The following is a 106,260-nucleotide window of genomic DNA, read 5'->3' as shown; positions in this document are numbered from 1 at the left end:
GAACTGAGTCTTGGGATATTAAGTGCCAGGAAAACTGGGGAAGAATCAGCAAAGGAGACCGAGAAGGGACAGCCAGCAAGATAGAAGGAAATATAGGAAAATCTGGTACCCTGGAAGCCAACTGTTCTAAAGGTGGAGAAAATTAGAAATGGGTCAAATGCTGTGGACAGGTCAAGTAAGATGAGGACCGAGAATTGACTATTACTAGGTAAGATCATAGAGATGTCCTCTCTTCTGATGCTCTTTAAACAAATCATGTATGATTAAGTTAAAACAAAACATTTCTCAGGGATGAGTCCTTTTCATACATAAGAATTAGTGGATTGCAGTATCACAATGATTAGAGAGGTTAGTAGTTAAGAGCAGAAGCCTGGGAGCTAGGAGAACTAGGTTTACATCAGGATTCTCATGTGTAAAATAGGAATTATAATAGTCCCTACCACATGGGGCTGTTGTGCAGGTAATACGAGACAGTGTGAGGAAAGTGCTAAGCAGGATGCCTGACTCATCTTACGTGTCCAAGAAATTTGATAGGATGACTCAGGTAAGCACATGACTCTCAGTTACTGTTGCATAGATGTTATGTATTTTTTTAATGAAAAAGCCATCATTTTAGTTAGTTATGTGCTTTACATACAGAAAAAGAAAAGACAGCTACAATTGGAATTGTGCTGACAAAATAGTAACTTTAGCATAAGTTGAACAAGTATATTTTTTAAAAAAAATCTCTGAAACAATCACTCCAACTGAACAAAGAAAATAAACCTGGCTCACCAAGGGAGGGAGCTTTTCTTTGCCTTAAATCGGTCGTGGCTTAGTTATATTAGTTACTATTATGACAGACTGCAAATACCTATATGAGGTTGTTATTAAGATTCACTTTGGCTTGGGGCAGTGTCCCTTTTTAAAAGGCTTTGGGTCAGCTTTTATTTGTTTTCTGTATTTAAGCACATAAACACTCAGTGTTTTCCAAGAGCATTTTGATTCTGGGTGGCTCCCAAGAAAAGCAGGAAATCAGCTTGCCCACAAGCCCAGGTTAAAAACAAAGCCTGTACCATTGCCACACATCTGGTGAGCAGACAAGTTCCCTAAATCTCAGCTGGGATGGAAGTTCCTCAAGAGCAGGAAACTTGTGTTACATACCCTGTAACCCTAGAATAGAGCAGATATTGCTTGGATGCTTAACATATGTTAGTTTATTGAAAGAAGGGAAACCAAAGCACTGCACTGACTGAGAGACTGAGAACAGTGAACCCCCCCCCCCCGATTTGATGTGGCACAATGTGGTTCTGGTGTTAAAAAAAAAAATCACTCTCGAGTAGTGTGGGACTTTCATTCAGTACAAATGGAACCACTATCCTGGAAAAGTTTTCAGGCCATGCATAAGGAGAGTCTTAAATCTGTAAACACAAAGATACTGGCTGAAACTGTATTCATAATATTTTTAAATAAGCAACAAACTAAATGTCTACCAAAGAGATCCAGGTAGGTGTGGTACATGACTCTATCAGAAGAGCTATTATATTGCTGATTATTTTGGGGGAGGAGAGAGTTAATTAGGTTTATTTAGTTAGTTTTTAATGGAGGTCCTGGGGACTGAACCCAGGACGTGGAGCATGCTCAGCACGCACTCTACCACCGAGCTAACCCTCCCCCCATCATGTTGCTAGTTATTAAAAATAATGTTTCCTCCCTTCTTCCTTTCTTTTCTTCAATATTGAATTCCTGCAATGTCCTAGGCACATTTCTAGGCTTTTGGGGTACTACAAAGGAAAAAATATGCAAAGGTGCTATTCTGATAGGGTATATATTTTAGGAGGAACAGAGTGGGATCAGGAGACTGAGAATATAGGGCAAGTTAGAGGGCTGTCAGTGCTATATAAACAAAAAGGGTAGGGTCTAGGTGAGGGTGAGGTGAACAGGCTTCTGTTTAAAATAGACCTGTCAATGTGAGTCCCATCCGTTGGCAAACCCTGAGGTGTGTGGGTGGGAGCCAGGCCGTGATCTGGGTGGCTTAGACGACTATGATAGTACTGAAAATGCTAGTCTTAAGTGAAAAGCTGTGTGCAAAACTATGCATTGAAGAAGGGAAAAAAACCTGGAAAGAAGTAGTAAATGGAGCCACAGTAGTTTCAAGGGTAAGATTTTGATTGCTGCTTTTCTCCCCCCTTCTGTCCACTTTGCATTTTCCTATTTATCTTTGGCGAGCGTATTTTATTTATTTATTTGTTAAAAATCTTTTGTGTTTTATTGAAATGTAGTTGATTTACAATGTTAGTTTGACGTGTACAGCAAAGCGATTCAGTTATACATATACAGACATATTTTTTCAGATTCTTTTCCATTATATGTTATTACAAGAAATGAATATACTTCCCTGTGTTATATAGTCGGTCCCAAGCGTATTTTAATGTTCAAAACAAATCCACGGGCTTGAGAGAAGGGGCGTGGTCCCGGGGTCTCGTCGAGGGGCGGCCGGCAGGGGGCGCGCGGCCCCCGCTGGGCGGCGCTCCGCGGAGAGTTCTCACAGGGTCCCTCACGCCATGAGCTGCGCCAGGAGCCAGGCGGCGCGGGCGGCAGAGCTGCCCCAGCCCAAGGCCAAGAGAGGCCTCAGCAGCCTCACGGCAGGTACGACCGAGGACGCGAGCGACGGCGCGGCCCGGGGGCCCTCCAGACGGCCGGCGCCGACCCGCCGTGGTTGGGGGCCCCGCGCCCTGGGGACGGGGCCTGGCTTCCCTAGGCCGTCGTCGCGGGCCGATGGGCGCCGCGCTGGACACGCCGGGAACGGGCGAGGCCTGCCCTGCCCGGGGCCCTGGGGATGCCTCGCGGGGAGAAGAGTCGCCTCGGCGGTTTACCCAAAGACACGGGGGTGGCGGCTGGCCGAGGGCCGGCCCTCAGCGAGGTTGGAGGTGGTCGAGGCAGGTGCCGGGACCGCCGTAGCCGGTTCAGACACAACCCCGGCGGGAATTACTGGCCCGCTCTTTGCCCGCGGCCTGTTGAGGGTGTGCCCTTGTTTCCCAAGGAAAAGTGGAGGGAAGGGGACCACGCCGCTTACTACCCCGGGGAGCTACCTTCCCCGAGAATCCGGGACCGTGGGCCGCGGGCGACAAACCCGAATCAAAGGAGCTAAAGGCCCAGGGGAATTTTAGGCCTGTTTAACTGGAGGTTCTGACTGGGCAGGTCTGAGGTGGGGCCTGTACCCCTAGGCCCGTACACTCTCCTGCGGTCCATCCCAGTCTTATCAGACAGGTCTTCCCTCTGCCCCACCCTCTTCAATCTTAGGCGCATTTCTGATACCACCATCCCACTTTATCCTTTCAATTGCTCTTGGAGATGAGAAAGGTGCTCTGTTTTCTCCGCTTTGCAGGTAATGAAAATAATGGCTAACAGTTACGAAGCACCATGCCAAGTACTTAACATGGATAATCTTTTGTTTTATCGACAAAACTCTGAGATAGTTTTATCATACCTCCCATTTTACAGATGAAGAAGAGACATTAAGAGTATGACAGTTGCCCAAAGTCCCACAACTAATTAGTGGTGGAACTGAGATAGAAGCCTAGGCAATTTGTCTCCAAAACCCAGATCATAACTATTATACCGCCCTTGTCACCTCTGGTTTTTACAAGTGTGAGAAGTGAGACCCAGAGAAGTAACTTGCCAAATGATGAAACTGTTAAATGCCATAGGATCTGTCTCTTTCAGAGGCTTACAATTTAGTGAGGTCTGCATATAGTGAAGGGGTCAAGAGGAATGGTAAAAACAGCCAAATGGCGAAGGCAGCTCCCATGGAAGAGCTAGGATTTGGCGGGAATGTCCAAAGGGGGAAAGATCATTCTTGTTCTGGGAGCAACTGGAGATGGTGAGGATATGTATCCTGCTGGAGTTGAGGACTTGAGCTGGGGGAAGGGAAGAGTGGGAGAGAAGGTTGAGTGGGGGCAGTTCCTGCTCAAGGTCAAGTAACTGATTTGTCCCTTGAGTTTCTTCTCATCTATACAATGAAGGAGTTTGAGTCTATGTGTCACTCATTTGCTTTTCGTGCACCAGCTTCAGGATTTTCCCCATATCTATGTACTACCATCTGTTTAGTATTTTCTCTTTAACTATGTCAACCTTTTGATATACATTTTAATTGAAGTATACCATACGTACAGAAAAGTGCAATTATCATAATACAGCTTACTCAGTTTTTGCAAACTGAGCATCCCTACCCAGGCAGCGCCCAGCTAAAGACACATTTCTAGCGCGCCTGAAACCTCCTCATGCCTCTTACTCTCACACCAAAGGCGACCACTCTGCTGAGTTTCACCTGCTTTACATTTACTTTTTGAAATAAATTTAGCATTGTTTTAAGCATTAATCTATGAAAGCACTGCATTGTTCTAGGTGTTTCTCTACACACATCCATATATGCATCCTATTGAAATTTAAAATGTTCTTTCGTGTATCACCTGTGAACGTTCTAGAAGCTATCTTCCTTAAGGATCACCAGTGATCTACACACCAAATTTGCTGAAATGCCGGACCACATGATCTCTAAGTTCCCTCCCACTGTAAAATTACGTGGCTGGATTTCAAGAAACTGATTTTCTTAAATGAGCAGCCAGAATCTAATGTGAGGTTTCTCACAATCTGGCCTGAGTTGTAATGATGAAGAATGTCTTGATAATGACTCTTCAACCAGGCATCTGTTACTTAATAGGCACTAGGGACACCAGATTGAATAAGACATGATCTCAGCCCTTGAACGTAGTCTAGTGCAGAAGAATAATACTGAAAATGCAATGTCATCATGTGTAATCATAAAGGTGGATGGGTCCAAGGTACTTGGGAAGAAGTTAACTTCTGGGTGCTTAGACTTTGATTTGTATTTTTGCCATGACACATCTTCCATTCTATTTTAATTAACTTGTAAACGTTTATTTTTACTTCTGGATTTTTCAGAACCAGAAATGTGTCTTGTTCATTATTGTGTCTCCCACAGTCCTTGGCACACTGCCTTAGAGATAGTCGGGACTCAGTAAATGTATCCATATAGTCCATATGGCAAAGGGCAATACTTTACAAGTGAGGAATTTTCCAAAAGCCAATGTTACTAATGCTGGAGAGGTGGTAGATTTTAAGCACAGCTTCTTCAGTGAGGCATGAAGACAGTGTTTCATAAAGTGTGGTCCTAAGACTACCTGCAAGAGAATTAATACACATAAGGGATGTGTAAGTTAAAAGCTCATTTTCCTGGTCCCCACCCCCCATCTAAGACCTATTAAGTCAGTCTTAGGGTATTGGGCCAGGAATCATCATTTTTAGTGGCTTGGCTGATTCTGTTTGAACCAAAGTCTAAGAACACAGCAGTGAGGTGTTTGGGCCAGAGTCACACCGTCTTTTCCTGGGAAGAGGCTCCTGTGCTCAGCGATGGGGCTGAGGCTTGGGTGGAGGCAGCCACTGCAGATCACCAGGCTGGGAGAGTGAGTCAGATGCAGTAAGAGGAAACTGAAAGCTATGCTGTAGAACCAGAGGTCATCCTAACTGACATGTCAGGAATCTGCAGTTAGGAGGTAATGTGGCGTGATTTACTAGGTAACTCAAGAGAAAATTTGCTTTTTGCCCATATTAGCCAGATCATGTAAATGAAATCTTCGCCCAATATTTGGATCTTCACCCTTAAATGTTCACTTCTTCATATTAATGTGCAGTGATAATATGTCTTTGTTACCTGTTAGATTACATTATAGTGCAATGATTTTCAGCTTTCCAGTGTGTTAAAACTTTTTTATAGGTGTGCTACAACTTTTGATCAATATGTAGAAGTTATTTTTTTTTCTACAGTTGAGGGTGTATGTGTCAGGTGTGTATACACACATACAAATGCACTTGAGATGTCAGTGTCTGTAAGAAGAAAAACTGAACTGGGAGGTGGTATAGACTGAGAAATAACTTGTTATGAGAAGAATTAGGAGGCCATAGTTGAGGGGTTGAAAACAAATATATACGGGGCAAAAAGTAATACAAATGAGTGAAGCAGGCAGGTGGTAAACAATAGGGACTGGTGGGGATTGTGATAAGTTGAGGAACAAATGCTCTAAAAGGGGCAACTTCTACTCTCCCCTTCCCTTGGGTGGGAAGATGAGTGCAGTGTTGCCAGACCTTTCAATTTCTCAAAAGAAGCTAGAAATCCATATTTATTATTTTTGTGACTTCCAGTCTGTAAATTTATAAATTTCCAGTCTGTAAATTTCAGCAATAATTCCACTAAATAAAACAAAACACTGAGAGCCAAAGAAAAGATGATTATGTGACTACAGGTAATTATGGTCGTGAATGTGTAAAATAATGTCAAGCTGGCACACATTAAAAAAAAAAAAAGGTGGTACCTTTTGAATGTCCAGAAGAAGTGGCTAGAGCAGAAAAGAATTTTTCTTAGGTGGATGACAATGCAGAGAAATGGCTGGGTGAACAATGTCATGACTGTTCTTATAGTATGGTTTTCAAAAAGTTAAAAACATGATTCTTGTACACAAATAAAATGAACATGTATACAAATTTATTCAACTCATCAATTAATGAAAGAATCAGGTAGTGTCAAGGGAAATAATCAATAAACAATCAATAATAAGTATAGAAAAGTGTTTTGTTTGAGCCAAACTGAGGACTAACCCGGAAGCCATCTTCCCAGATTACCCTGAGAAACTGCTGTGGAGAAGCAGGGTTTTCAGCACGGCTTTATATCTTGTCAGAATTAAAGAACATTAAACAAGTCAGGGATACCTTCCTTCAAGGTTTCAAAAACACCAGAGCAGCGCATGCACTGTGGCCTTGGCACCTGGGAAGGGAGTGTTATCATCGAGGGAGAACCAGCATTGGCGTCCTGGGAAGAGGGGCATTTAATCTTTATTTTTAACATGGACATTCTTTACTTCTGGTCAATGTGCCCTTTTCTTTAATAATTAAAGCAGATGTACAATGTATGTTTGATAGGCCACAAACAGGCTGTTTTTTAGTTAGCATAAAATTCAAGTTAATTCATGTATAAGCCAGAATGACTTCCATGTATCTCAATATGTGAACATTTATTTTATCAGTAGTAAAGCTGATTTAAAGGAGAAGTCGAGGCATAGAGACTGGCATAATCAAAGAACTGCTGGATTGAATTTGCTAATAGTTATAACACTGATTCATGTCATACAGGTCAATAAAATTATAGCCTTTGTTATTATTAGACAGACATGTACAAGTTAACATGAAACTCGAGTGTCTGGACTCTAATAAAATAGTAAACAGCAAAGTCAAGTGCAGGTACATTCTCTTAGAGCGTTAAATGAGCCTTGAGTGGGCTTGTTAAACAATGCCCCAGTATGATATTGAAAGGACATTATCGTTCCTTCATTTACTTCCAAGTTTTGTATACTTTTTCTTAAGATCATGGATAGTACACCGTAATTATGATTATCTTGGAATTATTGCTCACTTATTTAGTAGTTTTAAGCTGCTTATTATCCATCCTCAAATATGCCACCCTAATTTCAACCTTGCAAAGGGTTTAAAGTCACTATGAGCACACTGAAGCCTTGTCCCCCTCAATATCCAGCTAGAGATTGTTTCATTAAGTGCTTCATCACGAAGATTTTGCCCTCGGTCATCATGTTTGCTTCAGGTTTACGGAAGTAATTTGACCTATTTGAGTAAGACCAGGATTTTTTTTTTTTTCCTTTTGTGTGTGTAGTGAGATCAAGGAAGAAGGGGAAGTAGAAGGAACTGAAACTCAGTAAGCAGCTCCCCACCTCCAAGTTGAGTTCATCAGAAATACAATACTGGGCTAAAGGATCCTTGTGTTGGGAGAGCAGGAAGCAACAGGGTTCCATGGCATCTTCCTGGATGAGATTTGAACTGCCAGACTGGTAATACAAGCCTCAGGATTTGACCAGGCTGATCTGAATGAAAGGAAGGCTGAACTGGGGTTTGGCCTTCAGTCAAACACAGGGACCACGCAGTAAAAGCTATGGTGTCACTAAGAGGCAGCTGAAGGTTGGGGCTGGTGAGGAGGGAAGCGTGAACCGCTGTGTGTCAGCTGGTTTTAGGTACCACATGCATCTGGAGCAGGCTTGCTAAGGAGTGTCAGTTGTATTTATGAAAACGACAACAACAAAACAAAGCTAAACCAACTTCTCTGGCTCTGGCTGTGGGTGTGGGACACTACTGTGTCCCCCGTAGTGTGGGACGGGGAGGTGGTAGATTTTAAAGGGATTTGTGTGTGAAATCTTTTCTTTTTGCATAGGTAGTGGTTAATGATCATTCACACTCAATTAGATCAATGCTGTAACTCTTGGTGAGCTTTCTTTTAAAAACAAAGGACTCTTGGCAGATTTAGGCTTCTTTTTAAGGCTTCCACTCTTGCATCTGGCCCTGTTTTGTTTTGTTTTGTTTTTCCCTCTGTTCTCTAACCTTGCCAGGCTCCCTCACTCATCTCTTCTTGAGTGGTCTCTTCTGCCTGCAATACCCTTCCTTCTTCTCTTTGCTGGGCAGACTCTCCTTACTCATCAAGACCCAGTCCTAATGACAGTTTTGTGATCCCCCAAATAGAGTTAATGTTGCCTTTTGTGGACACCTGTGGCCCTTTATATTTCTGTTACAGGGCACATAGTATATTGTGTAATAGATTCTTCTATACTGAGTTTCTAGGGCAAAGCTGTCTTGTTCAGAGTCAGATTTCCTGTTTGGGACAGTGCATGGCACATAGAAGGTGCTCAGTAAATGTTTGAATAAAGTAAGTCAAGTTTTCCCTCCTATCTGATTTTTTCTTCCACTGTTGATCTGTCCAGACACCACTTTCCCCCCTTGGAAACATCTTTCCTCTAGTTCTCTTGACTCTGACTCTTTGGAATCTCACAAATGAGACAGCTCAAGAGGATAAAATTACCCTTGTCATGAGTGAAAAGGAATAGTTTTTCCAACATCCTATATGGAATATTGTAGTTCCCAGTAATGTTTTTTTTCTGGGAGGTTGGTGGGAAGAGAGAAAGATATATTGCAGGGCCAAGCAAGGAGGACAGGGTGGCTCATGCCCAAGAAAACCCCAAACTCCTTTTTTTTTTTTTTTGGTAGGGGAATTAAGTTAGGTTTACTGATTTATTAATTTTTACAGCAGGTATTAGGGATTGAACCCAGGACCTTGTGTATGCTAAGCACATGCTCTACCACTGGAGCTATATCCTCCCCTAGTTTTTTTGAAACAGTGGGTAACTCCTAAGATAGTCTTGTAAATTAGGCTACATCTACTCACTCAGCCCTTATAACCATCTTCTAGATGTTAGGCATTGTTGTGGGTGCTGGGGATATGAGTGAGCATGCCTTTCTGGAGTTGTTTTCTAGAGTGATGTATAACTTCTGAGACTTTTTATGAAAAGTAGTGGTATTTATGAATGCTCATTGTGAGCCAGGCACTGTGCTGGGTGCTTTGCATGTATTAACTCATTTAATCATTGCAACAACCAAACGAGGAAAATGGGGCACAGAGAGGTAAAGGGCAAATAACTAGGAAGCAGTGGAGCCAGGGTTCTCCCCCAGGAAGCTGATGTCTACTGCCTCACTTGAGATTGATTAGCCATTTTTAGCCTAATGAGAACCTGCACCCCTGCATCCGCTTATAAGACTTGATCGTAAAACATTGTGTTCCCATGAAGACAAGCAGTTGAATTAAAGTGAAGCTTTCTGGAGGATTACCATTACCTGGAGATGAAGGTGAGAAGGAGTATATTAAGGACAGTTTAACCTTATATTTAGGGACAAGTAGACTAAAAACGAGCCATAGAAATCGTGAATACAGCTAAAACTGTCCCGCTGAGGTGGTGAATGCTGAATGCTCGGGGCCTCACTGGCCCTGCCTACAAAGCAGAGTAGAGTCCCTTCATCACTTGTGTCCACAAGATCAGTTGTGCCCCTGGAACTTCACCTTGAATCAGAAAAGCCTGATATGAAACAACTTAGCTTCTAAGTTGTCTGATCCCCAATACAGGGGCATCATAACCGAGAACCCCTGTTACATTTGAGGGTTAGTGACTTGGACTATGGCTCCACACGTCACTTGAGGGGGAGTGGAAAGAGAATGAGTCAGTGGGGAGGATATAGCTCAGTGTAGAGCACATGACTAGCATGCATGAGGTCCTGGGTTCAATCCCTGGTACTTCCACTAAAAAAGTAAATAAATAAACCTAATTACCTCCCCCACCAAGAAAAAAAAAATCAGAGTCAAGAAAACAAGTTCTAGCTCCTGTTTTACCATCAACTAGCTGTGTGATTTTGAAGCAAGTTCCATAGCATTTTTGGGCCTTGGTTTCCTCATTTGCAAAATAAGGTGAATGGATAAACATTAAATCCTTTCCAGCTCTAAAATGTGGATCTGTCTCCCAGAAAAATTTAACACCAAGCCCCTAAATGCTCAGAACATGTAATAACTCCAGATAAGAATACCTAGCATTTTATAGGATTCCACAATATACGAATAATTTCACATATGTTATCTAAAATGTGTCTGTTTTCCTGTCTTGGCCCCTGGAACACATGCCTGAGTAACTACTATGATTTTAATTCATTCACTTCATTGTATGTGGGCAAGTTAGCAACTCCTGAGATAGCAGGACAGAACTTGCTTTAAAGTAATAAATACATTAAGATCCAAAATACTGTCTTAATTGCATGTGAAAAATATTCGAGTAGAGGAATTTGCATAACTTCAGGTACACTTCTGGAACCAATTCTCTGAAAGGAATGATCCTTAAATTCATGTTCCTCTTCTATGTGTAAGTTCTCCATTGCAGTTTTTTATTTTATAACAACTGCTCAGTAAATGAGTATATCTTTTGGGATATCTTTTAAATTTTTATTTAAAAAATTAATTGAGTAAAATTGACATTGTGGTTGTCAATTTTATAAGTTTTAACACACGTGTACCACAGGATATATTACAGTTCCATCACTCCCCAAAAAACTCTCTCTTGCTATCCCTTTGTTGTCACAACCTGCCCCCACTCCTAACTTCTGGCAACCACAGATCTGTTCTCCATCAGTATAGTTTTGTCTTTTCAGGAATGTCATATACATGGAATCACATAATATGAACCCTTGAGATTGCTTTCTTTCACAGAGCATAACACCTTTGAGAGTCATCCAATTTGTTGTACCTGTAGTTTATACCAATTCATTGCGTGTATTACATTGTAGAATGTACCATAAGTTAAGCTTTCATTTATTGAAAGATATTTGGATTGTTTCTGTTTTTTTGGTGATTATAGAGCTGCTATAAACATTTGTGTAAGGTTTTTTAAAAATTGAGATACAATACGCATACCATAAAATTGTCCCATTTAAAAGTGTACAGGTAAGTGTGCAACCAACATTGCTATGCCATTTTAGAATCTTCTCACTACCCCAAATAAAACCCCTATTCCCATTCCCATTAAATACTCACTGCACTCCCTCTTCTCCTGAGACCCTGGCAACCACTAATCAGTTTTCTGTTTCTATAGATTTGCCTATTCTGGGCATTTCATAGAAATGAAATCATACAATATGTGGTCTTTTGTGACTAATTTCTTTCACTAAGCATGTTTTCAAGGTTTATCTATGCTGTGGTACGTACCAATACTTTATTTCTTTTTATTGCTAAATAATATTCCATTGTATGGATATATTGCATTTTATTCATCAGTTGATGGACATTTGGGTTGTTTCAACTTTTTGGCTGTTATGTATAGTACTGCCATGAACATAAGTATATGCATTTATGTGGGCACACTTTCTTTTCTCTTGCTGTGTACTTAGAATTAGAACCACTGGATCATATAATTATGTTTAACTTTTTGAGGAACTTCCAAACTGTTTTCTGAAGGTCCACACCATTTTACATTCCCACCAGCAATTGTTACTATCTGTCTTTTTTATTTTAGCCAACCTAGTGGGTGTGAAGTGGTGTCTCATTGTGGTTTTGATTTGCATTTCCTTAATGACTAATGACTTTTTTGTGTGATTATTGACTATTTGTACATCTTCTTTGGAAAAATATCTGTTCAAACACTTTCCCCATTTAATAATTGGGTTATTTGTCTTTATATTGTTGAATTGTAAAAGATTTTTAAAAATTATTACGCATACAAGTCTCATAAATGATTTGCAAATATTTTCTCCCATTTTGTAAGTTATTGTTTTAACTTTACTTGATGGTATTCTTTGAAGTACAAAGCTTTTAAATATTGATGAAGTCTAATTAATCTATTGTATTCTTTTGTTGCTTGTGCTTTTGGTGTCATATCCAAGAAACCATCCAAGGTTACAAAGATTTACTCCTGTTTTTTTCCTAAAAGTTTTATAGTTTTAGTTCTTCCATTTAGTTCTATGATCTATTTTGAGTTAATCTTTGTATATGGTGTGAGGAAAGAGGTCCAACTTCATTCTTTTGCATGTGGATATCTCAGTACCATTTGTTGAAAAGATTATTCTTTCCCCATTGAATTGCCTTGACACCCTTGTCAAAAATCAAATGATTTTCTTTCCATGTGGTGTCCTTGTCTGGTTTTGGTATATTGTGAATTCATAAAATGAATTGGGAACTGTTTCCTCCTCTTCTATTTTTTGAAGAGTTTGTGAAGAATTGGTGTTAATTTTGCTGTAGATGTTTGGTAGAATTCTAGTGAAGGCATCTGAGCCTGGACTTTTCTTTGTAGGAAGGTTTTGATTACTATTTCAATCTCTTTACTTGATATGGGTCTATTGAGATTTTAATTTCTTCAAGAGTCAGTTTGGATAGTCATGTCTTTCTAGGAGTTTATCCATTTTGTGTAGGGTATTGAATTTGTTGGCACACAATTGATCATGTAGTTTTTCTTTTGAGACTGGAAGATTACATTGATTTTTGAATGTTGAACCAGCCTTGAAGTCCCAGGATAAGCCTCATTTAGTATTCTTTTTTTTTTTTAACATTTTTTATTGATTTATAATCATTTTACAATGTTGTGTCAAATTCCAGTGTTCAGCACAATTTTTCAGTCATTCATGGACATATACACACTCATTGTCACATTTTTTTCTCTGTGAGTTATCATAACATTTTGTGTATATTTCCCTGTGCTATACAGTGTAATCTTGTTTATCTATTCTACAATTTTGAAATCCCAGTCTATCCCTTCCCACCCTCCACCCCCCGGCAACCACAAGTCTGTATTCTCTGTCTGTGAGTCTATTTCTGTCCTGTATTTATGCTTTGTTTTTGTTTGTTTGTTTGTTTTTGTTTTTGTTTTTTAGATTCCACATATGAGCGATCTCATATGGTATTTTTCTTTCTCTTTCTGGCTTACTTCACTTAGAATGACATTCTCCAGGAGCATCCATGTTGCTGCAAATGGTGTTATGTTGTCAGTTTTTATGGCTGAGTAGTATTCCATTGTATAAATATACCACTTCTTCTTTATCCAGTCACCTGTTGATGGACATTTAGGCTGTTTCCATGTTTTGGCTATTGTAAATAGTGCTGCTATGAACATTGGGGTGCAGGTGTCATCCTGAAGTAGATTTCCTTCTGGATACAAGCCCAGGAGTGGGATTCCTGGGTCATATGGTAAGTCTATTCCTAGTCTTTTGAGGAATCTCCACAGTGTTTTCCATAGTGGCTGCACCAAACTGCATTCCCACCAGCAGTGTAGGAGGGTTCCCCTTTCTCCACAGCCTCTCCAGCATTTGTCATTTGTGGATTTTTGAATGACGGCCATTCTGACTGGTGTGAGGTGATACCTCATTGTAGTTTTGATTTGCATTTCTCTGATAATTAGTGATGTTGAACATTTTTTCATGTGCTTTTTGATCATTTGTATGTCTTCCTTGGAGAATTGCTTGTTTAGGACTTCTGCCCATTTTTGGATTGGGTTGTTTATTTTTTTCTTATTGTGTCGTATGAGCTGCTTATATATTCTGGAGATCAAGCCTTTGTCGGTTTCACTTGCAAAAATTTTCTCCCATTCCGTAGGTTTTCTTCTTGTTTTATTTCTGGTTTCCTTTGCTCTGCAGAAGCTTGTAAGTTTCATTAGGTCCCATTTGTTTATTCTTGCTTTTATTTCTTCTAGGAGAAAATTTTTGAAATGTATGTCAGATAATGTTTTGCCTATGTTTTCCTCTAGGAGGTTTATTGTATCTTGTCTTATGTTTAAGTCTTTAATCCATTTTGAGTTGATTTTTGTATATGGTGTAAGAGTGTGTTCTAGCTTCATTGTTTTACATGCTGCTGTCCAGTTTTCCCAACACCATTTGCTGAAGAGACTGTTTTTATTCCATTGTATATTCTTGCCTCCTTTGTTGAAGATGAGTTGACCAAAAGTTTGTGGGTTCATTTCTGGGCTCTCTATTCTGTTCCATTGGTCCACATGTCTGTTTTGGTACCAATACCATGCTGTCTTGATGACTGTAGCTCTATAGTATTGTCTGAAGTCTGGGAGAGTTATTCCTCCAGCCTCTTTCTTTCTCTTCAGTAATGCTTTGGCAATTCTAGGTCTTTGATGGTTCCATATAAATTTTATTATGATTTGTTCTAGTTCTGTGAAATATGTCCTGGGTAATTTGATAGGGATGGCATTAAATCTGTAGATTGCCTTGGGCAGTGTGACCATTTTAACAATATTGATTCTTCCAATCCAGGAGCATGGAATATCTTTCCATTTTTTAAAGTCTTCTTTAATTTCCTTCATCAATGGTTTATAGTTTTCTGTGTATAATTCTTTCACCTCCTTGGTTAGATTTATTCCCAGATATTTTATTACTTTGGGTGCTATTTTAAAGGGGATTGTTTCTTTACTTTCTTTTTCTGTTGATTTATCGTCAGTGTAAAGAAATGCAACTGATTTTTGAATGTTAATTTTGTAACCTGCTACCTTGCTGAATTCTTCAATCAGCTCTAGTAGCTTTTGTGTGGACCTTTTAGGGTTTTCTATATATAGTAACATGTCATCAGCATATAATGACACTTTTACCTCTTCTTTTCCAATTCGGATCCCTTTTATTTCTTTCTCTTGCCTGACTGCTGTGGCTAGGACTTCCAGGACTATGTTGAATAGGAGTGGTGATAGTGGGCATCCTTGTCTTGTCCCAGATTTTAGTGGGAAGCTTTTGAGTTTTTCACCGTTGAGTACTATGCTGGCTGTAGGTTTGTCTCATTTAGTATTCTTTTTATATATTGTTGGATTCAGTTTGCCCTTATTTTGTTGAAGAATTTTACATATTTGTTTATGAGGAATATCAGTCTATAGTTTTGTTTTCTTGTACTGTGTTTGTCTAGTTTGGGTATCAGGGTAATCCTGATCTCATATGAGTTGGAAAATGGTCCCTCCTGTTGTATTTTCTGGACAAGACTGTGTAGATTGTTAATGTATCTTTTATTAATTATTTTTCTCCTGGTGTTCTTGTGTGTATGTGTGTGTGTGTACGTGTGAAAATGTTTCTGAATCAGCGGGATTTTTAAGTACCCCTGCTTTCTATAGTTTTCTCTTAAGCCCTGGGATTAAAAGAAATCTGTTCAAATGCAGTGCAATCTTATCTCTTATTTCTAAATCTTTTATGAGAGAACTGGAAAGGTTGAGATAGTTTCTTTAAAAGTCTAATGTTGTCATATTGGCTGAACATTTTAGTGTACTATGATTATTCCATTTATCGGCTATTCTTAACACTCAGATAACATAAAGAGTAAGAGAAATGTAAAATATTTTCTGTATAGATATTTGAAACGTTTAGTGAAATCATGAGAATTAATGGGCTGGTGTAGGTGAGAGAACTTTCAGTTTGCTTTTAAGTGGTGTTTAGGTTTGTGTGGGGGTGGGGATCGGTTTAGTTATTTCCTTAGATTCCTTTTATGTTTTAATGACTGTAATTCAGGTTTTATAGTGGGTATGTTATACAGTCAAAGGTAGCAGCTACACTTTCTTCCATGAATATGCTTTATGTCCAGAAAAGACATATTTCCAGAAACTTTGCATGAATCTAGACCAGCTCTTATATTATAGATACAGAAATTGAAGTCCAGAGGGCATTATTAAGCCAAGGAAACAATCCATCATAGATGAGAAAAACCTGATTTCTCAAGTCATTTTTAAAAGATAACATACTAAGGGAAACTTTTAAATTTTATTCTTTCATGTAATGTCTTTTGTGTTTATATTTCTGATTTTTTAAAAGTTCTATAATATTATCTTTAAAATGATTTTCTTTTCTTAAAATGTCAATATGAAATTCAACAGCTAGGAGAAAGAAAGCTGGATTTTCTTTCTTCTACCATTTACTCCTTAAGTAACCCTTCCAAGTTCCCAGTGGTAAATCCTAACCCTGACAGGATAATCTTTGGGCTGAGTGAGCCAGTGAACCAAGACTAACCTACTCCCACCCCCACACAAAGAGAGTTTCCCATAACAACACACTTGAATTTCTGGAGTTTCCCCATCATAAACCAGTCCTTTGGGGAAGAGATATTTCCTTTCAAAATGTGTATTCTCAGGCTCATATAGCCACTGAACTCTGGACCTGGCATATAATCATATTAGAACACAATTGGGAGTGAGGCAAATGAGAAATTCCTTGTAGGCTAGGACTCCCACCACAACCCAGGTTTAATTTTAACCTTCCAATAAAACTCTTTTGAAGGAGACACAAGAAAAGCTAAAACCAGGATGCTGGAAGCCTTTTTATAGCAGCTTGCTTCTACCCTAATTAGTCCTTCATGTGGGAAGTTCTTTGTGAGACCTAAAAACCTCTTTTAAAGCTAAAAAACCATCCCAGAGTTTATTCTGATTTGGAAAATGAATAGTACTAAAAACAACTAAGATGTATTTGTTATGTTCAGCATCAGAGATTCATCAGCACGTCCCATTGAGGAGTCTCTAGTCTTCATGGGTTTCCACAAACACTTGTGTTGTATTTTTCTAGCATGTCTCACATCCTGCAGACTTTAGAAAACATATATAATTATCTTGTCTTCTTCACCTTATAGATCATATATGCTTCCCCATTTAAGCTTCCCCACTCTTAGGTTTTTTTTTTTTTATGAAATAACATTATTTGATGGAGTCTTTTTTACACCCGAGTGTAACAATATTCCATGTTTCTTGTGGTTTGAATAAAACACTATTTTAAATTATTAATTTATTTTTAAAAAATCTGAGAGTGGTGGTGTGTCTGCAAGACTCTTTGTACTTGAACTGAATAAAAAATTTTGTTAAGAACTGTGGGATCTGCTGAAATCCTGATTCCTTCAGTCCTCTTGCTGTCCAGATGCTTTTAACCACAGGCGACAGAATAAAAACATGCACGTGACAAACCTACAAACCAGAAAGTGATGACAGCAGGCAGAGTGGAGTGCTATAAAATTTTTACCATCACATTTGAAGTGATCATGCTGCTAATTAATGGGAAGAATTCAAGTTGTAACAAGTGACAGCTCCAGTCTGTTTAACCTTGGCCATTTTGCTTTCTTCTGCTGAGCTTCTCTTTGCCTTCCCCCTTGTTCCCCTGCTTTGGAGTCCGTAGGTGACTTCTCTCATCCTTTGAGTGGTGTAAACCTCTTGACCTTGATCTCGTCTTCTCAAAAGTCTAATCAGTCACTTCTCATGATGATCTGCTGGGTTTTTGTTAGCTGCCATGACCACAAATAGAAACACAGGCCTTTGCCACTTCAATACAACGTGCTGGAATTAGAACTCACAACAAAACAAGAATTTCTTAAAAAGAGGCCTAGACTAAAGGACTTCCCTGTTCCAATAAGTTTTGGGAGCTTTGAAAGAGAAGCCAACTTGTGTTCATTTCACTTAGATTTAAGAGAAGAGCTTACTGTTTTTTGCAATCCTAGATAAAAATTTTAGGGCCTTGTGAAATCCCACTTTTCACATATTCTTTCTTTCAAACTTTTTAAAATGTCAAGGTTGGTAGTTTTCAGTAATTTGGTTTCAGAACCTCTTTACTCTTAAACATTATTAAGGACCCCAACAATGAAAAAGGCATTGTATCTTATTATTATGAAAATTATTTTGACCTTAGGGACCTCCAAAAATGTGTTTACCACTTTTTGAGGGCCACTGGTCTGGGAAACTATTTTTAGAGATGTTTATGTCGCATCAGAGAAGTTGTAGGAGTTCTGCCTGAACAAAAGAAATCAAGAAATTAGTCCCCGGAATTCTTCTTAGCCACAGATTGATGTTCCCAGGGTTGGCTGACTTACAACTGCCTTAGTTTTTCAAATGCAAGCCAGCCTCATGGCAGGGACTTGATTGAAGGTGATGGGACTAATGAGCCAGACTTCCCCCACAAATCTGAGCAGGAATATACTATTATGGGTTCTATAGAAAAGTTGGGTTTTTTGTCTTTAAAAAAATTTTTTTTATTAAAGTGTAGTTGATTTGCAATGTTAGTTTCAGTTGTACAGCAAATTATTCATTTATATATACATGTATATATATATTTTTTTCTCTATATAGTTTTTTTAATTTGTCTTTTTCCTTTTCCATTTCTTTTTTTGGGGGAGGGGAAGTAATTAGGTTTATTTATTTTTTATTGGAGGTACTGGGGATTGAACCCAGGACCTCATGCATGCTAAGTAGTGCACTCTACCACTGAGCTATACACTCCCTTCTTCTATAGATAAGTTTTAAAAGGTACTAACCCAGCAATTCCAGTCAACAGAAATGTTGAAAGAGTAATATAATGAATACCCATATTCCCTTTATAAGATTCACATTTTACTTAAGTTGTTTTATTTTCCTTCCTTCCTTCCTTCCTCTTTTCTCTGTCTCTCATTCCCTCCCAATCTCTCTCCCCCTACACGCACACACACTCTCTCTTTTTCCTGAACCATATGGAATAAGTTGCAGAGATCATGACTTTTATACTAAGTATTTCAGGATGAGCCTCCTAAGAACAAGTGCTTTTCTACATGAAACCAATGGACTTAATGGTGATACAATAATATCATCCAATACAAGTGCATATTAAAGTATACTCAGTTGTCTCCTAAGACTTTTTGGCTCCCAGATCCATTTGAGGATTATATGTAGCAATTTGTGACCAGTTATTATGTTTTGCCAAAAAAAAAAGTTTTTAAGTTTGAGAAATAGAACAAAGGAAAAGCCATGCATAATGCTGTTATGCCAGTGCAACACATATGACCTCTTTGCAGACTCCTTTTCAGGATCCCTAGATGCAGAGTTTCATATAATTGTAAAACTATAGTACATAGGATTTGGTATTCTGTTGCTTTTCAATTATCCTTATGTCAAACTATTTTCATATTGTTTTGAATCTTGAATAGTATGTAGCCATTAGAATCATTGAAGAACAAAAGAGCTGCTATAATTTAGCCATTCTCCTAACATGGGACATCTGTTATTTCTAATTTTTTACTATAACTAATGATGTTGTAATTAAACTGTAGAGAATAATTAGGTGAAAATAGAGGATTGAGGACTGGGGATAGAAAAGCGGTAGACTGGCTAGAGAGAAGGATAAATCTGTTTGTAATACAACCTTTGGAGGGAGAAAGGCAGCTGGGAAAAGATAGGACTTTTCTCCATCTCTAGAAAGGTGATACATATGTTCAGGAGGCAGGGCGTGGAGAGTGTTAGTTAGATCATGGCCTAGATTGTTCCATTGGATTTTACAGGAAGTTAACACAATTATTCCTAAAGTTATAGAACTTGTAAAGAAAAGGGATTTGGAAGTTTTCTGTTAACCAAGAGATGCTAGTTATATTAATAAAAACTACTGAAAATTTCTTTTGTAAAAAGACTAGGAGGTGGGGGTCATTTTTGTGAATATAATGTTTTCATTATTTTAGATTTTCTTAAAGGTAAATTCCCACACATTAGAATGCTGGGTTAAAAGGTATGGCCACTTCAGTGGCTTTTGATCCACACTGTCAAATTATTTTCCAAAAGAATAGTAATAGCTTATTTATATACCTCTTACTCCATGGACTCTCCTCAATGTCCATTTATTTATCAGCAATGGGAATTTATATTTTTAATATGTAAGAAATGACACTTCATTGCTTTAATCTGCATTTCTGATTAAGAAATAAAGTAAAATGGATAGACCTTTCTGTTCTAGGTTTACTCTTTTCTTTCTAATGAATTAAAAAATTCCTATTTTTATTCATTTTATCATTTGTGGTCTTTCTGTTTTTCTCACCAATTTGCTTGAGTTCTTTTTGTTATTTTATTCCTTTGCTTAATGTAAATATTTTAAAGGCTGCTCTCTTGCCTTTAAAAACATTATTATTATTATTATTATTATTATTATTATTATTATTTTGCAGTATAATCTGTCGCTCTTTTCCTTTGCATTTACTTCTAAGCTTAGGAAATTATTGCCTCAGAGATCTGGTAAAAGTTCCATTTAACATGCTTTGTTATATAGTAAGAGATAAGTAAAAAAACCTTTTTCAAATTATCAAGCCATCATTATTGTACTATTTAAAAAAACTGCATTCTCTCTTTATTGCTTTGTGATCTTTTATCATAAATTATTCTATATTTGTTTATTTCTGGGCTATCCAATCTCTTTTATTGATGAATATAATTCTTGTAAATGTTTAAGTATGGAATATATTTTATTTTGCCCTTTAGTCTGAGTTTTTACAAGTGGATAGTAGGTACTTCATGGATCCAAATACTAGGAATTGATCTTACACAGAAGAATTGGGGCAAAATAGAAGGAACTTATAATTACAGTTTTACCTGGGTTTTTCTGGCTACTTGATCTTGTTCAGTTCTTGCAACATTTGCTTAATATATTTCTTTGAATGCTGCTTCAAATTTTGTTTCAAAATTGAGGGAGGAAATTTGAAAATAAATGATACAATTATTAACTAAATTTTATCTGCCTTTTTTTGTTAGAGGCAGAATTTAAGGAAAAAGTCTGATGATTTTGACTAGTTAGGCTATCTTTTATTATTTATTTATTTATCTATCCATCTATTTGGTTATTTTATTTTTATTTTTGGTGACTAGTCTCTCCCCAGTAAAATTGCAGCTCTTTTTGATTACGGAAGATGATCTTTTCCTTGTGATGGCCCTGAGTAATGTGTTCTGTATACTGGCAAATATCTGCGCTTAATAGGAGGGTGGTGCCCTTAGCATAGATGTTATGTAAAGAATTGCCACCTTCTTTTAGAGTCAGTCATCCTGTGAAGTCAAAGGAGTCAGTAAGGCATAATGGAATCAGGAGGCTTATGGAATCAGGTGGCCCTGACTCCAGCCCTTATTAATTACTTGTCTGGACCTCAATTTCCTAATCAGTAGAATGAGTAGGTGGGCCTCGTGACCCTAAATGTCTTTCCCCTGCTGACATTCTGTGATTCTCTTTCTATGAGATGTTACTAGTAAGAATCCTTATTTCCATGTTGCCTTCTAAAATAAGCAAAAGAGAAAATGAAAACCAGAGTTTAATTAAAAGTTTTTGAAGTGTAATTTGTTGGGTTGTAGTCGTGTCATGTTGTCTTAGTCCCATAGTTCTTAATTAGGAGTGTACATTAGAATTACCAGTGAAGATTTAAAATATATGCATATATATGTGTGTTTCCACATGCATAGATACATACACATACATAATTTACAAGCTTGGTCCCATGCCTTGTGATTCTGATTCACTGGGTCAAGAATGAAACCTAGGGAACCTGGGTGATTCTGATGCAAATAAATGTTGAGAAGCCTACAAGCTTATGGAGGGCAGATACTACATAGTCTGGCCTGGAATAATTTGCAATAAGTACAAAGCCCAGTCGCTCTTTTTATTGGCTGGATTTTAATTTTTATTTAAGAAGTACTCATTCTTCATATTTCAGAGATAAGGGGATTTCTATATCCCTTTTCAGCTATCTATCTATATATCAGATATTAGTAATATTTGAATGTCTGGTATATTAAAAAACAGCCTCTTAGTTGTTGACCCTGTCTTAACAGTATATAATAGGGAGTATTTTTAAAAATTTATGATAAACTAGCTTTTAAAAACCTTTTTATAAGAATAGTACATATTCATGGTTTAAAACACATAGTGCAAATGAGTATATGATGAAAACTGAAAATCCAGCTTAGTAGAGATAATCATTGTTAACTTTTCTTGGGATTAGCTGATTTTGTTAGCACTTTGTTTAAATATCATTCTGGGTGCAGTGACAGTATAGCATACTGGTTAAAAGCATAGGCTCTACCCTTGCATTTATGATCAATTGATTTTTGACAGAGGTGCGAAAATATTTCAATAAGGAAAGAATAATCTTTTCAACAGATGGTGCTGGGAAACTATCTACATGCAAAAGAATGAAGCTGGAAGTGTTCCTCACACCATACACAAAGATGAACTCAAAATGGATCATAGAACTAAATGTAAAAGTGAAAACTATAAAACTCTTAAGGGAAAATTATAGGAGTAAAACCTTTGTGACTTTGGCTTAGACAATGGTTTTTTAAGTATTACATCAAAAGTACAAGAAAAAATTAATAAATTGGACTTTATCAAAATTTAAAACTTCTATGCTTCAGAGGACACTATGAAATAAAGTACAAAAAAACCCTACAGAATGGGAGAAAATATTCACAAATCATATGTCTAATCAGATATCAGATATGTGAATGTTTTACAAACTTAACAATAAAAAGACAAGTAGCCCAATTATAAAGTGGAAATATAATTTGAACAGACATTTCTCCAAAGAAGATATATATACAAATAGTCAGTAAGCACATGAAAATCTGCTCAAGTTTATCAGCCACCAGAGAAATGCAGTCAAAACTACAGTGAGACACAACTTCACACCCACTAGGATGGCTGGAATCAAAAAGACAGATAGTAAGTATTGGTGTGGATGTAGAGAAATGGGGGCCCTCATACATTGCTGTTGGGAATGCAAAATGGTCTTGCTGCTTTGGAAAACAGTTTGGTGATTCCTCAAAAGATTTGACATTACCCAACAATTCTACTCCCAGATATTTACTCAGAAGAATTGAAAACAGGAGTTCAAACAAAAACCTGTACACAAATGTTCACACCAGATCTATTCACTATGGCCAAAATGTGGAAACAGCCCAAATGTCCATTAACTCATGGATAAATAAAATTTTGTATATGTCCATGCAATGGAATACTACTTGGCAATAAAAAGAAACAAAACACTGACACAAGCTACAGCATAGATGAACCCTGAAAACATTATGCTAAGTGAAAGAAGCCAGTCACAAAGACCATATTGTTTAACTCCGTAAAGTAGATTAGTGGTTGCCTAAAGGTGGTGAAGAGGGTTTCTTGGGGGAGTGACATCTAATGGGTATAGGGTTTCTTTTTGGAGTGATGAAAATGTTCTAAAATTGATAGTGATGGTGGCTGCACAACTCTGAATATACTAAAAACCATTGAATTGTACACTTTGAATTGGTGCATTCTATGGTATACATCAATAAAGCTGTTTTTTTTTAAGTATGGGTTCTAGAGAATTATAACCTAGATTTGAATTCTAGCTCCATGACTTACTGTAAGCTGCACAACCTTGGGGATGTGCTTAACCTCTCTGAGTCTGTTTCCTTATTTGCAAAATTGGAATGATGGTGCAGTATCTACCTAATGGTATCCTTGTAAGGATTAAATGAGATGATACACATAGGTCTTCACTCCCTTTCTAGTCCTGAGTAAACATGAATATGAACTATGAAGATGATAAAGCAATTGGAGAAGATTAGATAAATCTCAGACAAGCAGAAATGAAAAGAAGTAACTTGTGGAGCAAGTAATAAGGGTAGTCTTGAGCTTGGTTTGTTTGTGGGCCCTGAAGAAGGTAGCTAGTTCAAAATATTTACAAGCCGGAGGTAGCAATCTCTGAGAGGTTTTGGCTGTCAATGATGCCCAGGATGATGGTGCTGTCATGTGGGGATAACATACCATTCAGCTGGATCATGTTTTGTTATGGTGCCATATTGGGCCACAGCAAAATCATGGGGAAGAAACAGAGATTCTGAAGAAAGTATTCTTTTGAAAATTTGCTGCATCTGTGGCCTGAAGTTCCCGTGTCTACTCATCCAGGAATTAGCTGGAGAGAAAAGAGTAGGCCTTGGTTTGAGTGGTCTACCCCTGTGTCTCCGAGCAGGGTTATGTGAAAAGGGGGCATAACGCCTGATTTGGGCCTCCCCTGCATGTCAACCACGGCTAGGAGTGGGGGTGAGGTAAAATGTGGCTCTTAGAGTCCAGAGCCTGTGTCTCATTCTCCTCCTTGCGGGGATGGTTCAGACTCTTGCTGTCATTTGTCAGGATCCCCTGAGAACTCATTTTGAGTGTGGCAAAATGAGTTGGGAATACTGAATGAGTTGCCAGAAGTCTCTAGTCAGATGACAGAACTAAACGTATAATCTGTGTTAGAGCCCTTCCTCAGATTCCTTATTTTGGCTGTGGAGGCTAAAATTATAAGGCCTTTAGAGTGAACCTAATCTTAGAAAATGCATCATCATGTTTTCCTTTCTGATAATTACCATCTTTGCTTCTGTTACTTGTAGCTAAGGATAATCTCTCTAGTCAAACTTTGCCAAAAACCTCAGCCACTGGTGTGAGTGGCCCCTCAGGGTCCACCAGCAGGGCCACTGCAGACCCCAGAGCCCGGCTACGGGCCTATGTTGACAGCCACCCTGTGGTCGTCTTCAGTAAGTCCTCGTGCAAATGCTGTACTGAGGTAAGGCTTTAACCCTAAGGGGTGGTGATAAATTGTTAACTGATAGAAATTTGACAGACTTTTGAGCTGAGGTGGAAACAATTGGATTTCACCGTAGGACGGGGTGTGTGTAGGTTTAACTTGCTTCAAAGTACCTGGGAACTGTTGATTTGAAAACAAAATATTGCTCGAGTAGTCTTTTTTTGAGCTTTTGCAAAATGCTAGATGTGTTTAGGTGTACAAAACCAGGGAAGATTAGGGTGGGAGAGTTACCAAACAGGTGATTTGCTGCTTTTTTAGGCATGTCTGGGGGAACATTTCCTAAGGGACTGTTTTTAAGGTACTCCTATCTCTTTATGTTCTGGTTTATTGTGGGCCAAGAATAAACTGTGCTTCCTACTCGGTTCATAATATTAGATTATTAGAAAAAGGTCAGTAATCACAGCCATAGGAGAGGCGGATTGGTTTAATCCACTTAGATTTAACCACAGAATAAAGTTGAGAGTTGAAGGACAAACCTGATCAGGTGCTTTACAGGAAGGTTGAGGGCATTTAAATGTCACCGAAGTTTAGCTTTGAATTACACTCAGGGTAGTTCTAGGTCTAGACACACTGGACTTAAGTAAACGTAGCTGGCCATCTGTCCAGGTAATTTATTAAGTTTAGTTTTCCCTCAGCTTGTCTATCTCTTGACTTATTTTCCAGCTCTCAGAGAGGTTGAATTCAGAAGTTATTTGTTTTAAGTTCTGGAAGCATTATACAGAGACAGGCTTTTTTGACTCTGCGCGTGTGTGTGTGTGCTTTTTTTCCAAACACTTAAGTTAGGCTGAACCTTTCATCTTTGTTTCTTACCTGAACATCATCTGCCTCATTGTCCCCTGAGGCTTCATCCCTATTAATGCTTTCCTGATGCCTTTTGTGTGGGACATCATATTAGGAGCAGGGCTGCAAAGATGTAGGAGGCACAAGTTAGTCTCATTCCTAGGGAGTTTATTCCAATTGAGAAGGCAGAACGTAGGTCTAAAAAGAAAAATGATCTAAGATAACCCTTGCTAAATTCTAAATGATTAGTATGGGCAGTAAGTGGTAGAAAATTTAAAAGGGGGCTGAGCATTAGAAATCTGTTGTATGATTCTTGCCCTCTGGGGGCTTAATTATCTAGATCTGGTTGTCTTTTGGGGTTCCTCTCCTTTGTTAATTGAATCTTTAAAATGAAGGGCTCAGACTAACTGATGATTGAGATCCTTTTAGTTCTGAAATTACATGGTTGCCTAATCTTTTCTGTTACCAAACAATGGTTAAGATCCTGAACTCTGAAGTCAGAGTTTGGATCCTGGTTCTGTGATTTATTAGACATACGACCTTGGTTAAGTTATTTACCTGTTATGCCTCAGTTTCCTCATTTGTAAAATGTGGATAAAAATAGTACCTGTCTCGTAAATTCATTGTGAGTATTAAACTAGTTAATATTTATAAAAGCCATAGAACATTCCTGGCATGTAGTAAATGCTATTTAAGTATTGGTAAAATAAAAGATTTACTGTTTCTATTTTCCTATCGGGACTTAAAACCTGGGATGGTGATCTTCCTTCCATCAATTCTGAGGCTCAGCTAAATGGCCATCAACGAATATCTGTCTTTATTCCAAGCATAGTTAATCCTATTAACAAGTGGTTACTTTTTCTAGTCCAACCTCTCCCTTCAGAGCTCCATGCTCACGGTGGTCCAGCAGAAGGAACTCCTAGACTGAAAAGACCTCAGTTCTCATCCTGTAAGTCTCAGTTTCCTCAACAACACAATAAGGATGGCAATGCCTTCTTACCTACTATACTTGTTAAATACACAGCTATTTCATGAGGCCCAAATAATTTCAAGTCTATATGAAAGCACTTGGGAGCCTACAGTGTATGCTTGTATTAATAATAGCCACCATTGAGTGCTTGCTTTGTGCCGGGCACTGTTTGGTCACTCAATTTATGTTTTAAAACACTAGTAAAGAACTGGAAAATTCCGATCTTGACTCTGCTCTAGTTCTGCAGTGATGGGCTGGGCTATTGTGGGCAGGATTGCTGCTAGCGACAGGAAGTCAGATTGTGTGTTCCCTGCAACTGCAGATCTCTTTGACCTGTCAGTTACTTTCATTCCTATCTTATTCCTGAATGCCCTTAACTTCCTCATTTCTCAGCTCTCCTCTGTGTCTGAAAAGGCAAAGCCTTGTCATTTATTTATATATGTATTTATTTTGGCAGTTTTACTTAATTAACTGTACTCTGGGAATGATGGAGTTTTCCTATCCAGTTTGTGGTAGGTATTTGCATACTTAATATTTAAGTATTCTGGCAACTTTCTTTAATGTCATTATCTGAATAATTTCTGGGTATGCCAAGTCATCTGCACAAATGTCCCCTGATTTTACCTTGACAAATACCAGTTCCTTAGCTTTTCAGAATATATAATATATAAACTGTTTTCAGATTTGTGCCAATTAATATGGAAATTGATTTTCAATGTCTTTGGCCATGAAGGATGGTTAGGTGCCTCTCCTGGTAAAAACAGTGATTTTCTTCTGTGCAGGTACAACTTAAAGACTTGGCTGTTTACATTCATCTTTTAAAAAAATTACCTTGAAGTAGAATTTCCTCAGGTTATTTCCTTCAGTTTTGATAGTGGTTGTAATGTGAGTAAATCAGAGTGGAGAAACTTTGTCTTTATATTTGTACTTGGTCATATTTCTCTCTGGGTTGAGTAATGTAATTTGCATTATTTCAAGTTGGGAAATGCCCACAAGGAAATTAACTTCTACATAAAGTTGGTTTTCTGCTTGTTGTATAACGTATTACCGTTTGTGCTTCAAGTGGGTTTTAAAGAGCAAAGATACCCACCCTACCTTTTCAGAAAGTGTGATTTTTGTTTCAGTGGGAAGTCAGAAGTACACAGTTAGCAAATGATGTCTCATTACAGCTTATCCATTGCTCAATATCCAGATCCACCACCATTTCTCCATAGCATGTCTATTTTACAGACAAAGTTTACCATTCTCTGCTTTTATCAATAAGAATATGGTAGAAATTGGCGATATTCAGTACATGAGTGGTTTTTTGTTTGTTTTGTTTTGTTTTGTGTTTTTGCTTTTCTTTTTGTGGCGGGGAGGGAGGCAATTAGGTTTATTTTTATTTATTTATTTTTAAATTGAGGTACTGGGGATCAAACCCAGGACCTTGTGCACACTAAGTATGTGCTCTACCCTTGAGCTATACCCCTCTCCCCTGATATTCAGTACAGATCTTTAATTTCAAACTGTGGAGAAATGTTTTGGTTTAATCAGAGTTAAAATAACCCACAAAATAGTTTCTTGAGGTGGGGGTCATGCATCCTCTATAATTTAGAGAGTATATTTTCTATAATTTCACATATTATCATATTTTGATAATTTTGAAATTTTTATAATTTACGTTTAGGAGCAACTTTTAGGATTTACTCCCTGAATCTAGAAAACTTATTTTTTAAGTAACAAACTGCAAGTGATTTATTTCTAAAACTTAGCAGATAAGGAAGTCTTAAGAGTCCATGCTTTTGTATTATGAAATTTTAATTTTTAGTCTTAGAAAAAGAGCATTGGAATGTGAATTGACTTTTGTCCATGCAGTCACCAACTATAGATTTCCTTGCCTTTTCTTTAAAGTCCCTCTTTACACACCCATCATTCTTCAAAAGGATTCTTATCTTTCTAAATGTATGTTCCTAGGGGGAGCTGAATTTGGACTGGGGCATAGGTGCTGTCCACAGGAGTATGAGAGGAAGGCCACTGGGGTTGTGTGAATGAACTCGTTCTCTCCTTTTTATCAGAATGTTACATTTGGTCCTATAGAAATGACAGACATCTCTCAGTGTACTTCTGTATAATGGGAAGCTACAGTTTTAGTAGTTAAATTAGACTGGGACAAGAATACATCCTCTTGATTGATGATGTCTGTGAACGCCAGGCCAGAGTACTGGCCTTTTTCATTTTTTTGTAAAAGTTGGAGGAATGTGGTTCTATACTTGCCTAAAGTGTTAATGACAGGCTGTTAGTATCTAGTATGTAAGTGTCATTTTAAACGCTCTTTTACTAGTAGTTTAAAAGTTATTTAGTGGTATAAATTTGGCAAATATAACTCTTATCTTTCAAAGAAAATTTTGGGGTTTTTGCCATTAGAATTTATATAATCTAGGGAAGAATATAGCTTGAGTGGTAGAGTGCTAAGCATGCACAAGGTCCTGGATTCAATCCTCAGTACCCCCTCTAAAAACAAACAAACAAACAAACCTAATTACTCCCCCCCAACCACACACAAGCAAATAAAAATTAGAATTTATATAGTCTTGCTCATATGACTTTTGTAACTGATTTGTTGGTTAAAAGTTACTTGGCCAAAAAAAAATAATACTTTATTATGGGATGTGTTTTTTTCCTCAGGGTTGCCACATAATGTTTTGGAAATATTAAGTATTCCAATACCTTTTTAAACATGGTTAATATTAAACCCATTTTATAGTAGGGTAGACTGAGTCACTAAACATGTAAAATATATTTTTTGAAGCCATACAGGTGAATCACTGAAAACAGAATAGAATCAACAGACCTCAAATACCCTTTTAAATATCCTATCAACAGGGAAAATCTTGTGGGTTACATAAAGATGAACTAGAAAATATTTAAGGAAGGCTGATTGAGGAGGAAAGTAACAAAGGTGGGTAAGAGACTGCTGTTATAATTTTTTTCTCCTTTCTGTCTTTTAATATCTTCCAGGTAAAGAAGTTATTTAAGTCCATGTGTGTTCCTTATTTTTTACTCAAACTTGATCAAGCAGGTAAGAGTCTGTTTAATATGTAAATTATATTTGCTGACTATATATTTTATTTAATCTGTTCTGCCAGGCTTTTATTTTTATTTCTTGAGATTTTTATTGCTTATTAAGCTCTTACCAGTTGATTCCTCTTCTTGATCATTTAGACAGTGCACTCCCCTAAGACTAATCATATTTACCTTTAGTCTTTACCTAGTTTGTAGCCTTGGTATTACTCTGAGTTTCCTATTGTTAAAATCTTTATTTCTATTAACCTTGAGTCAAGTTACAGGTACAGTATTTGCTGGTTTTATGGTAACTATTATTTTTGTAAACTTGTCTCCTTTCTGGCAAGTCGTATCAAGTAATATTTTAATTAAATATAAATTGAGATATATTTAGAAACTGTGGCAAGGACATATAAAGAGCAGGAATGACAAAGATCCATAAAAGGAGCCATTGGGAAATAGTTGTGTATGGCTGGAAATCCTAGGGAAGGAAAGGCTGGCAGAGTAAAGTGGATAGCCTCATCCTAGGACCATGAAAGATTTATCAGTCAAACATTATTAAGCATCTGATCAAGTGCCAAGCGTCATCATTTCTATTGCAAAAAATGGGTCCCTCCAGGTCAGGAAACATAGAGAACTTTCATGTCTAGTAGCTTGGGGAAGCAGAGTCCTAAGCATTTATAGTCTCAGCCCAGTCTCCAAAGGAATAAAACAAAAAAGCTGGAGAGCGACATGGGAATTGGGGTAGAAAGCTCATTTCTAGGATCAGGAGGAAGGAGGTAGTTGTGGGGCAGGAAACTATTATTTGATGCTTCTAAAGAGAGATTCCTTAACACAGAACTGGGTAATACCTGCCACTTTATTGAGTGCCTGCTGTTTCATAGGGACTCTGCTGGGTTTGTATACCAAGTCACTAATCCTCACAAGAACTCTGCAAACAAGATATTATCTGTGTTATAGATGAGAAAATGGAGTCCCAGAGAGGTGAAATAGCTTCCCTGAAGTCATACAAGTAGATCTATAATTTGGACACAGGCCTGTCTAGTTACAAAGTCTATAGTCCTTACATAATACCATGTTGTCTGTCTCTCCTAGTACGACCTTTCTGTTCCTCTGTCAAGGAAGACTCTTGCTGCTAAACAACCAATAGTATGGGGAAGGAAATCCCAATAATTAAAATTTCATTTGGGCCAAAAAATGGCCTTTTAAAAATAAAAGTTTTCCTGGGAAAGTTAAGTCACTTCCAACTTGGTGTGAATTAGGGGGAGGAAAAAGTAATTGAACTAATAAGATAAAGCAAAAGAACACATCCATCAAGGATGGGAAAAGTAAGGGAAGTAACATTGGAAGAGGATGGTCAGGATGAATATACTGTATTTGGGAGGCATAAGTCGGAAGGCAAGGAGGTTGGGAAAGGTGCCAAAAGGTGGATGTGAGGTCAGTAAAGGCAAGCGTCAGTACTCTAAAGTTTTAATTCTGGCAACAACGATCAGGTGGGACGCTCCTTCCCTTTGCTATCAAAGTGGCCATAGATTTGTAGATCACTGCTGGGAGCTCCCACTCACCTCTTGATAGAGTCCAGCCTAAGAAAACATGAAGTATATGAGTTGGGATAGGTTGAAACTGTCTGTAGTTGAAGGATGGGAGCCTCTTACTAGATGAGAGAGCAGATGGTATTCTGTGTCCTCCCTTTTTGCTTCAGCACACATGAGAAACTGTCTTCTCATATCCATAGTCTGGGCAGCTTGTAGGGACAGATCAGGATTTAGAAAGTAAATCAGCAGTTCTCAAAATGTGGTCGGCAGACCCCTGGGGGTACCTGTGACCTTTGGGGGTCCTCAAGGTCAAAACTTTTTCATCATAATGTTGAGATGTTATTTATCATTTCACTGTTTTGACATTTTCATTGATGGTGCAAAGCAATGGTGGGTAAAACTGCTGGTGGCTTAGCCTGAATCAAACCAGGGCAACCAAACTGTGCTAGTTTATATTATAGTCTTCACCATCACACACACAGTAAAAGAAAATGTCAGTTTTGCTTAAGACTATTTTTGATGAAGTCATAAAAATTATTAACTTTATTAAATCTCAACCCTTTGAGTACACATCTTTCTAATATTCTGCGTGATGAGGAAAGTATGTATAAAGTGTTTTGCTGCTTGAAGTACGATGGTTGTCTCAAGGAAAAGCACTTGTGCAGTTAATAGTTTGAGTTATAAACTGAACTAAGTGCTTTTTTCATGAAACACCATATTTACTTGAAAGTATGACTGACAGTCAAATTATGGTTATTCAGGCTTGGGTACTTGGTAGACATTTCCCCCAAAATGAACACTTTCCTGCCACTTCAAGGAAAACAACTGACAGTGTTTTGTTGCCAATGAGCTTTCACGTGAAAATTAGAATTTGGAAGCTGTTATCTGCCATGTGAGCTCAATAGCTCTTCAGTAAAGGCTTGTCTGATGAGGTTGGTGGTACTATTTATGAATGTAATTATAAAAACTGTTCTGAGTTGAAATATGTCAATATTTGGAAGATCTGCATAACTTAGTGTATGAATATTTTCTTAATGATCAGTGTCTGATCTTACAAAGTCATTCATGGGCGAAAGAGCCATTCAAAGTATAGGACAGACCAATGGGTTTTAATGTGATAGAGTATAAAAATTTCATCCACATGGTTTCAGATTCCACGTTGCACCTAACCTTTAATCAACTACCACTTGTTGAGTTTTGATATAGCATCAAAAAAGAATGTCCCCAATTATCCGAAAAATCTATTAAATATTTCCCCTTTTTTCAACTGCTTGTCTTTGTGAGACTGGGTTTTCTTCATATGCTTCTAAGAAAACAACATATATCACAGTAATATTGAATGCAGAAGCAGATATTAGAATCATCTTCTTTAAACCAGACACTTAAAAAAATAGCAAAAATGTGAAATAATGCCAGCCTTTTCATTTTATTTTTTTGTTTAGGAAAATACAGTTATTTTAAAGTAGGTTATGTTAACATGTAATGGGTCAGTTATTGTTAATTTTGGGAGAATTAACAAATATTTTTAAATGCCTGTTTTAATTTCTAATATAGTAAATATTGATAGCACTAACCCATATAAACAAAAGTTCTTTGGTGTCCTCAGTAATTATTTAAGAGTGTAAAGGGGTCTTGACACTAAAAGTTTGATGCCATTTGTTCTGAGGCTAGTAGGAAGTGTGAGTGTTCATGCAAGCATTTTGGATTCTGTGAGCCTTGCTTGTCCCCAGCTTAGGAGCAACACGGTCCAACACATGTTGGGCCTCAGGACCAGCCGCATAGAAGAGATACATGATCTCGTCCCTGTCTGCAGGAAGCTTGTAGTTATGGAGCTGGAATTGCTGGTGTGAGCTCTAAGTGCTGGTTTCACGAACAGTCCTTATCTGTTTCTGCTTGGCTCCACAAAGAACCCTCCATAGGCATGCTTTTCATACCAGCCTTGGCTCCCTAACCTTTCCAGTGCCTAGATCAGCATAGATTCTCAAAGAGCCAGAGGGCCAACTGGTAGTCAGGGGCATTTGGTATAGAATCAGGTGGGTGCATTTATCCTATGACCATGAAGCATGATTAGTGAGTGCTTGCCATGCTAGGCTTGGTGCTAGGCACTGGAAATACAGCAGAGAGCTAGACAGGTGTGCTACCTGGTCTTACGGAGTTAACGTTTGTCTTTTCCCCAGAAAACCCCCTTTATCTTCCTTTGAAGTTGAGAGCCTGTGGCAGCCAGTGCAGTGTACCACCTAACTGGATTGGTAGTGGAGTGAGTGCCTGTCTTTGCAGTAGTATCCTCTCTCACAGAAAATCAGGAAAGGGAGGCTATGCTGCCGGGAACCTCCCCTGCCACTCTGACATTTTCTTCTTCCTTCGTTTTGGGCTGTATTTGGAGCCTGTCTATATGAATAAAGGTTATTATTTGAGAACAACTGTCAAGATGATCTGAGGTCTATTGAGATTGGTATTGGAGAGAGGCAGGTGCTCAGGGCGTGAAGGCATGACATTAGTATCTATGTGTGGGCCGTGGTGATGGTCAGAAATACTATCCTCCCTGTGCCAGAGGCTTATGCATGCTCTCCTATTTAATCTTCAGAATACCATCAGTGAGGAAGGTGGTGATATCATCTTTGTTTAATGAGGAAACAAGCACAGAAAAGTACTACTATAGAAGATAGGTGGCTTCTAATGAACCCATTGGTAATTCCTGGTCCCTCCCCTCTGCTTCCTCTGATTCCCTCCTCAGAACCTTTCCTGACTCACTGAACCTGCCTTATGTCTTATCTTAATGGTACTGATACCATGATAGGTGTTCCTGGAAGTGACCTGTGGCTATTGTAATTGGAGGTTGTGCAACCTGCCACCATGACAGCTGCATCTTAGCTCTTCCTGTGGAAGAGCTGCACTCACAGGGCTGGTTGGTACATGAAGTCTCCTGTCTAGGCCTCAGTTGTCTGCCCAGGGGCTTTGATCTGAGCAGCAGACAACATCAAGTTAATCATCTTAATCTGATCTGGTGGCTGCTGCCATTCTTCGACTGTCAATGTGGAAAGCAGATATAAGATCTGAGAGGACTTGTGTGACAGTTTACCAGAAGTGTGTATCTGGATGTCATGTGTTGTTACTAGCTCAGGGGTTCTGGGGTGTATCATCCTTGTCCCCTGGCTGCTTACAGAGAGCAGGCTTTAATGCCTTCAGCAGGAGGGAGAGAAACTAACATTTGAGTTATATTGGTGAACTAACATTCCCTTTTTAAAATTTTTTATTTTTTATTGAAGTGTAGTTGATTTACAATGTTCGTTTCAGGTGTATAGCAAGGTGATTCAGTTATACATATACATATATACATATACTTTCAGATTCTTTTCCATTAAATTACTATATAGAAAATAAACAACAAAGACCTACTGTATAGCACAGGGAACTAAAGTCAATTTCTAACATTCCTTTCTTATGCCAGGGTTTCACATCTCTCTCAGTTAGTCCTCACAATGACCTTGTGAAGTTGCTGGATTTGATTCTGTTTTGCAGGTGAGGAAGCAGGTGCTCAGCATTTTCGTAGCTTGCTCGGGGTTGCTGTGTCAAGCCCAGGTCTATCTTGGCCCCAGTTGCCTCTTCAGGGGTTGCTTTCCTTAAGAAAATAAAAGCCCCTGACAGGGAGAGGTACCCAGGCTAGCTCAGATCTCACCACTTTGGTACTGATGCTTATTCATTTAACAGATGTATTTGGGGCACCTATTTATGTGCCAAGCACTGGTAGGAGAAAAAAAGATGAAAAAGGCAGACTCTTGTTCTTTAAGTTCATTCTACTCATTTGAATCTGTCTCCCTGCTAAAGGCTGTGGGATCACAGAGTAGCCATGATAGGATGTTGGACAGGTGTTTTCCTGGCAGAAAAAGGTGGTAGGGAATTCATCATGGCTTGTTCATTGAGAGTGAATGTAGTATGCAGGGCCTGGCAGAGAGAATGATGACAGATAAAAGTGGAAATGTAAAGAGACTTTAATCCTGTAGGAAATGGGGATCCATGGGAGGTTGTTCTGTTTATTTTCTGAATGAGGCTTTTTAATTGCCATATATACATTCTAGTAAATTATTCATTCTTTTCATTCTTTTAACAAATATTGGAGGGTCTGCTCTTATACATAAAGGATATGAGTTCTGCCTTTCATGGGGTTAAATTTTGAACAGTGTCTAATGTAACATATTGTTGATGGTTACTGTGAATAACTAACGTGTCAAAGGGGAAAATCCAAAGTCTTAACCATACTGAGGTCTTCCTAGATTTATAATATGCCTCAGGATGTAATGGTGATAAATAGTGAATATCTACCACGTTCTGAGCCCATTACATCTACTTACTCATTTAATTTCCACTGCCACATAAAGTGCAGGTAAACTGAGGCACAGAAAGGTAGCAGAACTTGCCTAAGGGCATGCCGCTTGTCAGCAGAAATGCCAGGTTAGGTGGCTTCCGTAACTATTGGGCCATACTGCTTGTCAGGAGAAAGCTAGATGAGGCTGTGGGATCAGCTCAAATATCCACAAAAGAGGAGACCTGGCCACATTTGGAGGCAGGAGGACTTAAATATTAAATTGTCCTGGATACAAGTAAGGAGAGGATATTTAAGGGATGTGGAATCCCGAAGACTGCTTGGAATTGGAATAGGTTGTGGGGCTCTAGTAAAAGTGATCTTTAGCAGAGGTAGAACCATCCTCATCCTTCTGAGGTTGCAATGAAGTCTAAGTGTAGAGAGCAGCTATGAAGAGGAGATGCAGGAGGGAAAGTAGGAGGTACCTGATGACCTTAAGCTTTAGGTGGTATGCTGGAGCTGGTCCTTACAACTTCAAGAGAGCCCTGGTTAAATGGTCAGGAATTTTGCAAGCAAGTTGGTAGCTTGAAATCAGTCAAAGTGAGAGTATTTATACCACAGAAATTGGTAAATGCTGTAAATTAGGACTCCCCCCACCACTGCCACCTAAAGCTGGTTTACCAGGACACCTTAGACTCTCTTCTCATCTCCACTTCACTAACATTTGAAAGCATGCTGTAGTGCTAGTTGAATTCAAACCTCAAGTGAGTGCCTGCCTGCTATGGGAAAGGCTCTGTGCCAGGTACTAAGGATACAAATGAGTTTACTCATCTGCAGATGGAGGTAATAATACATATTCCAAAGGGTTATTAAGATGATTAATGAGAACATGTAAAGCTCCTGGCACAGAAGTGCTCAATAAGGGACAGACAGTTCTAAGGGTGACAGACAGTTCTAAGGGTGGCAGACATGTAAACAGACAGCTTTAATGTAGCTTGATGTAAGAAATAAAGGAGTGACTAATTCTGTGTTTGATCAGAGAAGGCTTTACAGAGATCATGGTCTCCCAAGCAGATTTCAGAGTTTTCAAGGTGGATGGTTCATGGATGAACTCTGACTTGGTTCTTGTCAGAAAATTAATGCTTTTTTTGTTTTTTTGTCCTTACAGCATGTTGCTTTTGCTTTATTTTAGCCCACACCTCACTATACATTATTGAATCATAAGACAAACAGTGGATTTGGAGATAGGCACAGCTAGATTTATATCCCAACTCCAACACACCTGCTTTGTGAACTTTGGCAAGATTCTTAACTTCCTGGAATTTCTGTTTCTAATTTTATGATATGGGTGTAATTCTTGGATGATTTGAGGATTAACTGAGAATGTAGGGGAGAGAGCCATATACTTACCTGCTTTGTGAGCCCCAAACTGAATCCAATATACATTTATAGTTTCACTTCCCCTTGTGTTTCTGCATCTTATGCAAAAACACACCATTTCTTTCCTACTACTGTGTTTTTGTACATATTGCTGCCTCTGCCTGGAAAAATTCTTCTCAAGAGGTAGAACAGCGTTGTGGTAAGAGTGGGTATCGGTCTCAGCTCTGCCAATTATTAGCTAGGTGATCATGGGCAAGATAATTATCCTCCCTATACCTCATTTTTTTTCCCATAAAATGGGGGAAAGAATGGTATCTTAGTCATTGGATTTTGAGGATTAAATTAGGCATGTGAAGACCCAAGTTTATGCCTGGCACATAGTAAGACCTGAAAAATTCTTAGCTATGATTCCCACTCCCATTACTACTTCCTTTATTACTCCTCCAGATATGGTTCAAATATCACCTGCTTTGTGAAACCTTCCCTAATTTTCCCATGCTATTATTTGCTTCCTTCTTTGAAGCTGATGGACCAACACAGTTTGAGCACTTACTGTGTTCCGAGGCACACTCCTAGGCACGTTACAGATGTTATATTATAGATGTTATTTTATTTAGACCACCCAATATGTCCTAATTTACTATTCCAACTACCCTCGGATTGATAAAATTCTTAAAGGTCAAATTCATTTTTATAGGAGGACTGAGATCTCTGACAGTTACCATGTAAAGACTTTCTTTCCTTTTTTTTTTTTTTTTGCTTGCTTTTTGGTGGGGGGAGGTAATTAGGTTTACTTACTTACTTATTCTTAGAGAAAATGCTTGGGATTGAACCCAGGACCTCAAGCATGCTAGGCATGCACTCTACCACTTGAGCTATACACCATCCCCTCTTTCTTTTCCTCTTAGAAAAAGATGGAATCCACAGATTAACTAATAATATCCCCATTGTACAGACTGAATCTTTCAACAAGTGTTTATTGAGCAATTTCCAAGTGTGTGAACTGTATTAAGTGCTGGGAACACTGTGGTGAACATATATAATCCCAGTCCCTGCACACATATGGCTATTTACATTTAAATTAATTAAACTTAAATGAAATAAAAAACTCAGAACTGCCATATTTTCCAAGGATTAAACAAGGAGAAATCTAGTGGAGATGCTGGGGATCGAACCCAGGACCTCATACATGCAAAGCATGTGCTCTACCATTGAGCTACATCCCCAAGTGCTCTAGTTCTATCTTATTTGCTCAATAATTACATATGGTTAGTGGCTATTAGGTTGAACAGTGCTAATGTAGAATATTTACATCATCACTGAAAGTTTTATTGAACTGCGCTGTTCTAGAGGGGAAGGCATTGATCAAATAACCATAAATAAAAATATAACTGCCATTGTGGTAAGTACTAATCATAGAGAATACCATGGTGACACAGGAGCATTTCATAGGGGGATTTGGTCTATGTGACCAAGACATATTTGAACTAAGATTTAATGAATAATTGGGAGTTAGTGAAGTCTGTGGTTAGGTAATTAAAGAGACTGAAAAAAGGCTAATGGCCAGGGCATAGAGAAGGAGGAGAGGTTTAGGTGAGATAAAAGAGGTAGAAGGACCACAGAGGACCTTGTAAAAGAGGATGAGGAAGCTTAGGGCCTGAGTAACTTGACTCTCTAATCAGTGATAGAACCTAGATTTGACTTAAGTCTATTTTGCAAAATACGTATATTCAAATGACTTTGCCTCTGTAATGATTTCCTCTCTCTCCTTTCCTCTTTGGAAATCACCAAATTTCCCTTTACTAGATTATTTCTTCAGCATAAAAACATGCTATAATAATTTCTTTCTCAAACAAAACAAAACCATAAAACTTTCCTTGATCCTGCATCTGTCTTCAGCTATTCCCCCCCTTTTTTTTCTGTTTTTATAGCAAAACTTGAAAGAGTTGTCTATACTTACTACCTCTATGTTCTTTTTTTTTCTGTTTCTTGTTGAAGCTCCTCTGCTTAGGCTTTCTTTCCCTCTGATCATTTTCAATAATCAGCAGAGACTTCGATGATTCAGTCCTTATCTTGCAGGATTTCTCAGCAGCACCTGATGTAGTTGATCTTCCTCCTTTTTGGAGCACATCTTCCTTGAGACACCGTATTCTCCTGCTTTTCCTCCTACCTCCCTCCAGCTCCTTCTCAGCCTCCTTTGCTGAGCCTTCTCTTTTGCTCTTTGCCAAGTCTCAGTACTGGACCATCTTCATTTCTCTAAATATGTTAACTTACTAGGTAATTTCATCTAGTCCCATGGTGTGATGGTTAATTTTATGGTGCCCAGTTGTCTGGTCAGACACCAGTCTAAATGTTGCTGTGAAGGTTTTTGTTTTTTTGTTTTTTGGGGGGTTTTTTTTGGTGTGATTAATATTGAAATCAGTAGACTTTGAGTAAAGAAGATTATTTTGCATAATGTGCTTCAGCCTATCAGTTGGATGGGCTTAAGAGAACAGATTGAGGTCTCCTGCAGAGGAAGGAGTGGTACCCCCAGACTTGCCTTCAGACTCAAGAGTGCAACATTAAGACTGATGGAATTTCCAGCCTGCTGGCCTGTCCTGTAGGTTTCAGACTTGCCAGGCCTCACAATCCTGTGAGCCAGTTTCTTAAAAGAAATCTCTCTCTCTTTTTTCTACACACACACACACACACACACACACACACTATTCTATTAATCCAGAGAACCCCAACATTGTATACAATGCAATATATATGGTATTAAGTATCTTTTATATTTGACTTCCAGTTTTTATTTCTAGCCCTGCCTTCTCCCCCAAATTCCAGATTTGCATACCAACTACTTACTCAACATCTCAATTTGGATAACAGTAGGTCTCTCAAACCACACTATGGATTTGTCCCAAACTATTGCTTTCCATCTCTTCCGTCCTCATCTTTTCCCCCTGGGTGTTCCCTCTCTTCATTAAGGAGTGTCCCCATTTACCCAAACGCCAAGGCCAAAACTCTGGCGTCATCACTGATCCTTCTCTTTCTTTTACATCCCTCACTCTGTCCACCTGTAAAACTTACTAGCTTTTCTTCAAATGTATCTTCGTGCTTCACTAATCCAAACCTTCATCCTCTCAGCTTGGACCACCACAGTAACTTCCTACCTGGTTTGTGTTCCTCCATTCTAAGTCCCTACCCCCTTAGTCTCTTCTCCACAGAACAAAGCTCTCCTTTAAAGATTCAAACTAGAGCATTTCCTGCTCCTCCCTCAAGATTCTTTGGCTCCTTATCACACTTAGATTGAAATCCAAAGTCCTGATTATGGCCTTTGGGATCTGACCCCTGGCTACTCCTCTGACCTTACTACCTACCACCTTCTTCCTCACTTGCTGAGCTGTGGACACACTGGTTCCCTGGCAGATCCTTGAACAAATCAGGGGGCTCCCAGCTTAGGGCTCTAGTACTCCCTGTTTCCTCTGCTTAGAAAGATTTCCTCCTTGTAAGTCTTACTCCCTCATTTCACTGCGATCTCTGCTTAAGTGCCTTATACTTCAGTCTTTCGTGACTTCCCTACGCAACTTTATTTATTCTTCAGGAGACAAAAAGTATTTTTATTCCCCCTGTGAAGAAGAGCAATGAAATGAAGTGGTAACTACCAGGCTTGGGCACATGGGATCATGGAAGGCTTTTTTAAATGGGAAAACTATATTATGTATTATTATGGGAATGATCAAGTAGAGAACAAGAAAACTGATGTTGCCAGAGAGGAAGGCTGATTTGAAGAGTGAAGTTATTGAAGACTGAGAAGGCAAAAAAAGATGAAAATCTGCACACAAGTGGAGGAGTTGGCCTTCATTAAAACAAGAGTGAAGGCAGAGAATATGGCAGTTGGGTGGTTGAGATGGAAATAGGAGGGAGTTCTGTCCAGTTGATTCCATTAAAGTAGAAAGCAGGTCATGAGCCAATGACAAGGTGTAGGAAAGTGTTGACTTAAAGAAAAACACACAACTTAAGAGTTGGGCATTTAGGCAGAGTGAGTATAGCTCAGTGGTAGAGCACATGCTTAGCATGCAGAAGGTCCTGGGTTCAATCGCCAGTACCTCAATTAAAAATAAAATAAAATTCCACTTCTAAGCATTGTGAGTTTAAGTTTTATTCAGGGTCTTACTGGAGACTGTAGACTGGAGACAGCTACTCAGCTCTGAGGAGCTGCTCTGAAGAGGTAGGGGAAAGGCCAGTTTAATTATGATATATATGATTTTTTTTCTTTTTTTGGCTAGGAAATACGCACACTCAAGCATACATCTTGGTAAAAGTTTACTGCTAATCACAAAGAACAGATACCTCAAGTTAATTATTCAGTGCTTATCTAAATATGGGAAGACACAAGGATCTGGGTTTTTTTTTTTTCATTTTCATTCTTCCTGAGATATGCATCTAAGGGCCTGTTTACCCAAAACACAAAGGGCCTAGTCCTGATTTTATCCTGAATTCCTCTCAGGTCAGTGAGCAACTGCATTGGGTTAAGACTTAATCCTGCAGAACTGGGTGGTGTGTGTTGTGGAGGGGGAAGTTTCCCTTCCAATATATTCTGAGATTTTGTGGCTAGACTAATACTAAAATTGACACAAGACAGATTAACAGGAGGAAGAAAATTATTCTCCTGTTCTCCATTTTAATTCATGCACGTTGAGATCCCATAGAAATGGGACCAAAGCGGGCAGCTTCTAGACTTTTTAGACAAAGAAACAATACATGTGTGAAGAATTGACAGGACAGAGGAACTTAGGTTTTGGGTGCCCAGTTATTGAAGCATATAAACAGAGGATATGGGGTAGTAAATTAAAGAAGCAACAAGGTTTGTCTATGTAAACTTACTGGCCCTGAGTTGCCTATCTTTTGCAATGAGGCTGTGCTACCTCCAGATGCAGGAAGTGCACCTTTCACATGAGTGACTTCTTCCCTGCTTTCAGGGAGACAGGAGGGTCAGAGTGTCCCTCTTGCATTGACTGTTTTTTAAGTAACTTTAATTCAAAGTAATCAATTTGCCATCAAGGCACATTTTAGGACAGCCTAACCTGGGCCCCAACATGAGCAATGCTCTTTGTTTTTGTTTGTTCACACTGTGTTAGAGGTTTGGAAAAAGAGGAATAAGTATAAAATAGTCACTCTGGAAATTGGGAAAACAAATATACCAGAGATGCAAAGGACTGCTGGGCAGCTTTGGGGACACATTGAGGTTTGTGATCTTGACTTTAAAGTGAAATCACTTTTAATTTCTATATTTTCTCCAGCGGTGTATTCTGGCTGTAGGGTACAGAATATGTAGACATCTAGGCTTATCAAAGATGTTCCTTGCTGAGGCTGGAGGGCATAGCTCACTTGGTAGAGTGCATATTTAGCATGCATGAGGTCCTAGGTTCAATCCCCGGTACCTCCATTAAGTAAATAAAGCAAACCTAACTACCTCACCTCTCAAAAAAAAAAAAAACAAAAAACAGAGAAAACAAACCCACAAAGACGGCCCTTGCCAAGTCAGTATAATAGGGGAGTTTGGACTTCATTTTGAGGTTCCTAGAGAGCTGCTGGAGGTTTGAGCAGAGAAGATCTGGGTGTCAGAAAGGTGGTTCCAGCTTAGTATGGTGTATGTGTGTCTGAGAAAGGCTTATTGAGAAACAGTAGTTTTATGCATTAGGACCCTAGATCAAAAACGCCTGCATAGACCTGTTAATAATGTGCTTAAATGACAGCTCAGGAACATAGAGAGTCTTTCTCAACATTTTCTGCAAACTTACTATATATAACAGGTTCTCAGTGGACAAGATAAATCAAGCAAGGGTTTGCCTTCCCAAAACTCTCTTGGATTTAGATGATTTGTGATTATTTTTAGGTGTTTGGAGACACAGAAGAGGAAAAGAATGATAAACACTGGGTAGGAATCAGGACAGTCCTCCTGAGGAGGTGACATTTTAGATGAGCTTTGAAGGAGTAGGCCTTTAGGGAGGGAAGATAATTCTAGGCAGGGGGTATAGCATGAACCCAGTCAAAAGATGTAAGATGTATGACTAGAACAAATGCTGCATGATGAGAAATGGTGGGAGATGAGGCTCTTCTTCCATTAACGAGCAGCTATGTAGAATTAAACAGTTCTCTGTATTTCCTGACAAGGGTAAGGCATCTGGACCCTGATCTGTAGCAAAACTGGTTTGAAAGGAAAGCGAAGTTTTTTTTTTTAATAGTGATTTGTTTTTAGACTTAAAAAAAACACTACATGAAACTACTCTAGGGATTTGTGCTATAATCTGGTCACTTAAGGATAGTATGAAGTCAAGGAGGGAAGGGTATAGCTCAGTGGTAGAGTGCATGCCTAGCATGCCAAGGTCCTGGGTTCAATCCCCAGTACCTCTATTATAAATAAATAAACCTAATTACCTACCCCCTCCAAAAAACAAAAGAAAATGAAGTAAAGGGGCCACACCTTAAAAAAAAAGAAAAGAAGAGAAAAGAAAGAATAATGTGAAGTTAAAATGCCTTACCTAACCTTTTCTGGAATGCCATTAGAAAATATCAATTGTGGTATCACTGACCTGCCTGTCATACAAGGCTGTTAGGAGTCAATCCTTATCATTTGTTTTTAGTACATTATTTTAAGTTAAATAATTTTAAAGTCCCTCTGTATCCTAAAACATGCTTTTGAAATGTTTTTATATGTTTTTAAGACTGTGGACTTATGAGCCTGGTTCATGGATTGTTATTGTATAGGTTAAATGAAATAAGACATGTAAAATGGTTAATACAGAGCTTGGCACAGCTGCCAGGAGTAAATGCTAAGTTTTCTCCCTTAATCCCAGCTTTCTTTCCCTCACATTTTTCATTCTTCCGTCCTTAAGTCCTCTTGTTTTCTAAACACCTGTATGCTAGATCCATACTCTGTTCTAAGGACCCCGGAATAAGGTGAAGCATACACTCACATAACCACTAAACAGGGAGACTGTTAGTTTAGCGTGTTGTAGGGGAACAAAACTTGTCATCCCCAAATGTGTCTCTTTGGCTTGAGGCTTATTTGGGGCTGATTACTTTTAAGAAACAAAAGCTCAGTAAGAACTTTTTACCTTCTCCCATTAACCTAAAGGGCCTCTTCCAGGAAGAACAGCTATCACCATAGAAAATTAAAGTATAACATGAAATAGGTGTGGTAGACCGGGGAACTCAGCAAGGCCTGTTTGATCAAAGTCCTCTTTGGATCCCATTGTCTCTGTATGGCCCAGCAAACATTTGTTTATCAAACATTTGCTCACTTTCATCTTCCTGTAAATCACTTCCTTCCCTTTGAAGTCCCAAACCCTTAACTTCTCTTTCTCTTGGAAGGTATATAAGCTTCAACTGCCTAAACCTCACATTCTCATGTTGCTCCCCATGTGTGTAATTAGATTTGATTTTCTCCTATTGATGTTTCATGCCTATTTAATTCTTAGACCAGCTAGAAGAACCTAGGAGGGTAGAGAAAAGGTTTTTTTCCCTCCCCCACAGTCTGCAGGGATGGGAGGGGTGTGTGTGTGTGTGTGTGTGTGTGTTTTCACACTGCACCAGGCCTGTGACTTGCACTGGGAAGGGACTCAAAGGAGCAAATCATGGCTTCTCGCTGCCTTGAGAAACCAGGAACCCTTTCGCCTGAGCATGCTTCAGTCTGGCAGTATCCAGACAAAGAAGTGTGAAAGACATTCATTTATTTATTTATTCAGCAAATAGTCCTTGCCACCTACTAGTGCAAGATGCTGAGTAAGATGATGAATAAGAGCAGGAAAGTATGAGAGCATGTGGCTGGCTTGGGCAGCTAGCTGCAGCTATCTTGGCATGGCTGGAGTTAAACATACTCTCTGTTTTCCTTAAAACAAGTATGACAAACCAAAATTTGAGTGGGATAAGGAGGAAGTACTATGAATCGAAGTTATGTGTTGGTGAGAATTAGTCAGGATGGACTAGATGATAATTTTCAAAGCTTGATCACTTCCTTTAGGGAATCGCCAGACTGACTAATCCATTCCCTTAGGGCAGTGGGTCCTACACTGCCGTTCACTGGAATCATCCAGGGAGTTTTAAAAAACTCAGATGCCCAGGTCGCACCCAATACCAATTACATCAGAATGTCTGGGGGTGGGAGCCAGGCGTCAGTATTTTTAAAGATCCTCGCGTGATTACAATCCGTAGCAAAGTTCTGGAGTCACTGCCTGAGGGCATAGTCTTTTTTTTTTCTTTCTTTCTTTCCCTTTTTTAATAGTCCAGTTTTATTCAGTTAAGACACACTCTTGGTTCTGGTTCCAAACATTCCTTAAATGGTTTTTGCCCCTTTCTGGGGTTGGGGGCGCTGTGAGCAGGAAGAGGATGTGCTGTCACCCAATTAGGAGATCCCACTTTGCTAAGCCCATCAGCGTAGTTGCCAGGGCTGCACGAGGAGTGGATTTTTGCTTTGTCATTCTGACTCTGGCGGTTCGCCCGCCCATTCAGAGGAGGGCGTGGCTTCTCGTAGCCAACTGGGAACCCGCAGCCCTTTCCCCTCAGTCTGCTCCAGTCCCGCATTGCATCGGAGCTGAAGGTGATGGGACCGCTGAAGCAGCTCTGGATTCCCGGGAGCTCGCGTTCGTGTAAGCTTCGGTTCATTGAAAACGGAGGGAGCCCCGAGCGTTTAGGCTGTGAGCACGCTGGGGCCGAGAGCATCCGCCGGTCGGGTGCCGGGTGAACGCTGGGGACCGGGAGAGGTTTGAAGGCGTGTCTGAGCAGGGGTGAGGCTCTTCTACGGCGGGTGAGCTTCCCGGCGGCGTTTATTGTTTTGCTCGGGTCAGTGAAAGCTGAGCTGTGGTAAGTGAGACCGGCCCCCTGACGGCTGGTGGTTTCCTTCCTCTAGCTCTTCTGTATAGAGACGATTTGCAGAATATCGGAGAAAATGGGGTTTTGTATCATTTCCCAGTGCCCGAGTCTTGAGATGTAGGTATCAATGTGATGAAGAGATTAAGAGACTCATCATCAATGAGACTATAACGATTTAAGGATGCCTTTCAAGGAATTTGCACACCATTGAATCCTCAGAAATCATGAGAGGTCTCCATGTGTTCAAGTAGGGAAACCAAAGGCTCAGACTCGTAAGACTTTCCCCAGGCTGTTAAACAAGACAGCTAAGAGGAACCGGTGCTTATCTCACTGTATCAGGCGGAACAGGGAAGGGGTTAAAGGCTATCCCACACTACCTGGGTGGAATCCTGGCTCTGCTATTGACAATAACTAGCTGCTTGAGTTTGAGCAAGATCACTTTTTTGTGCCCCGGTTTTCCTATCTGTGAAATGGACCTGATAGGACCTACTTCAAAAGGGTAGTTTGTGAAAATAAAGCGTTAATATATGCAAAGCACTTTAGAAGCGTTCGCTGCTGTATTATTATTATCAAACAACTACACTTTTGAGAGCTTGTATGGATTTTGTCTCATGAATGAGCCTGATACCAGTGTAACTGGAGTCTATTTTTACTTCTCACTGACTCATTCTGTACCTGAGTTCACCCATTTGTAAAACTGGACCAGCTGCACCCGGCTTGTCATGTAAGGTGTTGATGTATTATCTTAAGGTTCTTAAATAAAAACACCCTAAGTAGGCAGAGTGTTCTTAATTTTGCCTCATGGTTTCAAATTTCAAAGAAGCACTGGAAGTTGGTTTTTGGCATTCTGTACAGATGCAGAGTTCAAAGGCAGATTAAGTTGAGGTGTTTTGTAAGAGCTGAGATAATTGTGCCTTAAGCTTCCTTTTAAAGCTTTTCTGAATTCTGGGTCTACTGGAAAAGTAGGACGTCTATTTCAGCGAGACTAGCTCGTCTTCGAGTCGGGCCGGAACCCTGGCGTTTGTAGCCGGCCCTAGGCCCGGTTACCAGCCAGCGTGCAGGTGCGCCGGGTGGGACCCGAGCCGGTGGCGGGCCTCGGTCGAGGTCGGGGATGGGGCTGGTAGGGCTGCTCTGGGCGGGCGGCGGCGGCGGCGGCGGCGGCGGCGCGGTCCGGTCCCCGGGGGAGTGCAGTTGGGGACGCGGAAGCCCCGCCCCGCCCCGCCGCGCACTTCCCGCCGCGGCCGCGGGCGGAAAGACTGACCGTCCCCCTCTGCTTTTGTGCCACAGAGGACGGGCGGGGCCTCGAGCGAGCGCTCTCCGAACTGACCTCCGAAACCGACGTACCCGTTGTGTTCGTGGGAAGGAGAAAGCTAGGCGGCCATGGTCCGACCCTGAAGGTGGGTAGGGGGGCCTTAACGTTTCTTTCACCCGCCGGAACTGGGAAGGGGCTCCTCGAGCCGGTGGTGGTCTTGGGCCCTGCTATCAAATCCCGGGCAGTTGTGAGCGAACCTCCAAACGGAGCACAGCCTTAGAAAACGACGCAGAAACGCGAGGGCCAGCTCACGTGGTTATCCACGTTGGTGAGACATTTCAGAACTGGGAACCTTGCAAGGGCATATGTACCTATTGTCACCTTTTAAAATAGGTTTTAAAATTGTCCTTTTCTTTCTAGTTCCCTTCCTCTTTTCCTCCCGATAAATCTAAGTAACAAAAATTTTTAGCATCAGTGTAAACTGCTTAAAGTGAGTTTTTTAGGGAAGTACTGAGAAAAGTGGCTCAGGAAGTGCTTATCTTTATCCAACTCTAGCGTCTTCCCCTTTAGTTCTCAGGGAGGGAAACCTAGAAACCCTAGGCTCAGGGGAGAGCAACCCAGTAAGCTCCTAGAATGAGTTCATTTCCCTTTAGGTGTCTTTTTTCTAGCCCAGAGTTAACAGCTGGGTAGAAGGAAAGGCGAGAAAGAAATCTTTCCTCTGGCTGGTGGCGGGGGTGGGGTTGCAATCATCCCTTAGGACCACCCACGAAGGGTGGGTGGGTCATGGTCTAGCTTATGGGCCAGGCGACGGTAGGCTGGGTACGACATAGATAATGTTCTACATCAGGTGTGGTTACCAGGTTAGAGCCTCGTAATACCTTGATACATCTCCTTTAAGTTCTGCTGATGATTTTTTTGTCCTCGTCCTTTTGTGTCTGTGTAATTTTTAAGAAATGTCACTCATACTTGAACATTGCCTTCTTAGAAGTGAGCTTGAGGTCTCGGTTAAATGTAAAAATGTATTTAGATGTGTGCATCTTTAGGAAGGATATAACACTTTGCACCTTCATTTACTATTTCTATCTTCTAAAAGAATCTTATTTACCGTTTTGAAGAAAGGGTATGGGGAATGGAGATAGACTTCAAAGACAAAAACAGTAAATTGATGGAAAATAATTAAAGGAGATAAAAAGATTTTTAGCTTGATATAAAGTATATTGTGTTATTCAGACCTTTAGTTTGCAAGTAGAGACAGTTCTACCAATAGTCCATCCTGTCTGATCTCTTTTCTCCACCTGTGTCATAAATTTGCACTTAGAAAGTTGTATAGGCATTTGATCTTTATATAAATTCTATAGATGGTCCTGGTTTTAACACCAGTGGGAGTAAAAAAGATCACTTTTTATAAGCTTTGCACCCACTTTATTTATTGATAAGATCTGATGTTTTCAATGCTATATGATCATAGTTAATTTCAGACATCTAGTGATGTGAATGAATGAAAAGCATGTCATCAAGTTATAATTAAAATTAAACTATTTAGCACATCTCTTCTAAGTAAGTTTACCACTCTCCTGTCTATCATTTATCTTTGGTTTTTAATGAATACTAAGAAATGAAAGAAGACAAGAAGATAAGGAGTACTGCTTTGAAATATTTGTGAATTCCCAGCCAATTGTTGCACACATTTGGGACTAAATGGTAGGTTCTGAAATTCTTTAGGGAACATTGGGTTTGAGTTGAGAAAGGCATTTATTTAGTGGAGAAGTGAGTGATTATAGGATTAGTGTTATAATCCTGAAGTCCGTACCTTAAAAAAGGTTAAGATTTCCTACTTCAGCTGCAACATAAATAATGGAGAGGGAGCTCATTAAAATGTCTGCTTTTCCTTTCTCCTCTTAATGTTTTTTCTACCGTTGTCTTCCTTAATAAACAACAGCAGCCTCAAAACCTACCTTGCTTTCACAGTGTGCTGTAGAAGACAAAGGTGATCCTATTGGAAGGAACTGAGAAATTTAGATGACTACCTACAGGACAAAGGCTTTAAAGAAGTATGTTTCAAAGAACTGTAGTCTGTGCACCACCTGCACAGAATCCCCTGGGGTGCTTGTTAAACATGCATGCCTGGGCTTTTCCTGAGATCTTGTTCATTGAAGCCTCTGGAAGGGGCTACGATCTGCCTTTTCAACAAGCCCCCTCAGGTAATTCTTAGGATAAATATCACATCTGAGACTCTAATGTATAAGGTAGTTTGGCCACGATCAGTTGCTAAATAATTATAATCGAGGAAAACCAAACAGAAGACTACTCTTTAGTGCCTAAAAGATATTAGTTAGAAGAGAGCAAATAGTAACTCAACAGGTGAGTAACACTTTGTATCTGAATAGGAAATGGGAAGTTATGCTATCTTTGGCCAGGGCTTGTATGTCCATGTGTGAAATTGGAACTAGTGTGTAAATAAATTCTTAAGAACTATAAGTAGAGTTCTTACTGCACAAAGACATACACTTCCATAAAAATTTTAATAAGAGTAAGTTTGCAAATTTTCTTAGAGGAATCCTCTTTTATATGTAAATCAGTGTCTCCAGGATTCCAGCATTTTGAAACCGGTATGAAATGAAATGAATTGGTGGTATTGAGAGGAAAAGCAAAGTGAGTAAAAAAGTGCTTCTTGGAATATTAAGTGCCAGGCATGGTTAAGACTTCAGTAGTTTGAGGTAATAGACTTGGGAGATAAGACTAAAACTTGCAACATGGGGCTTAATTTCTTGCAGGTAATAATAGGGATGATGGACACAAAGGAGTGCATGATTCACATCCAAGTGAATTATGGAGACAGTGTGGGAGGAGCTTAGGGGTAACCAAGTTTTAGTCAGGCTGGGGGCTCCACACTGGGGGCAGATAGAGGGGTGTGTATGTGGGGGTTAGACACTGAAACAAAGGCAGGGCTCCTTTCAAGTCTAACTTTTAAACTTAACAGAAACCAGATTCTTAAGTGAATAGATAGGAGAAAATGAGTAGTAATTTAATAACTCTCCAGCCATTCCCTTTCCTTCTTAATACTCTACCAAAACTGGCAGAAAACTTGATTTCTTTTGGTTCTTTCCTCTGAGGTAATCCCTTCTGCGGAGATTAGTAGTGTGTGTGCTTTTTGGCCTAGTTGTTAAGGTTGAGGCCTAAGGAGAACTGAAGGACTGCTTTGGGGATGAGGGAAGTGACTGGATTCTGGTTTGTGTAAGAAGGCAAGGGATAAGGACTGATAAGGTTTAAAAGAGGCATAGATTGTTAGGAATGCAAATAAGTTTGCGTGGTGCTGATTCTGTAGTAAAATTTTTCCTAGTTGTGAATCTGTGTTGAGACGAAGTGCTTCTTCCTCCTACTTAAACCAAGTGACAACACCAAGCTCTTCTTTGCTGGGTGTCTGTTCTTTTACAATAGTGTCACTGTTCTGGTCCTGGCTTCGAATTTCCTCTCATCTTCTGTCTGTCCATTTACCCGGCCCTGACTGTCTCCCACAGAGGTGCCTACCGCCTCTGTTACCTTTCGCCTAGGCTACTTCAGGTCCTTATTTCCTCTTGCCTAAACCATTTCAGTGGTCTGTAACTGGCCACCTGCATCACATTTCTCCCCTTCAAGTCCATCTGGTGCACAGTCATCTTCCTGATCGCTTCCTCACTGCCCCCAAATCTGCTCCCAGGTTAAAGTGCACCTTCCTTGGGTTGGTGTTCTGTGTCTTCCAGGGTCTGGCCCCAACCTGCTTTTCTGGTTATCTCCTGCTCTCCTCCTTACCTTCTGGAAGCTTGTGGGAATGCTGTTGCAGCTGTAGTCCCCAAAATGGCCTTCCTTTGTTCTGTTCTTTATTTCAATTCCTGACTTCTCTTTCCTGCTCAGACCCACTTTTCCAACTGCCTACCAATTTCAGAATACAAGGCCAGATTAGCCCATTCTTTCCCTCCTCTGTGCTCCCACAGCACTCCCACAAATCCTTATCTCTGGAAAAAGGGGGACCTTACCGACGGTAAGGTTTTCGTTTACATATCAAACGTGGAGTTAGACTTTTCTTTGTGCCTGTGATCCCAGTTCTGTTTAGAGCTCAGCAGATACTTAAATGAACATGCCTCTTAATGATAGTAGCTATTAATTGAATGTCTACTGTGTGCTAGCCTCCAAATGCTGTAGTACCTAGTTGGTTGAATCCTCACAGTAGTCCCAGAAGGAAGTGGTATCATCCAGTTTTACAGAGGAGCAAATGGAGGCCCTTAGAATTTAAGAAATATGCCCAGATGACACAGCTAGTAAGGTGGCAGGAACAGGAATGGAGCCCAGGCCTGTTTATATAGTTCACTCTGATGTACTCACACTTCTGGCACTTGGCTTTGTGTTATCACTATGAGGATACGTGCCTGATCTCCCAGGGTGATTGTGTGCCCATGATTCAAGGCTGAGCCCATGCAAATCTTGGTATTCCTAGCATAGCTCTGGCAAATTGGCATGCATGCGTAAGATGCTTGCTGAATGGAACTGCATTCCTTTGTGCCTACCAAAATGTACATTCCTTTAGCACAAAAATGATTTGTTTTTGTATCTTCCATGTGTTTTCTGAACATCCTGTATGCACTCAGTAAGTATTTGTTGAGTGAATGGATAATGGTAGGGCCCAAGGAGACTCACTTCAGTGAGGGGTTTAGCTGCAAGGTGTCTGATTTTGTGAAGGTGGACTGTCTCTGTCAGGGATTAAGCCCTACATTGCTCAGGAGAGAGCCTGGGCAGTATATAAAGCAGTTCGGAGCAGCACTCCCCGCCCTGCAGCAGTTTGTGTGTCTGTGTCGTGGTCAGCTGAGAAAAAGGTCATATTACATCTATTTAGCTATTGCTTATTGAGCCACCTGTGTTTTCGACATTGCGCTGGGCCCTGCCTGTCATCTCTAACATAAGTCTGTAGGGCGATGTATATATTTTAAAAAACATTTGTCAGCAGATGTCTGTCTGTGATTTTTACAGAGTCACAACCACTCTGTACGACAGATAGGAGATCCAATAGACTCATACAAATGAGGAAATTCGAAAACTGTGAAGGAAGCAAGTGAAAAGTATAATAAAGCACTAGTTTTAATTTTAACCCAGGCCTCCAGAGCTGAGTTTTTTCAAGGCTGTCTCCTTTAGAAGCCCCATACCCAGTGCTTTTTATCCCCAGTCCATCAAAAAATGAAGCTCCTGGTCAGTGTCAATTTCTGAGGTGTCACAGGAGAGTTGATAATGGCTCCTATAACCTGAAAGGTTCTGTTCTCTTCATCTCACACCTTTGTTTATGTTCCTTCTTGAGACTTGGCAGGTCAGCCAGCACTCGGTTTTCTGAAGTGTCAGTTAAGTGTATGACTTGACCACAGAGCAAGGGCAGAGTTTTTATATACTCTAAGGTATTTCAGTGCGTGGGTCTAAATTAGTTTGTGGGACTTGACAGTCATTTTGTCTTTTACTTCAACAAACAACAAAGCCTGCTTATTTGAATAGAGCAGTTATTCAAAGCCTCTTTTGGATACCAAGTTTTTCAAAGAATCTGTGGAAATTTAAGGAGCCATTCATGAGGAAAACATACATAAAGAATTTTGCATATAATCTCAGACTCTTCGTGACCTGCTGCAGAATACCTAGTACAGTGGTTTACCCTTCAAAATACTATACATACTTCCATTAGTTGAAATCTTAATAAGCTTTAAAATTACATGGCAAATTTATTTTCACTGGTAGTATAATGAAATACGTTCTGTACTCCTTATGGATTTAGCCTTGAAAATATTTTTCTGTTCCCAAAACAACATCCAGGAGTGAAGCTACTAGTTTGTATACCTTTTTTTCTGTTTAGAGTCTAATGTTTTATTAAAAATTTGCTATCTTTGGGATACTGATGATGTATTAAGTACCTACTCAATAGTTGAAAATATTGTCAGAACCATCACATAATTCTCATTCAATATGTACAGTAACTTTATAATGTAAGTAGTTATTCCCACCTTACAAACAAGGAAACACTAATAGTTAATAGGTCAAGATTGGAACTCAGGTTCGCCTCCTTCCACTGTCCATGGTCTTTCCAGAAACTCATTTTAAAAACACACAGATACCTGCCTTGATCATAGCAAAATTTGCCTTTAATACTGAAAAACCAAACAAAGCAAAAATGCACATACAAACATAAAAACCTTAAAGGAAATTAAGATGAAAGAGAACACAAACCTAACATCCTGATACTCTGGCAGATCAGACTAGGCTTTCACCATGTCTCTTCACAGCTGAGTGTTCAACAGATACCCTGGCAGGATGAGGGGAGAATAACTGCTGGAACGGAAAACTGTAGGGAGGCGGCTAATAGCAGGATACGTTTATCTGTCAGAGTGTGGGACTTGAACCTGACTTGTTCCTGGCTTTGGCTGAAAGTCTCTTACGTATCTATTTGTTGTAGATTAATCGGGCAATAATAACCCTACTAGAAAAGATAGAGGATCCTGTGTAACTTCTTTTTTCATTTGATTGTAGAGAGACCTGTAACATCCACCTATCCCATCATGTTTATGTTGAACGCGGGGTGTGGTTTGTGGGAAAGAGCTTAAGAATTCTTTGAATGAATGAATCTCTGAACTCCTAGCAAAGGAACTGAAAAATAATTTCAGAGAAAACTAAAGAAAGGAAGAAAGGAAATGGAGGGCCATACGGAGCCTTGGCAGCAACTCCTGAATGAGGAAAAGAGGGGAGGGGAGGCGCTAAATTATCTTGGAGGCCAAGCTGTGTCATGGGGTCCTGAGCTAGTCTTACTGCATGAAAAGGGTAGACTTTAGTGATTTCTTTAAAATACTTTGCACTTTTGCTTTCTGTTACAATCATAGAGAAAGAAAGTTGTAGAAGAACTGAAATTATGTATTGCTGTGCATGCTTTTTAAGTTGCATTTATATAATTATTACTAATAACTGGACGTAGGGTTAGAAAATCACTGTTCAGTAACCTAAGGATTCACAAGTGTAGAAATCCCATTCTTTACATGATGAGGGAAAAGCACAGATTTTTACTTTGTAGCAACACCTAAACCTTGTGCTCTAAAGGTAGATTTTAAAAGACAATACAATGCAAGTGTGACTTTCTGAGGGTGATCTCAGTTATATGTTACCTAGGTTCTTAGAGACAGGATCTAGCATAGAATGAATTCAGCACTGGAAATCACAGTTTAGTAATACCATTCTTGTCTTGATGTGTGCTGTTGCTCCCAGCAAGTTCTGTAGGCTGTTATCTTCTGAGAAATCTCTGTAAATGGTATTAGTAATACTTTATAAGTAGATTGGGAGAATTTATTTTTCTAAAGCACTTTAAAATTCTTTGGTGAAAAGCTCTGTATGGAGCAGATTGGTGTCAGCCTGTTTTTCCTCCTCTGAGCCAGGAAGAAAATAGGCACTTTAGGGTGGAAAGTTTGGCTTATCTTTTGGGGTTCTTTTTTTTTTTTTAACATCTTTTATTGATTTATAATCATTTTACAATGTTGTGTCAAATTCCAGTGTAGAGCACAATTTTTCAGTTATACATGAATATATATATATTCATTGTCACATTTTTTTCTCTGAGCTACCATAAGATCTTGTATATATTTTCCTGTGCTATGCAGTATAATCTTGTTTATCTATTCTACATGGAGTTCTTTTATAAATTGCCTTTATTGAATTTGAAATGGGTATCAGAAGCTCCCAAGAATAAGGTTAACTATAAAAGCAAAGTTTTATGGATTTGGAACTTGGAAGTATGTGTTTTCATCAAAGATTTAAAACAGATTTAAATATTAATTTGTAATTGGCCAGACTTGGGGGGAAAATATATCCTTTGATGATTCTGGGTCTGAACTTTTTCTCTTGCTTTTTTTTTTTTTTGTATTTCAGAGAAGGGATAAGGCTAGTTTTCTGAAAAGTAGTTAACTTTTATTTTCAATATGTAAGATCTGTTTCTTCCACTAATCTGTAAAATCGGTATTTCTGCCAAATAAGTTGCAGTAGATGCTGGAACAGAGTTTCATCTACACTAATACGTTCCAGTGTGCATACTTAAATGTATTCATGTGAAAACAGTTTTGCTTGGACGATTTAAAACCAAGTTCTTGCTTTAGGGAAGCTAAAAGTCTAATAAGCCAGAGTAATATATATCACAAGTAACCATAATGCATAGTTACTGAAAAATACGTGTTTCTTCCTGAATTACCATTACTTAAAAAAAATAATGGTGGACAATGAGGAATATAACTATTGAGTAATTTAAAAGTACTGGGCTTTGCTGTTCATGCATTTGCAAGAAACTTTCCGGTAATGTCAAAGAAAAATGAACCACTATAGATGTATAGGAAGGAAGGTAGGGCCAGTGTACTTCCTGGTGCCTTGAAACTGGAGCTGACAGATGCAGTGTGGTGGTTCCTCTCCCTCTCTTCCTGTGACTGATGAGCTGAGCCCTTTTTCCAGCTGTATGTGATGTTCCAGTGAACTAGTGAGTGTATTTTTCAGCGTACATTAAGTCACCTGATTTAGCATTCATGTTCCTATAATACTGTGTTTAAAATCTTAATAGGTTTTTGTCCTTTTAGGGTTCAGATTTACTATCCATTCGGTCTGAAACCTTTACTTTTGGCAGGCTTCCAAATAAACAGCTCTTTGGAAAACCCCTACCCATTTTATTCTTCCCTTGGGTGGTGGAGAACCAAAGACCACTTGTGTAAAGCTGGAAGACGAGGGTGGGGCGGTGGGGGAGTACACCTTTGTGCATGCGCTGGCTCTGACACAGGCACACACGGTGAACCCGCTCCCCACGGGGATAGGTTGGAGAGGATTTGGCCTTTGAAGGCTTTTGAGGGCCCAGGAAGATAATTAACCCAATTTACATTTGTATAATGAAGAATGAGTTCCTGGCAACCACTTTGCAAATGAATCCTGAGAATTCCGTCTATCTGTAACGGAGATGCTGCAGGTCACGACCCTTGGCTTTATGAGCAGTTTATAATTTAGCCAGATTTGGTTCCCCCCAAAAACTAAAAAATGTCCCAACTTTTAATAATATGAAAGAAAGAACGCTGCTACAATATGTGACAACAAATATTTTAAAGCCACAGGAAATTTAGTCACCCCACAATTTTGTCATGAGTTTGTCCAAGTGTTTCATTGAAAGCTAGATGGCCCTGTCAGTAAACGCCAGAATAGCACCTCTCGCATGAACCAGTGGCACTCCAGTGTGGGGTTGGGCCCGTCGCCGCCCGCGTTCTGTGCGGATCAGCGACTTGTTCTCGAACGCTGGGGCTTGGGCTCCGCGGGGGCGGGGCCGCCGGGGGCGGGGCCGCCGGGGGCGGGGCGAGCTGGGGGCGGGGCCGCCGGGCCGCACCGCTAGTGCGCATGGGCAGACGTCCTCCTCGGCTCCAACTGACCCTTTCAGTTTACGCCGTTGTCCGAAACGTTGCGAAGGCCGTTACCTGAGCGCCAGCAGTCCGCGACATGGCTGATGAAAAAGGTTCCCTGAGGGGAGACGTAGAGGAGGGAGAGGAGCCGGTGGTGGCCGTCACCGGTAGTGCGTACCCTGGAAAGCAGGCAGAGGAGGAGGAGGAGGAGGAACCGATGAAGGTGGAAGTGGCGGTGGGGGCTGATGCCTGCTCTGACGACCTCAGCTGTGGGGAGGCCGACATCGATCCAAGCCTCCTGGAGCTCGCGGACGAGGAGAAATGCCGGAGTATCCGCAAGCAGTACCGGCAGCTCATCTACAACGTCCAACAGAACCGTGATGACATCGTGAACACGGCGAGCGACTCCCTGACCGAGGCTCTTGAGGAAGCCAATGTTCTGTTTGATGCAGTCAGCCGAACAAGAGAAGCAGCTCTGGACGCCCAGTTTCTTGTTTTGGCTTCTGATTTGGGTAAAGAAAAAGCAAAGCAGCTAAACTCTGATATGAGCTTTTTTAATCAAGTAGCGTTTTGTGACTTTCTGTTTATATTTGTGGGTCTAAACTGGATGGAAGGTGATGGACGTGAGTTGAGTGATTATGATGATAATGTAGCTCTTTCCTTCTGGGAGACAGTGCAAAAGGAAGCAACATCTTGGATGTTGCAAGCTGAGAAATTCCACTTTATTTTTGGTTCATTCAAATCAGAGCCTTCTGCGCGAAAGCCCCGACTTGAACACCGGAAAAAAGTTCACAAAATGGAAGAAAATGGGGATATGCCTACAAAGCTGAGGAAGTTGGATCTGAACAGTAATCAAGAAGCAACAGAAAAAGAAGTAGAAAGGATCTTGGGACTGTTGCAAACGTACTTTCGAAAGTATCCTGATACTCCCGTGTCCTATTTTGAGTTTGTGATTGATCCAAACTCTTTCTCTCGTACTGTGGAGAATATATTTTATGTTTCTTTCATTATAAGGGATGGTTTTGCAAGGATAAGACTTGACCAAGACAGGTTGCCAATACTAGAGCCAATTAATATTAACCAAGTGGGTGAGGGAAATGATCCCAGTTCCCATTGCAGAAAACAAGGAGTTATATCTTTGAGTTTACAGGACTGGAAAAATATTGTGGCGACTTTTGAAATTTCAGAGGCTATGATCACAAATTCATACTAAAGATTTTTGTTCTCAGTATAGGATGCATTTTGTGGCTTTTCTAAAGCATATCAAAATAGATAGCAAAATCCAAACAGAAGCACATATTGTATCTCTTGTAAAGTGATAAAGTATTTTCAAGAACATCAGAAATTGTTTTGCTGTGCAGTGCATTTTTCTTGGTAGTTTATAAAGTTGTCAAGATTGTTACTAAAAAGTTCACTGGCATGTTCACGGAAAAAATTTTTTTCTCTTTAAGACTTTATTAATAAAGTTGTGAATTTCATAGATTAAAAGGTATTTGATAATTTGCCCCAGAAATCAGTTATGATTTTTTCTCTGTGATACTGCACTGCTTCCTCTGCTACGGGGAATCAAGGGAATCCCAAACAGACCTCTTAACCAGGATGAGGGGAAGAGTGGGTGAAGAAAATGGTCAATAAAGACTACCTGTAGGGCAGTGTATGTGTGACCTTAATACTGTAAAAAAAAAAAAATGCAAATGCCATGCTATATTGCAGAGAGGACTCAGTAACATTAATGAGTGGGTATCCATAGTCTCCTGTGATTGGACTCAACAAAAGTAGAATATCTTTACTGAAGTAGATGAGGCATCAACAAAGTGCTGAAAGGTGAGTAGGAATTGGCCAAAGATAGGAAAGCTATTCTAGTAGGGAAATATGGAGGCCAAATACATGGAATTGTGAGAAGTTATGGCACCAGAGACCTATAAAATTTTTTGGAACTGTTCCATTTGAATGTTATAATGGGCAAAAATTGATTTACCTCACCTATTTGTATTCTCAGCGGTGGAAAATATCTTTGTCAAATTATTTAAAACACTAAAGTCTTTTAGCATCCTGTTACAGTTTTTATCTGCTTGGTTAATTTCTTCTCCAGCCCCTAGTTTCCCTTTGTAATTTTTGCTAGTACACACAGTGTTCCTCAGAATCAGTGATGTTTCATTATGTAACAGCCTTGAATATTTGTTCCCAACTCAATTTTGTATTTCTTAATAGGGCTTAAAATGCCTGGAAGTTGTCCTTGTTTAAACTGAAACATGATTAATTTATCCAAATGTTCTTCACTTGTATAAAGCCATAAAGGTTTTTTGTTGTTGTTGCTGCTTTTAATTGTTTCAAGAGTATAAATTACAACCTTACTTGGAGGCTACTGCTGAAAATGTGGGTCTTTAAGAAAACAGTTTTTGAAGGTACAGTGAGCATGCTATAAACCTCTTGATTCTTAGAGAGTGGGCGGTAGTAGTGGGTCTTGCTATTAAACATTATTTGGCAAGTGGATAAGTATCGGATTTGCATGGCAGTAATGATAAACTTTCCTAAGTCTAATGTAGTACAGGGAAGGAAAATCCAAAGACTAATTTAATGACATTGATTTTGAGAGGAGATTGAGAGATTCTTCAGTAATAGTGGAGGTTTTAGCAAAAATAGAAATTTCTCATGAAACTTGGCCAATTATTTTCTAAAGTACTCATTCTTCCCACTTTTTCATATGAAGGGGTGCTAACCCTTCCCAGTGTCTACCACCCTTTGATCTAGCAGTTGTGGAAGCATCATTTGATCTCACTGATCCTTTCTTTTAGCGTACCTCTACCAACCATGTTCCTTAGGTTTTCAGAGCTTTGTTGTTTGGGGAAATGACATCTTAATGATAGCAAAAAGATCTTGCCTCAGGTCTACTCACCAGCAGATCATTCTTTTAAAGGCAAGAGTCTTTACTAGGAGTGTTTGAGACTTAGTGATGACTGAAAGCATTACTAGAGAATGTAGAGGTTAGGAAGGAAGGTAATATTTTGGGTCTTCTCTGAAGTTATAGCTGTTAAAATATAAATCAAGTTGACCACTTGTTTCCATTTTTTAATTGATTGTCATGACACCTGTATTGCCTCATTTATTGGAAATTAAAGCAACTATTTACCTTGAAGAAAAAAGGATAATTGACCAATAGATAATACATTTATAGAGATTACATATAAACCAAACCGAAAGTCTGCTAGTTCCTCACTAATATAGTTATAGTGGCTTAGATTTCACAGGTTCAATAAAATCAGATGAAGTTTAGGAGAATATTGTGGAAATTTTTTAAACTAGAATTTTGTTGTATAACAGAACCGCTTTCTGATCAAAGGTCCTGGGATCAGATCCTGACTCTCAAATATTCTAGTTAGAGATTTTGGGGAAATTAGATAATCTTTAGGTTAATTATTGAACCTGCAAACTTCAGGTTTTTGATTTGCTAAGTGGGAAAAATTATGTATGTATTTACAGTAAGGATACAATTAGAAAATGTATGTGACAAGTACTTTGAATTACTGGGTATAGTACAGTGAAAAAAGAGATGTGTAATCATTTAGACCTGGGTTTAATTCTTGACTCATGGGCAAATTTCTTAATCTTTAAGGCTTTCTTGTCTTTTCTGAAATGGGAATGACGTACTTGGAAGACTATTGTGAGGATTAAATGGGATGGTATATGTAAAGCATCTACCACAGTGTGGGGCTCGTCATGAGCCCTCACATTAGTGCCTCAACAGATCATCTAAAAGTCCATCGTGACATCTCTCTCATGGTTCACTCAGATTTTTTAAATTCTAGACATGACTTTCTCTACCATTGCCTTTGTTCTGGGGAAACCATTACCAAGTGATTACAGTTGGCCTTTGTTAATTCACTCAACGGCTATACCAGGAACTGCTATAGGCACCAGGGGAAAAGTGGTAGACTGAAAATTGCCCATCTTTCACGGAATTTATATTTTAGTAGGTGTATTAGTTTCCTATTGCTGCTATAACAAATTGCCATTTAGTGGCTTAAAACAACACAAATTTATTATCTTTTAGTTGTGGAGGTTGGAAGTCCAAGATTGGTTTCTCTGGGCTAAAATTAAGGTGTCAGCAAAGCTGGTCCCTGTTGAGGCTCTGAGGGGAGGATCTGTTTTCTTGCCTTTTTCAGTTTTTCAAGGCCACCTGCATTCCTTGATCACAGTCTCTTCCTCCATTTTCAAAGCTGCCAGTGCAGCCTCTCGGTCTTCATCTTTATTACCGTAATGAAGTCTCCCTCTGCCTCCCTCTTACAAGAATTCTTGCGATTAAGTTGGGCTCCCTGGGATAATCCTGGAAAAAATCTCCCCATGACCAGAATCTCTTTTACAGGTAGTGTATTCACACGTTCTGGGGATTGGGATTTTAGTGCTGGGGGACCACTGTTGAGCTCACAGCATGGGAGATGACAGTAATCCTGTTGATGATGAGTGCTGTGAGGAAAAACTGCTTGGATGGTGGTTGAGATGCTATCTTGGTGTGGTAAGGGAAGGCCCCTGGGAGGAGGCATTGGAAATGGAATGTATTTGTTGTGAGTAATCTGCAAGAATACTTGATACAGAGTAAATGTTAAATATTTCTGTACCTAGATATTTTGGGCACAAAATAGCTGAAGATCTGCATGATTAATTGGTTATGGAGAATCAACTTCCCTTTCTCCTTGGAGAAAGATACTGTAGCAAGCATCTCTACTTCCCTGAGCAGGAAGACAATTCTTTGATTTGTACTCACCTCAGTATTAGTTTGGTACTTTGCCATCACTACCCAACAACATTGACTCAGATTTTCCCTAGGCCAAGAGCTGGCAATTTTTTTTTTCTGCCAAAAGCCAGATAGTAAATATTTTAAGCTTTGCGGGCCATATGGCCTCTGTTGAAACGAATCAGCTGTGCTCTTGTCGCAGAAACAGTGGCTATAGACAATATTGAAACACATGGGCATGGCTGTTTTCCAATCAAACTTTATTTATGCACACCAAAATTTGAATTTCATATAATTTTCATGTATCATGAAGTATTCCTCTTGATTTTTTTCCCTCCTCATTTAAAAATGTTGTGAACCATTCTTAGCTCAGGGGCTGTTTAAAAAAAAAAAAAAAAGGCAGACCTGCTGGATTTGCTCTATAGGCTATAGTTTGCCAATTCCTGTCATAGGCCCCAGGGCCCAGACTCTTCTAGAAAGTTTGTAGCATTTAAACCATCATTTAATGTTATCTCCTGCTTGGCCCATAATCCTCCAAAGCACAGCGAGGTTTGAGGCACAACCCTTAGCGGGTGCTGTAGCACACTGGCAACATAGTCAGGTTTCAGAGGGAACAAGCAGTCGGCGCCTGGTGTCATTTGTATCATCACTGCAGACGAGGACCCCAGGCAGGAGAATTTCAGGAGCTTGCCCCCTATCATGTAAGAGGCAAAGCCAGGTTTGGATCTGGACTAAATCCAACTTCTAATCCATGATGCTACACCTCTTGTACCCCACACTTTTATTTTCTTGGGTGAGAAAGCTGAACTGAAGCCCAGCCTCTTGGTATACATAGCAGAGTAGAAGCTAACACCCAAGTATTTTATTCTAATAATTTTATTCTAAGAATATTTTCCAACATCACATACATGTAAAGTTGGCACTGGTGATACAGGGATGAAAGACAAGATGCCTGTCTTCGCAGAGTTGATGGGAGTGTATGAAGATGCCAGTGCATCCTCCTGGCTCCCAGCCCCTTCAGGAAGTCCTTGGAGGTCAAAATTATGTTAATACCAAGATGTTCGTTGTCTTTTTCACTCTAATTCTCTTGTAAGTCTACCATGGAGTTTTCCAAAGGCTTCATGGCAGGCAGTGGTTTAACAGACTGAACACAGAAAAGACATGAACTGTCTTTTAATCACAACAGACATCAGAGAAAATTATGGAGATATGAAGTAATGCCACTCTTCTCACTAATTAAAAAAATAATTTTAATCGTTTATGTTTAACAATAATGTTAAAAGTTTTAAAGATATTTAGTAACAAAATATTTTAATATTTAAGGTATTAAAAATTTCCCCTTACTTTTTAGTTTCTAATATACTTAAGTCCCACACTAATCAAAGTTCTTTGAGTGAGAGGGGTCCTAAATAATTTAAGGTTGTAAAGGAATCCTGAGACAAAAAATGTTGAAGACCTCCTGATCTTAATCGGCTACTCTGATAAAGCTCCTGTTGCTAGCAGTTGTAGTTGGGGAACGGGGAGGATGCAGGGGGCATTTTCCCTCTTCCCTCACCATACCCCATCTGCGCACTCCATCCATGCTTACACTGTGGGAGAGCTGTCTTCTGCTGTCTGTCTTATTTATATTTCACGTGGGCGACCGCTTACCTGGAGTTGAATGACAGCAATTTCAGTTTTAAGTTTTAGTTCCGGGGTCTCCTGAATGCTTTAATTGTCTTTCTGATTTCACTTTACAGAATTAAAAATCTTTAGGCTCACTCAGAGCTTTCTTTGTAAAATCTGTGCACTGGTTGATATAATTTGACTTAAACTTGAACCATAAGAACCCAGGTCTGATACAAAATTTTAGTATGTAACAGATTATAAACATTGGTGGGAGGGGTCTGTAACTTTTCAGCATGATGGTGCATTTTCATCCTTTTGTTCCAGTAGATATGTTGAGGGGGGGGGTGGTTTTTACTTAGCCAGTGATTGTGTTCTGGCACCATCTGTGTTAAGTACATGCAGATAAAATGAGGCTGAGATTTAAAATGGTTATTTTTCCAGAACATCTAGCGGCGTTTGTCTCATAAACTAGCAAGTCAGCCTTATGCTCTGAGATCAGCTAGAGAGGGACGCTTGTGAACTGAAGCATACGTTTATTCTCTGATCCAAAAGTCTGTTATTACCAAGTTGTGTCTCCCCCAACAGTGCACTGGAGGAGCCTGCGTCATAATGCCAGTTGAAGAGTACTACTGGCTCTGTTTACCAGCCTCTCCTATTAGACCTTTGGTCCAGACGGTCCGGGTGGTGCAGTCTTGCCCCCGTGGTTGCTGGTTGCCTCTCGTTCTCCCTTCAGTCCCTGAGCCCTCGTCGGTGTCTGTCCCGATGCCCGGCGGCAGCCACAGTGCCGCGCCTCCTCCTCCGCCTTCCTCCACCGCACCCCCTTCCGCATCCCAAGCCGGCTGTCCTACTGACTCTAAGCTCTGTCTTTTGCCCCTCACATCTAATGGTAGGCAGGAGAAAAATGGGCAGTCTGGGCTGGTAAGTTTGGGGGCTTTTTAATTATTAAAGTTAAAACTTGATTTTTTAAAAAGTATTATTTTGTGCTTATCAACTTTTCCAATCATTATCTCATGTTAGCACAGATTTTTGTTTTAATGAAAGTTAATATTAAATATATCACCAAAATAATGTTCCAGCCTAAGGTGAAATGTAACTAATATGTATTAAAACAAATGGAATCAAAGGATTTTTCTAAAGTTAAAAATCTAACATTTACATTGTAAATGCCAAGAACATGGAAACCAAGTACTAAATACAGGAGGCTTTGTGCATAGGTAGATTAAAGAAACGAGCTTTAAGGGTTGCTTATTTATTTAGCACTTTTTTTTCTTTTATTTAAAATGCCTTGCATAAACAAGTTTATACTGTATGTCACAGGGAACTATATTCAGTATCTTGTAGTAACCTATAATGAAAAAGAATATGAAAATGAATATATGTGTATGTATGACTTAACTATTATGCTGTACACCAAAAATTGACACATTGTAAACTGACTATACTTCAATTAAAAAATAAATTAAAATAAATAAAATACCTTGCAGAAGCAGGGGCTTTTACATTTAACTTTTCATGCAGGTAAATGTCAATTAAGGATTGTTCTGAATTTCTAGATTTTGTGCTTTACCTAAACAATGTACCGAAGTCTTAAATATTTGGCTGATCTGTTTTAGTTGCTCTTTACCAGGTCTTTTATCTTAATCTGAGACCTTAGCCCACTCATTCTGCCCTTGACTAGAAAGTAAGAATAATTGCTAGATTGTATTGGGTCTTTTAAAAACATACAGTACTGATGTTTTTTAAACTAATTTAAAGCCTAGTTTAAGAATTCTAGGGAAAAAGAGCTAGTCAAACTTAATTTAGGCCAAAGTTGATTTTATCAGTCTGTCTGGACCTTACTTTTGTAGAAGTACTGTGTGAACACTTCAAAGTAGCTCTCTGATGTGGAAAGGAAGTAGGACAGTCTCAGAACGCAGGTCACTGATCACCACTTGAGGGAAGGCTGAGCATTTCTAGTTGTGTGCTGTAGTATAAACCAAACAATATTTTCCCCTTTCACTGTTCTTTAAAGAAGGCTTTTCTCACAAAACTTCTCAGACGTTGCTGCTTTTAAGTAAAATTATTTTCCCTTCCATTGTTTTTCTTTAGACTTATCAGGAGGACAGACTTCAAAAGCTACAGAAAATGAATGGCTCTGAGGATCTCCCCGAGTCCTATGACTATGACCTCATCATCATCGGAGGAGGCTCGGGAGGACTGGCAGCGGCTAAGGCAAGGCTTCTCATGCGCTCTGGGATATGGATAGAGAAGTCACATCCCTGACCAAGTTCTCAGGTTCTTGGTGGAATTTGTTTGAGCTACTCTTGTGACATTATGTATATGTTAACTTGGGCAGGGCATGATAAAGGACATTTTCCCAAGTTGAGCTATATGTTCTTTTTATAAAAATATTGGGCCCAGTGTTTTGGGACATATTTTTATTTATTTTAAGTTTGATTTTTTAAGGTGATAAGGAGTTTATGTTGGAAATGGCTTGAAATTAAATAAATACATTTTTATTCTTTATAAATATAATTGTTAGGTTTTTCCACTTTGATGATTTCGCTGTTCACAACCCCACCTCCCCAATAGAAAGATGGAGAGCAGTTGGATTTCTTAGACTTAATTATTAAGAGTGCTTGCCTTCTGTGTATATGAGGTGAGCTAAGAGTCCACTAACTCTGTGGCCTGGGGGTGGTGGAGCAGAGGGTGTACAAACAAGGGAGGTGAGGAGTGGGGCTCCTGGCCCTGAACATTTTCCATATGTGAGGGGCCCTTAGGCCTGCTATTCCTCCCCAGCAGTTTCTTTTAAAAGATGAGGTGGCTGGACTCCTCTAAGGTGTAGCTTGTGGTGAATCAGTGAAGATAGATTCAAGTGCAACTGTTCAAGTTGGGAGCAGGCCACTCTGCTGTCAAGCAGTGATTTGCTGTAAATGACTCAGGGGTGAGCCTAGTTTTTTTTTTTTTTTTTTTTTTAATACTGAAGGACACATAGACTCAGTCCTTTCACAACACCTTTGGAGGTCTGGTTGCAAATACACAAAACTAATTCTCTGGGAAAGATCAAGCATACTCTGCAAAATGAACTTCTGACTGTTGTCACCACTCCCCTAAAATATTTGGAAACGTTATAGAGATCTTCAACTTCTCCATTGGCTCTTCACATGAACATTTTAGGAAATCTTAACAATTTCAGAAGAAAACCTTCTCCAGTATTCTGCCTATAAACTGAGTTAGATAAAATGTAGAGGTACAAAAACATTATCTTATTGGGTACAGGGTGAATTGTGGACTGTCGAGTATCAGTATATCTATTTCACTGGCTTTTTACCACTTGCTTAGAAATGGCCACATATTTGTCAGATTATTGCTTAATTTGTTATTGTTTGAGTGGAATTATGTAAAAGGTTTCTAGAGTTTCCATCAGACTCTTGACAGTTTTACAGCTGTAATCTGTGTTTTCTTTAAAGCTACCCTTGTGACTAAGTATTGCTTAATTTTTATCTTGAAGTTGCACTAATCATCTTAGCATATGAAATTCCCAGGTATTAATAACTAGTTATGCTTTAGGTGTTACAGCTTAATAAAAACAGCGTGAATTTTTAACAGCCCATTTCCAGTCCATCATATTAACCATTCTAACTCATATTAACCAGTCTAACTCATTTTAATAATTTTGTTTTCCAGGAGGCAGCCAAATATAACAAGAAGGTGATGGTTCTGGATTTTGTCACTCCAACCCCTCTTGGAACTAGATGGGGTAAGCTTTGAAAATACCTTAGAAGTGAATTTGTTTAAACAGAGTTTTTCCCTGGTGTTGGTTTAAATGACTTCTAAAACCCAATTTAAAAATTTAAAAATTAAAAAAAGTACACAAAACCAGACATGTACTACTTTCACTTGCACTAAGTTAAAATGAACCCCAGTTAAATGTTGAAAATTTCCGTTCCTTGGCACAGAGTTAAGATAATACAAAGCCTTATCCACAGCTATTAATGGTGATTTAAAGCTGTATATATATATGAGTAACCTGGTACTTAGGGGTTTAATAACTGAAAGTTTAAAACTCTTTGTAGATTTCTGTTTTACATCCACCTCCTACATCCAACAAGAACGGGAATCATACCTTAATGGATAGTTCTTGCTTCTTCTGCATCTTGGTGAATTCTGTGTTCATTATTTATTTATTCAACAAATATTTTTTGAACACTTATTATGAACCAAGGCCATGGGGATATAGCAATGAACATGGTAGGTATAACATTCCTGCCCTTGTGGGGTTTTCATTCTAGTGGGAAACAAAAGAACATTATGAATTATGATACCTGGTACTGAAAAAATGATTTGGTGGAATAGAGAGGAATGGGATAAAGAAGAATTTGACTTTGAGAAGATTATCAAAAGGAGAGCTCTGAAGAGGTGGCATTTAGATGAGGTCAGAGAGTAAGAATGAGCCAACTGTGCTAAAAGCTGAGGAAGAACCTTACAGGCAACTTTTCTCTGTCTTTCTCACAGAAAAGCACACACAAAGGCCCTGGGGTAGGTGTTGTTAAGAGTTCTTCATGCCTGTGGCATGGATGGTAGGAGCTGGAGGTAAGATTGGAGAGAAGGACAAGTATCAGACTGTACAGGTCCTTGTAGGCCAAGAAGAGGAATTTGGACCAGATAATCAAAACACAGTGGGAAGCCTTTGAGGAGGGGAGTCATATGATAGGTAAATTTTATTAAAATGATCCAGCTGCTCAAATTAGAAGGAGGCAGGAAGTCTGGGTAAGACAGTGTCACAATTTCTAATTCAGTCATTCAGCAAATACTTGTTAGGTGTCTCATGCTGGGCAGAGTCACTCTGGCCTGTGGAGCTCACACCCCATGTAGCTTTCTCCCCAGAGGGCCTAGGTTTCCTAAGCTTGAAGTCCACTGCCATCTTGCACTCTTACTCGTCCCGTTTTGACTACCTCCCCTCCAGCCTACACTTTGTTCTAATGGAAGCAAGCTATCACCATGTTCTTTAAGCTTAGAGACACTAAATCTTTTTGGGGTGGGGAGGGGTGTCATGAATCCTTTTGTGAGAATCGACAAAGGCTGTAGACCACCTCCTTGAAGAAATGCTCATGTACACCAACTTTTACATGTGGTTCCAGACCCACTGCAGTCCACCCATGCCCAGCTCAATAGTCCCTTTATGTTAGTTCTCTTCATAGATTTGTTAGCGAGTATAATGTTGTGTGCATTCAGTTTCTGACATCTTTACCAGTAGTCAATGAATTTTGACTCTTTCCAAGTACATGGAAGTTGTGGAAATCTGCTCATTTTTGTTTTAGAATAATGTCACTATAGTTGGTCTGTAAGGCTTTCTGAACTTAGAAATGTCTCAAGACTAAGGAATAAACTTGAATAAACAGTATTGACCACATTAGGCAAATAAATTATGCTTAATAAAATAGTGTCGGGGTTTAGGGCAGGCTGCCCCCAAAACATGCACGATGGCATATTGATTATTTTGAATTAAAGTTGCTTAAGAAATGGCCAATGCGAGAGAAACACTGTGACCCACCTTCTGTCTCCCTGATAGCAGGAAATAAATGACATGAAAGGTGCACTCCCTATGTCTGGTGGTAGAAGGACACCCTTACCACAAAAGATAGGGAATCTGGGGCTAAGAAGCCTATATAAACAAACCTTGTTGCTTCTATAATTTACTGTCCCAAGCACAAACATGGTTTAGATTCTTCAACTGCGTATGCTGTTTCTTGGTCCTGTCAATTCCTCAAACATGTATTGTTTCTTAGTTTGAAAAGTTATAAAAGCTGCCTGCCTGCTTTGGCCACTTCTTAGGTCCCATTTCTATGACACCTTCATGTGCACAAATTAAATTTTCTTTTTCTCCTGTTTATCTTATGTCGAATTTATTATTAGTCCAACCACAAGAACTAAGGAGTGGTAGAGGGGGAAATTTACCCCTCCCTGACAGCAGTAATAATCGTTGGCCTTTTTCTGTGGAGGATTCTAGGGCAGGCTATAAACTGATTTCTCAACATTGTTGCAGGTCTCGGAGGAACCTGTGTGAATGTGGGTTGCATACCTAAAAAACTGATGCACCAAGCAGCTTTGTTAGGACAAGCCCTACGAGACTCTCGGAATTATGGGTGGAACGTGGAGGAGACCGGTATGTAGGGGAAGCCACTCTTCTGCTCATGCTTTTGAGGGATTTGAGCTGGGGTCTTGCAATGCACCATCCATTTTTATAAGACTAGCAAGTAACCTGAAAGTTGTTTCTATTTTTTTTTTTTGTTTTGTGTTTAAGTAGGTAAAATCACTGCAGTTATCCTGTGTCATGTTAGCCACGTAGCTATTATGGCAAGAACAGATACTGCATTTGGAGTATCTTTCTATAACAGAAAACCAGAGTTCTTCCAAATAAATTCTCATAATCATACAGAGCTTCGTAAGGGCTTTGATGCTGTTAATTTTTTCTCTCGCCAAAGAAGTCTGTTTCATGAGTTGATACTTGGAGGGATTGTTTGTTAAGAAAGGAATAGTTAGTCCTTGTTGGATTAAAAATATTTCGAGTGCCTTAGAAACCCTGGAAAAGTTGAAGAGGAATTTGTTGACTTTAGAAAATAGACTGCATTATCTGTTGGAAAAACAAAAATGTCTGGCACAGCTTCCTGGCTCATTAATTACCTTGGTCACGGTGTCCTTGAAGGGTGAAACTACAACTCCTACCTGATTTTAGTTTTGAGATCTGTAGACTTGGGACATTTGAGGGAAAATCTTCTACCCAGTAGCTCTGGTAATTTATTTTGTGGCTTTTTCTGAGTTTTAAGTAACAGTTTATTAAATTTATACATTTTTAAAGGCATAAATAAATGCTTTGAAAAATGTTGCTCTTACTCAAGCTAGTTATGCTGCCTTTGTTGATGCTTTTACTGAAGTTTTCTTACACCCGGGGTCATCTCTCTCTCCTCTGACCTTTACAAGGCTGCTTTCTGTCCATGACCCTTGGAGGCCTGAGGCTGGTACTGGGAATTTTGTTCGGTTCTGAGATGTCTTGCTCTGTGTCCTTCTCTCTTGTCCAACAGAAAGTGTAGTTGAGCAGACTTTTGACCTATGGAACAAGAATTTAACACATACTCTCCTACTAGTCTGCCTCCATTCTTACTTCTGCCTCCCCATCCTGACCCCCTCCAGTTTTTGTTTACTCCCTGGTCTGAATGCTTGACAAGGTCTGCCATTAACTCACTCTTTCCCTTTCTGGAAATTCCTCCTATTAATATACTCAGATAACAACAGGGGCACCCTTCAGTTAATGTGTTAGATTTCTTAGTAAACAGTGTAGAAATCCTGCTAGTGAGGTTGTATATTACTAGTGAGCACCTCCCTATTTGCACTGGTGTCTGTGCTGGGGAAATACAGAGATAAGTGACACAAATCCTGTAGGTACACAGATTCTGCTCTCCATGATGTACTGATGTCATTAATGTACCAACTAGGTACCCGGGAGCCCAGAGGTGGGCTTGGTGAGTGTGATTTAAGAGGTGACTGGAGATGATTTCTTAGATGTTGTGTCCTTAACCATCAGCGGGGGGGAGGGGGGGAAGGTTTACTTCATTTAGATGGTGAGAGAAGAATGAACAAGGTGCATATTTGAAGAATAGCAGATATCCCAGTGTGGCTAGAGCAGGTGCCTGTGGAGGGGGACATCCATGAGGAGGAGTGTGAGGACTGTTACTGTGGGCAGAACACTCTGGGTGGTTTGGTGCGAGGGTGGTAGGAGGAATGCAGATCAGCCTAGCAGGCTGCACGGTTTTGCTAAGGGCAAGTTCGAACAGATGCTTACAGATACTTCCTTGTGTGGTTCTTGGGATAGTAGCAGGAAGAAAGTGGGGAAAGGAGGTAAAGACCATAGATCTAGGGAGTGGAGTAGCTGGATGTCACAGCTAAGAAATTGTTGGCACTAAGATTTAGACTGAGTTCTTTCTGACTTGAAAGCACGTGAGGTTACACCACGAGCCCTCGTGGCTTCAGTGGCAGCTCCTTTGTAGGGGCAGTTTTTGGGAGCTGTTGTAGGGGCACATGGAAGCCTTTGCTGTCTCTGTGCACCTCTCTTCACCACATGCTCCCCAGAAGGGGTGAGTTCTGTGTGTGGTCTGTAGATTATGCTCCAATTTCTCTTCTGTCTTTGGGAGGAAAACCTAAGAACTACCACTCTCTTTTTTATTTTCTAACCACTCTCTTAAGGTCTATGATTCCCCCACCCCCACCATTCCATGCTCTTTACCAGTGTTCTCAGTGAGACTTTTTCCCTAGAATCCTAGAATTACCCCTGCCAACTTGTCCCATCGTACCGGGTAGGTTGTTAGAGTAGGTAGACTTGTGCCCTCATTCTGACTTTGCTATTTACTGCCTGTGTGTTGAGGATTAAATACAATAGTATGATTAAAATACATACCCGTCAACAAATGTTAGTTTCTGAACCTTCCTCCTGGACTCGCTTCTTTTAATTCTTCCATTCAGAGTTTCAGTAAATTGGAGTAGACTCAGTCAAGTACTTTTCTTGGTTCTTTGTCTAATGGGTTGTAGAAAAACATTCACAGATATTATAGAAAGTTGTGTATTTAAACCAAGTTAATTTCCTCTTAGAGAAGGACATGTAATGAGAATATTAATCTGACAAAGTCTAGAATTTGTTGGAAAAATAAGGTTGTTTCAAGCAAATTTTGACTTAATGCAGTTATATTTCCATGTACTTTGTTTTTCATACTGATTGCCACTGGCCCTTAAATCTTCACAAGTAACAGTGCTATAACTTAGAGTCATAAAAATTGTATTCACTTATGTAAGGTTTCATACCCAAATTGGTGTGTTGTACTAGTTGACGTTTGCTTTAAACTATCAACTCTTAGGGAAAATGAAGTCAGTGGAACAGAATAGCTTCATATGGTTATAAATGTTTAGGAAAAAATATATAGTGGGTCTTTAGAATCTTTAAAAGACAAGAAACAGGTACAGGCTTCTGCTGAGTGAATTTCATTAACAGGGCCAACTACATATAATTTTAATAAATTCAGTAACCGAGTGGGTGGTGAAATGTAAAGTGAATTGACACAACTTTCCAGCAAAAGAATATGTATGTGGCTGTCATGTAGCCATAATAAGCAGTGGCTATGCTTATGTATGTTGAATTTATTTCTAAATTACATAGTAAGGAACCAGTGATTGAGGCAATAAGGAAGCCACTACCAGCATGGTCCAGATCTGCACGGTAGAACCAGCAAAAGCTCCCTGAATTTCACAGAGTTTTAAAACTTGGACCAACCCTTACAGAAATTATTTATTCAACTAGTTTTTAACAGTTTCAGCTATTTTGTGTTTCTTCCCCTTTTCCAGATTCTGTTTGTATACCTTCTACCCCCTGTACTCATTTGTGAGCAGCAGCAATCCCCAAGTCTCTTGACGAGAGCTGGTGAAGAGCTGTGCCCTCTCTTTAGAGCCTTTTGCTCTTTCTAAATGGAAGCCCGGTGGTTTTATTGTTATCTTCGCTTTTCTCTTTAGGCCGCAGGCCTTCTGAAGCAAGGTGTGGCCTGGCTCTGAGAACCAGAGCTGGGCGTGTTGGGAGTGGTCCGCCGGGCCAGCCGGGACCCACCTCTGAGGGAGCACTCATTGCCTCCCTGCTTTTTGTGCTAGAATGCTTGTGATGAAGAATTCTGTAGATTTAGACAAAGTCCAGTTACTTTGTCATTGGGTCTTAGAAGAAGAAAGAAACTCAGAGGTGTTATTTTTCAGATGAGAACCCCTTAAAGGCTGCTTAATCCATGCTCCCAACAGATGAAGCATGCAGGCTTATTCTTCATTTTTCAAATGAAAACACATCTAATCTCGTGTCCTTGACCAAAGAACAGTGTTCCAGCTTTCTTGGAAGACTGTCTTCTCTGACACTGCAAATAGCTGTGAGCAGGGTGAGGGAGGAATGGGACCTGGGCCAGGCAGCTCAGCTGAGTCTGCCTGGTGACGGGGGAGTGACATGTCCAGGACTCAGCCATGATCTGCCCTTTTCCTGAAAGCTCCAAGCTGAGAATGTGCCCGGGAAAGTCTCAGGCCTTAAAAAAAATTGCTTGAGCTGTGAGCCATATAAACTGGGTGAATCGGTCCTTTCTGGAGGGTTTACTGGTTTCATATTTTTTCAGGTTTATTTATTTGAGTTCTTCTGTGCTCAAAAAGTAAATTTGCCTTTAAAAATCAAGCATTTTGGAAGTTTTAGAATCCTGTTGTCACTAGAGGGAAAGCAAGGTCATTGGTTTGCAGTCGGGGACCTGCAGAGTTTCTGGATGTACATATTCCCCCACTACACACCTACACATGATTCATACACTGTGTGGCTGTGATGGCCTTGAGTTTGTGTGTGGCCCTGCGCAGGTCACCCATCCTTCATTTCCCTGTGTATATAATGGAAATAATTTGTGTCCCTTCAGGTGCCTCGAGGTTCAGGTGAGCAGGTAGAGATACTGGTTAGCTTCATTAGCCTGATTACTGTTGGTGACTCTAAGGATGTGGCCTGCTCTATTATGGGTAGGGGCAGATCAGAAGCAGCAGAGAGTACAGCTGCTGAGGTGGACGTGAGGAGACATCCGGGTGAAATACAAGTCCTGCCTAGCCAGCTGGAATCTACATTGCAGAGGCTCAGCATTGCATTACCACTGGTCGATGAAGCCAGCCAAAGCAGGAGGCCTAGGGGAAATGCTGGGGCTCTGCCAGTGAGTGGACTGAGTTGGGATGAGGAGTATTGGAGTATTTGGGAGTATTTGGGAATGCAGGAAGGTGGTGGGTTTGGGTATTATTGGAAGGCAGAGCAACCCTGGAGAACTGGGGTTCTGGGCACATCACCACCCACAGTCCATAAGGATCCAGTTACCACTGGTAACATATAAAGTAGAAAAGTTTTTTTTTTACAAGATTTTACAAGACAGAAACTCAGTTCTCAGAATGGAATGCAAGATCGGGACCATAGGGAACAGCTGGAGTCCTGGGTGCTGAATCCCAAACTGGTGGGCTGGAACTTTTAAATTTCTCCTACCTGAGCATAATCACACTAGTGATGGGTGACCGCCTATTGTACCAGGGAATGAAGGAACTTTGGTAGAGAAAAGGAGATTTGAGGAGTTTAGAAGTCAGGTGGGGCCTGACAGTTACAAAGGAAGGCTTTAACAGAATTGAGCTTGGATTAGGTCTTATCATTGAATTTGAATTTCTCTCACTGAAATAGTTTAATGTTTTCTTTTAGAATATGGTATTTTCCTGTAGGATTAGCAGAGTATAATCTGTTTAGGACTCCTACCACTGTAAAATTTCAGAAGTGAATCCTTCCTTTGATTCTGTTTTTTGTTTCTCCCCGGAGGCGTTATTGGCACGTTGGGCCAGATAGCTCTGAGTTGTAACAAACTATAGTGAAGGATATTTAAAATCACTGGCCCTTGGGTATCCCAAAGTCACAGTGACAACCAGAACCACGACCAGTAAAATGATGTGTGGGATTCACTTAAAGTATCCTGGTACAAAAAGAGATGAATGTGTAATGAGATTAGTAAAATGTTGGTAGTTGTTGCAGCTAGATGATTGGCACGTGGGAGTGAGTTACATGGTTCTGTTCTATTCCTGGTGGGGAAACAGTGAGTCTTCTTAAAGTGGTGGTAGATGGAGGTCAGACCAACAGGTTGGTCGAGGCTCTCTGCAGTGTTCCCATGCCCTAGCGCCTAGTCCATGACCACAGTGGCTGCCCGCAGTCAAAGCTTTTTTTTTTTAAACTATTGAATGGATCCCTGAAGGTTTGCTTTAGTTCAGATATTTTATGATTATATGAATTGAATCTCTGTTATCTCTTCTCTTCTTCCTCTTGGCCACAAACCAATTTTTGTGCTGTCATTCCCACTTCCAGAGGCTGGCCACTGGTTCTCATAGAGTTGATTTTACCACTTCCTGCCTCGCCAAGCTACTTAACCCTGACTCAGTTCTCAGTTCTGTGACAGTTCTTCTCAGTTTACGTTGATTCTGTTTTCCTTGCTTCAAAACCACAGCTTCCCCAGAACCTGCCTTCCTGCTGCCACCAAAATATGTTTTACCTGTGTCCTGTTTTTTTTCTGGAGCCATTCATTGTTAATTATTAATGAATGAATGACAAAGGATTGATTTTTATCCATTGAAATTTAATGTTATATTAGTGCTTTGGCTCAAAGGATTAATTTTATGATAGAATTTAAAAGATTTTCCTCTCTGGTGAGATGGGGTTTTGGGGGGCGGGCAAAGAGACTCTTAAAACTCTCTATCTAGACCAGGGATCAGCAGACTTTTTCTGTAAAGGGCCAGATAGTAAATATTTTATGCTTTGTGGGCCATCTGGTCTCTGTCACAGCTACTCAACTGTATCATTGTAGCACAAAAGCAGCCCTAGACAGTATGTAAGTAAATGATCGTGGCTGGATTTCAATAAAGCTTTATTTACAAAAAAAAGGTGTTTGGCTGGATTGGGCTGGTGGAGCCATAGTTTGCCAGCCCCTACTCTGGATGCTGTTACCAGTTTAGTAACTCCAAGCCTGGCTACTCGGAATCCCTTGGTGACTGTTACACATACAAAATCCTGGGCCTCACCACACCTCATTACCTGAGCAATCTGTTCACAATCCAAGGTAAAATTCTTGTTTGTCTCTAGATAAAGAAGAAAAAGTTCAGGTATGGTTATTTTAGTCTTGAGAATTGCCAGGATTTTTGCACTAAGCTGTATGGTCATTTTCTAAAAGGGAGAGAATACGTGAAGATGAAAATGTTATGTGCTTGAAATGAAGGACTTGTCCTTTTAGACCAAATAGTTACTGAGGAATGATATCTGCCAGGTAGTGGGAAAGCTGATCGTTTTATCTTACTTTCTTGTGCAGTTAAACATGACTGGGAAAGAATGACAGAAGCTGTGCAGAACCACATTGGCTCTTTGAACTGGGGCTACCGCGTAGCTCTGCGGGAGAAGAAAGTCACCTATGAGAATGCGTACGGGCAGTTTGTTGGTCCTCATAAGATTAAGGTAATGTGACAGCCTGAGTAGCTTTTCTTTGTTTGTGTTTTTAAGCCTTCGTTGGGGGCCAGGGAGGAAAAGAAAAAATGTGATTATTCTAATAAAAGTAATAGCCCCTGTGACCAAGACCGTCCAGTTCGGTGGTTTGCAGTCACTTCTTACGGTGGTGCAGTAAAGGGTTAAGAGGACTGGATTTGAGGCCAGGTTACCTGGATTTGAGTCTTGGCTCTGCCACTTCCTGGCATTGTCACCTTGAACAAGTCTCTTAACTACTCAGTCTTAATATCCCTTTCTTACTGCATTAGCAGATTTTTCTGAGGATCAAATTGGACAATATGGTAAACAGCCTTTTTCATTTGATGATAACTTACTAAAAATTGATACATTGGTTTCTTGTAGGCAACAAATAACAAAGGCAGAGAAAAAATTTATTCAGCAGAGAAATTCCTCATTGCCACTGGTGAAAGGCCACGTTACTTGGATATTCCTGGTGACAGAGAATACTGCATCAGCAGGTAAGGACAAACTGCAGGAAGAAAAGACGAGCTAGTCTTTTTTCTTCAAATCCATTTGATTCTTTTCCTGGAACTTAGCTTTTCACCATGTTTTTTGCTGAAAGGGGCAAGGGATTAGGAAAAAGAGAAAGGAAAAACTATTTCACAAAAGAGAACATTTAAAAAATCCAGAACTAAATGTTGATCATCTTATCACCCAGAGTTAATATCACCACTAACATAGATATATGCTTATAGTATTTGTATTTGAAATTTATATATGTGAATATATATTACAAATGTATACTATGTAAAACCGGATGGATATTCACATTTTGTAAAATAATTGATACATATGTATGTACTTTTTTCTCCTTTTTTGCAAAACTGGTATCATGTGTGTTACGTTTTAATGTGGTTGCTAAAAGAATTCGAGGGATAGCACGCCATTTAGGTTTCTTAAACTCTAGTTTTTCCTTACTGATTGCTCTTTGAATGGTTGCAGTGTCAATGTAGAGGGACCTTCTGAAATAAATGAGTCAAGCAAGGTTTTGCTGTGTGATTTATTTTAGCCCATCAAAACATTGTTGTTCAGAAGTTTTGAATTATCAAGTTGTTAAGACAGATTGTTGGTAGATAGGTCCTCTTAGTTGCTTTTTGCCCAGGAGCTCCTGATTGTGTTGTAAGTTACTTGTTTTTATTATAATATGATTTTATCCTTTGTGCCTCCTCTGGGGCAGCACAGATGACAGCTCTTGTCCTTGCTGGCTTTGGATGGTCTCCCTTCTCATATTTTAAAATCTCACTCCCTGATGATGCTTTTATGATCTCTTCATGTCTTATATCTTCCTCTCCTGGAAGATTTTGTCATGTTTTGCTTTTTACAGTTGGCTTTCATATTCCGAAACCCATACATTGAAAGTTTTTTCCCACCTCTCTCCCTTCTCTTGATAATATTGTAGATGAGAAGTAACACAGGTTTCCACCAGGAAGAGCTGAGGGTGGGGATTTGGGTTTGCAAATGTATGATTTCTAAACGCATAAATGGAGAATTATTCCAAATAGTACAAAATAATACTGTTTGATCATGGGTTGGACTAATGTCAGAGTTACATGGTTTGTGTGGTTAGCCACGGGATCTTGAGCTACTCCCAGAGGAACTGAGTGGCTGGAAAGGGAGTGTCTGAGACCTTATAAAAGCTTCTCAAGTATTATGCGTGTAGCAATTGTATGCTTTTAATCTGAAAAGTGTCTTGTTCTTAAGAAAGTAAAAATGTTTACTTTGATTTGGTCATTATTCACATATGAACATTTTTCTCATTCTTTTCTTTTTTTTTTTTTTTTTTTATAATTTTTTTCCAGTGATGATCTTTTCTCTTTACCTTATTGCCCGGGAAAGACCCTGGTAGTCGGAGCATCCTATGTCGCTTTGGAATGTGCTGGATTTCTTGCTGGCATAGGTTTAGATGTGACTGTTATGGTACGATCCATTCTCCTTAGAGGGTTTGACCAGGACATGGCCAACAGAATTGGTGAACATATGGCAGAACACGGTGTCAAGTTTATAAGGCAGTTTGTGCCAATAAAAGTAAGTGGGGTTGCTTAGAGGTTTGTTGATTCTATACTATGCGAGAAAGAGTTGGGGTGGATGATTGGAGCATCCTTTCGGTGTTATAAACCATTAGGAATGCTAACATGAGTAGTTCTGTGTGTGATTTGGGTGTATAAACTTACACCTTCTTACCACCTAGATAGCTTTTGTTCTTATTTGCAAATTAATAATTTCTTCCTTCCGTTCTCAACTTTACCACCTTTTGTTCTCTTCTGTTTAATGCTTCCCTTTATACATTCCATTATCTTATTATTTTTGGTCTATTATACTTTCTTTTTTTCCTACATACCAGAGATTTAAATAAGAGTTTTAACACTAGGCTGATTTCTTTTTTTTTTCTTCTCAAAAGACATTCCTCCTTGGTATACAATGTAGTTCACAGGTGCATTATATTATTCTGGCTTCCCTGGAAATGATTATTTAATTTTGTTATGTGGACTGACCTTTTTTGCTCATTTAATCTTCTTTCAAAAATGCTGAATAATAAGCCAAGTTATATCTGGGACTTGTTAATATTACCACAAATGTTTTGATACATAAAGTGACAAATCTATCACTTTGCATATCTTAAACTAATAGTTTCCTTTAGTGCAAGTAAGGATGGGACTATTTTGTTAAAGTTAAGAAATTTTTGCTGTCTTTTAAAAAATAACTTCATGGGTTAGTAACTTAGGTTGTTTGCAGGACCATGAATCTCTTGTAGCTGAGAGGTAACAGTATGAGCACTGGGATCAGAATAACCTGGGTCCAAATACTGTTCTGCCAGTTTCTTGCTATATGACTTCGGGAGAATGACTTAATTTCTCGGAGCCTCGGTGTCTTCTGTAAAATGATGGTAATAGATAGCACCTATCTCAGAGTTCTCCTGAGGATTGTGTTAGCATTAGGACTATGATGGGAAGATGACAGCTGTATGTGTATGCTGTGCTGATGGAACGGCATCGTCTTCCTTTATAATAGCTTAACATTTGGGGAGTTGTGGGCCTCTAAGAATATGGTGGACTATCCCAGGTGACATCAACCTGTGTCTGTATACATAGCATTTTGCTCAGGTTACCAGGGTGTCTCTGATCCCTGAAGGCGGGAAGTGAATGCTGGCTGTATTACAAAGTGAGTGAGTGGAAGAAGCCTTCTGCAGAGGGAAGGGAGAGAGTGCATTTTGGACAAAGAATATAGCATGTGTAAAAAGGCTGTGTGGATAAAACTCTTCCAAAGGCAGAAAGTGTTCTGGATACAGAAAAGGCCTGACTGGAACACAGAAGTGAGTAAGGCAGATCTTATTCTTAAGCAGATCTAAGCCATGAATCAATTCAACTCTTCTCCAAAGATTAGAATATTTTAACTTAAATTGAACAGGAAAGACATTTTCAATATATTCAGAGGGGCTTCACTATTTAACAAATGAAGGGAATTTTAGAAGGAAATCTTTTCTATTTGTTGATGTTGAAAATAAAATAACTCTTCACAGTTTTCCCATTCAGAGTGTGTTACATTTTACAGGAAGAGTAGAACTTGCGGATGATTTTATGGGTTTTCTCCTAGTAAATGTTTTACGGAAACCGATGATTTGGTGGTTGACCTCATTGTGTAATAGGCTAAGTGTGTTCAGTCTCATTTGCCACAGCACAAGTACCAGGACTTGCTCACTCTCCGTACACCCTTAACAACTGAAAGCAGCCCCTAGTTGTGACACATACCTCCATGCCCCTTATGATTTTTAGGGATTTCAGGCTCTTAACTGTATCACAACAGACCTACTCCCATGTCTGTTCTTTGTTGGCAAAGCTGAACATTGTAGTCAAAAGTGAATCTATGAATGTGAGCCCCAGGGGATTAATGGTTCTGGGTAAGTTAGAAGTTAGGAACCTGGGAGAAGCAGTAAGTCACTGGTTTACTTTTAGAGACTGCAGTGCACTTTCTCTGGACTTTTTCCTTTCCCATGTTTCTCTCTGAGCTCTGTTCTATTTGAGAACTATCAGAAAGAAAGCCCCTCTAGCAAATACTAAGCAGTGAGAAGAGGGTAAATAAAAGAATCACATATCATCCTTATGATGTTAACGTGAGAAAGGTGGGACGTGAAAGCCAGATTTTGTGTTTTAACTTTGGGTTAACCAGATAGAAGGAGAAGGCACAGTTATCCTCTTGACACATGTGTTTACTGTGGAGTAAGACTTTATCACTCTTACAGGTTGAACAAATTGAAGCTGGGACACCAGGCCGACTCAGGGTGGTAGCGAAGTCCACCAATGGTGACACAACCATCGAAGAAGAGTACAACACGGTAAGAATGGGCCTCGGTCACACTTCATCAGAAAGCAAATAATGCGCTCTTTGGATATTTGCTGGGGAGTAATAATATGGCTGTTTACTATTTCTGAAACCCTTGGTTCTATTCCTGTTCTAAGACATCTTTATTACTTGTGATATTATAATTTGTTTTGGTTACAGGGATGGCTTCAGATTTTCTCCACTGTAACTTAAATCTTGTTTGTCAAATCGTGATTAAAAAGTGTCAGCACTTTTAAATGAGCTAGAATTTCTCTGCCCCATGTTCTTTTATCTCCCCTGCTCACCACTTAAAATAATTTAGTTATAGGCTATGCTGTCTTTGTCTCTAAACTTGGCTAGATTTATTAAGGAACTGTTCCCTCCCTTTTTCTTAACAAGAAATGGGTAAGGATTTTTACTTTATCATCTTCAGAAGATTTAATTTAAATAATTTTGATTTGTTTTAACTCTTACATTATTTTCTTAATGTATTATTTCTTTCCGGGTCTGGAAAATGAATCAGATTGGCTTAATAAGCAGAGAAAAATATGATAAAAAAACTCATGCATAGCCTTTTTGTTAACAGTCACTATATATTAATAATTTTTCAGGTACTGCTGGCAATCGGAAGAGATGCTTGCACAAGAAAAATCGGCTTAGAAACTGTGGGGGTAAAAATAAATGAAAAGTAAGTAAAAAAAACCTTTATTATGTCCTATTAAATACTATTTTAGTTATTTATAAGATTGATTAATACTGGAGTCTTAGATTTTTTAAGTTAGTTTTTACCATAGTTGGCAAGATCCCTTTTTAAGCTTAGAAAACTCTTCTTTTAGTGCCACTCACAGTATTTCTTCTTTTCCCCTCTTCAAAATCTAAATGAAAGATACCCTGCCTTGCATATTGTTTCTTTAAATGTTTATGTGTACAGAAAAAGACCCCTCCCCAGTTAATTGCAGGTATGTGCTTTGAAAGTTTCATCAAGTACGTAGATTTGAACCATGTTTAATTTAAAGCTACCAAGTTTTATGATAATAGAGTGGTCACTACATTTCTAGTGACAGTTACAAATCTGAAAACTGATTTTTCAAAGGTTTTAACAGGTAAAATCCTTCGGACTATACTAGATAATAGAGACTGTTGTCTGCTTATGGGGGTGGCGTGGGGTATTTCCCAATGTCACCTTTCTTACATCCAAGTGAAAACAAGTACACAAGTGCTGTGAACTGCTAGCTGCCTTGGAAACTGAAAATAGGACCGTTTTTTCTTTACCTCCACCTTTCAGGAATAACATTTATTCAGGAGAAGAGATTCTTAATCTTAGTGTGAAGATTTTTGCTTTATTATTATTATTTTTTCCTTGAGTGGGAGAGACAAGGGAGTTGAGGAGGTCTAATAAAATTTAGCAGACTAAATGTTCCACCACCTTAATAACCATCTAGCATGTTTCCTGTTAAGGCCAGGGTTTTCCATTTTGTCTAATATTAATAGCTAACATTTATTCTGTACTTACCGGGAGCCATGGACTGTTATACTAAATGTTTTATATGCATTCTCATTCAGTCCTCACAGCCCCTTAAGGTAGACTGGTGGTATTTTTCTTCTTACTCTGATTTCTATTATCATTATTCCCATTTATAGGTGGGAAAATGAGGCTTAGAGTTAAATAGCTCTCCAACATGACAGAGGTAACAACTAACAGACCTGATTAGAACAATTCAGAATCCTCACTAATTCTTAACCACGGTGTTCTAGTTCTCCTGTTCTAGGAGAACTGTTCTGTTTCTTAAAATTTTCCTCCTATTGCTTTGATTTTCAAAATAGCCAGAATCTCTAAGCTTTTGGTTCCTCTGAGTTTTGGTGGTGGTGCTGCTTTGATAATAAATTAGAACTTTGCTCTCAGGTAGGGTCACAGTATTGGGCTTCTTTGGGAGAAAGGGGGTTTTGTTCTGCTTACTTAAAAGTGGTAATTGATGATGATTTTAACTGAATGAATTTGCAGGACTGGAAAAATACCCGTCACGGATGAGGAGCAGACCAATGTGCCTTACATCTATGCCATTGGCGATGTGTTGGAGGGGAAGGTGGAGCTCACCCCAGTAGCAATCCAGGCAGGAAGATTGCTTGCACAGAGGCTGTACGCTGGCTCCACTGTCAAGGTGAGCGTGTGGCTGCCACCCACCAAGATACTGTTTTTAATACTGCTCCCGGCTCTCTCTGTAGGGATGGTTGTGAGGTTTGACGGTGGCATCCTAGGTATGCTTTATTAACTGTATTCCAGACAAAGAATCATTGTTAAGACTGCTGTTCCTTTGTGATTTATTAGGAAATTTTTACTCTTAGAATCACACTAAGAACAAAATGAGCTTGATTAATCAAGTTTCAGCACTATTATGTTCCAGATACTCATAATAGTTACACTTTACACCAATTTTATTACTACCAATTTAAGTATAATTTTCTAAATCTTTTTATGATAGGCTATGATAAGTTTTGGGGGTTCTAAGTAATAATGTCAGTGTGCAGAGCTGCTTAAACCAGAAGTCAGACTTTATTCCCCCATTCTTTCTAAAAATAGGTCTTCTGCTTGTGTAATGTGGTGTATTAATATTTTTAAGTAGTTTTAAAAGTTAGTAAATTGAAACTCTTAGGTGTGTTTCATGGGACTAGATGGCAAAAAAAGAAATATGTTCCAATTGTTTTTTTAAGACAGTTGTTTTTAGAGCAACTTTAGGTTCACAGCAAAACTGAGAAGTGAAGATATAGAGATTGCTCATATATCCCCTGCCCCATTATCAACATTCGTTCCCTAAGTATTTTCTTTAAAGGATTCTGGAAATGTTGATTGAAGAATTTAGTCATGACCCGTTTTCCTTGTGCATAAATCATCATGGGTTGATTTAGGTTAGTGACAGCAGTGGAAGCCTCAGTACTGCTGGTAAAATTTGTGACAAACATTTTGAGTGTACCTGGGATTAGGTTGGATTGTAGCATAATGAAGTCTTGTATTTTGAAATTAACAAGATTGAGGTTAAAAGGGGTTAATCCCAGGTTTGTCTGATCATCCAGGGAATAGTAGTTGGTTCATGTTGCTATTTAGAATAAACTTAACTACCTCTTTTTTTTTTTAACTACCCCTGTGAGTTATGTCTTGTATTGTTGAAATTACTGAGTTACATGGTGACCAAGAAAGTGTATTCAGAAACGTAGCTTGAGATGCATTTAATTTGTTCTTAGTCTTTTATATTTGTGATTTCCTAAAATGGAAAGATTTTTTTTTATAACAATAACCAAAGGGCAAGTAGGCAAAAATTTGCTCCTAAATAAATTTGAAATTATTGTACCACAAAATTCTAAAAATCTAATGGATCTTTCCACCTACTTTGGTTAAATCCTTCCATATATGGGTATAGTAATATATCCTAGCATCTGCCAGGTTGAGCAAATTCTTTCTTAAAGTACCTTAAGCTTTTATGAGCATCAGAATTTAGTGTAAACTGAAATGAAAGAACTCTTTTTTGCTTGTTTTTTTGTTTGTTTTTGTCTAATATGAAAAGTGCTTTACCAAACAGGAAAATAAACAGGTGTTTATTTTGAGTCCTTAAGTTTGAAATCTCACCAGTCTGTCCTTCAGTACAATAAATAAAGCTGAAATGTCAATAGATACCTAGACTAATTGTATTTGGAAGAGTTACACAAGCTTTTTTTTTTAAAACCGTGTAATCCCTTTAATTTTGTATTGATGAGAATGTTCGCACTTTCTGAGAGGGTGAGAGGATCCACATCTGCCTTCCTTGTTTCTAAAGGAGCAGCTCTCCCTTAAACTGAAAAATTCAGCTTAACATAAACCCTGCCTAGGTGAATCTGTTATGAGATTTTAAGAGAACCCAAATTGAATCATGGGTGTTTGTGCCTTCCTCCGAATTGATGACATATATTCACTGCTTCACAAGAATGTTCCAAGCAAAGGGGACAAAGAGCAGCTATGTTTGATGTGCTAAGTGTTGTGCACACTTATCCCACCTCGGCAGCTGTGGAGACTGGTGGCAGTTAGAGGAAATTAGGTAGCTGTCCAAGATCACAGTGCACAGAGGCAGTCAAGGCATAAATCCAGTCCACATCTCATTGTAGGTACTGCTGTCTTAACCATGAAAATGTATCATTTAAGAGAGGAGGAAGATTTGGGAAGTATGGATTATAGAAGAATAGGCGATGAGGATAGAAAAGATGTTTCAAGACTTGAAAAAATATACTGCACCTCTGTAATTTAGTATTTTACTAAATAAAATGAAGTGGAAGATATATTGGAAAAATTTAAATGAATCTTCTTAACACTTAGTAATGATGAAAGTCATTTTCAAAGTTGCTAAAAAGTATTTGCCACTAACTAAAGTAAATATTCTGTTTTTTTTGGAAACATAAATGAAAGAATGAAAAAAAAATTACCATTTCAAAAACAGATAAAGAACTGGCCGTAAAACTGAGTCAGCCTATAGATGATGGGCTTTCCACTAAGCTCTTTAAAAAGCCAAGTGTTCTGACACACGTACCAGCTTTAAAGCACAGGGTGATGATGGGCACTCCAGCTGTCATCTCCAAGGACCAGTGTCATCCCTTAGATCTTTTTAGAGTAGCTCTCAAACACTTGAAATGTACATTTATGTTTACAAATAGCAAGTGTTAGCATCTTTATTATTACTTAAAGAAGTACTTTGTAAGTTAACTCAATTTTTCAGTAAGTATAAAAACATTTTATGTGGAAACTGTAGAGAAACCATAGTACACATATCTGCAACTTGAGAATGGGTTGTATTCTAAAAATTCATTAAGTGGCTTGTTGTGAAAACTGCAAAGTGTTTTATCCAAATAAAAGTATTAAAAACAAGGATTACATTTCGCAGGCTAGGCCACAATAGTTCACTGAAACCAATTGGAAACTGAGTATTGGGACCAAGGAGAAGAAAAATACCATATTATGTGGACCCAGATTTCTATTTGATACACCATTTTCTGCCTGAAGAACTTCCTTTAACAGTTATTTAGTGCATGCACGGTCATGGTTAATTCCTTGGCTTTTGGGTTTTTCTTTTTTTCCTCAAGTTTATTTTGCCTTCACTTTTTGGAAGATAATTTTGCTGAATATAGAATTTTGGATTTGCAGGGTTAATTTACATATTTTAATAATTTGCCCATTGTTTTCTGGTTGCTCAGATTCTAAAGAGAAGTATGCCATGCCATCATTTTTATCTTTGTTCCTTTTTAGATTTTGTATCTATCACTGTTTTTTTAGTAGTTTGATTATTGTATGCCTTGGCTTATTTTCCTTTGTAATTATTTTGCTTGTGGTTTGTCAAGATTTGAGGGTTTATATGTTTATAGTTTTTCATCAGATTTGGAAAAATTTCATCAAATTAACCATTTAATTAATTTTTCTGTTTTCCACTCCCATTTCTGTTTTTCATTTTCTCAGTCTATTGCAGTGTCTTCAAGTCCACTGATCCTTTCTTCTGCACTGTCTTAGGCTGTAAATCCCATTCCATGTTGTTTGCACTTCAAGTGGTTTCTTTCATCTCTGAGTTTTATTTATTTAAAATATATTTTCCTTTTCTCTCTTCAGCAGGTTCATGGGTTTTTTTTACCTCTTCGAATATGCAGAACATATTTATAAAACCTCTTTTAGTGCCCTCTGCTTATCCCATCATCTCTTTTGCTGTGTCTGTGTTGATTGATTTTTCTCTTGGTATTGGTTCAAGAATTCTTGCTCCTTTGTGTTTTTCGTTACTTTGGATGGAAGTGAACTTTGTGCATTTTACATTGTTGGGAGCTGAGTTTTGTTGAATTCCTTTATATAGTGTTGGACTTTGTTTTGGCAGCCCATTATGTTACATGGGATTAGTTTTATCCTTGTGTAATTACTTTTCAGCTTCTTTAGGGTGTGTCAACAGCAAGCTTTCATCTAGGCCTAATTTAGTTCCACTCCTAAATTGATGCCCTTCCTAGGCCTCCTCGGTGCTGCCCTGCCTACCATCCAGAGTCTGCAAATGTGTTGCATATTTGTCTGGTTTTCTAGTTGTTTAAAGCAGGAAGTAAACCTGGTCCGTTATGGCAATAAGTGGATGGCTACCTTTACTTTTGATTCAGAATTCCAAAGGTTTGTGTTCATTTTAGAGAAAAAAGATTATATACTACTTCTAGAGGGAGGCACATTTTAAAGATTTTACTTTACCATTTTAGAGAGCGAGAATTGATTGAATTTCTCATTTTAAATGCAGGACGACTTACTTCTGTACAGATTTGGCTGGGTAGGTTTAGCATTTACAGACATATTTGGCATTTATGTAATTACATTTTCACAATTCACATCAGCATATTAAAGGCTCTGAGAATTCTGATAGTTGAGAAACCTGTTTATTTGCTTAATACAGCATTTTACAAACTTGTTTGACTTCAGAACCGTTTTGTCATCCATGCCTATTAACATAAAATATGCTTTAGAAAAATTACCATTACTTTAATGGCTCCTTAATGTTACATTGGGAATATGTACTATAGAACCACTTCCTTATTTGCGTTTTTAAAGCCACTCCAATATAGCCACTATTGATGAGAACTGTGGCATTGCTCAATTAAATTAATGCATGTAGCTTTTTCTGTATATTAAATTATTATTATAGATTTCTAAAAATGGGATTATTGGGCCAAAAAGTTTAAAATGTTTTTGTGGCTCTTAGTATGTATTACCTAATTGATTTTCCAATAGCCTGTTTACTTCTGTCACTGATAATATGAGACTTTCAGCATTGGGTGCACTAGTATTGTTTTGGCTGCTTAATTTAAGGGAGAAAAAGTATGTCCTTGTTAACATCAGTTGGTAGATGAATGGAGAAGCCGCATGAGCCATATATTCATGACTAGTCTTGACAGACTTTAAAACCTCTGCTAAAACTTTATTGCATCAGTTAATGATTCTCAGCATAGTAGATTTTTATTAGCCTACTTTCCTCTCCTAATTTTGAACCTTTTTAAAGTATATACTTTTTCGAGTTATAATTTCTTCTGTCATAACTCTCCTCCATTTTCAAACAGTGTGACTATGAAAATGTTCCAACGACCGTATTTACTCCTTTGGAATATGGTGCTTGTGGTCTTTCTGAAGAGAAAGCTGTGGAGAAATTTGGGGAAGAAAATATTGAGGTAAATTCTACTCTTTACTACTCTTTTTTCCCCCAACTTTAAAATAATTTCCAGCATACAGAGAAGTTGAAACAGTACGAAGAACTTCCATATACCCATTATACAGATGCACATATTACTAACATTTTGCCCGTTTGTTTTATACTTTTCATATTCTCTCTTTGTCTGTCTCTGTTCATCTGTGTGTATTTCTTTTTCCTGAACCATTTGAGACTAAGTTGAATACCCTTTTACCCCTAAATATTTCACTGTGTATTTCCTATGAACAAGGACATTTTCTTACATAACCACAGTGTAGTTACTACTTTTTGGACAATTTAATTTTGATACAGTACTTTATCTGACCTACTTTCCAGTTTTCAGTTTCATCAGTTGATCCGGTAATACTTAGTTCTACTTTTTAAAACCACTTTTATTGGTTTCTTTTTATTATTAATGTGAAAAATACAGGAAAATACAAGGAAGAAAACTGAAAGGTACCTGCATTTCTCCTGTTCAGTTAGTAGAACCTACCATTTCCCTTTAATTGTACTTTGGGCTTTTGTTTTATTAGAATTTGCATTTTTCATTATAAAAGTAATACATTTGTGTTGAAGAAATTTTGAAAAATGTAAGGGAAATAGGAAACAATTACTCATAGCCCTATGTCTGTAACACAGCAGTTGTTAGCAATTGGGAGTCATTTCTGTAATCATTTTTTTCCCTGTGTAATGGTTGTGACACTGTGATACTATACATTCAGTTTTGCAACCCACATTAAAAAAATTCACATCATTACAACATAAAAGAGTGTTACGTAATGTCTACATAATCAATATGTCTTTAAAAGATCCTACCAACCATACATGTTTTGAATTGAAGCTAGCAGTTGGAGGAGGAAAAGCCTCTCTTTAGTCACCTAAGACTTAAGTTTATGAAATACCAATACAGACGTCTATGTGTCCTCCTGTCTGCCATCTTCCTTCCTCCCTCCCTCCTTCTGTACCTTTGGTGAATAATCCCACATGAGGGGATGTCTTTGGAAATATTTAGCAAGAAAACTAGATAATTGCTATAATTGTTTCTGGCCCAAGTTGTCATTCCTGTGAGAATAGTGTTGGTGTTTGTTTATTTTTTAAATTCAAGACAGCAAGAAATTACATGGCTTCTTCCTCTATTTGCTTGTTCTTTGTTGTTGTTACATAAGGTTTACTCTTTTGAGTTTGAGATGTAATTAAGGGATGAGCTTATAGTGAAAGGGCTTGTCACCTATGAGTTTATAAGTTATTTATCTTTTGGCCAGATTCCTATTTATTTCATGAGTTGTACTGTTTGATGAAAGTACTTATTAAAGGGCCTCCACCATCTTCACTCTACAACTAGAGTTTGACAGGCTACTTCTTAAGACGACGGGTCTAAATTGTGCTTCTCTCTTCTTAGGTTTACCATAGTTACTTTTGGCCGTTGGAATGGACCATTCCATCAAGAGATAACAACAAATGTTACGCAAAAATAGTCTGTAATATCAAAGACAATGTAAGTGCCATTCTCATTTAATCCTTTCTACTAATTTTATTTTGTTCTTACTGTGTAACTCTGTTTTGATCACATGGTACACACACACGGCATTCCTTTAGTATTTTACCTGTCGGTCTCCCCAGCTTTATGGACATTATTTGAGGTGAGGACCATGACGATACTGCTTAACTCCCCTCTGCAGTGGACATAGTGGACAGGCAGTCAGAACTTACTGAACGAAGAAACCAGGAGGGAAACTTGAGAACTGTTTGTGTTTGTTAAAGGGGACCAGTGACGCCATTGACTATGTAAAAATAATGACAAAAAAGAAAAGAACGGGGGTAATTACCCAAGTTTGTATCCTAAGCAGCTGGCACTAGTGAGAAAGTTGTAATGGCAAGAGCTCTTAACTGGGTTCTGATTTTAGGATTTGCTCGCTGCTTCATGCAACAACTAGTAATGAACGCCTGTGGGCAAGCTCCTTGACCTCACAGAGTTTGTTTCCGGACCTACAAAGTGATTGAATAAATCATTGGTTTTTTTGAGACTTTTCTGATCGCTGCCCTCATTTTCTCTTGTAACCCAGAACAAGTGTGTATCTCTGCACATATTCTGTAAATGTTGCGGATTGAATCCGTGTGTGTGCGTGTGTGTATGTGTGTGTGTGAGATTAGAAGTTTTACGATTTACTTTCTTAGCAGCCTTCATATACAACATTCAGCAGTGTCAATTATGTTAATCATTTTGTCCATTACATCCCTAGTACTTATTTATCTAATAACTGAAAGTTTGTACCTTTTGACTGTCTGCACCCAGTTCCCCTCTCCCCACTTGTTACCTCTGGTAACTACAAATCAGATCTCTTCTTCCACGAGTTTGTTTTGAAGGATAATTGATCTACAACACTGTATTAGTTTCTGGTATGTAACATATTTCTATACATTTCAAAGTGATCACCACAGTAACTAGTTACCGTCTGTCACCATACAAAGATATTACATGATTCTTGACTGTATTCCCCAGAGTGTACATTTTGTACCTGTGACTCATTTTGTAACTAGAAGTATGTTCCTCTTGATCTCCCTCACCTGGGTTCAGTCTCATGAGAATTGGTATTTTTAACGTAGCTGAGGATGTTTTTAAAAAAGCATCCCCAACAGTAAAAATATAAACAATGCTAAGGAACCCGTATGTTAAAAGCCTAATAAACTCATTTTCTTATCTCCAGATTTGAATATAATTAAGTTATATATTCTGTTTAGAAACTACTGCTCTAGACAGCACAGTTGCAGATTGCTTTTTACAGAACACAGGATTCTAGGAAAACCTGGATCCTCTACAAAAAAGGTCATCATAAGTGCATTTAATAAATGAATGTACTAGGATAGCCTGTACCAAGCTATACAAAGTTGACATAAAGAACAATTTTATGTAGAGACTTTTCTTTTTATATTGTCTTATTAAAGTCATTTTTATGAGTATACATTAGACACCATGCCACTGTGACAGAAGGATCCAGCAAGAGATACTTCATTTGCACGTTAACAGTTGATGAAACTGCAGATGTTTCCTTTACACCAAGCAAATCTATTTAATTGTATAGTTTTTTTGTCCTTTTTTTAAAACTACTGTCAGTTGATCAAATGGCATTTTTTTATATAATATGAAAAACAATTTTCACTACCAGTAAACTCAGTTAAAATGACTGAGACTATAAGTAGGATGGTACTGTTGTAAATTATTGTCATAAACAAAGATAGAAGAGAGGAGTACTTGCCATTGCTTTTGTCATAGTGATCTCGAACAAAAGTGTGCTTCTAGAACTTGACCTTCCTTGAGGCATGCTTTATTCATTCCGAGTCATTCACTTCACAGTGTCTAGATGTGCTGGGTTTTCAGTAGTGTTTAACTTGCTAGGCTTTTATTCTTTTTGTATGCTATTCTATTTTTACATGAAATATTTAAAATTTACATTCAGAGATAGGGAAAATACCTACCATCCAGACTCAGTGAATAGTAACATTTTCCTATATTTGCATCAGAGCTTTCCTCTTAGAAGAGAGAAACCATCACAGAGGCAGTTTGTAATAGCCTCTATTTATTAGTTTGTGTTCCAGGCCCTACTTAGTGGTCGACACGTACAAATTCATTTAGTCCTCACACAACCTTACGAGGTATGTGCTGTTGTTACCCCCGTTTTATAGATGAGGAAACTGAAGCATGCGGAAGCTGAGCTGTTGTGCCCGGGCACTTGCTAGTTAATGGCAGAGCAGGAATTCAGTGCTAGGCAAAGTCAAACCCGCGCTGTTAACCGCTGGCCTGTGCCTGCGTGGTCCTTTCCCTCCTCCTGGTGCTTCTCCCGCCTTGCCTTCCCTACCCCAGACGCAGCACTGTCCTCAGTTTGGACTGTCTCACCTGTTCATATTTTTGTGTTGTTTGCTGCCTGTTATGTATCCATAAACATCATGCATTGTGGTTTAAAGAAGAGGGGTATCCTTAGCGAAATAGAAGCCTGCACCTTTTTTTAAAATCTCATTTTTGGAGATTTGTCCATTTATTGCATGTAAATCTAGTATATTTTAAGAGCTATTATAGTTACGCTTTGTTTATCCCTATACTCAAACCCTGAATGTCAGGGTGAATAATGTGAGAGTCTACAGTGGAATATGTCATGCACAGCATGACCTTCCTGATGGTTTCCAGGGAGCTGCTGAACCTTAGATTTGGCCTTGCCCCTCACAGCCTGAGCTGCCTCATCTATTATGAGGGGACTGGGCTGGACGGTCTGGCTCAGAGCTGGCTCTCAGAGTCTGCACAGGGGAACACATCAGGTTTCCCTGCTCTCAGCAGAGGTAGCCTGAGGTTGGGGCTTAGATTTATCCGGAGTAATTCCCACCCAGGTATTTCAGGGTTGCCAGATGTTTTTCTCTTGCTTTCAAAACTGTTTTCACATTGGAAGGGTCTTAAGTCTGTGCTATCTACCCCCAAACCTTAGTATAAATGATTTTTTAATTTGAATGACTGCTCTTAAATGTTACAGCTATCACAGGTAGTTTATTTGGGGCTTTGATAAAGCCAAATGGAGGAGATGGGGGGGCCCACATTTTTGCTTTTCATGTTTTTCCTTATCATCACTCGTGGCTGGTTCTTGCCTCTTCTTGGTGTGACCACCAGGCTCTCTATTGGCCCGTGTAGGAGTATCTTCACGCAAAATAGCTTCTAGCAGCAAACATTAATAAAAGTCTTTGGCCATTTCTGAGTGGGATTTTTAGATTAGACTGGGAGGATATTCCAGGCAGTTAAGGGGAAGAAATCCACGTAATTGTATTACTCTTTTATATTTCAGGAACGAGTTGTCGGCTTCCACATGCTGGGTCCAAATGCTGGGGAAGTTACCCAGGGCTTCGCAGCAGCGCTCAAGTGTGGACTGACCAAAGATCAGCTGGACAGCACCATCGGCATCCACCCTGTCTGCGCAGAGGTGGGTCGCCCACACTTCGATAGCTCTGTTTAAGAGTGACAGCATCACTCGGCTTACAGGGGGCATATCTGGGATTCTGCTGTTCTTCCTGCTTTTCTTGAGCTGCTTCGACCTCCTTACAGCTTATTAGTGTTGGAGACTACCTCGAAAGAAGGTCTTGTCTTTAAGGGCAGTTTTTCCTCTTCCCAATGTTTCTCCTTCTGGCAACAGGATAGTACTGCCATGCTATTCCGTGATAAAAATGATGAGAGTCATTTATAGAGATGTGCCTTAAATCTTACATTTCTCAGGTCTCCTAAAGTATTTTGGGGGCAATTAGCTAATAATGTCATTCATAATCAGAAGAAGCATAAATCCTAGTCATCCTAGAGCCACCTGGAGGCTAAATGATGTCTACCTCTTTAACTTTTGGTATCAAAGAATGAGATTTCAAAGTGATGCTTTTTAAAAGATCAAGAGCTGAAACTGGACTAGTCTGGGCCTCTGGGTGTCAGTGTTTCTTCATGCCTGTCAGGGCTCATCCAAGAGTGGAATGTTGTGATACCACTAAGGAGGGATTGTAAACCCAAAGTGTGTCTACGCTGGAGAACTTGGAGGTTGGGAGGAGGTGTCTCATCAGGAGGCTTAGGTATGGAGCTGAACATTGTAGCCCTGGAAAGTGTTCTCACTTCCTTTTGCTTTGCCTTTTCTCTGATTAGGGATAGTGTGTGTCCTTCTCTATATTAATATGCATCTGTTTAGTGACTAGGAAACTACTCTGTGTGTGTGTGTGTGTGGTTTGGTTTGGTTTGGTTTTTGTGAAGTAAGACTAAGTTTCAAAAAATATAAAAATTGAAAAGAGGATAATAGATTTTAAGAATCTCTTAAAGAACACGCAATTAGTCTTTTATTCAGTGTGATGACTAAGACTGTCTGCCTAGGGAAGGAGCCAGTTCATTTTTTTCTAAAAAAACACTTAGTGTGTTAGTTTCCTAGGGCTGATGTAACAGTGTACCAAAAATGGGGTGGTTGAAAACAACAGAAATTTATTCTTTCCTAGTTTTGGAGGCTTGAAGTCTGCATTCGGGGTGTTGGCAGGGCTGTGCTGCCTCCAACGGCGCTCCCTGTGGAAGACTCCTTCCTTCCTTGCTGCCGCAGCTTCTGGGAGTGCCAGCAGGTCGTGACAGTCTCGGCTTGTAGATGCGTGACTCTAGGCTCTGCCTCCATCTTCACGTGGCCTTGTCTCCTTGTGTCTGTGCTGAAATTTCCCTCTTGGTATATAGGACATCGGTCATTGGGTTAGGGCCCACGCGAATCCAGCAAGACTTTTTTAACTTGATTACACCTGCAAAGACACTATTTCCAAATAAGGTCACAGTCACAGATACCAGGGCATAGGAGTTGAACACATCTTTCTGGGGGACTTAATTCAACCCACAGCAGTGAGTATATTTAAATGTTTAGATGGCAGCCTAAGATACTTTAAAAGAGCAAGTCCTCTCCAACATGGATAAAAACCTAACTTCCCAACTTGGGTGTGTGAGTGTGATTTTTTAACCTGAATTCAGTTCTCAGTGGGCTAGTTAAGAGGCTGATGTGTGCTTGGTGAGTGCGGCAGCTGCTGGTGGGGGTGCAGCTGCCGGCTGGGCAGAGCGATCTTCCTGAAGCCTGGGCCTGCAGGGAGGTCAGCCAGAGGCCTGCTCCCCATGCTATGCCTGGCACTACAAGAACCCTTCTTAGGTTTTTACTGCTGTGTATCTCCAGTTGTTGGTTCTCTTATGACTTTGAAGCTCAGAGGTGAATGTTCCATTCCTTTGATAGGGCTTTTTGCCTTTTCTTTTTTTCCAAGCTGGTGGCTGATGAATGAGATTGAAAAATTGGTTGCTATTTTCTCACTCTCTGTGCACATCTGTTGTGCAGCTGTGTACCTAGCACTGTGCTGGGCGCTGGGGGAGCAGTGGGGATTTAAGCCATGATGCAGAGCAGGGAGGCAGATGAGGAAATGCCAGATACAGTTCACTGTCGGGAATCCCGGGATCAAGGTACATATAAAGTGTTGTTTGTGGCAGGATAATTGGGGGTGAGGGGGGTGGTTCTTGCAAAGCCGAGAAGGCGGCATTGGTGTTATTCAGGCAGAGGGAACACCAAATAGAAGAACTCTGTGGGTGAGATCATGGCTTCTTCAGGGAACTGAAAGGCCCTCAACATTGCTGTTGCTTGAAGAGCTTACAGAAAGATTAAAAAAAACAACAAAAATTAAGCTGGAGAAGTAGGTTAGGTGGGAAAATCATGGACTTGTAAACCAAGACAGGGTATTTTGACTTTGTCTTGGGGCCACGGCAATTCAGCTGAGAGTTTGGAAGCAGGAGGGATGGGGTCTGAAGCATTCCTGAGAGAAATTACTTTGGCCCCGCCACCATGGAGAATGGGCTGGAGGAGGCACATCTGGAGACAGGGGAGGAGGTGCTGGTTGCCTGAACTAGGGGAGTGGCAGTGGATGTCCAGAGACTTTGATATATTTGAGAGGGAGAAATAGGAGGTAGAGTTGATGGGACTTGCCCACTGTTTGGAAGTGGGGAGAGGGGAGAGCTGAATGGTTCCCTTTTGCCGCTTGAAGGAGGAAGCAGTCATACAAAAAGAGGGACTCCTGGGGAGCCACCTGGCAGGAGTGCCAACATTTGTGAGGGTTTACTGTGTATCAGGACTCTGCTCTCTCCCTCTGCGTGTTGTCTTATGTAGTCCTTACAGGAACCCCACCAGGAACGTTGCAGTAATATCTCCATTCGACCGGTGGGGAAGCTGGGGACAGAAGGGTTGAGTAACTTGCCAGCTGGAAAGTGGCAGAGCCGAGATTCAAACTCAAGCAGTCAGCTTCCCCACGCCTTACGGATGATACTCAGCTTCCCCACTCCTCCCTGTCGGGTGTTGACGGGGAGAGGATGTGACTCGCAGGGTCAGGGAGCCATGCTCTGCGGAAAGTGACTAGGGCAGCTCCTGGCCTTTGGTAGATGTCCAGTAACTGCATCTGTTAGCTGGTGTTCCCCTGGATATTTCATTACAGAAGATGTGGCGACTGAAGGGTCATCATTAACAGCATTTTGTGGGGAGGGGAGGTGGAGGAAGAATGTGTATTTTGAAAAAGCTCCTCTAGTGATTTCTTTTACCTCCTGATTATGAGCTACTGGCTTAGAAACTAGACTTTGAAAAACCAAAGACTTCTGACAAAATCCTGACTATGGAAATCTTTCTTAAAGCTGCTTGATGGAGGGAAAGTGAAATGTGACTGGTGGGAGAATTTTAGGGACACTCTTGCTAAATGCTGGGTTCTCACTGGCGTAGGATGTAATTGGGTATGCTACTGGATCCACTGTTTTGTTTGTTTTGCTTTGTTTTTAGCAAATAACCTTATATTGTATAGGGCACCACTCAAAATGCAGTCCACAGAATGTTTGTTACTAATCCATAATGAGATAACGAAGGAAATGAAAAAGAAAAGTTTAGAAACTTAAGGGATAATTTGACAATATCTGATACAATAATAGAAAATCTGAGTTTTCATTTCATATGCCTTTTAAAAGTTCATTTTCCTTATTCATTTGATTGAATTTCACAAATGTCCGTCCATTGGTTGGATTAGAAACAATAATAATTTAAAAACTGGTCCTGAGCACTGCTTTAAAGTGCTCAGAAGTAGCCACAGCTCCCGGGCCAGTTGTGGGTGGTTTGCAGAATGAATCATTGAGTGAACACTTAACCACCATTCTGATAAAATAGCCCAGGCAATTGCACAGCCTTTGGCTCTGAGAAGTAGTTACTTACAGAGGTTGACAAATTCCTCACTGGAGACTTTGAGCACAGTAATTTCCAAAGAGTTTCCTTCTGGAGTTGCTGTAGGAGGAAGAGAGCCTAGTGTTGTTTTGACTGGAAGCCCCTTGGTGTCAACATGAGAGGGAGTCTTGGGGCCTGGGGCATCAGTGATGCATTAGCATTATTCAGTGTGAAGATAGTATGGTGAAAATTTATTCTGGATGCCTGAGCAGTAATAATTGAGTGGGAAACTGATTATGCATTATTTTGAGTAGTAATTTCAACTAATCAAGTTTATTTGTAGGGCAAAAAATAATAGCTCAAGAAGAAAGAGCAAGACCCTATGGCATGCCATAAAATGAATTTTATGCCAAACATCACAAGTTCTGTTTTATTAATAGTCAGCATAATCACAGTCTCCAGTGAGGGGTCTTGCGAGGCTGGGAGGAGGTGTTGCAGATAGAGATGCGGCATCCGAGCCTGCCAAGGCATTTGTGTAGCATTTGACCTTTTGTGAGTGTTGTCTGTGTTGGGATAGAAAAGCGTGAAGGGGCTGCCTCTGCTCATTTCTTAAAATGGTGTATTTATGGAAATTCTAAAGCAGCTGCGTGCAGAGAAAATCTTTGTAAGAATTGACCACACACACACACCCCCTCCGCCACCCATTTTTTTCCATTTAGACTAATCAGTAATAACAGTTTGGCTTCTCCCATCTCTTTAACATCAGTGTGTTTCCAGTGTAAGAAAATTAGATAAGAGCTCTTTTCTTTTTGTCCTTAATTTGTTTCCCTCTTTTGATGGGTTTAGTTTTCTGTCCACGTGTCCTACAATTTCTCTTCCTAAATTCCTGAGGAATAAAACTTTCAAGCTTGCAAATTCACAAACCTGAAATTTGCTTTAATGTATCCCCTGGTTCATTATTTTCCTTTCTTTGAAAAAACTGAACGGAGAGCATGTCTGATGGGATTTTAAATTGCCCGTGAAGCCATCACCCTCACACAGCTGTTTCCATCGTCGCACATTGCCTTTCTGTCCCCATCCACAGCCACGCATCTTTTAAACAGAGGAATTTACTTGCTTTTCAAAAAAGACTTGTACTGGTTTATAATGTCATCAGCATTGAGTTTGAGTGCTAATGAAAACCTTGCAAAATTCAGTGTAAATTTTCCTTTACTGAATATGAAAAGGATAACTGACTCAAGGATTTTTACATATCTTTGTTAATGAGGATGATACTCTTATAGTTATTATTTTTCTGGATGTGAATTGTTCATACATTTTCTTCTGGGTTCATACTTGAAATGTGTTAAGATACTAGCCATTCTTACTTGGGTCTGACTTTGTTGAGGTGCTGCTGATGTGTTGGTATATAGAAAGGAAAGAGGCTTTTGTCCCTGCTTTGAGGCTGAAATAGGCCAGGATTTTTTTCTGTATTGTTCCTCCATAATTCACAAGTATTTTTGATGCTGATTCTGGTTGCTTTGGCCTGTATATATCAAGTGGCCTTGATTTCCTCTTTGTATAGAAAACTAGGAAACCAGTTACTTCTCAGAAAGAAGAGGTTCAGCTGACCAGAAAGTCTGTCCAGGTGTCCAGGTGTGCCAGCAATGGTGCAGGCAGGCACTCAGTGAGTCTTGCTTCTACTAAGGCCTCTCCCAAATATGCTGTGGCCTCTTGTGTCAGTGAGACACTCAGTGGCTCCAGAAGGTCAGCCTGGCTTGGAGCAGGACAGGTGTATACGCTGTAGAATCTCATCAGGGTTACTCTTCAGTTCACTTCGTGTGACCAGAGAGGCTTGGCTTGAAGTCTTAATTGTATTCAGTTACCACGTAAGTTTCTGAACTTAATTGAATGAGCGCAAAGCCCTTTTGTGTTTTCATGCCTGAGCAAGTCGATGGTCAGTGTGGGTGGCATTTTTGGTTTTGTTTTGGTTTTTGCCTGTAGAAACAAACGTTTATTCCTCGCGGTGCTCTATGGCCACTGAGGACCAGCTGTGGCTCAGCTTCCATGTGTCATCACTCCAGGGCCCGCTGATGGGGTGGCCTCTCCCCGGGTCACTGCTGGCTGAATGGCAGGGGACAGGAGGTGTCAGAGAAGCACACTGAGCTTCTGTTTAGAAGTGATGCTTCCCACTTCTGCACGTGTCCTTGGCTGGAGCAAGCCCTTGGCCCGCACATCCTCGTCCAGGAGGATAGGAACATATAATGTATGGGCCACACAGGAGGTCCTCACAGGGGTGAGGAAACCGTGTGTTTTGGAAATGAACAAAAATTTCGCAGTAGTTCAGTCAGTGTTAACACAAAGAGGATCAGATTTGACAGAAAAGAAGCAGAATATCTAAAACTTACTAGTTGGTGATATATCAGCAGTAATACAAATAGAAGAATTAAGGATTAATTCCAAATGCGTGACCTGAGCAACAAGAAGAGGTGATGGATTACAGGAAGGTAAAGGGTTCAGTATGGGACAGCGTTCGATTTGAAAGTGTCATCTTCCCAGAGGTGCTGGTCAGGTCTCACTGGCTTGGAGCTCAGGAGAGACACAGCGGCTGGAAAGGCTGCGAATCCATCGCTTGAAAGGGAGAGAGCCAAGGCTGGGACCCTAGGGCAGTGCTTCCTGGCCTTGCTTGTGCCGCGCACACGTGGACGGCGGCAGGACTTGGCAGCGCACTGGAGTAAGTAGATGAGGTACCTGGGTCTGCAGCCAGCCCACCTGGGGGATCTGGCCACCTCAAGGGCCAGGGGGAATTGGTGTTTCAGCAGCACACCTCTGTGCTCGGGCTGAAGAATAGCCACGAAAGAAGGAAACAGAAAAGAGAGCTCTCACGGAAACAAGAAGAGGAAAGAGTTGTTAAAACATCAGTGAGCTCAGCAGCAAGAAATGCTGCAGAGAGGCTGCAGAATGAAAACTGCAAGGTGCCCTCTGGGTCTGGCCAGTGGAAGGTTACTGATGAACTGCAGGAGAGCTGCAGGTTTCCTGTTTGGTGAAACTACGAAACTGAGCAACTGACGGTTAGTTCAACGTGCAGTAGACTTCTCGGCTTTGGATTTTGCAGTGAACTCACAGTGTGTTGCCTACACTGGTGTTCCAACAAGAAGTTCTAATATGTGGTCTTCAGGCATCCTGTATTAGAATTACCTGGGACTCTTGTTAAACATGGGATTCCTGGGCTGTACCCTCCGTCTGTCATTTCTGTGTATTTTAATCCTTGTGAACAGGTTTGAGAACTCCCCTTTTATTTGTAGAGGCCATGCTAAATAGTAGCAAGTCAAGGTCACCTAAAATGGTAAAGCTGTAAGTCCACAAGGACCAAATGTTCTCAAGGATGTGAAACAAGGAGAACTTGTCATTCACTGCAAACGAGAGTAGCAGTTGGTCGGGCACTTTGGAAGTGTAGCCAAGTCAAAGTTGCACCTGCCCTCCCAGTCAGCCGTTGTGCCTCTAGGTCTGGGAGCATGGAGACGTACTGGAATGTCACAGCATATCGGCTATAGCTTGAATGGCCAACAAAAGGAGCCCGGTTATGTAATTTGTAACATATTCATGATTTGAGTAATTGCATGCTATAGTATGTATACTATACTCTGTATGGTATAGTATACGATTGTAATCAAATACAATTCAGTGAAAAAAGGAAGAATTAGAGCTATTTGTGTCTGTATGCTTAAATCACAGAAATACAGTATTAAGCCAAGAAAGCAGGTAGCAGAAGAGTATATATGTCATCTTGCCGTTTGTATATAAAGTTTTTAAAAACCTATAAAGAAAAGCAGGTAGAAATGCACAGAGGTAGTTAAGCACTGGTTAGAGGGCCAGGAGGAAGAGGTGATCAGGAAGGGACTCGTGTGGGGCTCCAAGCCTGTTGCACAGCTCCCTGAGCTGGGTGGACACAAGGGTGTTTGTCATCATACTCTTTACTCCTTTCTTTGTACCTAGAATATTTCAGGATGCGTTTCTTTTAGAGAATTGACAAGCAAGTGGGGTGATGTTGTTTTAGTTACCTCATGCTAATAAGTGCTTTATTAGATATAACTTACATTTTTTCCCCCTCTCTCACCTTGGTTTTAAGATGCTCCTCTCCTTTTATCCGCTGGGGAAATTGCATGTTACTTCTCTGTTTCATTCATTTTAAGTAGTCATCCAAGTCATTCTTAATACGTATGGTGTTGTCTGAACTACTCCCTGGTAACCTTTGCCCAGATTTCTGAAAATCTCGTGCTGTCTCCCCCCCTGCAGGTATTCACGACACTGTCGGTGACCAAGCGCTCTGGGGGAAGCATCCTCCAGGCTGGCTGCTGAGGTTAAGCCCCAGTGTGGATGCTGTTGCCAAGATTCCAAACCACTCCTGTGTTTCTTGCCCAAATTCAAGGCGAGGTTTTTGGGGAAGGTTCCCGGGCTTCAGCACCTGCTTGTCCTCTGCTTACACTCCTGAAGCCCCCTTGGATCTCATGGGTAGCAGGTGGTGAGTGGAAGGCAGACAGCATCACACTGGGGTCACCATGATGGACTCGAAACTGACACTCGGTGAGCATCGGAGAGATGCGCCCATGAAGTCACCAGCCTCAAGCCCGTGCGGTGGGCGGTGATGGAACCGTCGAAGCAGTTTTCGCATGGCCTTTCCTTTGTGGGCTTTCTTATCCACATCGTCAGGCTTTCTAATGTTGATTGGTTTTTGTTTCTTTTTTTTTTCCTTTTTTCTCGAAGGTGTTAATGATACTAGAGACAAAAAAATGTTAGCAGTCAATCTTTCTCCTGCTTTTGGCTTCAGTGTGGAGATGAGGTGGCTCGTTGCTGGGAAGGTGTGATGTCGCTCATAGGCTTGTCCCATGAGAAACAGCTGCCCAGGGACCCAAATGTGGTATTTTGCTTGGCCGGCCTGTTCTGCAGTGGCTCCCTAGGGAGTTACATGTGCAAAACAAGTCAAGTTACGATTGGCCAAATTTGCCCCCTTGCGCTACACCACTCATTTTATTTTTAGTTCTGTTTAGAAAAGGAAATGGCTGCATGGCCAGCCTTTTGGAAGTGCTGTTCCACTGCACGGAGCTTGGTGGCATAGTGTGCTTTCCACTGTCATCCGTCACAGAAGCAGACGTACACCTGAAATGGGGAAGAACAATAAATGCCTTTATTTAGTCCATTGTGTGCTGGTCTAAGTGAGCTGAGGTCTTTTGCAATGGAAACACTTCACGTGTTTGAAACTTCGGTGGGTGGCTTTTGCTTTAGGGTAGAAACGCAGAGTATCACAGCTTGTCTGTCTCGTGTGTATGTGTTACGTATCTATCCCTAAGAATTACATTCATAGGAAAAATAAGTCTTTCCACACTTAAATGATTTCACTCTTTTGTGGTAATTACTTTTTTTTTAAAGGAAGCTGTTAATATCGTAACTTATTATTTTTGAGCACAGGTGGATGTGAAGGATTTTCATTTAAAACCTAAATGTTTTGACTTTTTCTATTGAATGAATAACTGCCCTGGGTGGAATTTTTGGCACAAGTGTTTCTGCTCTGCTAGCATTCCTTTCTCTCTAGAAGCTGGGTTTTAAGCCTGCCGTGGACATCGGGCCTCCCCCCAGCAGTTCTTGAAGCTCCTTTTTTCCCTTCCCCTCTGTGTGTGTTTCTCAGCACTGAGTGGTTGATTCAAAGTACATTTCCTGTCACCTCAGGGAACTCTTGATTCTGCCCGGCATTTGGTCAGCAGAGCTCCTAACCCTGTCTGCTGCACAGCTCTGCCTCACGCCTCATCCCATCCGCCTGTGTGGAGAGAATGGGGAAGGAAAACGGGGTGGGGGTTGAGGCAGCCAACTGTGTGCAGTTTTATTTATTTATTTTTAGTTTGTTTTTTCTCCGAGTCTGCCAGGCTCTGAAGTCAGAACAAGGCAGTGTGAGGTGATCATGCCTAATCATGTTGTGATCCTATCTTCCTAGTGGAATGAAACGGTCTGCCCCCACAAGGAGGATTACACCTTATCGACTTCATCTCTGTAATTGTCCACTGTATCAAAACCCATATTAAATTCCATGTATTTTTTGTTAAAAGACTTTTGAAGAAAACAATGTGAAACATTAAAAAGGTATTAATATCCACCCTCTGTGCCTTGTTATTGAACGGGGGGCTTGGAATTCTTTGCCCAAGAGCCTTGCGGCCGTCCGGCTTCGTGTTGGCGAGTGTGAGACCTCGCCACTGGGTAGTTCCAGTGACGCGTGCTGTCTGGCTAGGTCGCCGTGCTGAGCTTTACATTTTAGCAACGTTGGCTTTTCAGATTCCATTTTCCAGCTTGTCCTAAATTGACCTGTAAATCTTGGTCAAAGCCTCCTATCCCCCGCAGCACTGCGAGGGGGTATGGTGAGCCTGCCTTTCTCCCTGGACCAGGTCAGGAACGTGCTGGGGGTTCAGAAAGTATTTCACGTCTATTGTCACACACAGATTTTTCACTCACATGCACTGCATTCTTTTGCGTCAGTTGTTAAGTAGAAACTCCTGTTTTGTGGTAATTCTTACCAAAAACCTCCAAGATTTTTCCGCCCTGAGTAACTGCAGCATGTTAACAGTGCCGGTAAATGCGTGTCCCTGCAGTGCGTGCCGGGCACACGACAGCCCTCAGTAAGTGCTCCTGTACCCACCCAGAGACGGAGAAGCCGGCTTGGGGTAGAACTCCGCTTAGGATTGCACAGCTGGTTAGTGATATGGCACGTTCTCGAAGCCCGAGGTCGGTCTGTGCCATCGGAGGCCCACCCGGTGTACTGCCTCCGTTTATCCCGAAGGTTAGTGGCTTTCAGGGCAGCAGACTCAGTTCCTGGCGTCTCATCTTTGTTCACGTGCCGTCGAGCAGTGTTGTCCACATGATTCATAAACACCTTGTCTGAGGTGTTGAGATGTTTTAGTACTTTTTCGAACTAGTCTTTCCATTGACAATTTAATTCCACACTCTAGCCAGGATTTTATTGCTCAAACTTCCCCTGCCCCAAGCCCTCAGGGTTTTCCAAAGGCCCATAGTCCCCTGCCAGGCACAGCCTGTCACCTGCACTGCTGACCTCTTTTCACTTGCCCATTCTGACCACACCTGCTCTCTGCTCCTAACCTCCCTACCCTGGATTGCCTCCAGCCAGGATTCGTTCTACCTGTACTCCACAGGACTATTTTCTCTGGAGCACTTCAGATTACCCTGCATGAACCCATCCCTAGAGAACTAGGGTTCTTCACCTCTGTGCTGCACATCTAGCACAAAGCCCGCAAGCACACTACAGAGGTATGAAAAAATTTGTGTAGTTGGATGGGCAAGCAGAGCCTTGCCCCTTGAATCGGGGCTGTCAGAGATGGCCACTTCGGGATACAGTTCATTTCTCTCATGTCAGGAACCTTAAATGTCAGAAAGGGCATTACCTCACTGGGTGAGGAAATGCAAATTAAACTGCTGTGAGATACCATTTCCTACCCTTTATATTGCAGATTTTTAAGTCTGACAGCATCAAATGTTGGCAAAGATGTGCAAGTGGAACATCTTTATTGCTGTCAGGCGTGTACGTTGGTACAATCATGGAAGATGGTTAGACATGGCCCAGTAAAGTAAAAAACCTGTGCACACCCTGTGACCAGCTCTTTCATGCACAAATGTACATCTATGCACCAAAAGACACAGTACTGTTAGTCAGTACAGAGCAAAAAACAAAACCTGGAAACAACTCAAGTACTCATCGGCACAGGAATGGACAGGTGAATTATGCTGTATCCATGTAACAGAAGGCAGTAGCAAAATATGTTTAACGGACGATTTAAGAAGCAGTACTGAGTGACAAAGTCAAAGGAGTGTTGCAGTGTGATTCCAGTATGTACACAAACAGGAAAACTCAGCTATCTGTGTATGTGTTTAGATGGACAATTGGGATAGAAGCATAAAGAGAGCAAGAGGATGCAAGTAAAAAATGAAGAACATGGAGTTGCAGCTGGTGGTTACCTAAGAGGGTAGAGCAGAGGCTGCGGTCAGGAAGGAGCACCCAGGACCTGAAGGCTTCTTTCCTAACCCAGGTGGAGAACTTGGGCATTTGTTGTGTCATTATTTATGTTTTGTTTTGTTTTTAACAAATATTATTTGCATCTATTCAGTAGTGCTTCATATAGCTTTAAAAGGGCGGGGAAGTGGCACCTTGGATCATTAGATGCCAGGAACAGGAATGTGTCCATCGAGGTTTCACTTAAGGAGCCAGGAGACCAGACTCAAAAGAGAAAGAATACAGCAGAAGGCCTTTCCTGTCCACCCACCATGATTCCATCCTTGATACAAGATCTCCGAATGGGCTGGACACGCACTGAGTTTTGGGTTGGTTTGTGACACAGCAGGAGATAAGGGATGTGTGGGAGGTGGAGAGAGAAGTCACAGAACAAGCAGCCTCTTTCCTTAAACCCACTTTAAATCAGATCACTCAACATTTCAAAAGATTTGATGTAGAAAAAGAAAAGAACTTGAAAAAATTTTTCTTAAAATTTGAAATTCTAAATTTGAAACTCTAAAGAAGCAAGGTTTTTTACTGCAGAACCTTCCCTGCTGACATCCTGTGGTGTTGATACCATATGTTGCTCCTTGGACACGCCTAAGAGTCTCAGGAGGAGCTGAGCAGAGCAGGATTGGGGTGTTTCTGGGTCCCCTGGCCATCTCTGGGCGTGATCCTGCCACCGAACAACCTTACTGCAGCTGTTCGTCTCTCAGGCGCTATTGCATAGGCTTTGAGATTAGAAAGGGAGGTCAGCTCCTCCAAGATCATCTACGGACACAAACTGAAGGCTGGACAGGTGAAGCTGCCTAGTCAACATCAAAGTCAAGGTTAAACAGCTAAACAGCAGAGACCAGAAGCCACCTGACTTCCAACTGTATGCTTTTCCACAACATGTTACCACTTTGTTCTGCTACCGTCTCCCTTGTAAATTCTCCCACATCTTTTAGAGCACCTACCCGTGTAAGCACACCCTGGATTGCAGTGAAATTGAAGGACATGGTGTAGCATGTGTCAACTCTGAAAAAAGTCAATAGATGTTCCTTGGCCTGTGGTTGGCTCACAGTAGGTGTGCAGGAGATGCACGCAGACTAACCTGAAGTGAGGCATCAGAGCCCTCAGTGCTGGCCTCCCTGTGTGTGTGATGGGGATACTTTCTTGTCAGGAAAATGAGACACAGAGCCTGCCTCGTCACTGTAGAAGCAGCGCCCTGGATGAGTGTTTACTAAGTGAGTGAAGAGATAAGAAACGAAGTGATGGAATGCTCCTTACACCAAGGCAGAGTGAATACAAAGTAAATGAACACTGTGGTGGTTAATTTAGGCGTCACCTTGACTGGATCCCAAGATTCCCATTTGGCTAAACATTATTTCTGAGTGTGTCTTGAGCTTGTTTCTGAATGAAATTAACATTTGAATTAGTGGACTCAGTAAAGTGGTTTGTCCTCCCCAGTGTGGAAGGGCACCATCAATCCACTGAGGGCCTGAATCGAAGGACGGAAGAATTGGGCTCTTCCACCTGATGGCTTGCGCTGCAACAGCGATCTTCTCCTGCCCTTGGTGTTCCTGGTCCTCAGACCTTTGGACTCAGACTGACCTACACCACCTCTTTCCAGGGTCTCCAGCTTGCAGACAGCAGATTATGGGACCTCTCAGCCTCCATACTTGCATGACCCAATTCTTTATAGTAAATCTTTTTATAAATATATGAAAAAAAAGTATATAAATATGTATAAGCGTATATAACTACATAAGTATATGTAAGTATATACTTATTTATCTATGAATCGATACCCATAAAGCATTGAGAGCATATATGTATATAAATATATACTCTATTATAATATACTATATACTATATTATAGTATATTAGAATATACTATATAGTAAATCTTTTCATATATATAAGTGTATATAAATGTGTATGTAAATAAGTTGGTTCTATAGAATGTAAGATGGTGATGAGAAAAATATAAGCAGGAAAGCAGATGGGATGTGAATCGTGGGGAGGGGAATTTTAATTCAGGTGGTCAGGGAAGACCCCACTGAGAAGGTGACATTTGACTGAAGACTCAAAGGAGGTGATGGAGACCCCAGGGGAAGGGGCATTCCAGGCAGAGAGGTCAGCGAGTGTGAAGGCCCTGAGGCAGAGAATACCTTGGATGTTTGGGGGCAGAGAATACCTTGGATGTTTGGGGGAATGACTGTAAGTCCGGCATGGTGGGGTCTGCGAGCAAGAGGGGATGAATATGAGTTGAAGTCAGAGAGGTAGCAGAGAGGGCAGGCCATGCAGGG

General features: G+C 39.9%; 2 protein-coding genes and 1 non-coding gene across 14 annotated transcripts; 2 read left to right on the top strand and 1 right to left on the bottom strand.

The window, feature by feature from the left end:
- The first annotated feature begins 2,511 nt into the window (after positions 1-2,511).
- Positions 2,512-105,640, top strand: TXNRD1 (thioredoxin reductase 1). Of its 12 annotated transcripts, XM_072973086.1 has the most exons (19): positions 24,587-24,724; positions 26,391-26,474; positions 26,953-27,007; positions 29,493-29,553; positions 46,893-47,002; positions 63,193-63,525; positions 64,696-64,818; positions 66,274-66,346; positions 68,633-68,752; positions 75,513-75,655; positions 76,046-76,161; positions 77,503-77,728; positions 79,941-80,033; positions 80,632-80,708; positions 82,023-82,179; positions 87,107-87,214; positions 88,634-88,729; positions 92,058-92,192; positions 100,215-102,063. In XM_072973086.1, exons 4-19 carry the CDS (start codon positions 29,514-29,516, stop codon positions 100,275-100,277), a joined length of 2,013 nt encoding a protein of 670 aa, XP_072829187.1. In that variant the 5' UTR covers positions 24,587-24,724; positions 26,391-26,474; positions 26,953-27,007; positions 29,493-29,513; the 3' UTR covers positions 100,278-102,063. The 12 variants fall into 12 exon arrangements, with proteins under 12 accessions (XP_072829188.1, XP_031539037.1, XP_072829194.1 ...); XM_072973088.1 differs by lacking the exons at positions 26,953-27,007; positions 100,215-102,063 and adding an exon at positions 105,418-105,640; XM_072973085.1 differs by lacking the exon at positions 26,953-27,007.
- Positions 37,907-37,978, bottom strand: TRNAA-UGC (transfer RNA alanine (anticodon UGC)). Its single transcript has one exon. It is a non-coding gene; the product is annotated as a tRNA-Ala (tRNA).
- EID3 (EP300 interacting inhibitor of differentiation 3) lies at positions 56,260-58,592 on the top strand. Its single transcript, XM_006205881.4, has one exon. The coding sequence runs from the start codon at positions 56,365-56,367 to the stop codon at positions 57,478-57,480; it is 1,116 nt and encodes a 371-aa protein (XP_006205943.2). The 5' UTR covers positions 56,260-56,364; the 3' UTR covers positions 57,481-58,592.
- Positions 105,641-106,260: the final 620 nt, after the last annotated feature.

The sequence above is a fragment of the Vicugna pacos genome, chromosome 12 (genome assembly GCF_048564905.1).
Source record: "Vicugna pacos chromosome 12, VicPac4, whole genome shotgun sequence".
Classification (NCBI taxonomy): domain Eukaryota; kingdom Metazoa; phylum Chordata; class Mammalia; order Artiodactyla; family Camelidae; genus Vicugna; species Vicugna pacos.
This window is presented reverse-complemented; position numbering and strand designations above follow the sequence as displayed.

Excerpts from the sequence above, each read along its gene's own strand:
- EID3 (XM_006205881.4), top strand. The coding sequence starts at position 56,365 with ATGGCTGATGAAAAAGGTTCCCTGAGGGGAGACGTAGAGGAGGGAGAG.
- TXNRD1 (XM_072973087.1), top strand. The coding sequence starts at position 29,514 with ATGTGTGTTCCTTATTTTTTACTCAAACTTGATCAAGCAG. Across the intron at positions 47,003-63,192 it reads GCCATGGTCCGACCCTGAAG|TGCACTGGAGGAGCCTGCGT; the intron begins GTGGGTAGGGGG and ends CTCCCCCAACAG. Across the intron at positions 66,347-68,632 it reads CCCTCTTGGAACTAGATGGG|GTCTCGGAGGAACCTGTGTG; the intron begins GTAAGCTTTGAA and ends ACATTGTTGCAG.